Source organism: Malania oleifera, chromosome 8 (assembly GCF_029873635.1).
Source record: "Malania oleifera isolate guangnan ecotype guangnan chromosome 8, ASM2987363v1, whole genome shotgun sequence".
Lineage (NCBI taxonomy): Eukaryota > Viridiplantae > Streptophyta > Magnoliopsida > Santalales > Ximeniaceae > Malania > Malania oleifera.
In genome coordinates this window covers 5689941-5834119 of record NC_080424.1, presented here as the reverse complement: position 1 = coordinate 5834119, position 144179 = coordinate 5689941, and the positions used below count along the sequence as shown (strand labels likewise).

General features: G+C 36.7%; 2 protein-coding genes across 2 annotated transcripts; one reads left to right on the top strand and one right to left on the bottom strand.

Moving 5' to 3' along the window:
- The first annotated feature begins 35141 nt into the window (after positions 1–35141).
- Positions 35142–105849, top strand: LOC131161651 (peptidyl-prolyl cis-trans isomerase CYP59). Its single transcript, XM_058117568.1, has 15 exons — positions 35142–35463; positions 36673–36784; positions 41341–41445; positions 41672–41789; positions 41923–41973; positions 43890–43981; positions 44075–44174; positions 56646–56768; positions 56874–56951; positions 57674–57720; positions 57858–57913; positions 67227–67267; positions 88817–88922; positions 104893–105028; positions 105108–105849. The coding sequence occupies exons 2-15, from the start codon at positions 36687–36689 to the stop codon at positions 105733–105735; spliced, it is 1779 nt and encodes a 592-aa protein (XP_057973551.1). The 5' UTR covers positions 35142–35463; positions 36673–36686; the 3' UTR covers positions 105736–105849.
- A 3614-nt stretch (positions 105850–109463) lies between these two features.
- Positions 109464–113102, bottom strand: LOC131161650 (magnesium dechelatase SGRL, chloroplastic). The gene is made up of 5 exons (XM_058117567.1): positions 112699–113102; positions 110616–110792; positions 110255–110413; positions 109974–110120; positions 109464–109897 (listed from the first exon to the last, which is right to left on the bottom strand). Exons 1-5 carry the CDS (start codon positions 112870–112872, stop codon positions 109778–109780), a joined length of 777 nt encoding a protein of 258 aa, XP_057973550.1. The 5' UTR covers positions 112873–113102; the 3' UTR covers positions 109464–109777.
- Between the last annotated feature and the right edge of the window lie 31077 nt (positions 113103–144179).

Genomic DNA, 144179 nt, shown 5'->3' with positions numbered 1-144179 from the left:
TTCCAGATTCGACATAACAGTTTACAAAATATGTTTTGTATGGTATATGTATAACACGGAATACTCATTGTTGGCCTTACAAGGCTTAAAATCTTGTTATCTTGTTTTGATAATAACAAACAAGTGAAATTTAATATATTTGTGTGAGTAATGATATTTCAGGGCTCATATATGAGAAAGCAAGGTTAAAGTGCTCACAAAGATCAAATGAAACTTAAATGAGTCAAAACATGGATTTAAAGATGATATATGAAACCTTGAAGAATATGAGGACATGAATAAGTTGTCAAAAGCCAAGGCATATTAAAGTCCAAAGAGCCAAAGAAAGGCAAAGTGAGAAAGCTCAAAGTATATGGAAGCTTGAAGAAAAGATGAACTCAATCCAAGGACAAAGCATGAAGACTCAAGAACTTAGAATGTTAATATCTTAGAAGTCTTTATGTAAGTGCTTTAATGTAAGATGATATATGAAACCTTGAAGAATATGAGGACGTGAATGAGTTGTTGAAAGCTAAGGCATATTAAAGTCCAAAGAGCCAAATAAAGGCAAAGTTAGAAAGCTCAAAGTATATGGAAGCTTGAAGAAAAGATGAACTCAATCCAAGGACAAAGCATGAAGACTCAAGAACTTAGAATGTTAATATCTTAGAAGTCTTTATGTAAGTGCTTTAATGTTTAAAATATCGTTTGAAATATTTTGAAGCTCTTAGGTTAATTTCTTAGACCTAGATATCTTTTAAAATACCTGTAAAATATTTTTATAAGGTCAAAAATTATTTTAAAAAGGTTAGAATCATTTTTGGAATAAAAAACACCAAAAAGAGTTTTCCTAAATGCTGTCAGTTTTTATATAGCCGCATTGAGGTGAATATTTCTATATCAAAAACTCATTATTTTAAAAGTAGTCAACATGAAAGTTGTACGATTTTCTCTTATCTTTCTTTTGACACAAATAACACCTAATTTGGAGTTATACAAAAAAAGTTATGGTCAAAACACTGAAGCGGAGTCACTGTTGTCAGACATCTGAACACTGTTCAACGGACAAATTTTTTAAATTCTAATATTTTAAAATATAGCCGTTTGAGCTCCAAACTTTCTAAAAAATTAGGAAACTCTATAAGGAAATTTTTGCAACATGGAAACAAGTTTGAAAGCCTATAAATACATGGTTTTGCAAATCAAAACTCATCCAAAAATTGAAAAATCTGCTTGTAAAGCTGAAAGCACTCTTGTTCTTCCAAAGATCTCTTGTTCACTCATTGCAAAACTATTTTTCTGAGATATTCTGAAGTGCTGATCCTTCCTCCTCTGAATTTCTACTGCTAATCCTCATCTAAGAAGGATATTGGTGAATTCTACACTTGAGCTTCATTGTATTCATATTGATATTTTACATTCAAGTATAGAGTGTTGAAATTGTACTAACTTACTCTTTAAGAGAGTATACTTGTACGCAGATCTTATCTTGTATTTCTTGTAGTTTTTTTACGTTCCAAGGATTGTTTGGATCGTTGGCTAATCAAGGGGATATTGCTTAGAGAGACGAGCTCTAGCCTAAAGGAGTGACCGAACGAGGAAATATCGTTTGGAGAAGACGGGCTCTAGCCTTAACCAAGGAGGTTGTAAAGGTTTGTTCCACCCGTCAACACAACAGGTTTAGTGAATCCTTTGGTGGTTTGCCAAGGGCGAGGACATAGGCTGGGTATAAGCCGAACCTCGTAAAAATCTCCGTCTCATTCTCTCTTTCCCTTACTCTTTATTTTCAACATATTTAAATTGCGTTGATGGTTTATTTGATAATCATATATACTACGTAATATTTGGAAATTAAACAAACTTAAGGTTTAATTTTGATTTGGGTTGCGGAAACTGAAAAGGAGTACGTTGGTTACACCATATCTTGCGGAAACTTTACGGGAGTACGTAACTTGGTTAACATCCCAAAGATAAATTTACCAAGAGTTTATTTGAGTTCTAAATATTTTGAAAGAGTGATTTGATTCATCTATACAGCGCTTTACATTAGCAAGCATAAATTCTCATTCACTACAGGGCTTGGTTCAAATTTGGCAAATATAAACAAACAACCATCTTGAGTTGTTATATTACATAAGTGTTGTGTATTGGCTTGTTTGTTTACTTTATAATTTTAGTTGATTGGTTTGGTTGAATGATTGGATGTTTGTATGGTTAAAAATTAAGTAAAGAAACTAAGTTCTTGAGTGCTTAACAAATTAAACAAATCAGTCACGAATTGGTTAAAAGAAAAAAAATAAGTTTAAGAATTCTAAAAAATTAAAAGAAATTTTAAAAGCCAATTCACCCACCCCCCCCCTCTTGGGAAGCTATTCCTAATTTCACTCATGTTGTCACACACTAGTATTAGTTTATTTCCCTTACTGAGAGGTGTCTCACCCCGAATTTTATAAACTTTTCAGGAGCCCCTGATAGGAGAGCGAGGAAAGCCCCGCTGATCTAGTGATATTGACCTGCCCTCTTTAAAGGGTAAGTTTTTAGTAGGGACAGTTGGATTTTGTGAGAAATGTCTCTAGATCTTGTTTTTGAGGTGTGTATACTGAAATACAGTGGATTTAGTGACTCTAGTATTTATGGTATTGTGATGGATGTTTTCGTATTTATGATATTGTGATTGTACATTTCCTGCTGCTCAAGCTTCTGTTATATGTTCTGATGTATCCCTAATGCCCACAGGTCCAGGTGGATTATGATCTACTGGGTTTTATTGTGTTTAAAAAAAATTAATGGAAATTAAGCAGATCGTCACACTGAGTGCTTAAGCTCACGTTTGGAAATATGACATTGGAGATGAACGTGTTCAATGCTCACAAGATGTTGAGTGGGTGCGATGATGCAGAAGCACATGCAGTTGATATAATAGATTGTTGGTCTAACTAGGTTTTTCAATCTTGTTTTGATGATAACAAATAAAAGATATTTTAACATGTGATGTTGAGTGACTTTATTTTAGGATTAAGTAAAACTACACTTATGTTTATCATGGAAGTAAACTGGAAATCAAAGTCAATCAAGTGAAAACTTCTTAGAGTATTAAAGTAATAAAAGACAAATGAAAAGCTTAAAGGCTAAGTGGGACTCGAAGTCAAGATGAACCTCAAGAGACCTAAAGACTTAGTACCTAAAAGTCATATTCAGCAAAGTCGTTTGTAAGTACTTCAATATAAATATGATTTAGAAATATGAAACTCTTTAGTATACAAAGACTTAGAGACCAATTCTTGAAAAACCATTGAAAATGATTTTGAAAAGTTATATTTAAATCTTTTAAATAACAAAAGGTTTAAAAATAAAAAATGAAAGTTTTTTCAGGAAATGAAATTGGTCAGCCGACTGACCAGAACACACTGAGATTGGCCAGCCGACTAACAAGCACATCAAGAATGAATAAACCTACCTAGCTGACTGACATGTTGAACTACAATGAGTCAACCGACTGACAAACCTAGTTTGTCCAGCCGATTGACTATTTTGAACGTGGTTAAGTCGACTGACTGACATTTACAGAATATAATTTTTGACAAAGAGAGAGGCCTCAACCACCTGTCCAGCCGACTGACTCTAAGAAATGAACTACCCAGTTGCCTGTCCAGTTGACTGACTCTATGAAATGAACTACCCAGTCGCCTATCCAGCCGACTTACTCCACAGAATTTGAATTTTTAAACTTCAATGGGAAAATAATAAAAATTAGTTTTTCAAATATCAATGTTAAAAAAACTTGGTGGACACTCCAAGTAACTTGGGGAACAAGGAAACTAATCCTAAAAAGTCTAAATACTCCTTTAACCCCAAGAAATTAATCACCAAAAAATCACAGAGCATTATTGAATTCAAACTCTCAATCTCTCTTAAAGTTCTCTATTACTCACACTCCATGTAACGTGTGAAGCCCCGATTTTCGCAAATTTTTTTTTTCAATAATAAATAAATAATCACATCTCATTCACAACATCCACAAATCGGCCACGTCAACAATCCTATTATCATTTGTACGACTCGACCCACATTAGGTACCGGGTAAAAAAAGTTATTTTATTATACAACCTAACAGCGGAAGACAGTATACACATCATTCAGAATACAATACCCAGAGTATTCATATACACGTATACACAATACTATCTCAAATCCAAAAACAATACAACCCTAGGGAATCACACCTCCCAAGTCCAAACTCACCCAGTATATCAGAGTCCCAGCTCCCTATAATCACAGAGCTCTACCACCTGGCCTATCTCTGTCCCTTGAAAATTTTAGATAATTTGGGTGAGACACATCTCAATAAGAAGGAATAAATTATTTACAGTGTGTGGTCATATAAGTACATTTATAATATACTTTACTTTTCAAATCATCATTTCATCTGACAAAATACACTGATATACACATTCTCATAATCGTATAAATATACAACATAAGCTTTTATAAGCTTTAAAACCATTTATCAGATTCACTGATATCCAACACATAATTATCTGCGAAGTTCCTGAGAATAAGGAAGATTACCCGCCCATACAGGTAGCTTCCCTCTGCCCTAACACGTTATGCAGCCGGGTCTGGCCACATCTGATACCTATCAGGGCACTCACCTTACTCAGTAAGCCCTCAGGCGGAGAGTTTCACTTCGCATCAATTATTTATATTATTAACTCACGCGGTTCCATTTCTCAATTTTATCATTCTCTATTTCTCAATTTCCATTCTTTCTTTCATTTATCATTCTTTCACTTTTCATTTCCACTTTACTTTCCGACTCATGAGTATCCTCGGTATCATATACCAACATCACGTCTGTAACTCATGGCCACCCTGAGGATCTTTCTATACACGCCATGCTTCCCCCCATGGTCAAGGTTGTGAGGCCCAAAGGCTGGATCTAACCGCGGCTGGCCAACCCAGCTAGATCAAATATCATATCACATATCACATCTGTAGTGTGACTGGCCGGCCTAAAACCCTGATCCGGACTCAGGGGGCCCAACAACGCTACACAATGGCACAATCGACTGTCACACCACACGCTCCAAGAGTCCGTGTGGTTGCACTAACACCACTAGCAACGGTACCGTGCTCAATATCATAACCATCCAACAAGATTTATCACCACATACCCATAATCATTATGCGGTATTGGCATTTTATCATTCATATTTCACGTATTTTCACATTTCTCATTTTCATATTACAGAATTAACATTGCAATATTTTCATTTCACATACTCACGTTTCAATATCAGTATTCTCAACACATTTCATCATTTAAATGATATTTTCTCAGTTCATAATTCATCTCATCTCATACTATCATATACATATATTATTTCACAATTACTCAATATTTCTCAAAACACATTTCCATATTTCACCTTTCTTCATTTTCTCAGAAAATACATTTCTTGCATATTTTACTTTCATCATTTTCCCACATTTCAATTTTCATATTAAAACACATTTCAGTATCACATATTTCACAAGGTAAATCATCTAATTCAGTGTAAACATTTGTCAATATAAATCATATGCCACACAAATTTCATCTAATATTTATATCATAATAAATTTCAGGTAAAATAACATACACTATTTTCACGTATTTCTCAACCCATAATTTTTATAAAAAGACTGTTATAATTTATTCTCCTTACTTGACTTACTGAGAGTTTCACTAGGATCCCAAAGCCTACGCCCTTGGCGCCAGAAATTTCACTCATGCAATTTGTATTTTCCTTAGATTAATTAATATATTTCTCCAAAATAATACTCATCTAGCCTTCCCTAGGCTCCATATACCTCAAATTAATATTTAAACTATTATTTAATACCCCCACTTAATTTTCTGAATTTTGCCTGCGAGTCCCAAAATTACACTCGCAGCGCTCATCCGGCCCCTAATTAATGTTAATTAATTTAATTAATTTCTAAATTAATGCTAATTAATTAAAAATAATCTCCTTAATAACCCCCGTACCCCAAATTTGGAGTTTTGGCCCGACACCCCCACGAGAATTCTGTCCCGCTAGACTTGTAGAGAATCATCCCTAGATTCTTGTGGTGGTGTCCGTTCGTCAATTGAGCTTATAATTTGTAAGAAATTAAAGAAAAAGGAGGAAATGGCTTACCCCAGGGAACCGATCCGCTCTGGTAGAAATGATAGCAACGTCGAATGGAGTCCAGTGGTATCTTCGGGTTTTCGATCTGGGGAAAATCAGCCACGAAATTAAGGAGAGGGAGAGAGAACGTGAGGAGAAAGAATGAGAGTTCAGAGGCTACGCAAGGGAGTAAAAGAAAAGAAATGAAAAGAAAAAAGAAGATAAAGAAGAAGAAGAAAGGTGGGGGGGGGGGGGCTCCAATTCATCTTCAGGATTCTACCTGAAGCTTCAAAGAAGCTTCAGGTAGGTTTATAATAATAATAATAATAATATATTTAATTAATATTAATAATAATATATTTTATTAATAAAAATAAAAATAAATTTAATTATTATATATTTTTTTCTTTTTTATTTTTTTATTTTTTGGAAATCACTCCACTAATCTTCTATAACCCTTTTTGGGGTTATTACATTCTCCTCTCCTTATAAAAATTTCGTCCTCGAAATTTGTCATTCCCCTATTTCCCTCCTTAGCGAAATCATTTCCAATTTTTATTAATTACCCTCACTTATGGCTGAGGAATACCGTGGTTACAACAATGGTTCTAGGAGATTACAACTTTTCCAAAATTCTCCCAAAACCATTCACATTTCAAAACTAAAAATCATATTTGTCCTTCGTTACATTATACAAATAAAAGCTACAGTACTATTCCATTCACTTGACTGGCTCAGCTCTAAACTCCACTAAATAAATGTGGATATCTCTGGCGCATCTCATCCTCTAATTCCCAGGAAGCCTCCTCAATGGCATGGTTGCGCCACAGAACTTTTACCAGTGGAATTTTCTTTGTGCGTAGCTCCTGTTCCTTCCAGTCAAGAATCTGCACTGGCACTTCCTCATAAGCTAAAGTGTCACCCAACTCCAGTGCTTCATTTCTGATCACATGGGAGGGGTCTGGGACTTATTTCCTCAACATAGAAATGTGGAATACGTCATGGATCCTAAATAAGAGCGGTGGTAATGCCAAACGATAGGCAACTGGACCCACTCTCTCAAGAATCTCGAATGGTCCAATATTCCTAGGGCTCAGCTTACCCTTCCTCCCGAACCTCATAACACCCTTCAACGGTGCCACCTTCAGGAATACGTGATCTCCTATGTCAAACTCCAATTCTCACTGACGAGTATCAGCATAACTCTTTTGCCGGCTCTGCATTGTCCTGATCCTATCTCTGATGAGTTTGACTTTATTCTGAGTCTGCTGTATCAGCTCTGGCCCCAATACCTGTCTCTCTCTAACCTTATCCCAGTACAATAGGGATCGGCATTGTAACGACCTGAATAATAATGAGATTTAAATAATAAAAGGAAAGGAAATGGAAATCAGAAACAGAAAGAGGCAGTTGACTTCGTCGACGAACACGACATTGCATTTTGGAAGGAAAAACAAAAAGGGGATCATCAGGGCTTCATCGACGAAGACTGAATTTCGTCGAGGAAGAAATACCGAAAGGGGTTATGGTGCTGACTGAATTTCGTCGATGAAGAATGAATTTCGTCGACAAAATTAGTGAGAATTCGTCGATGAAGGATGTGGCTCGTCGACGAAATCCCCTGTCTATATATATGAAAAATCCGATTTTTAACTACACTTTTAAGCTTCCTCTCCACTCTCTCTTTCCCCTTCGACCCTCTCTCTCTCTCATCATTTTTAGGCTAGTTCTACGCCGGATCAACGATCTGAAGTCACCACGATGCTCCTGGGGAAGTTTTCTCCAAATTTGCCGAAGCGGATCGTTGGTGAAAGCAAGTTGGAAATCATCCCTGAGTTGAGGTAAGGTTTTTTAAGCCAAATTTGACTTTGTGGTAGTTATAGAAAATGTTACACGTACGAAAATACTGAACTTTAATACTAGGAATTTTCAGTTTTAGGGTATTGAGTAGGAAATCCTACAGGGGTTAGGCTAGGATATTTTAGGGGCTTTGTCGGTAGCCAGGTAAGGGAATAAACTAAAACAGATATTTTCCATGCAAATTATTATTAATTATAAGTAAATTTATTTTCAAAAAAGCATATGCAATATTTGTATATCACATATGAAATGTATGTTTGGAAAATACTGCCATTATGATATATGTTTGTATGAGATGCTATAAATGATGATTTTAGAATATGAAGTATGACTTTAATGGCACGTGTGTGGCATGAACATTATTTTTATGTGAAGTGAATCATGATATGAATGATTTTACAAGCAAAGCATATTTTCAAGTATTTTGAAAAGACGAGTAATGCTATATTGAGTTTGACGAATATATGATAAAGAAGTTATTTTCAGAATATATATACCTGAAACGATTTTGGCACGAGGCCATGTACTATGTTATCGGTACGAGGCCGTATTTATGTTATCGGCACGAGGTCGTATTTACAATTTCGGCACGAGGCCGCATTTACTATGATTTCGGAGCGAGGCCGTATTTATAAAATGTTCGACACAAGACCGTAATTATGAAATTATGTACTATATGTTATCAGAACCTAGATGTTAGTTTAGTCCAGTTTAGGAGCTCAGTATCGTACCTATATGTAAATTAGATATCTATGTTCAGATTAGTGCTAACCATCCCATAAGGGCATGGGAGATGGATAGTCGATGTGACTTTCAGTAGACTGTGGACGTCCACCTGGCAGTCCGGACCAGGGTGTGGCGGGCCCATCGTACTTACAGATATATTTGATTTGGCAGTGGTCGGCTAGCCATTGTCAGGTCCCGCCTTCGGGCTGCACAACCCGTCATGGGGGGTAATACATGACACCAGCTAACTATTCATCCCGGGTATATTTTCAATATTATCAGTATAATAGATGTTTACATGCGATACGATTTACCAGCTATTATGAAATCCTATGATTATTCAATATGTTATGTAAAATGTCTATAGATATATGAAATGCACTGTATATGTATAATTACATTAAATGCTCATGTTGTCACACAATTGCATTTAATTTATTTTCCCTTACTGAGAAGTGTCTTACCCCCAAATTTAATTAATTTTTCAGCAGCCCCTGAGAGACCGGCTGGTCAAGGCCGCCGTTGAGTTAGTGAGATTACCCTGTAAGGAGGGTAAGATTTTGTAATAGGATCAGAGTTATTTTGTGTTTGTTCCTAGAGATATTTTGATGTATATGAGGATGTATAGAAGTACTATTTTATAATATTATAGAAAGCTCTGGTATTATACATTATGGATGAATGTTTGGATGTTATGTTTACTGCTGCGTAGATTTGCGCTATGTTTGACAGGTGTCCCTGCTACCCACAGGTTCGAGTTGACCACTTTTATTTACTATGTTATATTAAGAAATTGAGCGACGTTACAGGCATCTCCTGCCATAAAGCGCCTCATACGGTGCCATCCCAATGCTGGCCTGGTAGTTGTTGTTATACGCAAACTCAACTAGTGACAAATACTGCATCCAATGACCTCCAAAGTCCAGCACACATGCTCGCAGCATATCCTCCAGAATCTGTATCGTCCTCTCCGTCTGTCCATCTGTCTGAGAATGAAAAGCTGTACTGAACGACAACTGAGAACCCATGGCCCCTTGTAGACTCTTCCAAAAACGAGATGTGAACCGTGGGTTTTTATCTGAAGCTATGGACAATGGGATGCCGTGGAGTCTAACTATCTCCTGGATGTATAACTCAGCCAATCTGTCCATGGAGTAGCTAACTCTGATCGGAAAAAAGTGGGCAGTCTTCGTCAATCGATCTACCACTACCCAAATAGTGTCCTGTCCATGCAACGCTGGTGATAATCTTGAGACGAAATCCATCACTATATGCTCTCACTTCCACTCAGATTATGAAGTGGCTGCAACGATCCCGCCGGTCTCTGATGCTCAGCCTTCACTTGCTGGCACATCAAACACTGATCCACATACTGGCTATCTCCCTCTTCATGTTGCTCCACCAGAAGGACTCTCGAAGATCCCTGTACATTTTAGTGCTATATGAATGTACAGTATATAGGGATCAATGTGCTTCCTGCAAAATGACTTTCTTGATCTCAGGATCGACAAGAACGTATAACCTGGTACGGAACCTCAAGGCTCCATCATCTGAAATGCTGAACTCTAGTTCCTAACCATCCTGTACCTTTCTCGTAAGCTCTACTAGTTCTACGTTATTCCTCTGGGCTACTTTAATCTTCTCCTGTAGAGTCGGCTGTAAAACCAAGTCAGCAATGAATGCCTGGTGATCGCCCTCTACCAGCTCCACGCCGAGCCTCTGCAGATCCATCTGAATCGGACGTTAAATCTCCACTACAGATACAGATGAATCCACTGATTTCTGACTCAAAGCATCAGTAACCACATTAGCCTTTCTTGGGTGGTAGCTGATAGTGCAGTCGTAATCATTTATTAGCTCGAGCCATCTCCTCTGCCCCATATTCAATTCCTTCTGCGTGAAGAAATACTTTAAACTCTTATGGTCAACAAATATCTCACACCTACCCCTATATAGATAGTGCCTCCAAATCTTCAATGCGTAAACAACTGCCGCCAACTCTAGATCATGGGTAGGATAGTTCTTCTCATACTCTTTCAATTGTCGTGAGGCATAGGCTATCACTCTCCCTCGTTGCATCAACACGCATCCAAGCCCTTTATGGGATGCATGTAACACCCCGACCCCGAGGGGCCTGAGATATTAACTCTTTACTACTGATTTACAGCGGAAGCAAATAAACTCGATTCTTATTAAACCAGAGCGCTAATTATCCATATTACAATCATTTATTTCAAAAGAAGAAAATTACACAAACGTAAATACCTGAAATCATACTATATTTCAAATAAATCTTTATTTTTTCTAATCCCCACCCGCATGCTTGCTAAGCCTAATTTCCGACATATCCTTCTGAGTTATCTGAAATAAAATATGATTGGGGTGAGACGACGCTCAGTAAGTAAATAAGATTATTATTAGTGTGTGGCCAAAATGAGCTTTTAAAGAATTTCGTAAAATAATATTTAATACTATAACTTCAAGAGTGCTTTTAGAATAAACATAAATTTAAAAATTCCTGCATAAAACTTTTGTCATCAATTTTAACAGTAAATTTTTACAATCATATACTATAACTGTTAAATTAAACTTTTAACTTTAAAACTGTAAAAAAATATTTAATGATAAACATACATATACTTTTCCTTATACGTTTTCCTTAGATCGTCATTTAAGTACCAAAATGATCCTTTTCACGTAAACTTACACTTTTCTTTCAAATCATCAGTAACTTTGTACACGTAATTAAATATGTATAAATATATATTGTAAAAACCACCCTTAGGCCTGTTTGCCGTAAGTCATGTTTACCCCCATGACTGGGTTGTGCGGTCCGAAAACTGGACTTAGCTGGCTGGCCGACCAAACTAAATCAACGTACGTAAACTTTAAGTGAGATTTTCCTTATTAAGTCCTGGACTTAAACCAGGTGTGCACTCAGGAGAAATCCACTAACATAAATAACCACTCTGTAAACAGTGTGGGTGCACTCTGATCCGTATAAACTTTAAGCTGCGGTACCGAGCATCTGTAACTTTGAACTTTCGTTGCCATAAGGGGTTTTAAAATCATCTTATTATAATTTATGCAATTTAAAATAATATCGTGAAAATCTCATCTTTACTCATATTTTCATAAAAAAATGTAACGTAAAAATAAACTCATGCCACACAATTTTTGTGTTAAAAATATATATAATTTTATTTTTTGAATAAAAATAAATGCTGAAAATTTACCCGAGGGGATTAGAACATTTCTTAACCCAAATATAGATGCAAGTATATTAAAGATAGAACTGGTATAATTAAATATGCGTAAAAATAAACTCATAGAAATTTTGTGGAACTAAGTAACATAATTAAAATTTACGTACAAAATAAACTCGGGTATGAATTTAAAATAAAAAGAAACTAACATAATCAAAATTTACTTACCTTCTTCTTTTACCGTGTGCTACGAACACAATAATTATCTTTAAGAAATGAGATCGGAAAAAGTGGGTGATTAAGAATTTATTCAAAAATTCTCTCTCCACCACAAATTCTTTCACTCACAAATCCTTCTCTTCTTTGGAAAATTGTTGTGAAAAATGAAGGTTGAGAGCTCCCTATTTATAGGAAAATTTTGGGGAAGAAATAGAATTTATAAAAGTGTGGGGAGATGGGTGAAATTATAATTTTAAAAATTAAATAATGGGCAAGGGATGGGCAAGGTATGGGTTGAGTGGAGGCTATTTGGGAGTGCTTGCCACCATTCCCACTAAATAAATTTTTAATTAATTACTTACCTAATTAATTAATCCATTACCTAACTAATTATTTTATTATTTTATTATTTTTCTTAATCATTATTATCATTATTATTATCATTGTTATTAATTTTAAACTTGAGTGGAGGCCATTTGGGAGTGCTTGCCACCATTCTCACTAAATAAATTTTTAATTAATTACTTACCTTATTAATTAATCCATTACCTAACTAATTATTTTATTATTTTATTATTTTTTCTTAATCATTATTATTATCATTGTTATTAATTTTAAACTATATTTAGTATTTATTTTATTTTATTTTATTTTATTTTTGAACAAGAATTAAATTTAAATTTTAAAAACTCATGTGGGCCCCACATGGTCTTGTGGGCCCCATGTAGTCTTGTGGGCCCCACACAATTTCGAGACCCAAATGGATCGTACGTAATTCCAATAACTCTTATACGATTTTATGCATCCTGCATAGTTTTGAGACTTGTGAAAACCTTCATACGGTTTCGGGACTCATGTGGGCCCCACACAGTCTTGTGGGCCCCGCATAGGATACCTATATTATTATTATTTTATCATATATTTCTTCAAATTATATCAGTTAAAACATTGTTTTATGTACTCATTTACGTATATAAACAGTGTCTTGTGGCTCCGGGACTCATATGGACCCCACATAGTCTTGTGGGCCCCACATATGATACCTATATTATTATCATCTTATTATGTATTTCTACAAATTATGTCTGTCAAAACACTATTTTATGTATATATACTTATTTACGTATACAAACAGTATCTATCCTGTTTATCCTATGAAATTCCATTTTGACCAGGCCGACCTCCAGGGAGCGACTGAGCCGCAATGGTCTCTGAGCACTCGCTAAGACAAGGTCTTTCTTAGGCATCAAACATGGAATCAAGGATCCTACAGAAAAACACTTCTGTATTGATATTAACTTAATGACTATTTTTATTATTTTATTATTATTGTACTTTAATCATATATATATATATATTTTTGGGTCATCACAATGCATTACTATAAATTACAAACCCCTTTTCTCCTGAAGGAATCGTCAACACAGGTGCAGTGATGAGTCGCCGCTTCAATTACTGGAAGCTCTGTTCACATTCATCAGACCACTCAAACTTTACTCCTTTCCTAGTCAATTTGGTCAATGGGTCTGACAGTCTAGAGAAGCCCTCAACAAACCTGTGGTAGTACCCAACCAATCCCAGGAAACTTCTAATCTCATGCACGTTCTTTGGTCATACCTAGTCTACTATCGCCTCAATTTTACTCGGATCAATAGAAATACTACCCCTGGATATAACGTGTCCAAGGAAGGTAACCTGTTCTAGCCAAAACTCACACTTCTTAAACTTCGCATAAAGCTTCTTCTCTCGCAATATCTACAGCACTATACTCAGATGCTCTCCATGCTCCTCTGGACTCTTCGAATACACCAGTATATCATCAATAAATACTACCATAAACTGATCCAATTACTGGTGAAAAACCCTATTTATAAGATCCATAAACACTGCAGGAGCATTCATCAACCCAAACGGCATAACTAGAAATTCATAGTGACCATACCGTGTTCTAAATGCTGTCTTCGAAACATCTTCCACACTGACTTTCACCTGATGGTACCCAGAGCATAAATCTATCTTCGAAAAGATCTGTGTCCCCTATAACTGGTCAAACAAATCATCGATACGTGGGAACGGGTATTTATTCTTGATAGTTACTTTATTTATTTCTCGATAGTCAATGCACAATCTCATCAAGCCATCCTTCTTCCTCACAAACAAAATCGATGCTTCCCAGGGCGACACACTGAGCCAAATAAAACTTTTATCTAATAGCTCTTGCAACTGCTCTTTCAATTCTTTCAGCTCTGCCAATGCCATTCTATATGGTGCCTTCGAAATTGGTGTTGTCCCTGGAACTAAATCAATAACGAACTCTACCTCACGATTAGGAGGTAGTCCCGACAAATCCTCGGGGAATACATCAGGAAAATCCTTCACCGCTGGGATATCCTCCACCCTCAGTTCCCCTTCTGATACAGCCTTCACATAGGCTAAATATCCCTGACAATCTTCTAATAGCAATCTATGTGCCTGAAGAGCAGATAATAACTGAGGTGGGGTGCGCACACGTGATCTCACGAATCTGTACTCCTGTCCCTCTAGAGGTCTGAATACTACCACTCTCTTCTGGCAATCAATGCTAGCATAGTGGGCAGCTAGCCAATCCATATCTAAGATTACCTCAACCCATGCATGTCTAAATCCACCAGATTAGCTAATAAAGACCTCCCCTGAATATACATTGGATAGTCCCTGAGCACCTTTCTACATACCCCTACAGCCCTAGTCAACGTAGCTACAAACAAACTAATTTCTAACTGTTGAGGGTCAAACCCACACAATTTAACATAATCCTAGGCGATAAACGAATGCGTCGCCCTAGAATCAAACAAAACGGTAGCTTTAAATGACAGTATTGAAACAGTACCTGTCACCACATCTTCTGCCGCCTCAGCATCTCCTGGCGTTAGTGCATACACTCATGCCGGAGCAGTATTCCTCTGTTGTCCACCTCAAGGTGCCTAATAGCCTCCTCTGTATAGTCGAGGAGCAGCCGCTACCACTGGTGGTGCCTGGTAGTTTCTCGCGATATGCCTAGGCTGGTGGCACTGATAGTAGACCACCTCTCTCGCTCGGCACTCTCCTGGGTGCCTTCTCCAATATCTGGGACATGGAGGGAGCATCTGTGTAACGACCTGCTTAATTAATTGGGTATATATATATACTATAACATTCTACATGCTCTGATACCATGCTGGGGGTAAACCCAACCATATGCCTAAGCAGCAAGAAGCAGAAATCATATAAACTTAACCATAAACCATTACATACAATACAAAACCAATACCAGAGTACTACCGTGTTCCCTAAAATATACACATATCACTGAATCCCTAATTTACCCTCAGCTAACTAGGGCAAATACAAAAATCTTCCACTATACTCACTTTGCTGACAGGGCACTACAGTCGCCCCTCTATTTGCGAGCCTGATCTGCTCGCCTACCTGTATCACCTGAAAAATGTTTCAACACTGGGATGAGCCAACGCTCAGTAAGAAAAAATATGCTATTACTAGTGTGCGGCAAATGAGCTACTATATATATATCATGAAATCTGTTTTCATATAAACATGAATAACTGAGTTCGAAAGTACAGTACAAATAATAAAATACACCACCCCTTTTCCCTATTGCTTAACATAATAGTATTATGGTTATAATTCAAAGTACTTCTAGTGTACATAAGTATGGTCCCTGTTTCTATAAATTCATAGGTATGTAATAGTAACTGAAACTGTTCCTTGTGGCTATCTGTGTGTCATGACTTGCCCCCTCATGACAAGGTTGTGCGGCTCGTAAGCTGGATTTACCCTGGTTGGCCAACCAGGAATAAATCACTGTACTCCGACAGTCGATCTGCCCACCTCAACCCATATCTGGACGGGGAGCCTAACCTCTTCAAGGGCCTAGGTGGTCGACCTTACCACGGATTATCTGAATAGGTGGTTGAACTCATAAAGTAACATAATATCTGTAGCAATGGTACCGTGCTCTGTAGCTGCAAGTCCAACAGGGTCTGATATCATATAATATATTTCTATACATATCTATTTGATTTACCATGATTCCGAAGTATTCATAATAACCATGATGCTGCATAACTGTACTGTAATTCATATGTCGTAATACTAAAAACTGAATAATCATAACACTAAAACTGCATAATCATAATACTGATATTCGTGTAATCATGGTACTGAGATTCGTATAATCATGGTACTAAAAATCCATAAAATCATAGTACTGAAATTCACATAATCATGGTACTGAAATTCGTAAAATTGTGAAACTAGCATTCGTAAAACTTATACCCGTACCATATTTATATTCACAAGCCACACCATACATAAATACATAATTTTCATAATTAAATAAGTTGTATAGTATTTTAAGAAATACCTAGCACAGCATATTTCCCTTACTTGACTACTGGAAAGCCCCTAGGGAATACAAGCCTAACACCCGCAAGGCTTCCTACAAAACACCCTGAAACCAACATATGTCAGAACATAATATCAGTATTTTTCTGCCTATACCATTTCCTATAACTGTCATGAGGCCAAAAAGAGACTAAAAGGCCTTACCCTGAATTTGGGATGAAATCCAACTCTGTTTTCCTTACAATCTGCTCTGGCAGACTTGTAGAGAACTCCGCCAAGAGCGTCATGGTAGCTTTGGATTGCCGATCCGACGACTGGTGGGGCCGGAATCGAAGAGAGAAGGGAGAGAGTGACGTAGAGAGAGAGAGAGAGAGAGAGAGAGAGAGAGAGAGAGAGAGAGGCGCGGTGAAAATGATAAAAATCCTGAGTTTTCACTATTTATAGGGTCAGGTTCGTCGACGAGACACGTCACCTTGTCAACAAGACTTTCATAAAATTCGTTGACAAAGCCATATATTTGTTGACGAAATTTAGAGCAGCTGGAAACCTCTCTCAGTATTTTCTCATCGACGAAGCCCTGTATTCGTTTACGAAATTCTTTAAAACTTCTTCGATGAAACCCTGTGTTCGTCGACGAAGCCCTGGAAATTTTCTAAAATTTTTATTTCCCTCAAAATGCAATGTTGTTGACGAACGTGGAGCGTTCGTCGATGAAGTCTACGACCTCCTTTTGTTTTTGTATCTATTTTGTCTCCCTCTTATTATTAAAATGCTATTATTCTTCGGGTTACTACAATCTGTCTGCCCTATACTGCTCGCTCTCCTCCTCCCTATCGTCGTCCTCCTCTGGTATCACATCTCCTCCACGGCCTTTGACTGGGCCCTGCCTGAAAATCAGAAGGCGTGGGCCTCTTCCTCTAGCTCTGGGCTACTGCGCCTCTCTGTATGCCGCTCTTAATCACCACAGCCTTATCCACTATCTCCAAGAAAGTTTGAGCTCGGAAACCTACCACCTGCTCATACAGTTTCTGCCTCAAGCCCTCCTCAAACTTCCTCACTTTCCTCTCCTTATCTGGCACCATATACAGGGCGAAACGGGACAGCTGAACAAACCTCGCTGCGTACTGCTACACCGTCATAGACCCTTATGTCAAATACAGAAACTCCGATGCCTTCGCACTCTTAACTGTAGCGGGAAAGTACTGCTCAAAGAAAATCTCCCTGAAATGACTCCACATCATCGCTATAGGGTCAGGCCTTTGCTCCTCCAGTACTCTCACTGACCTCCACCAGTGCTTTGCCTCCCCAGTCAATTTAAAGGTAGCAAATAATACCTTCTACTCGTCTGTACATAAGAGGACTGCTAGTATGTCCTCTATGTTCTGAACCCAGTTCTCTGCTACCAGTGGGTCCGCTCATCTAGAAAAAGATAGGGGTCGTATACGTATGAACTACTCGATCATACAACTCTGCTCCCCCGAGCTCCTGGCCATCTCAGCCATCACCTGCTGAGTGATGCCACGTAACACTGCGTCAGGGTCTGCACCACCCATGCTGGAAGGTCCTGCTCCATTACCTCCTGCATTCGTATTACTGTTCCTCGGATCCATCTTGCAAAGGAAACAGCTAATCTCAGCATACAATCACTATCACACAACCCAGACACTACAATAACTCATAAATTATTCTTCTATCCACACCTTAATCCCCATTTGAGATTCAATCCCACCACTCAGAAACAAGACCCAGCGGTAGTATCCATGATTTTCTTGAAATCGTCACCCCAAGAAAAACACAGAAACAACCCTGGTATTCCTGCCTCTAGGCCGCAAGATAGAATCCTAAATTCTCACATCATCCTCAAACAACCACTAACTCACATGTTAGTCTACTCATCACCTATTTTCCTCAAAATCCACTCCTATACTCTGACATTGTATTCCGCTATCTACTAAAGTCTACAGAACCTAGCAACCTAGGCTCTGATACCAAACTATGATGCCCCGATTTTCGTACAAATTTTTTTTTCAATAATAAATAAATAATCACATCTCATTCACAACATCCACAAATCCACAACATTCAATAATCCTACTATCATTCGTACGACCCAACCCGCATTGGGTACCGGGTAAAAAAAGTTATTTTATTATACAACCTAACAGCGGAAGACAGTATACACATATCATTCAGAATACAATACCCAAAGTATCCATATACACATATACACAATACTATCTCATATCCAAAAAACAATATAGCCCTAGGGAATCACACCTCCCTAGTCCAAACTCACCCTGTATATCAGGGTCCCAGCTCCCTATGATCATAGAACTCTACCACCTGGCCTATCTCTGTACCTTAAAAAATTTAGATAATTTGAGTGAGACATATCTCAGTAAGAAGGAATAAATTATTTACAATGTGTGGCCATATGAGTACAATTATAATACACTTTACTTTTGAAATCATCATTTCATCTGAGAAAATACACTGATATACATATTCTCATAATCGTATAGATATACAACACAAGCTTTTATAAGCTTTAAAACCATTTATCAAATTCACTAATGTCCAACACATACTTATCCGTGAAGTTCCCGAGAATAAGGAAGATTACCCGCCCATAAAGGTAGCTTCCCTCTACCCTAACACGTTATGCAGTCGGGTATGGCCACATCTGATAACTATCAGGGCACTCACCTTACTCAGTAAGCCCTCAGGCGGAGAGTTTCACTTCGCCTCAATTATTTATATCATTAATTCACGCGGTTTCATTTCTCAATTTTATCATTCTTTATTTTTTAATTTCCATTCTTTCTTTCATTTCTCATTTTAGCCTATTTTATCATTCTTTCACTTTTCATTTCCACTTTACTTTCCGACTCATGAGTATCCTTGGTATCAAATACCAACATCGCGTCTGTAACTCATGGCCACCCTGAGGATCTTTCTATACACGCTATGCTTCCCCCCATGGTCAAGGTTGTGTGGCCCAAAGGCTAGATCTAACCGCGGTTGGCCGACCCGGTTAGGTCAAATATCATATCACATATTGTGTCTGTAGTATGACTAGCCCACCTAAAACCCTGATCCAGACTCAGGGGGCCCAACAACCCTACACAATGGCACATTCAACCGTTATGCCACACGTTCCAAGAGTCCGTGTGGTTGCACTAACACCACTAGCAACGGTACCGTACTCAATATCATAACCATCCAACAGGGTTTACCACCATATACCCGCAATCACTATGCAGTATTGACATTTTATCATTCATATTTCACGTATTTCCACATTTCTCATTTTCATATTGCAAAATTAACATTGCAATATTTTTATTTCACATACTCACATTTCAATATCAATATTCTCAACACATTTCATCATTTAAATGATATTTTCTTAGTTTATAATTCATCTTATCTCATACTATCATATACATATATTATTTCACAATTACTCAATATTTCTCAAAACACATTTCCATATTTCACCTTTCTTCATTTTCTCAGAAAATACATTTCTTGCACAATTTACTTTCATCATTTTCCCATATTTCAATTCTCAAATTAAAACACATTTTAGTATCACATATTTCACAAGGTAAATCATCTAATTTAGTTTAAACATTTGTCAATATAAATCATATGCCACACAAATTTCATCTGATATTTATATCATAATAAATTTCAGGTAAAATAACATACACCATTTTGACATATTTCTCAACCCATAATTTTCATAAAAGACTATTATAATTTATTCCCCTTACCTGGCTTACTGAGAGTTTCGCTAGGATCCCAAATCCTACGCCCTTGGTGCTCGAAATTTCACTCCTTCAATTTGCATTTTTCTCAGATTAATTAATCTATTTCTCCAAAATAATACTCATCTAGCCTTTCCTAGGCTCCATATACCTCAAATTAATATTTAAACTATTATTTAACACTCCCACTTAATTTTTTGAATTTTTCCTGCGGGTCCCAAAATTACACCCGTGGCGCTCACCTTACCCCTAAATTTCTGAAATCCTACTTCAACCTCAAATGCTCAATATTTTAGCATTTCTAAATTAATGCTAATTAATTAAAAATAATCCCCTTAATAACCCTCGTACCCCAAATTTGGGGTTTTGGCCGGACACCCCCACGAGAATTCCGTCCTGCTAGACTTGTAGAGAATCATCCCTAGATTCTTGTGGTGGTGTCCGTTTGTCAATTGGGCTTATAACTTGTAAGAAATTAAAGAAAAAGGGGAAAATAGCTTACCCTAGGGAATACGCCTACGTCACTCCTACCACCAATCCGCTCCGGTAGAAATGACGGCAGCGGCAAATGGAGTCTAGTGGTATCTTCAGATTTTCGATCGGACGAAAATCCGCCATGAAATCGAGGAGAGAGGGAAAGAGAACATGAGGAGAGAGAATGAGAGTTCAGAGGCTGCGCAAGGGAGTAAAAGAAAAGAAAAGAAAAGAAAAGAAAAGAAAAAAGAAGATAAAGAAGAAGAAGAAGAAAGGTGGGGGGCGCCAATTCATCTTTAGGATTCTAGAAGCTTCAGGTAGGTTTATAATAATAATAATAATAATAATAATAATAATAATAATAATAATAATAATAATAATAATAATATATTTAATGAATAATAATAATAATAATAATATATTTTATTAATAAAAATAAAAATAAATTTTAATTATTATATTTTTTTCCTTTTTTTAAAAAAATTCTATTAATTAATTAATTATTTTTTATTTTTATTTATTTATTTATTTTTTTGAAAATCACTTCACTAATCTTCTATAACCCTTTTTGGGGTTATTACATACGACCCGAAGAATAATGATATTTAAATAATAAAAAAAAGGGAAATGAAAACCAAAAATAGAAGAAGGCAGTCGACTTCATCGACGACATTGCATTTTGGAAAGGATAATCCCAGGAATCTTTCAGCTCCTCGTCGACGAATACAGGGGTTCATCGACGAATTTTGTATTGAGCTTGTCGATGAGGTGACGTGGCTCATCGACGAAAAAATACCGAGAAGATGATTTTGGGGTTTCTGAATTTCGTCGACGAAGGGGAGAGCTTGTTAACGAATTTTGTATTGACCTCATCAACGAGATGACGTGACTTGTCGATGAAGGCCTATGTATAAATATGTTAAAATTGGGTTTTTCTGTAGAAAATTCATGAGAAACCCCTTCTCTCTCTAGATTTTCGGTTTCTCTTCCTTCTCTCTTCGATTTTGGGCCGAATTTCCACTAGTTCAAGGATCTGAAGCGACCACGATGCTCTTGAGAAAGTTCTCTACAAATCTGCCAGAGCGGATCGTTGGTGGGGCTAAAGTGGAAACCATCCCAAATCCAGGGTAAGGCTTTCTACTCAATATTTGGATTTTTGGCAATTGTAGAAAGTGTTATCGTTTAGAAATACTAAACTTTAGTTCTGGGGAATGTTGTATCCAAGGTGTTGAGTTAGGAACCCTGCGGGTGCAGGATAGATTTTCTTAGGGGCTTTTCAAGAATCAGGTAAGGGGATAAACTAAGCTAGTCCTTTTTGAGGAAATGTACGTATATATATATATATAGCATTTGATTTCTAGAAAGTAAACATGTTTATATATATGATTTATATTTGGGAAAACACTGTTAAAATGATGATACGTTGAATATGTGAAAAACTTATTAGTCTGACATAAGTATAAATGTTATGAAATACTGTTTTCTGGAAATGTGATTATGATACGGGTTTTTATAATGGAAAACTGGCGTATGGGCCGAGATTTTTATATATTTGCCGGTGTACGGGCTGTGCTATGATTTGCCGGCGTACAGGCTGAGCTATGTGTATGTTTTTCCAGCGTACGGGTTGAGTTATGGATATGTTTGATGGCGTAAGTGCCGAGTTATGGAAATGATTTGCTAGTGTAAGGGCTATGCTATGATTTGCCGGCGTACGGGCCGAGCTATGGCAAAATGTGTAATACCGACGTATGGGCCAATGATTTATCATGATATATGTAAAAATGCAAAATGATATAATTGATCTGATAATTAATGATATGAGATATTCATGCATCACAATTTCAGTATATATTATATGATATCAAAACCTGATTGGCTTGGTCTAGGCTAGCACTTGCACGTTACCGTTGCTATGTGTCCATGGTCTTCATGATCATGATATTTATGTTAACGCCGCTGTACAGAGTGGTGTGAGATTGGATGGTCGATGTGGTTTATAAGAAGTGTGTGAGCACCCCTAATGTACGGACTAGGTCTGGCAGACCCATCAGACTTACGAACTATACTTTTGACTTGGCAGTGGTTGGCTAACCATTGTCAGGTCTCGCCTTCGGGCCACACAACCCAGTCATGTGGGGGTAATACATGACAATAGCCAGCTAACTTACCAGGAATGTTTTTGTATTATTATTATATGAGATGAGATATGGTTATGAAAATGCAGTATGTTCTGCCATGTTTTGATGATATATATATATATATATATGTTTTTCCAGATTGACATAACAGTTACTAATTATGGTCTATATGGTATATGTATAACACAAAATACTCATGTTGCCACACACTGGTATTAGTTTATTTCCCTTACTGAGAGGTGTCTCACCCCTAAATTTTATAAACTTTTCAGGAGCCTCTGATAGGAGAGCGGGTAGAGCCCCACTGATCTAGTACGGTAGATCTGCCTTTCCAGAAAGGTGAGTATTTTGATAGGGTCAGATGTATTTTGTGGAAATGGCCCAAAGACATATTCTTTTTGGGTTGAGTGTTGTGTATATATGGATACAGTGATTGTAGTAACTCTGGTATATTGTGATATATGGTATAATGAGATGGATATGATTGTGTTTTCTTGCTGCTTAGGCTTCTACTATATGTTATGATATCCCTCATACCCACGGGTCCAGGTGGATTATGATCTGCTAAGATTTATGCTGTTGATTTTATATAAAAAAAATAATATGGAAATTAAGCAGGTCGTCACACTCCATCTAGGAGATATCTTCTGAAATTGCTGCTGAATCATCAACCTAAGGTTCTAACACTGAGTTTTCTCAATCACTAACAGAACCCTTGGTGATCTCTATACTTGAGCGTCATATTTTCTATCTTATTATTTGATTGAAGTATATTTTGTGCTCTAACTTGTACAAATCTACTCTATTTTTAGAGTTTCATTGTACTCAGACTCTTGTAGCCTTCTCGTTATACTTTGATGGTTCAAAGCTGATTTGGATCATTGTACCAAGTGCGGGTTGATTGCTTGGAGAGGTTTCTCTTCCTAAAAAAAGGGATTGTTGTAAAAGGCTTGCTCTGCCCGGAACGGACGTAGGTTGGGGATAAGGCAACCTCGTAAAAACTTGGTGTTCTTCTCAACCCTACTCTTTTAATTTCTACACTATATATATTCTTATGTATGCTAAGTGCAAGTTGTAAAGCTAATGTAACGACCCAAAGAATAATGGTATTTAAATAATGAAAAGGAGGGAAATGGAAACAGGAACAGAAGGAGGCAGCTAACTTCGTTGACAAACGCTTTGCGTTTGTCAACGACGTTACATTTCAGATGAGATAATCCCAAAAAATTTTCCAAGCCTCGTCAACTAATACAAGGGTTTTGTTGACGAGGGTTCTTTAGGATCTGGTCGACGAGGTCCCGTCTCGTCGACGAGAAGATACCGAGAAAGGATTTTTGGAAAGCTTGAAATTCGTCGACGAGGGTGCTGATTTCGATGAACTTTCTACAGGACTCATCCAAGAGGTGATGTGGCTCGTCGACGAATCCCACACTATAAACAGCCTAAATTTGGGTTAAACGCATAATTTTCAGCGAAATTCTCCCATTTTCTCTCTCCTATGGTCTCTCCCTTCTCTCCCTTAGATTTCAAACCCGTTAGTCGCCGGATCGACGATATGAGGCCACCACGACGCTCCTGGGGAAGTTCTCTCCAAGTTTGCTGGAGCAAATCGTCGGTGGGATGAAGTTGGATTTCATCCCAAATTCAAGGTAAGGTCTTTTAAGCAAAATTTGGCTTTACAGCAGTTGTAGGAAATGTTGTAGACATAGAAATAGTAATATTTTGTTCTGGGATATATGGTTTTCCGAGTGTTGAGTGGAGAATCCTGTGGGTATAGGACCCGTCCTAGTAGGGGATTTTTAGTGGGAACCAGGTAAGGAAAATTTGCTATGCTAGGCAGTTCTAGAATGATTTTCAGTATGAAATGTATATTGTTACTAGGTTATTATTCATAACAGAACTTTATACAGTTTATTAATTATGAATAATATGTTTTAAATTACTGTGTGGCTTGAGAATATAGATATAGTACAGAAACATGCTTTACTGTATTTTTTAGAGATATGTTTTACAGAATATACAAACAGTGGATATGTTTCATAGTAATCACAGAATACCATGATTATACAGTTTAAAGTACCATGACATACAGTTTTACAGTTCATTTCAGAAATACAGTTGATACAAATATAGTTTATCACAACGTCATGGTTAACACAATTATTATAGAATCATGGTAAAACAGATAGTTGTATATAGAAGTGCATTATATAGTATCAGACCTTGATGGACATTACAGATACAGTTTACAGAGCACAGTACCGTAGTTATATATAGTATAGTGTGCAACCACCTATTCAGATAATACGTGGTATGTAAGTCGATTGTATAGAGCCCACGTGTGGACAGGCTCCTCATCAGATATAGGTTGAGGAGGGCTGATCAAACTGATGTAGTATAGTAGTTTATCCTTGTCGGCCAGCCAGGGTAGATCCCGCCTACGAGCCGCACAACCCTGTCATGAGGGGTTAAATCATGACATACAATTATCCATCTAGGGAAGCTTTTAGTTATTATTATGTATGTACAGTTTCACAGAAATAAGAAATATATATATATATATATATATTAAAAGTATTGTGTATAGAAACCAAAAGTACAAATATGTTAAGTAACATGGGAAAGGTGGTGGTTATATTATTTACAGATTCAGTTATACATGATTATATAGAAACATATTTTCACAGTATTGTAACTCATTTGCCATATACTAGCAATAGAATATTTTGTCTTACTGAGCGTCGTTCCATCCCATTACTTTAACATTTTTCAAGTGATCCAAGTAGGCGAGCAGATCAGACTATCAGATAGAGGGGCTTTAGTACCGCCCTGTCATTAGAGTGAGTATTTTTTTTTTTTAGGAGTATTTTTGTATAGCCCTTCCCCAGTGGAGGGTATTTTAGGGAAACAGTCATATATGTATAGTTTGGGAAATATTGTAGCTCTCTAGTATTGTACATATTTATATATGGTGGTGATAATGTGACTTTAACTTCTTGCTGCTTAGATGGATGGTTAGTTTTATATATGAAGGTATCAGAGTATTATAAATTGCATAGTATATATATATATAAAAAAAAAGGAAATAAATAGTAGGTCGTTACAGCTTAAACACTGAATTCCAAGAAGACTCTTAATCTATAGAAAGTACATTTCAATTAACTGTTTGTGGAAATTCATAAGGGAGTATGCTGGTTAATTTGCAGAAATCTTAATTAAGAGAAACGCCATAAAAATCAATCCAAAGCAGGGCTTGCATAAAAATTACAGGGCTAATTACAAAAGTTGGAAGCAATTCAAAAGGTTGCAACTTCTTGGTTATTTTTAATTGTTGGTATTGTGTGGTTGATTGGATTGTTCAAGTTTTCTGCTAATTGTTGTGTGTTTTAGTTGATAATTGATTGATTCACTTAAGTTTTGTTTTAAGTACTAAACAAGTAAGTAAAAGTATTTAAAAAGAATTTAAAATTTTTAAATAACCCAATTCACCCCCCTCTTGAGATCACTATTATACTTTCAATTGGTATTAGAGTTAAGTTATGGTAAATTTTAACTAGAAGTTATATGAAGATCGGAATGGCACACCTAGGAATAGCTCCCTTCAGAGAGGATCAGTCCTTAACTTGACCACCAATATTTTGTAAACTGAATTATACTTTTTGGAAACAATGTATGAGAATTTACTTTCAAACTATAGATTGGAAGGCTTGGAACGTTGTCACGGATGGTGACTTAAATCCTACCAAGTTAGTAGATGGAAAAGAAATCCCTAAGGAAGAAAAAGACATGACTGAAATTGTTCACAAAATGCTACAAGTAAATTCAAGTGCAATTAATGTTTTATATTGTGCTCTAGACATTAATGAATTTAACAGAGTCATGGCTTGCAAAACCGCTAAAGAAATTTAAGGCAAGTTGAGAGTAACCTATGAATGAACTGAAGATGTTGGAGATAATAGGATCAACAAATCAATCACTAGTATGTATACTAGGTTTACCCACATAATAAATTCTCTTAATGTTTTAGGGAAAACATACTCTACCTATGAGATGATCCGTAAGATTCTTAGAGGTCTTCCACCCATATGGGAACCAAAGGCTACGACTATAATTGAAGGAAGAAATCTTAAAAACACATCTCTAGATGAACTTATAGGATCACTACTCACTTACAAAATGACTTTAAAAGAAAGAAATCTTGGAAATAAGAATAAGAAATCCATAGCACTAAAAGCATCAAAAGAAAGCTCAAATAATGAAGATAGTGAATCAAGTGACTTAGATCAAGATGAACTAGCATTTATTACTAAAAGACTCGGAAAATTCTATAAAGGAAACAAAAATTTCTCTAGAAAATTCAGAGGAGCAAAAGCTGAAAAAGGTGAAACAGGTAAGAAGGAGAACAAAAATAGAAATGATCCATCGATGTGTTATCACTGCAAAAAGGTAGGACACATCAAGTCAGATTGTCCTCAGCTCAAGAAGGAGAAGAAAAAGAAGAAAACAGCAATGAAAGCCTCATGGGATGACACGAGCTCGAGTGAATCTGAAAGCGAAACTAGTGAACAAGAGATGGCAAACTTGTGCTTTATAGCACACAACGAAGAAGTAAATTCCTATTACTCCTCCTCAGAAGAATCAAGTAATGAATCATACAACGACTCTTGTGATAGTATGCCAACTTACAAGGAACTTCAAGCTGAGTTAATTGCTCTTCACAATCGATTTATAAAAGTTTCTATGGGACCATGAGAATGTATATAGATTACAGGGAGATAAATAAACTGACAATTAAAAATAAATATCCTCTTCCCAGGATCGACAACTTGTTTGACCAGCTTCAGGGGACCTAGGTCTATTCTAAAATCGACCTGTGGTCAGGTTATCATCAGGTGAGAGTGAGGGCAGAATACGTTTTGAAAATGGCGTTTCAAATGAGATATAGACATTACGAGTTCTTAGTAATGCCATTTGGGTTGACTAACGCACCAGCGGTATTCATGGATTTAATTAACTGAGTGTTCCATCAGTATTTGGATCAATTTATAGTTGTATTTATTAATGATATACTGGTTTACTCAAGGAGTTTGTAGGAGCACGAGCATCATTTGAGGCTAGTATTGCAAACATTTAGAGAGAGAAAATTATATGCAAAGTTTAAGAAACGTGAATTCTGGCTGAGGCAGGTTTCTTTCCCGACCATGTGATTTCTGAGGTAGGTATATCTGTTGACCAGAGTAAGATAGAGGCGTAAATTGGGTAAGGCTTAGAAATGTTCAAGAGGTTAGGAGTTTTCTGGGTTTAGTAGGTTATTATCGGCGCTTTGTGGATGGTTTCTCTAGTTTATCAGGTTCATTGATGCGAATCACGAGAAAAAATGTAAAATTTAAATGGACTGATGACTGTGAGTAGAGCTTTCAAGAATTAAAACAGAGGTTGGTTACTGCCCCAATGTTGGTTATCCCATCAGGGGAGGACGAGTTTGTGATATACAGTGATGTATCTCTAGAGGGTCTTGGGTGCGTATTGATGTAGTACGGCAGGGTCATTGCATATGCTTCTAGACAACTTAAAGAATATGAGAAGAACTATCCTATGCATGATTTGGAATTAGCTGCAGTGTTGTATGTTCTTAAAATTTGGAGGCATTATCTATATGGTGGAAAGTGCGAAATCTTCATGGATCACAAGAACTTGAAATATTTCTTTACCCAAAAAGAATTGAACATGAGGCAAAGAAGGTGGCTAGAACTTATTAAAGACTATAACTGCACAATTAGTTACCACCCAAGGAAAGCGAATGTAGTAGCATATGTACTGAGCAAGAAATCAATGGGACCTAGCACTGGCAGCCATAGAGATTCAGCACCCAATCCTGATGGATTTGGAGAGACTTAGCATAGAATTAGTAGAAGATAGTCCTCAGGTGCTTGTTGCTAGCCTGGTTGTACAGCCTACACTATATGAGAAGATAAAGGTCGCTTAGGGTGATGACATTGAATTGGCAGAGGTAATGGCTAGAGTGCAGGATGGTTAGGGAGAAGAGTTCAGTATCGCTGATGACGGAGCTCTAAGATTTCGCACCAGATTGTGTGTGCCGGCAGATGAAGATATTAGAAGAACAATTTTGGAGGAAGCTCACAGGTCACTGTACATAGTCCATCCTAGTAATACTAAAATTTATAGGGATCTGCAAGAGTACTTTTGGTGGAGTGGAATGAAAAGGAAAATTGTCGAATTTGTACAACAATGGTTGATGTGCCAGCAGGTTAAGGTTGAGCACCAGAGATCAGCAGGGCAGTTGCAGCCACTCTTCATTCTAGAGTGGAAGTGAGACCACGTTTCCATGGATTTTGTTACGGGATTACCACCAGTACTACAGGGATTGAATGCAATTTGGGTGGTTGTTGATCATCTGACGAAGACCACCCATTTCATCCCTATTAAAGTCAGCTATTACATGGATAGACTGGCAGAAATATATGTTTAGGAGATAGTTCGCGTCGATGGTGCACCATTATCCATAGTCTCAGACCAGGATCCTCGGTTTACTTCACGATTTTGGAAAAGTTTTCAAGGGGCTATGGGTACACAGTTAGCATTTAGCATTACTTTCCATCTCCAGATAGATGGTCAGACTAAGAGGACGATCCAGACATTAGAAGATATGCTTCGTGCATGCGTGTTAGATTTTGGGGGCAGCTGGACTTAGTTTATGTTGTTGGTTGAATTTGCTTACAATAATGGATATCAGGCTAGTATCGGCATGACACCATACGAGGCATTATATGGTAGGAGATGTCGTTCTCCTCTTTTCTGGGATGAAGTAGGCGAGATGCGAGTTTTGGGTCTAGATATTGTACAGCAGGCGTATGATAAGGTCCGACTAATTAAAGAAAGAATCAGTATCGTATAGAGTCGGCAGAAAAGCTACGCAGACACTCATTGCTGGGAGTTAGAGTTTGACATGGGAGACCGAGTATTCTTGAAGGTAGCTCCTCTAAAAGGGGTTTTGAGGTTTAGAAAGAAAGGCAAGTTGAACCCTAGGTATATTGGCCTTTTTGAGATACTAGAAAGAGTAGGGTTAGTTGCCTACATGCTAGCTCTACTGCCAGTTTTATCCAGAATACACGATGTGTTTCATGTTACTAAGTTGAGGAAATACGTCCCAAACCCGTCCCACATAATTAGCTATGCAGAAATAGAGCTTAAAGATTCATTAGCTTATGAAGGAATACCAATACAGATCTTGGACAAAAAGACACAAGCACTGCGTACTAAATAAATTCAGTTAGTAAAAGTTTTGTGGAAGAATCATGCTATAGAGGAAGCTTCTTGGGAGCTCAAGGAGCAGATAAAAGAGAGATACCCGCAATTGTTCCAAGAGGTTTTGTGGTAAATAGGTAAAGTATAAGTGGTTAGGTAAAATTTCTTTTGCAGGTATATGTATTAATTTAGTTAATAGGTAGTCTTTTAGTTTTATATATGTAGTCTCCCAAAACTTAGATTGTAACCACAGTATTCCTCCGTCATAAGTGAGGGTAAGTAATAAAATAAGTAGACCGTTTGCTTCTATGGGATGATAGATTGTATGGATGATGTTAAACACAAATAGTAAATTTCAAGGACGAAATTTTATAAGGAGGAGAGAATGTAATAACCCAAGGAAATTAATCAGGGCTTCGTCGGCGAATGCAGGATTTTCATCGACAAGGGTACATAAAGACCTTGTCGACAAGAAGATACCGAGAGAGGGTTTGTGGTAGTCTGAAACTCGTCGACGAGGGGTGCAGGTTCATTGATGAACTTTTTATAGGACTTGTCAATGAGATGACGTGTCTCGTTGACGAATCCAGGGTTATAAATAGATAAAACCCAGATTTTCATGAGAAACCTGCACAGGGATCCTTCTTTCTCTCTCTAAAACGTTCCCCTCCTCTTCTCTTTTCAATCCTAGCTCCGTTTCTTGCCGGATCGAATATCTGAGGCCACCACGACGCTCTTGGTGAAATTCTCTACAAGTCTGCCAGAGCTGATTGTTGGTGGAAGTGAGTTGAATTTCATCCCAATCTCAGGGTAAGACATTTTATTTAGTATTAGTCTTTTCCACATTTATAAGAAATGTAGTATGCAAAGAAATACTTATGTTTGGTTCTGGGGGATGTTGTTTTCAGGGTGTTGAGCGGGAAACCCTGTGGGTATAAAGTCAGGATATAGTAGGGACTTTTTAAAATCTAGGTAAGGGAAATATGCCATGCTAGGGTATTTTTTAGAATGTTTATCAGCAGATTATATATGTATATATATACTCACAAGCATGATGATCAATTTATTTTCCAGAATATCATGAGTATTATTTCAGTTAAATTACAGATATGAAGCATGAGATTTTGATTAATTAAATGTGCGGCATGAGTTTATTATAGTAAAGTATGTTGATTATACAATTTTACAAATATCTAGAAATACAATTTATCAGCAGAAAATGAGACTTATAGTATTTCTCAGAATAACATGACTTCAAAACCATAACACTCAGACAGAGATTAAAGATATGACAGATAGAAATTATAAATATTATAGATAGGTATTATAGATATTATAGACAGAGATTACAGATAATACAGATAAAAATTACAGATATTACAGACAGATATTATATATATTTCAAACATATATTATAGATATTTTAGTTAGATATTCTAGATCAGATTTATAGTGTTATGGTTGTTCTGAAATCATGTTAAAAGAAGCAAGATAAATATATATTTATATATGTATACAGTATTACATGATATCAGATCCCTGTGGAAATTACAGACAGATATATACAGCAGAGCACGGTACCGTTGCTATTACAGACATGTGCAACCACATGACTTAGATAGTATATTGATTCTGTCTAATTGTGTTAGGAGAGATTGCAGTCTCCCCAGCATGCTGGGTTGAGGTGGCCGGTTAGAAGAGATAGAGGTGGAGATTGGGCGGAGAGATTGCAGTGGGCTAGATTTACAGATTGACAAATTGGCGGATGTTAGATACAGTTTGACTTGCCTGGTAGGCCAACTAGAGTAAGTCCAACCTACAGGTTGCACAACCCTATCATAAGGGGTTATATCATGATATACAAAATCTCAGGATATAACAGAAGTTCCTATGTACAGATATATCACACCGCAACAGTTTATATTATCTTATTAACAGTATTTACAGATAGCAAACTCAGAAATACAGTTGTACTTTAAATTACATTACATATATACTTTGTACAATTTATCAACTTTCTCAAATTATAGCATCAATACTATTTTCGTATTTTAAATGTGTAACTCAGCCGCCACATACTGGTAATAACATATTTCCTCTTACTGAGCATTATCTCATCCTAGTGACTTACTATTTTTAGGAGATCTGGCTAGGTAAGCGGATCAGTCTCTTGGGTAGAGGTTGTCTTGTGCTGCCTTTACTGGAAGGGTAGGTGTATTTTTGGTGTCAGTGATTTGGGATACATCCCAGGGTTTTGATATTGTCACTGGGTATTTTGGTGTTTTAAATATACTTCAGAATATTATAGTTTTCTGGTATTGTATATATGACAGTTTGCAGTTTCTTGTTACCGCTGCTTAGGTGTGTATGACATATAGGATTTCCCCAGTGCTCATTTGAACCAGAGGTATTTTTATTAGTATTTCAAACATATGACATTTATGATATATAGGAAAAAAAAATATTAAATAAATGGCAGGTCGTTACATTGTGCGCTTTACTAAAACTACCCACAATGTTTGTTTTCAGATAATATAAGTTTAGGTTTAGTTATTCTACTTGATAGTACAAATTCAGTTGAAATTTGAATTTAGTTTAATTGCAAATTGCTAAATTAGAATTTTAGAAGGCACAACTAATTTTTTATTACCATAAAAGATCAATTTAGAATTTTAGATTTCAACTAATTAAAATTGACTTATTTAAAACTTATAAACAATAAAGCTTTCATTTTACACAAATGGGAGAGTTGTCCAAATAATTTAATTGGATTAAAATTTTACAAAGTTCAACAATTTTTTTTTGTGGCAAAATAAAAAGATAGTTCATATTTGTTAGTCAGCTAGAATACAACTTGAAAAGAGTTTAATTCCAAACAGTAAATTTAGGAGAACAGTACCACCAATCAAAGCAAGAGATCAATAAATATTTGAATATCATCCTTCAAAAAAATTTAAAACAAGAAATCATTTAAGTAGATTTTATAGTCCCTTGGGTACTCGGATGCCGTTTGCAGCATATTTTGTTAAGAAACAGTAGACTACCAAAGAATTTGCAGGAACAATTGTACATAAGAATAATAACAAATTCAAATAAATTAAATAAGAACATATCAAAACAGAATAAACTTTAACCTCAAATTGGGGGTTTCCCAATGATGTTTCGAATCACAAAATTTGGTTCAATACGACCAAATTGAATGTATCAAATACAAGTTTATATCATAAGCTAAAACAAGTTTTGAATCAAACTAACGAATCTTAATGAAATGACAAACACAGTTTCAGTTTAAGCAAAATACATATCTCATCTCCCTTTTATATACCTTCCTTCCCACAACATTCGATTCCTCCTCCCAATGTTCGGCTCCTCTCAACAATGGTCACTTGCGCGTCTAGTCCAATTGTCTGTCCGACCACCTACTGCTGCTTTGCATTTTGACTTTGCAATTTTGCGAGGACAATAGATGATTATAAGACTTCAAAAACCCGACCAAAACTTGTTAGATCATCCAACAAGTTTTGCACTGCGTCAAACGGCAGGAGTTTTCCGGGAAAAACTTGCAAGATGGTCCAGCGATTTTTAAGGAAAACTTGCTGGACCATCTGACGAGTTTTGTTGCCATGCGTCAATTAGCGGGCAACCCTCGTTATTTAAAACTCGTTGGATGGTCCAACAAGTTTTCCTTAAAAATTGTTGGACCATCCAACGAGTTTTAGGACGCATTAAATAGGGAAATAAAGTTTCACTGAACCGTTTTTTAATATTTTCACATAAAAATAAAATAAAATAAGGCTCCTCGGTTTCTATTATATCGGTCCTACATGCATCAATCATAAACCGAGACTTTGTAACTTGACTTTATAATTGAGTTTTCATTACTTAATTTCCATTTTAATATTAAAAGTTTCGAATTAATATTTTCAATATTTCTAATTAACAAGTTAACTACTATTTATATTAATTAATATGTTTAATTTTATCTATTTTAAAAAATAATTATTTTTTAATTAAAATTAAATTAATTTTCAAAATTTAGTTATTAGAAAATATTTGTGATTAACATTTTATGCATTTGGTCTAACTAAAATAATGATTATTTATGCTAATTTAAAATTATTGTAAGGGCAAAAGCCTTTCAATATATTTAAATACTTTTTAAACCCACGAACTAATTTTTGGTAAATTAAAAAATCATTTCACTAACTCCATAAATTTATTAAATAGAGGGAAGCATAATAGATAATATTACGAATAGCTAATTATTTTCAAAAATATTTTAAATTACACTTAAATGACTAATATATATAAAACAAACTAAAATATATTACAAATAAATAATATTTTCACTAAGTAAAAAAATCTATGTAAATAAATTTTCTATTCTCTAACTAATCTTTACTAAATTAAATAATTTTTTATCTCACTCACTAGTTTTAAAAAAATGACATCACTAATGTTTTAATTAGATGTATTAATTTCTCAAATAATTAATGCTACTAAAACTGATGATTTCACTAACAATTTGCTATTTCTCAAATTTGTTAAATAATACTATTACAAGAAAACAATCTTTATTTGCAAATAACACAATATCCAATTATTTACTTCAAACAAATAATGAACTACACAATATCTAGTACACTTAACAAATATCCAGTTTTACAATACCAACATATAATTTTAAGCAAATGATTTTCAGAAATAATATTTGATTCCAATTCTTTTTTGAAATTATATCCACAATTATGTTTTATCATAAATTTTTTAAATTAAATTATTTTCACAAACTAAACTATCTTATCTTGTCAAATAATTCCACAGATAAATAAAGTAAATATTTTTTGCAAAATAATTTTTCCTCCCATGAAATGTCTTCCGAAAATCAAAGAAGTTGACTAAATTAAAAATCTCAACAAATAACATGAAATATCATAAATTTTGTAAAACCTTTTTTCTCGTTAAATAACTTTCAACACAATTGAAACTAAACTTAGTATAGCAAGGAAGAAGTATTATTTATGTAAAACACTTCCGCTTCTGCAGCATCTCCAAGAATCCTACTCTGGTTTATTCCCAAATCCCCGTCCATTCGTTCCCAAATCTTGAAACCCCTAACCCTAGCCCTCAGTCCGCCTACAGGGTTCAGTCTTCAAGCCCAAGCTTAATTGCTCGGACAGCAAGCACTAGCAGCGCCAGCTGAGGCGAGTCGCCACTCGAAACTCAACTTCAGCTCTGCACTAACTCTTCAGTCTCATTTCGTTTCAAGCCTTCAAAAATCAAGGTAATTGTATGTTCGATTTGTTGCATATTGCAGCAGAAATTTCAATATACTTGGCACGAATTTGGATGATTTAAACAGGAATATAGTTTCTTGAATGTTGCTGGCTTGCTGCAGGAAGTTCAGAGCAGAAATTCGAAGTAGAATCTGTTCGGTTAACTTTGATTAACCGAACTAATCGAATTTTAACTCTGTTGGTTACAAAATCAGTATTATGATTAATTTGGTTCGGTTTGGTTGATATTTTTTGTTAACCCATTTTTTTTTGGCTAATTCTGTTAATTAACTGAATTGCCGTGACAATGGTCAGCCCTAGCCCCTGGCCGCCTTGCAGCCCCTCCCATGCTTTCCTTGCACCGCCGGACCATACAGGAGGACTTGCTGAAGCAGCGATAGATCAGAGGGGCAGCGAGACTGAGTCGCCGGAGGAGGATTTTCCTTCTTTAGTTCGATCCCACTACTATGTTGAGCTTCTCCATTCTCCCCTCTTCCGTCCCTCCCCCCAACCCCACCAGAATCGGTCATTCTCTTTTTTTTTCTTTCGGTTTAAATATATGGATGAGCCATCGCCCATCATCAGCCATGTGCAACTCTCGGTTCTCTGATCTACAGCCTATCGATGTTGTATGTGTGTGTGTGTGTGTTTTTTTTTTTTTGGAATTTGGACCAATGTTTGTTAATTTTAACGTGGCTAATGAATATATAATAGCAGTTTGGACATGAAATTTATTTGTAGGGTGTGCATGAATGATTCCTATAACTCATTGTAAATTGAAATTACCTCAATACTTTTTATTTAAAATGAAAATCTATCCCAAAATATACATATTTACATTAATTAATTAACTTATTTCTAATTTTCTAAAAATTTCCATATCACAGCATGGTATTGTGTCATATGAGTGTCCCAGTATTGGTGCTTCTTAGTTTTAACATTTTCAAGATAACCTACCTCATGTTCGAAAATTAATTTTTATGTTATCAATTTAGGAAAAAAAAAAGCAGGAACATATGGTTTTGAGGACTGAAAAACATCAATTTTTTTTTCCTGTTGAAAGAAGTAAAATTTCTTTTTTATTATGAGGAAAAAAAATTTTCTGAAGAAAATAATGTTCGACTGAACCTCCTTGATATTTGTCCTATTAAAGAAAAAATATATATTTTTATTATAATAATTTTTTTCTCTAAAATAAATAATGTCTACTTGCATAGGTGAGACAGGCGACATGTCAGTTCTAATAGTGACAAGCTTAGGAGACATGGTGGTAGATTTGTATACGGATCAATGCCCCTTGACCTGCAAGAACTTTTTAAAACTCTGCAAGTAAGTTTCTCCATTCCTTACTTCCTCCTGATTTCTGACAACTTATTAGTATCTGTATTGTTTCTTTAACTTTCTTTGCCCTAATCTCTTGTTTGATCTGTAATAAAAATTGGGAAAAGAAAGAATTTAGGCATCAGTTGGTTGGACAATATTTTTCAATGGTTTCTTATTTTCTAGGAAAAAAAATAAAATTTTTTTTTTTTTAATTTTCTTTTTGGATGGAAAACTGCTTTCTTTCTCTATTTTATTTTTATTTTGGGATGGTGCTAATCAAAGTTAAATCCGGAAAATTATTTACCAGAATAAATATTACCATTAACCTAACTGAGCCTTAATTTTGAACATTCCTTTCTTATTCCCTGTTGTTATTCATGCCCGTTTTATCATCTACTAAACTGAGAGTAATTGTATCTAAACATGCATGTGTACACTGATTTATGGTCTTAGAACCCCATACAGATGTGTTACGTTGCACACTTTGATAGATTTGTAGCATGGGGGATTTTGGCATGACTTTATAGATTTGAGGGCATGAAAAACCTGTCCTTGGGGCTAACTGCAATGTGACATAAAAAAACTGCCCTCAGGGCTAAGTGGCTAACTGCAATGTGAAAGAGCCCATCATTGGTGGTTAAGACCTAGTTTGCGCACTCTAAATAATTGCTCAAGGAAAAAATGTCCAAAATGTTCATCTCCATCTGAAAAGGAAGCGTGACCTGAGGTAGAACCAAGTTCATCCTTACTTGCTAATGTCCTTCCTTCTGAGCATCGGAGGGTGCTTTTGGAGCTCAGAGTCTTACATGAGATGGCTGGAGCAGATTTAACGAAGGACCAAGATTCTACTAATAGTATAATATAGGTATATAAAATGCATTTATGTGTAATTCTTCTTAAATTTTTAAATATTATAAACTTGAAAATTTTATAGTAAGTATCCATGACTAGGAAAATAACCAGTAGCTTATATGGTAGATCTATTTTTTAGGATGATGATTTGGTTAATAAACAACAGGGTAAGGATGGTCTGCGCGTACCTGTGGAGGAGATTCCTTGGAAGGATTTGAAGCTCAAGAATTAACGGATAAGATGGATTTAAAGCTGTCTGACACTGGAGGAAGCGAAGCACATCTTGATGGTGGTAAAAATAAAGTGAAGAAGGGTTAAAGGGATTTAGCTAATTTTGAGTGCTCTGTGAATTACGATGGAAAGGGTTTGGAGAAGGGTTTTCTTAGTTAATTTTGTTAGTTTTTATTTCACTGATTTTGGTTTTGTTTACTTTTTTAATAATTTCATTTTGATTTTTTTTTGGTAGGCTTCTGTCCCCACTTTGGTTGTAACTTCTCTTTTCTCTATCTAATACATCTTTTTTTATTCAAAAAAAAAAAAAGGAAAAAAAAGAAAAGAAAAAACAAAGATATCAAAATTTCAAATTATTTCATTCCTAACTCAATCAAATTAGCTTATAATAAAAAAAGAATAAATATTTGTAAAAAAAACATAAATTTTATCACAAATTGATCAATAAACAACTATACAACATGAACATCTAAAATAAAATAATTAGTAAACAAATATCAAAAGCCGAACTATCAAGTTAGGTCATTAACATTATTATTGGTTGTTTAGTAATATTACCTATGTTAGTAACTAAGAGTTAGTGAGGGTATTATGGTCATTGCAATGTACTTGACGTATATATAAATAGAGGGTAAGATCCCTAATTGTAATGGGGTCTTTCAATTTTCTCAACACTTTAACATGGCATCAGAGATTCTGAGGGCTTGAAACAACTCCAACAGTCGCCAAAAAACACAGAAGTTGCTAGAAAAATCCTGTATGTCACTGCCAGTTCCGAACTGTAAGAATTACTTTATATATTGCAAAACCAACCTCATAGCCACCACTCATTGACTCTGCCAACTAGTCCTTGAATGCCCTCAAAATCCCATTGTTGGAGATTCCTTACGCACTCACGCACTTTGAAGCCTAGCAGCACTGGCTTTACGTGTCAGTGTGAGGCTTCATATGACCATGTTTTTGGCCAGAACATGTCCTATATTGTTTGAATATAAATCATATTATCAAGTTTTTGGTGATGGATTTTTACCGGTGACCCCATCTTTTTGTTTTTTTTTTCCGTGCATGGCTGTGTGAGTGTGTGTGTCATTTGTTTTGGTTATTTATCTTGCTTGTTGATTGGTTTTGCCTGTGGGTGTTGGATGGGGTTTGTGAACCCCAAAACTATGCTTCTCTTATCAGTGACCACAGGTTCCACCCCAACTTGTTCAACCATTGGCAAACAATCACAAAGGAGGAAAATTTGATGTTCTTGCACTCCGGCATCCTAGCAAACATCTCTTCACATTGCATCTCTTGTTAAGAAGGTAGCATGTCATTCAGTATCTCTCCTACTACTCCTAGGGTTATAGTTTCAAGTTGACCATATGAGAGGTATAGCCACCTTTTTTCTGCTTTCCAGTATTTTGAAAAACCTACGTTGAGTTACGCTTGCTGATAGGTCCACTACTACAGTCGGAATGGAGACTCAATGAACCCTATTTCCTCTTAGTCTCTTTTATCTTCTGATTTGTACAGTCCTAAATTCCCCCTTAATCTCATGCTTGTTAGTAAGATTATAATTGTTTTGTAATCTTCTTTCTTAATTTTGTTGTTATTCAAGATTTGAAGACGAGTAAGATGATTGGTGGACATGAGGCATGTGGCCTTTACTACTTTGAGTTGCTATCTCCTTGTATTGACTACACAACTGTTGCTACATCACTTTAAATCTATTGTCACATAGGTCATCCTTTTTTGGACAAGTTAAAACAACTGTTTTGTACTTAATCTTTGTTTCTTGTCTTGAGTCTGTCTCGTGGAAGTACACCATCATGTTTTGTTTGCTTCCTGTGCAATAAATAGGTGGTCAACCTTTTTGTGTTAGTTCATTACAATGCTTGGGCCCTAGTTGTGTGGTGTCAAAATTGGGTTTCAAAAATTTTGTTTACATTTGTAGTTCTTGAGGATGACTTGTCTTTATTTAATGAAATATTGTTTTGAGTTATTTAATATTTTGCACCTTCTGGCTTCTATAGTGAAATAAGACTCCGTTTAATTTACCAATTTTTAGGATATTTTGTTGTGATAATTCTAAGGAGTGATTTTGCATCCAATGCACTACATATGATTAACTTTGGTACAATTCAGTATTGTACCCACACTCCACAACAAAATGGAGGCACAGAGAGGAAAAACAGACATATAAGTCACTCGCACCTTATTTCGTTAGATAAATGTCCACAAAGTATTTTGGAGTGATGTTGTACTTACTGTGTGCTCTCTTATTAATAGAATGCCATCTTCTTGGTGGTAAGCTACCATTTTTGGTTCTCTTTGTAAAGGCTCCTTTGTTCTCACTACCTCTTCGTATATGTGGGTGTGTGTCCTTTGTCCATCTGTTCAGTCCTGGAGTTGATAAGTTGGATCCTGGTGCTATCAAATGTATTTTTTTGGGCAACAGTCATGCTCAAAAGTGGCATTGATGTTATAGCCCTACTTTACATCATTTCTTTGTCTTTGTTGATGTTACTGTCTTTGAATCTACATCAAATATCATATTATTCTAACTCCTTGAGTCGTGCTGAGCTTCACGAGTTCTGTCCTCTCCCTAGTTTGGTCTACTGTTGAGTCCTCCTCCTACATTGTCATCTCAATTTAATCCTTTAAGTCACTTGTATCATCCTCTTCTAACAGTGACTCAAGGGAGGAGAGCCCCTGCCAGATCCTGACTCTATGCTTTTGGTGTCCCCATTCCCATGATGATACTGACCTTCCTATTGTTGTCTGGAAAGGTAAAAACACATGTGCCTAGCATCCAATCTCTATTTTTGTCTGTTATTTTTCCTTTTCGCCCCCATACTACTGTTTTGTTCCTAAGCAGTGTTTGAAGCCTTATCTCATTCTGGGTGGAGGACTGCAATAGTTGAAGGGACGCGTGCCTTGCAGGACAATGATATTTGGGAACTGATGTCTATTCCTTAATTATCTCGACACTCCTCCCTTTAATATGTCAGCAGATGCCTCTATCAACAGATCACATCTCCTTTTTCTGCGAAGGATGATGACTTGTTCTCTTTTTCCTATAATTTTTTTTTTCTTTTCTTGCATTAGTGAAGTTATTGTTATCTAAAAAAATCAACAGATTCACATCTCTGTCAACCAATCTAACTAGCATATAATGGAAATAAATGATGTCACTGCACTCTTGTGCTATTATGTGATGTAGAACAATTATTAGCCCTAGTATTCTGTTTACTGATGTTTTGCCGAACATATTTGAGGCTTGCCATTTGGCGAATTTGAATCTTTATTGCCTACACATGCTTGTTGGTTTTTTTTGACTATTGAGGTTTTGCCCTGTACAGTTGATTTTATGGATATTAGTATTGATTGTTATTTTCTCGAGTGTGTTTTAGTTTAGTAAGTATACATATAACTTTGTTCTGCATGCTGAACTTGTTGATGTTTTACTTTTCCTTCCTGTGTTCTTGTTGCAGGATTAAATATTATAATGGGTGCTTATTTCACACTGTTCAGAAAGATTTTATTGTGCAGACTGGTGATCCTACTGGAACAGGGAGTGGTGGGGATTCTGTCTACAAGTAAGAAACTTATCTAGCCAATGTGGGATATAGGATTAATACTTGCTACTGAATTTCACATGATGATACTCCAGTTTTAGATGTATTTTTCCTTAAACCTTAATACACTTGAAAGCTGTTTTCATACTGCATTATGGTTTTCCCTTTTCTTTTGCCTCACAAGTCATCTCATCTTGCTGTTGTCCTCATTGATTTGAGAAACTTTCATGATTTTATCTACTCTCAGATTTCTATACGGCGATCAGGCCCGCTTTTTTGGGGATGAGATTCGTCTGGATTTAAAGCATTCAAAGACAGGCACTGTTGCCATGGCTAGTGCTGGAGAGAACCTTAATGCTTCCCAGGTGTAATATATAAAATTACTGCGAATGGCATTGTGTTTGCTTTTGATACCTTACCCCTGATTCTGTTCACAAAAATATAGCCTTTTTGGCAATCATCCATTATGTGCTCATGGAACTCTCCTTTTGTTTTCAGTTCTATTTTACGCTGCATGATGATCTTGAGTATCTTGATGGGAAGCACACAGTGAGTTTCCTGATCTATAAGTGAAATGTTTTTTTGATGGATAAGTTGGTGCCCTGGGGGGAGGGAAAGGGGCATATTATTGGTGACCATGCTACCTGAGGTGAAACGCCTGGCCATCTTTTGTTTATCAGAATAATCCTTTGTTTTGATTCACATGCGCATCTTCAATCTCGACATTATCATTATGATTTTTGTTTAAAAATAAAATAAACAAGGACAATAATTTCATTGTGGCGCTAAGAAGGGCAACACAGAATCCTTATGAAGTCATCATTTGTCACTTATTTGAACAATTTGCATCTTTTGTGTTGTTGTTGTGCTTCTTCTGGTAGTGGGTAATATCTCAATAACCTGTGGTTTTCGCCATGTCAAATATTTTTGTCAAATGGATGTATCATTTACAAGAAAGAAGCTGACTTGTGTTGCAATACTGCTGAGACATGGGGTTACATTTTCTTCTCTTTTATGGGGTGGTCGTCTTCATGGGAAATATATCAGATATTTTGCTATGATCTGTTGAACACTTGAACCCTCTCTAACCTCCCTATTTCTTTTACAATCCGCTTTATATTTGGTGGCAAGAAGATTAGTGGATATTCAGAAAATATTTCTCCTGGACAATACAGTTGAGGAATTCAAGTATGATTTGCAATGTGGTTGTGGTCAAGAAACCCCTCGTCAACATGAGAGGGTTGAGCACAGAATCATACTTTATTCATTAATCTTCTCCTTGTTATGTGGCTGTGGAGGTTTACGATTGAAAATGATCATCTCTGGTGGTTGCTTTCTGTTGCAAAGTTTGGCTGGTAACAAGTGAATTTCTGAAGTGAAAAGGAGCCACATTTGTGGGGGCTTGGAAGTGGATTAGAATAGGGTGAAATGATTTCTTGGCTTATGTTTAGTTTGTGTCCTTCCCTGCCATGATGTTCAATGTTGCGAAACGCTTTTGAACATCCCTAATCTCTCTTTGTTGGCTGGAGATACAGATAAAGATGCTTTGGTGAGATCCCATTGCTTCTATCTGTGGAGGGTGACTTGGAATATATCTTTTGAAAGGAATGCTCAAGTATGGGAGCTTGAGATATCACCAATTTCTTTGACTTGGTCTGCATAGTAGTTATGGATATGAATGTGGAATACTCTGCAAAGTTGATGCCTAACATTGAAAATTGCAAAGTTTCATTTTCAAAACTTAATTTCAGGTCCTTGTAAAGAGCTTCAGTTGATGGAAAAATTAATCTTGGAAAGTCATTTGGAAAATTTTTCCTTCATTCCTGACTACCATAGATAACATCTGGGAGAGGGGGATGATCTTAGCTAACAGCTGTTCTTTCTTGAAAGAAGGAGTTGAATTTGTACAACATATATTATTTTGTCCTTGGATAAGTAATTTGAGGAATTCAGCCCGTTCTACTGTAGGCATTTTTTGGGCAGCAGGTAGGCCCATTGAGGATGAACTTTGGGCTGGGAGAGACGCTTATTCCTGTACAAGGGGAAAAAAACATTGCTTTGACCCCTCGTTCCATTTCTTGAATTGCATAGAGGGAGAGAAATTGGAGAGATTTTAAAAGAAAATAATTGTACCTTCTAATGCTAAACCATATGTGGGTCGAAATTTTTATATTGGGTTGAGTAGGCAGCATTTTTTAGATTTACAATCTGCTTTTGATTTTTTTTATTTGTTTTCTTGTGTATGATTTTTTTTCCATATGTGGGTTGGCCCCCTCTTGTTGCGCTTTTATTGAATTTTGCTCTGGACCTATCAAAAGAAAATGAAACACACACATGCACACACATTTATTGGTGCTGATGTTAGTGCTTTTGTGGTTTTGAGTTAGGCTTGTACCCTTATTTGTTCTCATTGCCCATCAATAATGAAATTTGTCCTTACTCATGAGAAAGTGCCCGTACTGCAGGTTTTTGGGGACTTAGCAGAAGGTCTTGAGACATTGACGCGGATAAATGAAGCTTATGTGGATGAGAAGGGAAGACCATATAAGAATATCCGGTTAACTCTCAATTTGCTATGTTGTATATTATATTTTGTTATCAGTGATACACATTATTTTTCATTATAGTTATTTTGTGGGGAATTCAACAGTATCAAACACACATATATCCTGGATGATCCTTTTGATGATCCTCCCCAGCTTGCTGAGTTGGTACCTGAAGCTTCACCTGAAGGAAAACCGAAGGATGAGGTAATGATTTGTTTTAGAGATTATATATATTAATGAGACGTTTGAAATCAAGAAGAAAAAGAAGGGTTTTGCAGTGAATAAGGCTCCTTCTGGCAAGGTTTATGAAATGTGGATATAATTACATTTATGGAGAAGCTGATTCCTGGATTTGATTCCATGGCACTACACTGGGTGGATGAGCTATTTTCATTGTGCCGAGGTTGGACCTTATTGAAATCAAAAGAAAATGAATAAAAAATTGTTCTGTATGGTGTCTGATAGCTCAAGTTACTTGCGATAAAATGGATGGTTTTGTTGGAATCAAGGCCCTTATTTAGATAAGTGTGAGGAGAACTTATTTAACTTATTGATCTGAAGTCATGTTGTAAAAAGAAATTGGTTTTCTTTTATTTTCAATATGTTAGAACCCGTCAAGAATTGGACAAGATTTTAAAGCAGAAGCAGGAGTCATTTATCCTCCCCATTTTGATTTAAGGTCCCATTGCATAGCTTGAGTCCCCTTCAAGTTCTATCCTAAGGAGCATGTGATTCCCAAATTCAAACTTTTTATTGATAAGATTAGCAATGCGAAGGAGCATTTGATGAAGTTGATGGAGACATCTGCTGTAATCTCAAACTCAAGGAGTTCTCTAAGTCCTTGACAGAGAAGGCATACACCTAGTATTCCAATCTCAATCTTGGATTGTTGAAAAGCTGGGTTAAGCAATTAAATCTTGTGAAGGTGTGCATCCAAAGGATGCAGGTGCTCATTTGAGTATTGAGTCCACTTGCAGAATCTAGCATTGTCATCCTTTCCCACACTAGGGAAAGAGCCATCAAAACCAACCAAGGTCTTAAATTTTGATATCTACTCAAATTTTGAGGCTCCAAAAGTACAAAAATGTCGACGGAAATTTTGATTTGAAAAAAAATAAAGGGAATCAGTTGTAAGGCATGTAAATCTTTTGTGGAACTTTAGAAATGGTTAACAGACAGAAAAATTTAAGTTTTAGGACTAATATATTACAAGTTAAATACATCTCTGTTGTGTATGAGGTGGAAAAGTTGTAATATTATATGTGTATCAAACATATTCAATTAATGCAATTGAAATTCATAAATCATTTTTATATTATTTATTATAAAAATAATGATAATTTATATATGAATGCTTAAATAAAATGTTGTTGTAAGTTTTTTCATATAATTTCAAAAGCCCTTGTGATAATCTTTTGTTTGGATAAAAATAAATAAAATAATTAAGAGAGAATTTCACTTCACTTCTAAATTTCTCATTTGAATTTCGAGGAAATTTCATTTTATAGTTAAAGTGTTGACAAGTGTCACTAAAATTTCTAGATTTCGATAAATTTTGGATGATTTGTTGAGATTTGGACGGAAATTATACAAGATGGAAGTCAAATGCCATTTCGATTTCGAGGGTGACGGAAACTAGAGAGATTTTGGCAGAAATTTCGATAATTTCATGGAAATTTAAGACAACTCTATATGGAGTTACAGTGACAATGCCCACTTCAAAAAAGGGGTTTGAGTTGAAAGTCATCAAAGGTTAGGGGTGGGCAAAAAAACCAAACTGTGAAATTGAACCAAACAAGCCGAACATTGGTTAACCATTTTCTGGGTTTGGTTTTGGTTTGTAGTTTAAAATATTTTCAATTAATAGTTCAGTTTTGATTTGACCCATTCATTAATCACAGTTAACCAAACTAAACCGATATATATAAATATAAAAAAAATGCATTATGCAATTGTATATTATATAATATTTGAATAGTTTAAACTAAAAAATATGCCACTTTATTCCACATTCCACATCCCACACCCAAACTGCCCACACCAACAACCATTTCCCTCCAACTAAGGCTGGTTAACCAAACCATGCTCCTTGAACTATTAACCAAATCAAGAAACTGAACTGTTTTGAATGGTGTAACTGAAATTTAGTTATTTTGGTTTGGTCAACAATCAAGTAAACCAACTACTAACTAAATTGATTGTTGGATCTTGGATCCAATTTATAATTTTTCAATGAGCATAAGAATTTCAGAAATGGGACTAGTGGTCCTCATCATCAGCACCTCTTGCAAGGTTTGTGCTATATCTAGCTCTGACTTGTTGGCAGAAGATCTTGGGTCAGTGGGGGTGTTGTTGTGCTGGGGTTGGGAGGTGCGGCAGTAGCTTGGTGGCATGGAATGAAGCTAGGGTTTGGGCGGGGAATGAGCTGGGCATGGGATGTGGATAAAGGTATTTTTTTTTTTTTTAATGTCTAAATTATTAAAATATTATATAATTTATAATTGTACAATAAATTTGTTAATGAATGGGCCAAACCAAAACTGTGCCGTTAACCAAAAAAAATCGAATACTCACTCAAATGAAACTGAAAAAATGGTTACTTGTTTTTCTGATTCAGTTTGGTTCAGATTTGTGGTTTTTCTTGCCCACCCTTGATCTAATTACAAATTAACCCATGAGGGGGACTTCTATATCGTGGACCGTTTAAGGGATGAGAGGGACAATTGGGATGCTTAAATCCATCTTGATGAGTTAGGTCTCAGTCTTGTGAACCGTAGTGGTGAATTGTTAGAATTGTTAAATGGGTCGTCGGGGTGAGGAAGAAGATTTTGAAGCTGATTAGGGAGTTAAGTAGACTCACATCTTCCCTTAATTATGATAAGGGATGTAGGAGTTAAGAGAATATTAGTGGTGTTAGGCTTTTTTCTTGGAATGTCCTGGGGCTAGGGGATGGTAGAAAATGGTATATTGTAGAGTGATGAAAGATTTAGTGGAGTTTCGTAAATTGGGGAGGTGGATGCTTTTCTGGTTAGGAGTATTTGGGAGTCTCCTTTGAGAGATGGGGTGTTTTGCTTGAAGGGGTTTTTTTTTTTTTTGGGTGGGGGGAGTGGGGGTGTAGATAATAGTGTTGGATTCTAGAATAGTGTCTATTAAGGAGTGTGTGGTCAGGTCCTTTTTGTTGTCAATTTTGTTTGAGGTGGGTTCCGGTGTGGTTGGTTTATGTCTGTGTTAAGTCCCTATTTTCTGCTCCTTGAGGCTTTTTGTTTGTGTGTTTTTTGTTTTGCATTTTTTTTTTTTTTTTGTTTTTTGTTTTTTTGGAGTTGGGGTTATTCCTTTTCACCTTGTAGTTTGTATTGGTTTGTTTGTTTTGTTTTGTTTTTTTTTTTGGGTTTTTTTGTTTTGTTTTTTTGGGGGGGGGGGGTGGTGAGACTTTAGTGTCATTCAATTAGCTAGTGAGGAGTTTGGAGGGTTGAGGGTGACTATCAATATGAGGGAGTTTGATTCCTATATTGGAGATTGTGGGCTTAGGGTTTGTGGCTTGGCTGATGATCCGTTTACTTGGGTGGCTTAAGGAGAGAGCCCAACTTCTTCTTGTGTTGATAAGTTTTGTTTATTAATAAGTGGGAAGATTTGTTTCCAAATGTTGTTCAAAAGGTTTTAGGTATACTGGTTTTGGATCATTGCCCAAGTTGGAGGATGCGTATCTAGTTCAGTGGGGTCCTACCTGTTTTGATTTGAAAATATGTGGTTAGTGCATCCCATTTTTGGGGAATGTGTTGAAACTTGGTGGAGATGGGTGTGTTTTAAATTTGTGAGAAAACTGAATAGAAAAATAAATTGACAATGTGGAAAAAAGATACAACATCAACAATTACAACAACAAGAAGTCTTAAGTCCCACTATTTGGGTCAGCTATATAAATCTTTTTCCACCAATTCACACAGTCAAGGGCATTTGCCTCGGCTAGCTTAAGAGCTACTATATCCTTTCTCACTATACCTCATTTCAAGTTATTTTAGGTCTACTTTTACCCCTTCTACTATCATTAGTAATAACTAACTCACTCCTCCTCAACGGAGCACTACTTCGCCTATATTTCAAATGCCCAAACCATCTAAGTCGCTTCTCTTTTATCTTATCTTCTATTGGTGCTAGGCTTACCTTATTTCGAATATGTTTGTTTTTTAATATATCCTTTAATTTGTACCATGCATGCACCTTAGCATCCACATTTATGCAGCTTTTACTTTTTATTGGTGCTATGCTTACCTTATTGCATAAATGTGAATGCTAAGGTGGATTTGGGGTACAAATTTAAAGGATATATTGAGAAACAAACATATTTGCAACTTTTACTTTCTATTGGTGCTATGCCTACCTTATTGCAGAAATTTGGTTGGTCATACGGCCGTCCTATAATACTTTCTTTTTAATTTAGGGGTATTCTGCGATCACACAGCACACTTGAAGCACTCCTCCATTTTACCCAACCTTCTTTAACCCTACGTATTACATCCTCTTTGATCTCTCCCTTTAATTGTATGATAGATCCAAGGAATAGAAATCTCGTAGTTCTATTATTTTCTTGATTATCAATTTTAATCCTATCTCCACAATCCCCCCTTACGTGGTTGAAGTTACATGTCATGTATTTTATCATATTTCTACTTATTCTAAAACCCCTAGACTCTAAAATTTTTCTCCACAGTTCTAACTTATATTCTACTCAACTCCTACTTTCATCAATTAGAACACTATAATCTGCAAACAACATACACCATGGGATCTCATTTTGGGTATTCCTATCGATCACTAAAGCGAAAAGATACGGGCTAAACATAGAACCTTGACGTATCCTTATTGTGATTAGAAATTCCTTAGTCTCCTCCTTTAGTCCTAACACATTCATTCTATCAAAATATCCGTAATGACATCAATATATTTATTGCATACTCTCTTCTTTTCCAAAATCCAGTGACTCGCCAAAGGACTTCCCTAGGTACTCTATCGCTTCCTCGAAGTCAATAAAAACCATATGCAAGTTTCTCTTCTTTTCCCTAAACTTTTCCATTAACCTCCTTAGAAGATAAATAGCTTTTGTTGTCGACCTCCCAGGCATAAAACCAAATTGATTTTCTGAAACCTTGTTTTTAACCTTATTCTTTGTTCAATTACCTTTCCCACAATTTCATCATATGGCTTATAAGTTGATGTGGAACAAATATGTTTTTGGTAATTTAAAAGAATAGAATAGTCATATTTTTGATAAGATTGAGTGTTTGGATAGATTGGAGGATTGTGTTTTGATTTGTGAAGAGGATAGAGCTTGAAGTGTCCACCTTAGTCATAATTTGGAGACAATCCTTTTCTGGGCGCACATTAGTTGGTGGCAAAAATCAAGGATTAAGTGTGGGAAGAAGGGGAATGTAATTCGAAGTTGTCTCATAGGGTAGCTAATGGGAGGAGGAGGAGGAGGAGGAGGAGGAGGAGGAGGAAAAGTCTTATTAAAATCTAGAGCTAGAGTTGGGCGCTGTGGTGAGATCATAAGTAGATTGTGGAGGTGAGCTTGGATTTTTATAGGAAGTTGTAAAACTACCAGCATAGGCTTTTGGTGGAAGGTTCCCACTGATGGATGCTTAGCCATGTGGTTAGAGCCCCTTTGACATGGAGGAGGTTAGGGGGAGTGTTTGAGATGGAGAGGGATAAGGCCTCTGACCCCAGGTTTTGATGGTTTTACATTTTCTGACAGGATAGCTGGCAGGTGATTCAAGAGCATATTATGTTTTTATTTTTCCCATGAGTTTGTTAGGAAAGAGTAGTGGGGAAGAGTGTGAACTCTACTTTTATTGCTCTTGTTAGTAAGGAGCGTTCTAAGAGGGTGAGGCACTTTCAACCTATTAGTTTGTGTACTAGCTTTTCAACCTATTAATTTGTTTACTAGCATTTACAAAATTTTGGGTAAGGTTTTGTCCAAGAGGCTCCATGAGGTGCTAGGAAGTACCATTTCTCTGGAACAGACTGCCTTTATTAAGGATAAACTGATTTTAGATGCAGCTTTGGCTGCTAATAGGGTAGTTACAATGTTAGGAGGAGGTGAGGGTGGGGAAGTCTTCTTAAATTGGACTTTTAAAAAGCTTATGACATAGTGAGTTTGTCTTCCTCGGAGTTTTTGGCTGTGTAGGGTTGATTTAGTTTAGAGAAAATGGATTAACGGTTCTTTATCTATGGCGAATACGTTTGTCATTGTGAATAGTGAACCTAGGGATTGGTTCAAGGCAACTTGGGTGGTTAAGGCAAGGAAACCTTTCTATTTTTTTGTTCAATTTGGCAGTTGATGAGTAGGTTGATTAGGCTTAGATGTGATTAGAGGTCTTAGGGTAGGTAGGGAGGAAGAAGTTTTGTCCCATCTCCAGATTGCAGATGATGCCATGCTCTTTCTTATAGATGGTGTTGTGAAATTCCGAAAATTTTGAGAAAATTTAGGGTTGAAGATCAATGTATCTGATGAGTGTAGCTGGTATAAACACAGGGAGAGATGAGTTAGAGGGATTTGCTGGGGCAGGGGTTGTACAATTTTAGATTGGCCTTTGGCCTATGTGAGTTTTCATCTTGGAGGTAATTCTAATTCTTTTGCTCGTTTGGGAACTAGTGATGGAGAGAGTTAGTAGGAGGTTGGAGGGGTGGAACAGGGCTTATTTGACCTTAGTAGGCTGCATTGCTTCGATTAGTGCAGCTCTAATCTGTGTATTTATTTTCATTCTCTTTTTAGAATCACTGTAATGTGGTTGGGTATGGGCGATGGAGGCTTGTATGAGATTTTTTAAGTTGGGTGCAGGGAATAAGAAGAGGGAACATCTTGTTGTTTGGGATAATGTTAGGAAACCGAAAGGGGTTTGGGTCTTGACAATTTGGCGTTCAAAAAACATATCCTTAGTTGGAAAATGGTTATAGAGGTTCACTTTGAAGGATAACTCTTTATGGCACAAAGTTGCTCAAAGTAAGTATGGTATGCATCATAATTGTTGGGACTCTAGAGGAAGTGCTAATGTTTCTCATGCAAGCCCTTGGAAGTTTATATTCATTATCACTTCTTTTACAGTCAGACCTGGTCAGAGTTGGTAACGGAAATTCCATTTGGTTTTGGGAGGGCGTTTGGGTGGGTGTGGTTTCTTTGGAGTTGTTGGTTCCTCGTCTTTATCAATTGTCTTCGGTCCACAATGCTTCAATTACTTCCATTTGTTCTTTTGACAGGGCCTCTCTTTCTTGCGATTTCATTTCTTCAGGGATCTCAATGAAAGAGAGTTTGATGAGTTAATTCTGTTGGGAGTGTTGGATTTATTTGTTGAGGAATGATTCTAGAATTTGGATTGGAGATTCTTCTCGTTCTTTCACTACGAAATCTTTCCTTTCATTTGTTGAGACCTTCTTGACATCCCTTTTTTCCTTTGAATAACGTTACTTGGAAAGCTAAGGGAGAATTTCTCTCTTGATAGGATTAATACTAATAACTTGTTGCAGGTAAGGGACCCTTAGAAGACGATCAGTCTGAATATTTGCATTATGTGTTCAGATTCTGGTAAAACAAGTGACCTAAGGCTCCCTTGAAGATCAGGGCTTTCATGTAGTCTTTGTCTCTTAATAGGATTAATACTAATAACTTGTTGCAGGTAAAGGTGCCCTTATGAAACAATCAGTCTGAATAGTTACATTATGTTCAGATTCTGGTAAAACTAGTGAATAGAAGAGGCTATGTGGTATAGGACAAGAAGCTGGGCTGTGGATTGACTGTTGTTGGAGATTAATGGAGAATTGGACGAGCTTGTGTGTATTATGCATATTTAGTTTAATTAGAAAGTTGTATTATGTGTATTTGGGGCTTGTTTTTAATATTTGTACAATTTATGTACAATTTAGAGGTGTGTTTGTAATTTCATCTATTTTTAGGGGTATATGTGTAATTTCATGTACTAGAGACTTTCTTATAAATAGTGTGTGAAAGCCATGTAGGAGGTAATTGTTGGATTTTAATTGAAACTGAACATGAGATTCCCTCTTGATGCTGTCCTGCATGACTATGGTTTTGCCACATGTACTCAAGTCATTCCTGGTGGTAAGTTTTTGGGGTTTCGGGAGGAGTAAGAAAGGAATGCTATTATGGAAGTGTGCTGTGTTTGCTCATTTTTTGGACTCTGTTGACTAAGAGGAACATTAGAATTTTCATGGGAAATCAACTTGATGCACGGTCAACGTCCAACAACTTTAATTCTCAATTCCAATCTCCAAAAAAACTACAACAAACAATGCTTGGAGAATATGAAAACTAATTTAAGAAACTGGAATAAACAAAAATACTATTTTCCTGAACAATAATACCCCAAATCTTGCTTCCTAGACAATAATATCGTAGAATCTTGAAGATATGACCCTAATAAATCAAATCAATTCTAACAAACAAGTCACACATTCATATTCTAGAAATATGGAAACACAAAAATTCTGGGGTTGAACTACCAGGAGATTGGATCTAGCTGTAAGAAGAATGCTTGATATAAATAACTCACTTCTTGGTCTTTGACCCCTCTAAATCGGTATGAAGGCCTATAGAATTTCTCAATTTTGACACAAGGTATTTATTAGATCGAATTGGTACTAATAAAAACTGAGAAAGTAAAATAGATCTTGTTTGTGTGCTGTGTCACAACTTCTCATTTATTGTGGGTTAGAATGCTTTTTTTTGCTTCTTTTTGGACACATTCTTTGGGTTTCTTTTTGGGGAATTTTGTTGTCTTATCTCCAATGGGGGATTTAATGTAACTATATGTTCAGTTCCTTTAGTAGGATGTATTATTCAGTTATTCTTTGCTGTTTGTAATTCCGATATGAAAATGCTTCCTTAACCTACCCCTGTTTCCAAAATTACCTAGTCTTGTAACATTCCAACTAATTATCACCATAACTTAAAAACAATTTTGCACCATTACTTCTACCTCTACCTCCTCCATAATTGACACTATTTATTCAATTATTTGCTTTCCATCATACAATTTTGGCATTATAGACACCCTTACCTTTCCCCACCCCCAAAATTAGCTTGATGCCCATACCTAAAGGAGCGCTTAAGATTCTTGATTGTCTCTCTCACTCTCCAATGGGCTAATGATATGCCCTTTCATCTTCATTTACATCCCTTTGGCAGTTAGGCGTTATAGTAAATTTAAACAAGTTTTCTATGAAGGTTACAATTCATTTATGTGGCATTTGGTTGGCAGAATTAGGACCTGAATGGAATCAAAATGCAGCCTCTGATTTAAATTCCTAGTTTGATTTCAAAACTGTATTCAAAATGCAATTCCATACGGAATCATGATTCTTGTGAATGACGGAATTGTGATTCCTGTTCAGATGGACAGGAATGGCTCTTCATGCCATGGAATTGATTCTCAAGTTTCAAGTTTTCTAAAATACCCTTGCCCTTGCCCTTACCCATTCTGCATGAGTATCCAAACACAGTAATCACATGCAGAAGAATCTGAACACAATTCAATTACTGCCTTGATTCCGTTCCTACTTCAAATCTGTTCCTACGTTGTTCCATTCCACAAACCAACTGGGGGCGGGGGGGTATTGGCTGCAGAGTATTCCTGATAATCCTTTGCATATTCATTCACAGGAGAGACAAGGGCAAAAACATGAAGTGGGCCCATGACATTATTGGTTCATGTAGCTGCACAAGAGTGGGGAAGAGGGTCTGTGGGCCCATGCACCCTCCTTTCCTGTGTTGACATGTCCCGCGAAGAGTAGCATTCGTCATATCTATGAGTCCCCCTTCGTACAAAACATCATTCAAGTTTGCATTATCCTTCAATCAGCATACGCCAATGTGTATATTGTCTATTCACACTTAGTCTTTAAGCCTCACCTCCAAGCCAACCTCGAAACCTTTTGCTTCTTGTTGTCCGGGTAATTTGGTTTTCAAAATTATTTCCTTGGTGGGGAAGTGGTTATGGGGTTCTCTTTTAGAACCTGACTCTCTTTGGCATAAGGTCATTCAATGTATATTCGAGTTTCGAAAAAATGGCGAGTTATAGTTGGAGCTAATGTTACCCATGCAAGTCCCTGGAATTTTTTTTCACAAATTTAACATCTATTTTGATAATGGGAGAGCATTCGTTTTTCAAAAGAATTTTGGGATAGGGACTAGGGGGGACTCTTTCAATTCCAGCAATTTCCTGTCTTTCGCGCTTCTCCATTCTTCATAATACTTTGATTTCTAATCTTCTTGTAATCCATGAGGGTGTGAAGCCTTGGGGTTTTTATCCTGTGTTATTTGTATGATGGAGAGAAAAAAAATGATCTTTATGTTGAGTGTGCTTGATTCTTTTCACACATCCTTGTGGGGGAGAGAGAACTTGGTTCTGGATTCCTTTGTGGTTTTTTGTGTAATTCATTTTTTGCTTCCGAGGGGAAGGCCAAAGAAGGGCAATGTCACCAGATGTATGTGTCTTTCTTTTAGGGGTGGGGTGACTTGTTCACATTTGTTTTCTCATTGTATTTTTTCATGGAATAGGTGGAATCTGTAGTTTGGAGTATTTGATGAAAAATTGCATTTGTTCCCCATTGGATGGCCTTTGTGCCCCTAATTTTTGAGGCGTTGGGAGGTGTAAGGAGAGGAAAGGAGTGTAGAGGGATACGGATTTTGCTATTATTTAGTGTAGTTGATTGGGTTGGAATTCTAGAATTATTAAATGTATTATTACATCCTGTAGTTTGGTTTGGGTTTGAGTGGTTTCTCTTTTGTTGTTGCTTTACTGATATGCAAATAGCTTTTCTTAGGGATGTTTCTTTAGCATGCTTCAGTGACATTGGACTGCTTTACTTTATGGTTTGACGCAATTGTACATCACTTTTTACATTGAACTGGTTCATAATTTATATCTTTTTTTTTCATTAATTCTGTAAGAGTTGAATTGTGCTATCCAAACAGCACTTCTCAAAAATGTCAAAAGGTGCTGATTTGGGATCCCATTCTAACCGAGGATTCTTGCTGTTTTGGAGGATTCAGCTACGGGAGAACCTGGAAAGGAGAGCTTTCCCCCCCTCCTTTCCTCCCTTCTCTTTGGTTTTAAGAATGCTGGTTTTAAGGATGAGTGATCCTTCTCTAACCATTATCGCCCAACATGAGAGCAGCAGACAGCTAATGCATTCCACTTATTGAACTGGGTGTCAGCCTGTGAACCCCTGGATGCTGAAGGCATCCTTGGGGAAATCTCATAGTTCCTATGGGGTCTTGTATTTGGTTCTTCTTTTTTCCTTCATTTTACTGTTCTCTTTTTTACTTTGGAGAATACCATTCCTCCATGTTTTTTTAATCCTTTCCTTATTTCTTCATAATTAATTTATTTTCTTATCCCAAAAAAAGTCCAGAATACCTTATTGTCATCTAAAATTTTGCATTATCCCCTCATGCATCTTGCAATTTTGATGCAGGGGACACCTCTAATCTCCAATGGAACTATATGTGGGTGCCTTAATTTATTGGTTTATGAATTTTTCCCATTACTGGACTTATATTTACATAATTATTACTTGATTGTCGATTACATCATGCTTGCACTTTTATAGATAGTTGGACACATGAAATGTGCTCGTGGCATTGGTCATAGCAGGATCCCCCTACAATCCTAGGATGTTCTATTATTTGGATAGGTGGCCTTGAACGAAGGTTTGCTAAGAGAGGCTCATGCTTTTAAACCTTTCATTCCTTAGGTTGCATAACATCTGGAATGTGTCATTTTCTGTGACACACTGACACGTGTCTCCTCTTGCTTCCAAAACCATTGCCACATGTCAATATTCAGGGCTTTTAACCACTGTGGCATTATCAGTGGTTGCACTTTAAGTAGCACCCTCTCATTGGGTGGTCCTATAACGAAATATCACCTCCTCCCATTTAGGGTCTTTCACAGCACCTTTGCTGGTCAACTCTCTCATTCTCTCTCTTGCGCACGCATACACACAACCTTCCCCTTGCAAGAATCGCCCCCCCCCCCTCTGGAATCTTCCTTGCCAGAATCCCCCCAGCTTTGGAATCTTCCTAGTTTTGGGATCTCCCCAGGGTTTGGAACTCCCTCACATGGTACCTGCTGCACTTGAGATTCCTACAGATTACCTATTGCCCTGTCTGCTGCTGTCTTTGGTCATGTACCACATGGTTTCTCCGCCCTTACACAAAAAACCAGTCTTAGAAAACACTAACTGTGTTTGTGTTGGAAGTTGATTATGTTTAGTTGATCTAAAGCTCAAAGACTTAGTCCTGTTTTTTTGGTTCAACAAAGAATTTTTTGGTAATGGACATTAATTAAAGAATTGCTTCCAATAATATGAGCATTAAATTTTATGGAAAGGGTGAAGTGTGCTATAATTGGAATACGAAAATAAAAGAACCAAGAAAGATTTGATATGCTTGAGATGAGTCCATCTAAGAAAGTTCAGTCCAACCATTATTAACCATTAACCACTTCCCAGAATGTGGGTTTTTTAATAGTTGTGAACTATAGAAAACTGAGTTAATATAGTGAGGTTTTAAAGTGATATCCATTATCCATCTTGGGTCTTGGGATGCACTGGTTTATTTCTTAGTTGTAGTAGTAACTTCTTTCGCTCCATTGTATTTAGGTTGATGATGACGTGCGACTTGAAGATGACTGGGTGCCCATGGATGAACAATTGGGTCCTGCAGAGCTTGAGGAAGTTATTCGTGCAAAGGGAGCACATTCTAGTGCTGTTGTACTTGAGGCGGTAAGCATCTAATTGATAAACAATAGCTCACTCTCTAGGCCAAGTTGATTGTGATCTTCTGTTTTAGTTGAATCAATCATTGTTCTTTTTTTTGGTGCTCCACAGATTGGGGACATTCCTGATGCGGAGATAAAGCCTCCTGAGAATGTGTTATTTGTTTGTAAACTGAATCCTGTTACTGAAGTAAGTGCTTCTACCCTATTCTCTCTTCCTCAATGTTTGGCACACCTCATTTTAGTTCACAGTTGAAAGCATTAAGCGAGGTGTTTTACCCGTACTTTGGTATAGTGCAATCCTTGATTTTTTAAAAAAAATATTAATTGTTGATAAAAATATTTAAAGGTAACAATAAGAGAAAGATGAATATAATAATGAATTTAAATATACCCCCATTTCTTGTACTTTCATGCTTTTACATTCTTGTTGCTATACTGTGGCCTGTGTATCTCAATTAACCGTGAAAAATCTTATAGAATGAACAAATGAAGATTGCAATAATGGTCCTGCACTGTGTATGGTCTATAAAAGCATCCAAGACAGAGAAATGTGCTAGTCTCACATTGTGAATCATAAGCCTTGTGGGATACCTGCGAAATGTGAGCATCACCACATATTCAGGCTTAAGGTGCATAAAGAGGCTTTAAAAATGTGCATGCTCTCAAGTCTGAGGTGCATGCTGGGGTAGTGTTTTATTTTTCTCTATGCTTCATAGTTCTCTTTTGCTTGTTTTACAAGCACCTTTAGAAATATGGTGGTATGTAATGGATATGCTTACCATGATAATTTTTAATATGCTACTGCTTTCTAGTTCCAAACAAAATGCCAAACACTGTCTCTGTTCTGTTATTGTAGGTTGTATACTAAGAGATCCCTGTGATCATTTGGTTGTTTACCTTTTAATGCAGGATGAGGACCTGCATACTATCTTTTCGCGTTTTGGAACTGTTGTATCGTGAGTTCTTAAATACTCTGAAACTTTCCTTTCCATTTCTCTCTTGATGATTTTTTAATTCCTTTTTTGTGTCTTTTTTCCTGGGCCTGTCTGGATTGTGTGAAAATGCTTTCTTAATCATAAGTAAATGATGGCAGGGCTGAAATTATCCGTGATTACAAGACTGGAGACAGTTTATGCTATGCTTTCATTGGTCAGTGTAATCCCCTATGTTTAGCATTTTGTCTTGTTTATGTAATAGATTGTCTGTTGTGCATGAGAAGAAAAAGTTTTATTTTTTATTTTTTTATTTTTTGATAAAGAAAGAAATTTTATTAGAGAGGCCAGAATGTACAAGAAGAATAAAACAAAAAGGAAAAAACAGGGAGAGCAAAATCCTCCCTTTATATCAAAAATAAAAAATTACAAGTTTCACAGTCTAAGCCCAAAAAACTCAATGCAAAAGAGCCAACCAGTCCCGCTGCATGTCTTCCAAAGAGATGTGGCTAAAAAAACCATTTGCTGGCACTCACAATGAAGAAAGATAAGTCACTCTACTCCAAAGCAAGACACCAGACATAGCCACTCCTTTGAAAATTCTAGCATTCACTTTCCATCCAAACACACTAAATTATAACCGTAATAGAGCATCACCATAAAAATTTTCTATCTTTTCCTTTACCAAAGCTCTAAACATGATGGTGCAAAACGCCTTTGATGTGGACGGACAAGTCCAATCCTCAGCAAATATACCAAATAATTTATTCCAAATAGAGAACGTGTATGGACAATGAAGAAACAAATGTGCACAAGACTCTCCACTCGTCAAGCCAAGGATATAAATATCCAAAGACGGCTTTTTTGGGTCTTCTCTTCTGAAGAAAGTAATTGGTATTAATTCTTTCAAGTACTGCGGTCCAAATGAAAGCTTTTATTTTCAAGGGAGCTTTGGCTCTCCAAATCAATGGATACAAAGAAAATTTATCCGCTATAGGTTCACAAGTCAAATAAGAGAAAAAGGATTTACAAGAGAATCCTCCCCATGTGTCTAAGCTCCAAGCCCTTTTACTCCCAAATGATTATGAAAAAGAATCAAGCAACCTAGTCAAGAGGACCAACTCGTTAATCTCTCTCTCATTAAGATTTCTCCCGAAATGGAAATTCCATGAATGCCTTTCTCCTTGAGTTTCAGTGTCTCCATTTGTTCACCTTTTTGATTTATCCTTTTTTCTTTTGCTTTGGAATTGGAAACACAAATTTATAGGGCACTATGACTCTCATAATTGAATTTGAACTTAATAACGCTTGTACAAAATGTTCCTAGTTTTTTAAATAGCTGGCTGAGGCCTGGATAAAGAACAATCACTGCTCTTGACAACTGTTGTAGAAGTTTAATTTAAAATTATGCTAGCTTAAATTCTTGTTGTAACTGTAAATTGAGTGAAAAATGCCGTTATGTAACCAACCCAAATATTAGGGTTTGGATTTTGTTGTGGAACTTCAGTTGAAATCATAATTTAAAGACTCTGTGACCAAACCGGTGAAAGCCATTGGGTTGGTTGAATGAGTTGACAAAGTGATATCAAAATAACATATACATACATACATACATATATTTTTGTGTGTGTGTGCACTACAAAGGGGGTTTTGTGATGATGATGATGATGATGCCGCCGCCAAGGGCAATGAAGATGACAATTACCTATTATTATTATTTTGAGTCAACAAATGTTAAATGATAGTATGATTTGACTAAAATTTACTTTAGGGTAAAAGAGTACATGATTTGATTAATTCATATTTATTTATATTTGTATAAATGAATGTACACACACGTACCTCTATATAGATGTGGACTAGATTGATTTTTTGCGTGCACACACACTATTCGTTCAATAAATGGTTAAGAAGCTGCTGTGGCTGCATTGGTAATGTTCTCCCCAATGTCCCCATCATATGTGGGGTTAAGGTTCTAAACTCTGCAAGGACAAGATAGAAACACTTTTTTTTTTTCCCCTGTAGGCTGGGTACTCCCAAGTTGCTGTCATTTACAGTTTCAACGCATCACCCAGCCTGGTAACTGAACCAGTTTTGGTCTGACATGGCTGGACCAGCTGGTCTGGTATGGATTTTGAAACCATGATTGAAATATCCGTTGCATAAATGTTCTATGTGTTTAAGTCTGTTATGGATAGTTCTCAGGTGCCAGTGAGTTTTTTGTTTGATTGTGGGTTGAATTCTGAACTTCCTCCCCAAGGTTTCAGATCTCTAACCAGAAAAAATGACTGAATTCTGAACTACCACCCCAAGGTTTTCAGATCTCTAACCAGAAAAAATGACTTCTTTGTTTGTGAAAAGTGCCTAGGTAAGAACACAGTTATGCACTCTTTGCTTTTTTTTAAAAAAAATTTGCTAATGAAAAAATGAATTAAGAAGGAAGATAACTGGATTACAACCCAGTCAAGGATAGGAATCCTCAAAAGTTAAAAAAAAAAAAAAACCAGAGATAAAACCTAATACGCACCAAATAAGAAAACTGTTCTTCAAACTCTTTCCATCAGTTTCTGTCGTATTTGTAAAATAATTATTATTTGACTCTTTTATGAATTTTATTTATGGAAATTGAATATTCTTTGTATGACGGTTGTATTACATTTATTAACCTTGTACATGACATAACTGTCATTGACGCATTTATTTACAATATTTTAGTTCTAAATCTTGCATTATTATGCTCTATTTATAATGTTTTATGAATTTCATTTATGTAAAATTAAATATTTTAAATGTGGATGGTATTACAGTTATTAACCTTGTGCACCACATAAATGTCATTGATGCATTTTATTTACAGTATTTTAGTACTCAATCTTGCATTATTACATCTATTAGTAGTTCCTAAAATTTCATAAAATGAATTTTATGCCCGTTGCACAAAACTCCCATGTATGCAGTGTTTGAGAAGGGGCGACCATGATGGCTTCAAAATTTCATTTGGAATTTTGTTTTTTTGAAGGCTTAGCATTTGAATCAAGCTTGAAGTTTAAGACTTTGATGGCAAGGCCTGGTCAAAGGTGGTTCTGTGGTGTCAAAATGAGAGAGTATCTCTGGTGTTGTTGAAGTGGTGGAGAAGTCCAACTGTAGCAGTGTGAAATGGACTTCGCTAAAGATGATTGATGGTTTCTTTGTTGCCAAATTTGATGCAGGGCAATAAGGGAGATGAGAGAAAAGAGATAAGAAAAGAGAGAAGGAAGAGAAGGAGAGAAAGAATGAGAAGAAGAAAATGGTGAAGAAGACAAAGAAGGAAGAAAAGTAACTGAATGTTGTTGGGGGGAGAGAGTGAGAAGCTGATTCTGCTTTTGAGAGCATTAGTGATTTGGAAAGGCTCCTTTCAATTGATCTTTTCCTCCTCTTTTTCATTTGTCTAGCTTTCATAATTCTCCCATGTTTGGTTCTTCATAACTCACAATGTGGAGTCATGAGATTTTCATTTTTGTGTTGTATTTAAATGAGAGGGAGATAAATGAACTGATTTTTTTGTTAAACCAGTGGTTTTTCTTTTGTAGATCTTGATAAGGGAAAAAAGAAATTGGATTTGGATGTTTTTGGGAACTTTTATTCCAAGTATTTCTTCACCCATTTGGTTCATGATTCAAGTGCTATTCCTTTTCCCTTACATTCCTTTATTTGGAAAACTGATGGTGCTCCAAAAATGTAAAGGTTTCCCTTGGATTTCAATCCTTAATAAAATCAATAGGAATGATTTATTTTTGAGGCAAAGGCTTAGGGCATTGTCTCTAGATGTGCTTGTGCCTTGCTATATTAGTTGTGAGACTTGTTCATATTGGTTCTTATAATTCCCTTTTTCATGGTTTATGTGGAATAATATTTTTGCTGTTTTTGGAGAGAGCTGGGTTTGTTCTTTGGTAGCCTTTGTCTTCTTCATTTTCTGGGTTATGGGAGGGTGAAAGACTGGAATGCTCTTTGGAGTTGTATGGTTTTTTGCAATTATTTAGTGCATAAAGTTGGAAGGAGCACTATTTTTATCTTCAAGGGTATTGATACTTCTCCCTGGGTTTGGAGTAAGGTGGTTATTCTTGCATCGCTTTGGTACCCTTTTGGAGGCGTCTCTTTAACTAACATGCAGTTAAAGACTGGATTGTTTTGCTTCTAGGAAGCATGGATATTGATGCAGGAAATGGATACGACATGATACGAACAGTGAGAAGGCAATTTTGAAAACATGAGGATAGGACACCACATGCATACATTAATTAATATAAAAAATAGATTTATTTAGGCATTTTTTCCTTTTAGATGACTAATATTGAGGTATTTTAATTTAAAATGGAAATATAGGCTTGAGCATGATGAGTGAATCTTATCGGCTGGCAGAGGACCACATGGTGGAGGGGTGTGGATTTCAGGTGGGGAATGGTGACAGTATCTTTTTTTGGCATGATGTCTGGAGTGATCAGGAGGCTCTCGGTGTCTTATTTCCATCCATTTACAACTTGGCTTGTGATAAAGATGCCTGCATAAGTCAACACCTTCAAACTTCAAATCAGGGGTTTTTCTGGGAACTCAGCCAGCTCATGACTTCTATAGTAATCTGTACAAGTTCCAGAATCAAAACACTTAATTTTCCTGTTTGGCCTTTAGACAAGAAGGGGGGTCTTTACTGTCAGATCCTTCTACGGGAGACTTTTTCCTCTGGAGTCAAAACAGTACTCACTCCCCTTGGCCTCAGATATGGAAGATGGCTGCCCCTACAAAAGTTGCCTTTTTCACTTGGGAAGCAGCTCATGGTAAGATCTTGACCCTGGATGACTTGCAGAGAAGGGAGTTGTCTGTCGCTAAGAGATGTGCCCTTTGCATGGCTGAGGTAGAATCAGTTGATCACATCCTCCTATTGCCCCTGGACCAGAATTCTTTGGAATTGCGCTCTAACCCTCATTGGACATCAGTGGTTCATTGCCAGCTCTGCGGGAGGGGAGCTCTGGGCCTGGAGAGGGATTTGGGCAACAAAGGAAAAGAGGAAGGCTTTGTCTCTGATTCCTCTAGCAATTTTCTGGTAAAGACAGGAACGGGAAAGTTTTTAAAAATTCAATCTCATTGCTTCAGCTCAGCAAAGAGCAGTGGTTTACTGTGGTTACTAGTTGGCATGGTGGACTTGTAGCAAATGATTTCAGTGTAACTTTTGATTTTTGTGACAGCTTTAAGGGCTGCTGATTTCCTGTACCCTGGGCTGGCATCCCCTTGATGCCTTTTTAATATATACTATCTTTTACTGATAAAAAAAAATTCAATTGCATATTTTACAAACTACGGTTATACAATCATCGACTACATTCATATTAGAAAAAATTGGTCCGACAAAAAACAACTCAATGGCACTGCTGATGGTGTGATGGGCATACCTCATCAAGAAATTAAATAAAAAAACACAAACAGATTAATAGAGGGTGGAGAACTAGCAATTTAATTGGGGGAGGGGGGAGTGGGGTGGAAAGGCGGGAGGGAGAAGAAAGAGACTGGAAGCCTTGAATAATAGTCTTACCAGTTGCGTCAGCTGGGCTCCAAGCTCGGACCGAAGAAGCAAGGAAGCCAATGATCTGCCTCCAGCAAGTTGTGAGTCTTCTTGTAGTCTTTGTTTTGGCAAAGCAGGGGAATTCTGGGGGCTGGGAAGTCTGGCACTGCTCTGCAAGGCTGGTGCCATTGCACTAGTGCTCCAATGTCTTAACAGTCCAATGCTGAACAGCCTCTTGAATCTCAGTCACTTGGCTTGTCTTAAAAATTTTCTGGGGTTTATGTTAGCAGAATTGAAGGGGCAACAACAGGAAGTGTTCTTGCTAAAAGAATACTGGATGTGTACTCACTGGTGAGGTGTTGGAGAGTGCCTCAGCCACGTCCCAAAAAAAAAAAAAAAAAAAAAAAATTCCAAACTGGTGTCCGAGCATGTTGTGTAGGTGTCAGTATCTGACATGTCAGACACTTCAGGTTCCCTGAAGTGTCAGTGCTTCCTAGCTTTGCTTTATTATCTTCATACTGTGGATATATATTTATTTTTGTTTCATTTCTTCATTATTGAGTTGGTGCCTTGTCTTTCATATTGTACCTTTCTTCTTTCTTGTAATATAACTCTTTGTTTAAAATGTAACTGTTGTATGATATCTTGCAAAATACTTGTACACCAGTACATCCTACACTTACGTGAAACTAATATTTACAAAACAATCACTGATGAACTAAATTTTCATAAGACAAACTGTGTGTCAAATTAACATATTACTTGTAACTTCCTAAGCCTACTCTTTAAGCAGTTGTTCTGAATGGGAAGCCTAAGTTGTGGGCCTCAGTCGTGTTTTATGCTTCTTCCTCGCTGTTATTGGTACAAAGGTTTGAGACATGGATGATGCATCAGTACAATTTAATATTTGGTGCTTAACTGCTTATTATGAGAGAGAGGGAGGGATTTACAGTAATGACTTTAAAACAGGTTAGTTCAATAGATTTTATAATTAAAAAGAAACACATAATTAATACCGCATTGTCTCACCTACTGCACTTCTTCGATGGCATTTGTCATGGCAAATATTTTTCTGTCAATAAATAGAAATGCTATGAGAGTGGTGAGTGAACAAAAAGTTTGGACAGGTGTGTTTAGTGGCAAAATTAAGTTTAGGTGTGTTCCCTGTAATATTTTGCACAATCTGTTTTATCCTTTTATCATCAAGCTGTTAGTGCCCAAAATAGGGAATAATAAAACTGCCACTTTGTGCATAAACTGTTAGATGACATTATGAAGTCGGTTTTCAGTTTCATGGAGTGAAAAAAAGCAGTCACCCGTGCTCACACTTTTTCCTTGCAGTGCGGGGAGTGGGGGTTAGAGTGGAAATAGGTGGTATTATAAATGGCAGCTGGGATTTGTCATAGGTTTCACCTTGAATTTTTAGTTTAAGTCTTTTTAGTTTTTAGTTTTTAATAAAAAGAAGGAATTTATGAGAGGCAGAAGGAGAAATATAGAGGATAAAATCATTCTCTCAAGAACATGTCAAGGAAAAGGAAATTGAAAACAAACATCAACACAACAACAAACAACAACAACAAGAAGCCTTTAGTCCCACTAGGTGGGGTCGGCTACATGAATCATTTTCCGCCAATTCACCTGTTCAAGAGCGTTTTCCTCTATTAGATTAAGGGCTATTAAATCCTTCTTCACTACCTCATTCCAAGTTATTTAGGCCTACCCCTACCCCTACCCCTTTTCATGCTAGAAAAAATAACTCACTCCTCTTCATAGGTGCTTTATTAGATCTGTGTTTCAAATGTCAAAACCATCAAAGCTGCCCCTTCTTTATCTTGTCTTCGATATATATGCTCATTTTTTTACTTTAATCTTTTAATGTTATACTACTCATCCACCTTAACATTCGCATTTCAGTAACTTTTACTTTTTGTACATGTTGTTTCTTAGTTGCCTAACATTCTAAACTATAAAGCATAGCCGACCTTATAGCCGTCTTATAAAATTTTTCTTGTAATTTTAAGGGTATTCTATGATCACACAACACACCTGACTCACTCCTCCATTTTACCCGACCTATTTTAATTCTATGTACTACGTCTTCTTTAATTTGCCTTTCAACTTGCATAATAGATCCAAGATATCTAAATCTGTTAGTGCTATTAATCTCTTGATTATCAAGTTTAATCTTCTCTCCACTACTACTCCTTACATTAATGAAATAACATTTCATATATTTGGTCTTGTTCTTACTTATCCTAAACCCTTTAGACTCTAATGTGGCTCTCCAAAGTTCTATCTTAGATTCCACTCTACTCCTACTATCATCAATCAACACAATATCATTTGAAAATAACATACACCAAGGGATCTCATTTTGAATATTCTTAGTAAGTTCATCAATCACTAAAGTAAAAAGATAGGGACTCAAAGTAGAACCTTGAAGTACATGTATTGAGGTTGAAAATCTTCAGATTCCCCTCCTACAATCCTAATGCTAGTCACTACTCTATCATACATATCCTTAATGACCTCAGTATACCTATTGCAAATCCCCGTCTTTTCTAAGACCCACCAAAGAACTTCCCTAGGTACTCTATCATAAGCTTTCTCTAGGTCAATAAAAACATATGCAAGTCCCTTTTCTTTTCCCTAAACTTTTCCATTAAGCTTGATCTCCTAGGCATAAAACCAAACTGATTTTCTGGAACTATTGTTTCTGGTCTTATTCTATGCTCAATTACCCTTTCTCATAATCTTAATTCCATGATAGTTATTGCAGTTTTGAATATCGTGTTTGTTTTTGTATAAAGGTACTAACATACTTTTCCTCCATCCTTCTGACATTTTCTTGGTTTTTATAATAATGTTGAATAGGTTAGTTAATCAAATATTTTTCCTTTATCCTCTAAACATTTCCAAACTTCAATTGGTATTTTATTTGATCCTATAGATTTCCTACTTTTTATCTTTTTTAATGCCATATTAACTTCAAGAACTTTAATTTTGCGAATAAATCTCATATTTTTTGTCTTCATCCCATTTGTCACTTCAACGTTCAATCTTTCATTTTAGTTTTCATTCAACGACTTATCAAAGTATCCTTATCACCTCTCTTTATGTCTTTTTCTCTAGTTAATACATTATCATTCTCATTCTTTATGCATTTTATATCACCTAAATCTTTGCATTTTCTTTCTCTAGCTCTAGCAAGTTTATAAATGTCTTTTTATCCTCTTTTTTTTTTTGTATCTAGTCTAGATATAAAGTATCATAAGCTCTATCTTTAGCTTTACGAATAGTTCTTTTTTTCCTCTCTTTATATTTTTCAAGATTTTTTATATTTCTACAATTTTACCATATTTTATACCAAATTCTTTTTGCCTGAACAGCTTTTTGGACTTCTTGATCCCACTACCAACTTTATTTACTGCCCGAGTATCTTCCTTTGGCCTCACCTAAAACCTCTTTTGCTATCCTTACGGTAGAATTAGCTATTTTATTCCAAACAGTATTTGCATCTACCTTATCCTCTATAGTACAATCACACTCATTAATTATTTTATCTTTGAATTTTACTATATTATCTCCTTTCAAGCTCCCCCATCTAATCCTTTTGTGTTGATTTATGTTGCTCTTTTTCTTCCTTTTTTTAGTATGTATATCTAATGCTAGGACTCTATGTTCTGTAGCCAAACTTTCACCTAGGATAACTATGCAATCCTTACAAGATAGACGATCCCCTTTCATAGTTAAGAAGAAAGATCTCCAGACACATTGTAAATCAGTCAAGTTCACCCCCTTCAGAATTGTTATTTCAGATTGTGCCCTATGAAAGTCTTAATGATAAACAACCTTATTTGTGAATAAACTTAATCATGGAAGAGTATGCAAACAGTGTGAGACTGATGGAACTTTCTTTTCTGCAATAGTTGTATATGTTGTCATAAATTATTATATGATTTGACCATTAACAATCGTTTTTGTTTTGTTGCTCCAGAATTTGAAACCGATGAGGCTTGTGAACAAGCATATTTTAAGGTATCTTGAAGAGCTGGGAGTATGTTTTATTTTATTTTTTTTTCCCTCTTCCAATATATTGCACAATAGTTTTTTTTTTTGGTCCTCATATAGTTTGTCCTTGACAGGCTTGATGTGCTTGTCTCCCTCTTTATGTCTTGGGTTTGTGATGGAGTGAATGGAGTTTAATTAATGTACGGTAAACTGGAACTGGATAATGATTGATAAAAAGAATTAGTTTTTGAATGTTTTTTATTTTTCCTTTTTTAAGTGAGGTTATGATCCTAAATACATGAGAAGCTGGGCTGTGTTTTTTTTTTTTTTCATGCACACATCCCCTTATGTATATTGATATTTTGCTTGTTTTGAGCGCTTAACCCTTCTTTTTTTGATCAGTAAAGAAAATTGTATTGAACGATGCATCAAGGGGATGCCGCCCAAGTACAAAGAAACAAACGGGAGAGAAACATCCTTTACTGAAAAGTGTCAAGAAAATCAAGGATCATAAAGGGGTCCCTTTCAACTAGCCTAGAATGCCAACTAGAGATCATAGCAATCCAATGTTCCATGACACTTCGAATGGGAGAGATAATCCCTTGAAAAGCTCTTCTATTCCTTTCTCTTCACTTGGCTTAGAAAATAGCAAGGGGAATGAGGGAGGGAGAGCTTCTCCCTTATTAGATTGATCCCTTTCCAAGCCCACAGTTCACCTCCCACTGTACCTGCAGTGATCCATTTCTGATTTACAATGGAGATGGATTGGTTCCACAATTTCTTCGTCCAAGAACAATGCAGGAGTATGTGATCATCCGTTTCCTCCTGCTCCAAGCATAAAAAGCATCTATTGACAAGAGGGAGGTTTTTTTTTTTAATTTTTTGGATGACAGTTTGAAGTAAGGATTTTTTCAAGAGTAGCTTCTCATGTGTAAAAGGCAACCTTTCAAGGGGCTGTCGTTTTCCAAATCAGCTTCCATGGGAAGTTGGTGCTGCTCCCAGCCTAAGAAACAAGGTGTTTATAGAAAGAGCTGACAGTGAAGTTCCCATCTTTCTTCAAAACCCATTTGGGCTCATCAGAACTGGCCTGACAATGAGACTCATAGAGACTGCTGAAAATATCTGTAAAAATATAAAGTCCCAATCAAAAGAATATCTATTCAAAGGAATATCCCAAACAATCCCTTGATTGGTGAACTCCAAGTATTGGCTAATAAGGGCATCTTTGTTGTTCGCAAGTCTGAAAATGGAAGGGAAAGAGGAGCTGAGTTGTGAATTACCACATCAAATATCATGCCAGAAGAAAATATCAGCTCCATTCCCCACAAGGAAATAGATGAGGGAGAAGAAATTCTCCGATCCCCTTTTGATATATCTCCAAACACCTGTACCATGCGCTTCCTTCGAAACTTTAGAGGTCCAACCATTATCATAGAGACCATTCTTGACAGCAGTGACATTCCTCCAGAGGTGATTTTTCTCAGTCATGAATCTCTTAAGCCATTTCCCCAGAAAGGCCTTACCACTCCCCATTTAACAAGATGTTTGAAAACCTCACCTGTGTTCCCCCAAAGGAATCTTTAAAACTTTGCTCCTAAAGGCAGGCCAAGCTCTTAGTCCTTAAATTGATTTTTAGTGTGTTTGGATCCTCTTTTTCAGATTACTAATATTGTTTAGTAAGGGTAATAAATTTTATGTTTGTTATAAAAACCACTATCTATAGAAAATTTATATATATTTTCACTTTTCATTAATCGTATGTGTGATAAATTAATTAATGAAACAAAATATGATATGCACCACATTAATCTATGGGGCACATAAGACATACAGTAATTAAACAAGTTATATTAATAAACCAAAGCTTTAAAATTATAATATTATAATCATAAAATTTATCATTAAATAAAGTATTCACAACTTGAATGAGGCAAAAGTTAGAAAAGAAAATAAGGTTGAAATTAAAAACAATGAAAAGAAAAGAAATATCAAATTTCTAATACTATCAAAATAAATATTTTCTTTTAGCAAAACAATATTCATGGAAAATTTTTAATTAATGCATATCTTGTGAATCTTACAAAAAACAAATAATTTGTTGCCGTTATCATCCTCATTGTAACCTGCCCCTTCTTAACATAGCATATTGTGATTGATTTATGAAAGGGAAAATGAGTAGAAAAAGGTAATTTTTGCCATAACAGTCTTTAAGTGGCTGTGTAATGGCTGTAGTGGCTGTTATGTAACAGTAGCTACTGCTCTGATTTTTATTCCCATTGATTTAGCAGTGTGTAATGGTATCACGAACACTGAATCGGTTACACAATGGTTGCACTCACTATTTAAAACCAAGACAAGATGAGAGAAAATTGGTTAAGATGATTTAGATATGGTCATGAGAGTAGAGAGCAATGAATGTGCCAATCACAAGGGTGGTTTAGTTGATGTGGAAGGCACTGTTAGGACATGAGAAACACCAGAACTTTGACAGGTTTATGTGGGTTGAGGAATCTCCCATTGAAGGATGCCATCTTGTCCGGGTTGGCTCAGGGGATAACTGGTCATTTGGCTATATTTTTCTTTTTCTTTTTCTCTTTCCTGCAGTGATTGGGAGGATGGATTTCCAAACTTTCTCGAGAGATTCTGTATAGATTGGTGTCTTGATCATTTCCCCATTGTGTTTTGAGCATATTGTACGTCACTTTGGTAGAGAGACTTGGAATGAATGGTCATTGAGGTGCAGTAGGGTTTATGTTTATGAAGAAGTTGAGTACCTCAAACAAGTTCTGAAGAAATGGAATTTAGCAGTTTTTTAGGGATGTAAAGAGTTATGAAAACTTGATTTTGCGTGTGATTAAGTGCTTGGATCAGAAAAAAGAAATTTACGTTAGCATGGCATCAAGGGGATTTCATCCTGTGGTACAAAACATCAACCACTCTGTAGAGTGTTGCAAACATCAAGGATTACATTAAAATCATTAACAATTTGCCCACTATGCCAGCAGGAAACAACAGCAATCCATTGCTCTTTGCAAATCTGAAGCGGAGCAGCTGTATCTTTGAAGGCTTTCTTATTTCTTTCTTCCCAAGCACACCAAAATATGGTGAGAGGAATGAGGTTCAAAGCCTCACTTCTCCTTGGTGGCTCTGATGTCTTTCCAAGCCCAAATCTCCCTTCTGGAATTTGCAGTAACCCACTGATATCCAGTTAAAGATAGAACCATATTCCACCAGTTTTTTGTCAGGGGGAGTGGAAAAGAATGTGGTTGACTGATTCTGCATCAGCCATACAAAGAAAACACCTATTTATGATTGTAAGTTCCCTTCTCTGCAGATTGTTGAGGGTTAAAATATTTCCATGTGTGGACTCCCAAACAAAAAAGGCAACCTTTGAAGGGGCTGCTGTCCTCCAAATGGAATCCAATGGGAGTAATTACAATTTGTCTCTGTTGAGGAGAGATTCTTGTAGAAAGATTCAACAGTGACAACACCATTTTTGTCCAAAGCCCATTTTGGTTCATTGGGGATGTTTTGGAAGTGGAAACTATAGAGATTTATGCAAAAGTGAGCGAGTGCATGAAGTTCCCATTCTGCCAAATTTCTAGTAAAAGGAATATTCCAAAAAATTCCCTGATCAGTGATTTGGAGATGATGACTGATAAGGGCATTTTTGTCACAAGCTAAGCTGTAGACGGGAGGAAAGGCAGCTCTAAGATTACTGTTCTCATGCTACACATCATGCCAGAAGCAAGGAAGTTAGAAGTTGGTGGTAAAAGATGAGATTTAAGTGAGTTAGGGATGGTGATTGTAGTTTTAGATTTTTCGTAGCTTGGCCAATGGGGATAGGAGAAAAAATATGATTTAGGGAATTGGAGTCTAGTGCAGATGATGTTATTTGAGATCCTAGCTTTATTTGATGTTATCTTTTTATTTAAAGATCTTTATTCAGAGCTAGATTGTTTTAAACCTAGGATTGAGGGTATGGACTGGATTCTTGTATCTAATGAGGTGTCCTGGCTGGAAAAAGGTGAAGATCATTGTATTTGGGGTAGAGAGGGATGAGGCTCCTTGATTGAAGGCTTTAATGCTCGTTTTTTTTTTCCCAACAATTGCTGGGATGTGGTTAGGTTTGAGTTGTTGAAGGTTTTTCATGAATTCTGTTTGAATAGGGTTGTCGTTGAGAATGTTATTTCCAATTTTATCACTTTGGTGCAAAAAAAGTAGCCCTTCCATTAAGGTGAAGGATTTTAAGCCCATTAGCTTGGTGACTGGTGTTGGAAAGATTATTGCAACATTCCTTGTTCAAGGCTTAAGTTTAGTTTTGGTTGATACTGTTTCTTATTCTTAGATTGCTTTTTATGAGTTGGGCAAAGTTTGGATGTTGTTTTTGTGGCTAATGGGGTGGTGGAGGTGCATAGGGGGGAGAATAATTATGTTGCTTAAGTTGGATTCTGAAAAATCTTGTGCTCCTGTTAGTTGGAGTTTCTTGGAAAATGTTTTAGTGAAGGGTTTTGGTGATTGCTGGAGGTCTTGGGATGAGGGTGTGATTGTCTGGTGCTTCTGTCTCTATCGTTATTAGTGGGGAACCTAGATGTAGTTAAGGTATTTGAGGGCTGTTAGGTAGAGGATCTTTTGTCTTTTTTTTCTATTTGTTCTTGCTTTCAATGCTTTAAGTAGCTTGATAGGCAGAGTTGTGATTGGAGGTTGTTGTGGAATCACTGCTATTATGTCACAATTCACAAATGATTGCCATTTTTTTTTGTCTCATCATAGAAATTCTTTCAGGACTATTCCTACTCTCTTTTACATTCTAAGAGGGTGTCTAAAATTAATATGGGAAAAAGTGTTATCACTGCCATTAATCTGCGTTTGACAGGACCTTCAGAACTTGCTTCTTTACCCTGATGTGGTTTTTTAGATTGGTTATTTAGGGGTTCGTCTGGGTGGAAACCCTCGGTTTTTGGTGTTTTGGAATCTTGTAGTGGTTAAAGTGTGCAAGTGTCTTAATGGTTATTTGAAGAGGCTTTGTTTTCTTTTGGTGGGTATATCACTTTAATTCAGGTTTGTTTAGGAATCTATTCAATGTTGTAGGTAAAGTAAAAAATAATATGTAGGGTTTTCTTTGATTGCATGTTGGGGAGTAAGGGGATCATTTGATTTGTAGGGAGGATGTTTGTAGGTCTAAGGCCAAGGGGAGTTTGGGACTTTGATATTTGGTGTTTGAACGCACAACTCTGATGAGTGTGTAGTTGTGGTAGTTTCTCTTGAAGGTTTATGTCTTTTGGCATAAAGCGGCTGATGGCTTTTGCATTCATTTTTGGGAGGATATTTGGGTGGAAGGTATCTCCTTTTCTACCCCTTTTCCGTGTCTTTATTGGCTCTCCACTGTTCATAATGCTCATATTTCTTTTTCATTTTAGCTAAAATAGGTTTAATTTCTTGGGATTTTCATTTTCATTGGAACCTTGGCCTCATCTGGAACTTGGAAAACATTAGGAAAGAAAAGGAAAATATGAAGAAATTTGTTGTTTCCTGTTTGGTTATCAAGGAAATTAGAAAATAAAATAATTTGTATAGCAAACTGAACAAACTTTTCTATTTAATTATCAAGAAAAGTGAGAAATAAAATAAAATATATAGAAAATTAATGAAGAAAATTTTGATCTTACGCAACATCAGTACTTTATTTTCCTGAATTTTAGTCATATTAGAACAACTTTTTTTATTTTTAGTAGTATTTGATATAGATAGAAAACACAGTGAAAAATGGATTTTATTCATATTTTCCTTTCCTCAAACAAAATCTTTGATTCAAACAAAGCGTCAATAATCTAGAGGTGAAAAAGCTTTCATCATTATTTCCTTTACTGGATGCTTTTGGAGGGACTTTTGGGGCTGGCTTTTGGATGGCTTAGAGTACTTTTCTTGTAAATCATTTTTTAATTATTTAGTCTCATCATTTTTTAATTATTTGGATGGATCAGGGTACTTTGGGGTTAGGTTGTTGCCCTGGTATGGTGTCAAATATGCAAGGGTTAGATTAGGAATTTGGAATATAGGGACACTTATGGGTAAAAACATGGAAATTGTGGACACAATGTTTAGAAGAAAAGTTAATATAATTTGCCTTCAAGAAACTAAGTGGGTGGGGAAGAAAGCTAGAGAAATTGATAAATCAAGATTTAAATTTTGGTATACTGGAAGAGTAAAACATAAGAGTGGGGTATGAATTATTGTACACAAAAACTTAGTTTTGTAGATGTAAATAGAGTAGGGGATAGAACTATAAAAATCAAGATGGTCTTAGACCAAGAGATAATAAATATCATTGCTTATGCTCCTCGAGTCGGTTTAGCAGAAAGAAAAGATGAAATATAACCAAGGTATATCTTTTGATCGGAGGTTGAATTGATCATCAGAAGAAGAATTAGGCCAATACCCTTATGCTCACATCCCAATTAACCCTCGAGAGGAATTTCTGCTTCTAAAATATTTTTCATACTGTGCCTAGTCCTCAAGTTATCTTAAGAGACAATTTTGGGAAGATATGAATAGTATTACACAAGGCATATCAAGGGCTAAGAAAATATTCATAGGAGCATATTTGAATAGATATGTTGGAAGGGATAATAAAGGTTATAAGGGGATACATGGAGGATATGGATAAAAAGAAAAAAGGGGGCAGCCCAGTGCACAAAGCTCCCGCGTATGCAGGGTCTAGGGAAGGGGTGGACCACAATGGGCCTATAGTACACAGCCTTACCTTGCATATGGGTCTATAGTACGCAGCCTTACATGAAGGATATGGATATGGAGACAAAAATGATCCTGGGGAGATCTTAGACTTCACTATGTCATATGATTTTATTACAATGAATACTTGCTTTAAGATGAGAGAAGAAATACTTAATAACCTTCAAAAGTGGACAAAATAAAAGTCAAATAGATTTTTTCCTTAACTAGGTGGGTAGATTGTTTATCATGTAAGAATTGTAAAATTATTCCTGGTGAATGCTTAACCACAAAACATAGAGTTTTATTGTTAGATATATGTATTAAAAAATGGAAGGGAAAGGATAAAGTAAACTAGTGTAAGAAAACTAGATGGCGGAACCTAAAAGGAGAAAATATAATAAAATTTAAGGATAAAATGATCAAAGATGGTGATTGAACTATAGAGGATGGTGTGGACACAAACACTTTTTGGAGAAGGATGGCTAGCTCTATCAAAAAGACAATAAAAGAAATTTTAGGTGAATCAAGAGGAAGATTCTCGAATAGCAAAGAAAGTTGGTGGTGGGATCAAGATGTCCAAAAAGCCGTAAAGACAAAAAGAATTTGGTATAAAACATGGCAATAATGTAGAAGCATGGATAACTTTGAAAAGTATAAAGAGGCGAGAAAAGATGCAAAAATGTCCGTGAGTTAAGCTACATAGATCATTTAATCATTTGTATGATAGATTTGATACAAAAGAAGGGGTAAGAGATATTATTAAACTTGCTAGAGCTAGAGAAAGAAAAGTAAGGACTAAGATAATGTAAAATGTATAAAAAGTGAGGATGATATTGTCTTGGTTAAGGAAGAAGACATAAAAGAAAGATAGTGAAGTTACCTTAGGAAGCTATTTCATGAAAAGCAAATGGAAGGCTTAAACTTAGAGTTGACAAATGAGGAAAAGACTAAAATATGAGATTTTATTTGCAAGATTAGAGTTAACAAAATCAGGTTTGCACCAAAAAAGATGAAAAATGGAAAAACAATAGGACTGGATAACATCCCAATTGAAGTTTGGAAAGGCTTAAGTGATAATGGAATTATATGGTTAACTAATTTATTTAACACAATTATAAAAACTAAGAAAATGCCAAATAAATATTCAAAATTGTAATAACAATCGTGGAATTAAATTTATGAGTCATATAATGAAACTGTGGGAAAGGGTAGTTGAATAGAAATTAAGGCTAGAAACGAAAGTCGTAGAAAATCAATTTGGTTTTATGCATGGGTGATCTACTACAGAAGCTATATATCTTTTAAGAAGATTAATGGAAAAGTGAAGGGAAAAGAAGAGGGATTTGCATATGGTATTTATTGACTTGAAGAAAAAGGATGATAGGGTACCCAGGGAAGTTCTATGGTGGGTTTTAGAAAAAAAAAGTGTATGTAGTAGGTATACTGATGTTATTAAGGGAATGTACAATGGAGTAATGACTAGCGTAAGGACTATAGATGGTGAGACTAGAGAATTTTAATCATAATAGGTGTACATCAAGGATCTTCTTTGAGCCCTTATCTTTTTGCTTTGGTAATGGATCAATTGACTAGGAGTATCCAAAATGAGATTCCATGGTGTATGTTGTTTGCAGATGATATTGTATTGATTGATAAACTTGGGGTGGAGTAGGGCTAAGTTAGAATTATGGACAGAAGCTTTAGAATCTGGAGACTTTAGGATGAGTAAAATAAGACAGAATATATGAAATGTAGTTTCAATAATAGTAGGAGGAATATTGAAGACAAAGCTAAACTTGTTGATGAAGAAATAAATAACACTAGTTGATTCTAATACCTTGGATCTATTTTGCAAGCTGAAGGAGAAGTTGAAGAGGATGTAATGCATAAAGTTAGAGCAGGTTGGGTAAAATGGTGAAGTGCTTTAAGTGTCCTTTGTGATCGTAGAATACCCTTAAAATTAAAAGGGAAGTTTTATAAGATGACTATAAGACTAGCTTTGCTATGTGGATCATATTGTTGGGAAACAACAAATCCAAAAGTAAAAGTTGCCAAGATGAGAATGCTTTGATGAGGGGTAAAATATTGAAAGATAAATTAAGTAATGGACATATTTGCGGTAAGTTAGACGTAGTTTTTGTAGAAGATAAGATAAGGGAGGGACGATTTAGATGGTTTGGGCACTTGCAACGTAGGCCACATAGTGCACCAATAAGGAAGAGTGAGTTACTTGCTGTGAGGGGCAATAGACCCAAAATATCTTGGAATGAGATAGTGAGTAAGGATTTAATAGCCCTTAATTTGTTAGAAGAGATTGTCCATGATCACATAAATTGGCCAAAAAGGATTCATGTAGCCGACCCCATCTAGTGGGACTTAAGACTTGTTTTTTTTGTTGGTTTCATCATGATATCATCTGTTTTGTTTTACCCTTACTTGGTAGGAGCAAGGACGCTTGCAGGCTATGGAAGTTTGATGTTTTTGCTGTTTTATGGGGGTGGTTTTGGTTCGAAGGAGGATGCACTCATATTTAATGGAAATAGTTGTACTTTACCGTTGCTTTGGGATAGAATTTGTTTGGCCTTCACTTTTGGTTTTTTTAAAGGGACTTGCTTTTCGAATTTCTAGTGACACTGACAAGCTTTATTGATTTGATGTTGTTTCTTGTTTTTCTTTTTTCCTTTTACATTACCATTTGTATTTTGCTCCACCATCTGTATTGTTTCCTTTATTTTCTTTTTACTTTTGGAGGATATATTATCCTTTGCTTTATATTTTCTTTCCTCTGGTGAAAATTTTCTTTTTTAGCCAAAAGAAGACTCACTTTCTTGGAAGGATCGTGTGTTGTGTATCTTGTTCTTGGTATTGGTCAACCTTAGCTGATAGATAGCCAAATTTTGCTTGTATGTATTTCGTTCCTTCAAGGTTTCTAGATCAAGTAGCCTTAGAGACCATCCTTGCTGAAGGAACTGGCACCTCAACCTGGATGACTACTGCTACTCCATAAACTCAAGAATGGAGTTGTCTTGGTAGGCCCCTCTTTGGTGGTATGCTATGTCCAGGGTAGGTGCATTATTGCTCCTTAGTAGGCCCCCCTTTGCCTCCACTTGTTCATTAATCATTACCCTTAGGGTAGTAGTAGTAGGGAGTGGGCCTTGCATGGTTGACATCATAAAAGGCGAGGAGCACTTTGTCTCATGAATTAAAGGGAGTAATATTGTTTAAAAGGTGTGTTTTGGGATTTCAAATGGACTGGTGATGTGTTGCTTAGTGAAATTCACAAATTCCAATCCTATCACCTTCTCTCTAATAGTATAGCCACCATCAACTTGGTGAAACATTTAGTGATGGACAAGATCCATGTATGCTTCGTGGATTGTGGGTTTTTGGGCCCTATCGGAACAAATGCCCAAATTCGAACAGGCTAGGCTATGGAGTTCAATGCTGGAATAAAAATGGCATTATTGTGGAGTTGGCAAGATAAATACTTCCTGGCATTATCAAAAGTCCCTTCCCTTTGTGGTAGGCAATAGTATTTAATATTAAGAAGCTGCTAGAAGAGTGCGCCCCTTTGAAGCATTGGTGGGAGAAAGACACCTTCAAAAGAGTCCAGGTGGTTGAGGTAGGGAGACCTAATTTCTGCTTTTCTCTTTCATTTTGTTTTTTCTTTTTTTTGGGGGGGGGGGGGGTTTCTAGGTTGGTGAGAAGGGCAAGAAAGGAAGGTTTTGTGAAAGGTTTTCAAGTGGGAAAGTCTAGCAGCACTGGGTCAGTGATTACCTATCTCCGTTTTTTGATAATGGTTTTCTATGGGGTTGTGGAGGAGCAAGTTTGGATAATTGGCATGTATACTTTTGTAGTTTGTAACTATGTTTGCTTTTGAGTTAATATTAGAAAAAATGAACTTATATATGTAGGCGGGGTGGAGAATGTGCAATTGATGGCAAACTATATGGGGTGTAAGTTTACCTCTCAAAAAAAAAAAAAAAAAAAAAAATTGGGGTTCAAGGTTGGGTCAAATAAGTGTGTATGCAAATGTTGAAAAATTTGAAAGAAAGCTGGCCAACTTGAAGTGACAGTATATTTTGAAAGGAGGCGTACTCACACTGGTCAAGAGCGTCCTTTTAATCATGCCAACCTATTTATTATCCTTTTTACCATCCCTCCTTTTCACAAGCTTGTTTAGGTTATTATGCTTGCCTTTGACTACTTGTCTTGTGTGCATGGGATGGGTAACCATCATGTGAATAGTGGTATAGGTTTTATTCATTGAGTGTGTCAATGCCTTTGTTTATAAAGGGAGAATAACTCCTCGGTCAGTTTTATGTTTTATGGAGCCAGGGCTAGAATAGTATAAAAAGTTGTTTAGGGGAGTGTGAGCGGTTATTGGTCATTGTAAAACTCACTAGCATTTGTAAATATTTTTAGTCTACTTGCCTCCCTTGCTAAACACATGTTGCATATGGAAGTGTTGTTAATGAATTACGTTGTTTTACTGTTTACCGTGTGATTCTCATTTCCTTACACCATTGCTTATTGCTTCTGCTTTGTATTCGATGAATGTGTTCTTGCGGTAAACCGCGGTATACTTTTGGCTGCCTAGTTAAATAAGAGTGCTTTATCTAGTGCACATGACCCTTCACAAGGTGTGAAGTGTTCTGCCTGTGATAGTTGGTACTAGAGCTTGGTTAATCGCTTTAGGAATTTAGCTGCCTTGTGGGATTAGGTGAAGCATTGGTAAGAAACCATGCGATTCAATACCGAGAGAATTGAGGTGCTAGAGGCGCATGTTAAGACAACCAACAATGTGGCCATGAAGATGGCTAAACTTGCTTAATGTGTTGATCTATTAGAGGGATCGTGATCGCAAAAGCATCAATATGGTTTATTGTAGAAATAACAGAGGACTTCCATGCTACGGTAGAAGCTTTATGGATCCAGTGTTGGGATCTTAATGCCAAGATGAACATGATGGTTTGTGCTATGAAAATTCCAACTCTATGAGGGTAGAGTATGGAAGAGCAAACGTGCCACAACCCCAATTGTGTCAGACTGCTCGTGAGGAGGCGAAAGTATCCATGGCGACAATATACCTGAGTGGTGACGCTAAGCTTTGTGTAATTGATTGTTGGAAAAACTTGAAGAGAGAGTTGAAGGCCCAATTCTTTTATGAGAATGTTGAGTAAAATGCTTGGCACAAATTGCAAGACCTCAAACACGCTAGTATAGTAAAGGAGTATGTGATTCAATTATCTGCTTTGATGTTAGATACTCGAGACATGTCTGAAATGGACAAGCTGATTTGTTTCTTAGAAGGTTCAAAACCATGGGCAAGGGTGGGGCTTCATTGATAGAGAGTTCAAGACTTGCCTACTGCAAAAGATGTTGCGGAATGCTTGAACTAACTATGCTGGAGAGAGTTCCACAATGTCCACAAAGAGTGGCACATTTGGAAATAGTGAGACATCTTTCAAGAAGGGCAAACCCAAAAGTGGAAAGCTGACACTGAGGCATCAACTTTAAAGGAAGTTTCTTCGGCTTGGTCTTTGAATACATCCATTGGTAAGGGTAAGTTGGCATGCTTCTTATGCTAAGACTTGCACAAAGTTACTTATTGTCCTTGCAAGTCATCCCTCAATGCTTTGCAAGCTTCCATTCTTGAGGGGTATAAGGAGATGATGAGGATAAGGAGGAAACCCCAAGGATGGGTGCTATGTGGTTACTTAATGCATTGGAGAGTTGGGCAAAAAAACCAAAAGTTACCCAAGTGAAAGAGCTGATGTTCATGGATTTGCTGATCCATGGGAAGAGAACCCGTACTATGGTGGATACTGGGGCTACCTATAACTTTGTTTCTTAGGCAGAAGCATAGAGACTCAACTTGAAATGGAGAATGACTTAAGACATATGAAAACATATAACTTTGTAGCTTAGCCTATTCTAGGAGTAGCCAAGCAAGTGACTATGAAGCTTTGACGGTAGGTGGGACATGCAAATTTCATGGCCGTGTCGATGGTTGATGCCCAAGTGATACTTGAATGGAATTCTTAAGGGAGATGAAGGCAGTATCGATGCCATTTGCTATTTCCCTTTTTTTGATGGGAGATCACCCATGCGTAGTGCAAGTCATTGCAAATAAAGGGGACAACAGGAAGTTCCTCCCAACCATGGTTTGAGATGGGGGTGAGTAGACATATCCCGTCAAATTGGTTGTGGATGAAAAGGTAGGCCAAGAGCCGTTGACTACTACCATCCAAGTTGTGTTAGACGAATACAAAGTTGCGATCTTGGATAAGTTACCGCACAACTTGCCTCTATGATAGACTGTGGAGCATGAGATCGAGTTGTTACCAGGGGTGAAGCCTTTTCCTGAAAGGCTGTATAGGATGGCGCCTTTAGAGTTAGTATGGTTAAGGAAGCAACTTGACGAGTTATTGGAAGCGGGCTGTATACGTCCTTTCAAAGCACTGTTTGGAGAAGCGGCGTTGTTCAAGAGGAAACATGATAGGACCATGCGGATGAGTGTGGAACACCATGTGCTTAATAAGCTGGCTGTGCACAAGAAGTATTCGATTCCACTAATTGCTAATTTGTTCGATCAACTAAGTCATGCCAAGTATTTCACTAAACTTTACTTGCGGTCAGACTTCCATCAGTTGAGGATAGTAGATAGTGATTAGCCGAAGATTACTTGCTTGGCATTGTATAGGGTGTACGAATTCATGGTGAATCCCTTCAGGTTGACGAATAGGCTAGTGATATCCTGCTTATGGATGAACTATGTGTTTCATGAGTACCTTGAAAAATTTGTTGTGGTATACTTATATGACATTATTGTCTAAAATTCCATTTTGGAGGAACATGAAGAGCATATAAGCTAGGTGTTCGACAAGTTAAAGGAGAACAACCTTTATGCGGAGAGAAGGAGAAGAAAAAAAGGGAGACAGAGAGACGTGCTCTTTTTCTCAAAGGAGCATTGAATTCCTTGATCATGTGATCAAGGTTGGAGAAGGTGAGACCTATTCAAGACTAGAAGACCCCAACGATAGTGAAGGAGTTGTGTTCCTTTCTTTGACTCACCAACTGTTATGGCAAGTTTGTGGAGGGTGCTCGAGGAGAACCACCTCATTGACAGAACTGTTGAAGAAAGGTTATAGGTGGAATTCGATGGAGGAGTGCTAGGGAACCTTTGACAACTTGAAGGATGCAATGATATGTGTACTTGCTTTTTCAAACATTATGAAGCCCTTTGAGGCACAACTAGATGTATTAGACCATGCCCTTGATGGAATCTTTTTACAGGATGGTCATCCTATTGGGTATGAGGGTTGTAAGCTTAATGAAACTGAGCGGAAGCAAACAACTCTAGAAGGGGATGGTAGCGGTGATACATTATCTTTGCGCGTGGCATCATTACCTATTTGGGTCGAAGTTTGTGGTGAAAACAGATAACTCAATTGTTAGTCACTTCTTTATACGACTTAAGTTATCATCCAAGTATGCATATTGGCAAGAATTCCTTGAAGAGTTTGATTTCTAATTCAAGTACAAGATGGGGTGGATGAACCTAGTTGTAGATGATTGAGCAAGAAGGCCGAGCTTGCGGCCTTACAATTGGTAACGCACTTGATTGTAAGTAATGTTATGATGACAATGCGGGAGTGCACTAAATAATTGAATATATACAACTAATGGTAATATACTATGATAATAATATTAACGGATAATAGTGCTAATAATAATACTATTATATTATTATTATTATTATTGTTGTTGTTGTTGTTAGTAATATACTATGATTATAATATTAACTGATAATTGTGCTAATAATAATACTATTATTATTATTATTATTAATTGATGGCAAAAGAAAATCTATTAAGAAAGTGAATGTACAATCATATTGCGGATGCTAAATCCTCAAAAATAGAGAAAAATGCAAAATAAAACTTAGGAAAAATTCTAATATCTTTCCAGAAATCTCCTCTTCAATCCCTTCTCATCATAGTTCATTGAACACTTCAAATTAGCTAGTTCTCTTGGACCCTTATTCACCTTTGTGTTTCCTCCTTCAAGCCTTCATTTACTCCTTGATCATACAACTTGAGGTCCAATTCATCCAACAAACATTGAGTTTCAATGTTTTCCCTAGAGATTTCTTGGACTGGAGTAGGTAGAATTCCATCATTAACCTTTTGTTCAACTTTATTAATCTCATCATCAAACATATTAATTCCCTCTAAGCCTTCTAGAGGAGACGATACATAAGAGAAATCCCCTAGGCAATCAATGGAAGAATAAGAGGAATATCCATACTGCTCCTAAATATGATGCAAAAGTAATCTTTTTTCGCATTCAAAATCACTACTCCCTACGTTATCCTCATTCGTAACATCTCCCCATCTCATACTATTCTTGCACCATTTGGCCCTCTCACCAATTGGCTCCTCCACAATACTTAGAAGACCCTTGCAATCTCTCTTAATGATTTTGTGTTTTTTTCACTTGACAAGTCTTGCATTTCTGCATTAAGTTTCCTCCCGTCAACACTAGTTTGCATTTTCTTATGGTGGGCATAAACCTTCCCTCTTTTCAAATTATCGAAACTAACTTGCTTACGATCAAGATTTCCAACTGACCCATGCGTGAAATCCTAGTTTTCACGTTCCCAAGAATTATGATTCTTAGAGCCATAATCCCTCTTTACAACCTTGAAGCTTCCATTATTATCAATTTTCTCTTGTTGAGAAGTACCCTGATTTCCTACTTACATTGCTTGCTCTTTGGTGTTATTGGAACACCCCTCCTGATGCTCGCTAAGGATGTTGTTTGAAGAGGTGCACAACTTAGGATTATCATCCTATGTCTTGTTCGAAAATAACTATTGATCATCTTGCTTCTACAGTGAAAATTTTTGACCTCCCGTAGCCTCCCCAAATTTGGGTTGGAGGGCTTTCTTTTGGTCTGGGACTTGTAAGGTCTTATAGGCCTACTCTTGACCTGCTTGCATTTTGTCACTGCTCAAGCACAGTGTCAAACCATAAGATTGATTTTGGGCCTCCTTCATCATCAAGCCCAGAAAAGAGTTTAAAAGAGGCTTGTTATTCTTTAACAGCTGACCTAAATCTATATTAATAGTTAGACTAGGCCTAGCCCACTCAATCTTCATCAACCCATCACCCCTGCAGGAAACCCTAGCCGCCTATGATCTTAGTTGCTCTGTCGGAAGCGATATCCTTTCCGGTGTTGATTGATTGTGCGAAGTGGACAAAGTGAACTTCTCATTAATTCTTCTCCCCACAGCAAGTGCAGTACTCACATACCCCCTTTTGCACGCTCTTAGGATATGAGCATGGTTTTAAATCGTGGTAGCGCGTAGCGTAACGTAACGGTAATGGGTGTAGCGGGAAGCTAGAGTAGCGGATGTTACATAACGGGAAGTATGTGTAACGGTCGTGAATTTTTTTGAAGCACGCACAACCTTGTGCATATTAGTGTACTTGCATGTTTTAAGCTTTTAGCCCTTTTTAGAAAGAGTTTTAGTGTATTTTTGGATCCTTTAGTTCGTGTAACTAAGTTATTTGGTAAGGGCAACGAGTTTACATTTTTTTTGAACCACCATTGATAGAAAAATTAGTGTGTGTACGTATTTATACTTCTCATTGTTCTTATCTGTGATAAATTCTTATGTGTGCTAAATTAATTAATAAAACAAAATACATTATACACTCCATTAATCTATTAGACACATAAGACATATGAATAATACAAATATAAAATAGCTAGAAAAGAAAGAAGGTTGAAGTCGAAAAATATAGAACATAAATATCACATTACTAATATTAACAAAATAAAATATTTTTCTAACAAGTTAGTATTTTCAAATTGTTAATTAATGCATCTATTGTTAGTATTTAAAGAAATAGTAAATTTTGTATCATTGTCATCCTCATTATAATCTTTTCCCCCTCTTGCCACTAGGTATATTGAGAATGATATATGAAAGAGAGGGAAAAAGTGAGAAGAAAGAGTAAAAAATAAAATAATTTTTTGATTTAATAGTTTTGTAGCGGTTACGTAACTGCTATAGCGGCCTTTACGTAACGGTCGCTATTCGTAACGGCCGCTATGACTGTGATTTTTCTTCCCATCGATTTCACGGTGTGTAATGGTATCGGTAACCCAAAAAACCGTTATGTTATGGAGTTACATGACGGTTGCGACCTTTATTTAAAACCATGGATATGAGCGACCTCCATCATCACTTGCATTGCCTAGGACAATCCAACTCCATGAACGATTATCGTTCCTATTGTTATCTACTTTATTAGATCCAAATCGACAAGAACTCTCCAAAGAAATGAATGCCTCCCCGAATTGAGACCATCCATCCCCTTTCAGCCCTTTAGGAACAAGAATGGAATACCTTTTTCCCCTTCATCCATGTCCTATTTCCGTGAACTTCCTTGCTTTAGTCGCATGAATCCCCATCTAGTAATCGACAGACGCCACTTGGACTCTTTGAAAACACTTGCACAATCTATCTCTGTGACATGAGAATCCTTGAGAAAACCCACCAATTGCAATTACGGTTCTTCTCAATGGCAAACAGAGCTCCAACCTTTCGTATCTTATCCAATTTCAAATTGAAGGACTTCCCTTCGATCTATATTGAACAAACCCCCACCATCAGTTTGTACTATCACCATGATTTCGAGCACCAACAAGCTGTGCGTAGAGATGGTTTTCTTTACGATCAAGTGTACTCTTGAACCATTCTCTTTGATTTGTAGATCTTTTGGAGTTTTCTCCTTTGTTTTCTATTCAAAAAATTAAGGTCGCTACTCCGCTTTTCAATCATTCATGTCTTGTAATTAAAGTTTTTGTTTCTTTAGGTTTTCTTGTTTGAAGATCTTATGCAACTCCCGTTTGTCGACACCCTCGGACAAAATCCGATGTCAACAACGTGGTGACTCCGCTGGACAACAGATTTCAATCTCAATCATCATTAATCCCTGATTTCAATCAATGGATTTCAATCCTAATCATCATTAATTCCTAATTTCAGTCAATAGTTTTCAATTCGATTCATCATTAATCCCTAATTGTAGTCAATGGGTTTCAATTCCAATCGCCAATCCCTTGTTTCAATCAAATCGAACCTCTTTTATCTGGTTGCCAATCAAATTTCCATTACGTCTATCTCTCTAAAGAGATCGGTTTTAAAATCCGGTCATCTTCAAGTTCTTTAATTTCAGTTAAGTCAAACCTCATCTTGAATTTGATTGCAAACCAAATTTCTCCATTTTCCATCTTTTTCCAAAACAAGCTGGTTTTGAAATTTGATCATCTTTGAATTCATCGATTTCAATTAATTAGATCTCTTTTTTCCATTCTTTCCATTTTCTCCATCTTTTTTTAAATTTTCAAACTTTAGAGTTTCTGACGTCAATCCTTTTTTATAAAAAGAGCATGTTAAGGTTTCTAAACTTATTGTTTGGGACTCTTGGTCGATGATTTTTTATAGGATGATCAAAATAGGGGTTCTTTCTTCCTTTTTGTTTAATGCACAAACACACATATAGTCAGCGGTTACTGTTCTTATAACAGGTGATGATAAGGGTGTTGGTTGACTGACCTCCCTTAGAACGGTTGGTCAACCTCCTTCTTTACGTACAGGTGCACTCCCTGATCGCTTTTCTCTGATTTTTAGGTCTATTAGGGTTTTTTCCTTTGTTTTCCCTTAAAAAAATAAAGGTGGTGACTCTGCTTTTGAATTATTTGTGTCTTGTAATTAGAGTCCTTTTTTTTTTTTCCTTAGGTTTTCTTGTTTGGAGACCGCCATGCGACTCTCATTTGTCGGCACCCCAGACAGAATTCAATGTCGACAGCTTGGCGACTCTGCTGGGGATCATTTGTGTCTTGTAATTAGAGTCTTTGTTTCCTTTAAATTTTCTTGTTTGGGGATTGCCATGCACCTTCCATTTGTTGGCACCTGTGGTCAACTGGTTTAGTGGACTGGCCGACCGGTTCGCGCGACATTAGTTATCTTCTCCTAGACCTGAAACCCTAGTGTGTTGCCCCTGTTGCAGTAACCTCCTTATGCTGCTGGGTGGCACTGCTTTGAGTTGGCGACCACCCAGCCAGCCCTGCCAGCCCCCTGAGAATCTTCGGTAACCATAAATCACCGGGAGAAAACCTTCATTCATCCTTGTTTTTGGATTATCCTTTTGGTAACAAAAGAGCATACCAGGGCTGCCATGGCTGCCACCAAGCCATCTCCGGCCTTTTTTACTTGCCTACTGGACTACCACTCTTGTCGGTATTCTCCAGAACTCTCGCCACCCTCCTGCTCTTTTATTATTATTATTATTATTATTAATTTTTTTTTTTAGGCGTTGTTACTTTTTGTTTTTTTCTTCTCTCTTTCTTTGTACCTTTCTCTTTATTGAAGGTAGTGCCTATGCACTGCCATGGCAGTGAGTAGCCCTTACCTCCTTCAACCGCCCCCCTCACTGCTGTCTACGATCCCGAAATCCAGATTGAAAAGGCAAAAAAAAAGGATTCTTTAAAGGAAAGACAGAGCCCCAAACCTAATCCAGAATGAAGAATTTGACCAACCTAGAATACAAAGAAAATAGTCCTCAGCAATGAATCACCATTCAAACACAACCCTGCATGATTATTAATGCAATGCATAATTATGATCAAGCTAGCAAATAAAGAGCGATTGAAACTAAGCATATGACTCAATATCAACATTTTCACTTTGAGCCAACCAAGATAAAAAGAGATAAAATCATACCTTGCTAAAGAAGCTTGTCCTGATGCAAGAACGAAGAGAAAACCAAGCTTACTCCCCAAGGTGAGTGAATAAGATCAGCCCTTTAATGCGACAAACAAGAAATAATGTCCTTGTTTTATAAAGAACACATGATCTTGGGAATGAGAATCAAAGAGCAAAACTTCCTCTCCCTAGTTTATTCCTCTCTCCCTTATGAATGTTCTTCCTTTTCCAAGGAACCAAAAAGACTCCTCTTGTCCTCACCCTAGCCATCCTATTTATAGACAAGAGGCCAAGGAAAACTGCTTCCTTGCCTCCCAGGCAGCTTGGAAACACCAAAGTGGCTAATCTACATTAGGATAAGCTTGCCTAATCAGGATAAAAGTCTAGAACATCAAATCGATGTCCTAAGAGGGCTCAAAAATGCAATTAAAGCTGCAAAAGCTACAAAATGGCTCTTAAAACCTCTTTTATGCACACTAGGTAGGGCAAACAAGACCTGGTGAAAGATGGGCATCGACAACTGTCACATCCACTGTCTTTGTACATTCTTTTCCGTCCTTGCTTTCTGCAGAACCACCACACCACTTCTGGGTCTGACCCTTTGCGACAACTTTCCTTATTCTGGTCTCCATCTGATTGCATCTCCTGCTCCACCTCAGGATTCTTAACCGCTTCATCACAAAAATTAATGGGAAACTTGCCAACACAAGGACTATAAGTACTTAATCTATCAGCATTGAGACCCTTGATCGGTTGCTTGGCCTCTGTCTGACCATTCCAGCATTCTGATTTGCAATAGAAACTTTGAGAAAAAGATCTGCTAATTTTGAAAAAAGAAATAGCCAAATAATAATCTCTCTTCTCCATTTGCACAGCATCAGTATTATGATAGATTCAAAGCGAACCCCCATCATACTGAAACCCATATCTCCACCCTATAAGAGGCACCTCTTCAGATTGTACATGGGACTCTCCAATTGAGAATGCGGCTTCTTTATACCCCTCTGCCTGCTCTTTTTTTTTTTTTCCGATAATACAAGAAAGTGTATTAGATTGAGAAAGAGAAGGTACAATGAAAGGGGACAAGAAATTGGCCTCCAAAAAATAGAACACCCCTCTGGCTGCTTTAGCTGATCTTTCTGTAACAAAGGCCACAACAGTTCACCAAGATGGCCAAGTCTATTGAAACTTGTAAAACAAGCCCTTCCCTCTGCTGGAGGGCATGCGATACACTTCTATTACTCATAGACTCACTACTCTGGAGCCCACTATTCTTAGGCCTAGCAGCCTGTTTTGAACCATTACTCAATAACTCAAGAGTACATGGTTTAGGAGGCCTATTGTCTCAGGCCCCAACTCCACCTTCATCAATGGTTCACTTGCAGGAACCTGGATCTGTATCTTGCTGAATTGTGGCTGCCACCTTTTCTCTTCAATCACACTGCTGCAGTTGCCAGGCCAACATCACGATGGAAGTCTTCCTTTTTCCCACAACTTGTGCACCAACATCCATGTGTAGACGACCCCAGAGGATATTCTCTTGCTCCCCAGAGTCTTTCCCTTTTTTTGCCTCTTCGACACCAACTCTCTCAAGATTAGGTTCATTTGATACATTTCTTTGTACCAAATTCTGTAGCCCTTCCACGAAACTTCTTGAGCTACCTCCTTTCAACCTTAAGAAACAAAAATTGAAAGGGAGGGAGGGAGTTCCCTCCCATTGTGCTAGAAAAGCTCTCGCTTGCAATGCATAGCAGAAAATCTGGGTGAAGATTCCTCAGTGTTTTGTGGAATATTCAGTGAGAAATAAACAGCTGAGTTTTTGAAGGACAAAATTACCTGTATAGAAAATCTGATGAAAAGTTGCTATGTTTTTTAATTGGTCCAGCGCACCATGAAATTTTTAACTCACATATTTTAATGCACAAGTGTTCTCTTTTTTAAGTTTGCAATTAAGACCTAATTTGATCCTTCTGCGTTTAAAACTACTAGATGATTTTGTCTAGTGGTGGCAAGCAAAATTTATTTGCTCACTTGATTTATCTAATTTTTCATGGCAGATGGATAATGCTTTAATTGATGATCGAAGGATACATGTGGATTTCAGTCAAAGTGTTTCAAAATTATGGTCCCAATATAGGCGCAAAGATCATCAAATGGGCAAAGGTAAAGATCTCTACACTATGTAGTAGCCCAAAACTAGTTCTTATGGAGCATGGATTGCAATGCTGCGCATTGTAAAAATTCCTCCTCATTTTTTGGTACCTCTGCTTTTATTATACAATGATGCAGCTTTTATGATGATTCTGTGGTGTAGATATATTTAAGTTTCATTTGCTAGAGCTGCTTTATGTGTTGTACTTTTGTGCTTTAATATTTACAGTTTTCTTTTTGTTACCTAAAGTCATAAATTCCTATATGAAAAAAAGAAAACAACTCAAATCTGGGTTCTTTTTTTCTGGTTTAAATAATTATTATAAGTAAAATGAAACTTACGAGAAAATGTTTAAATGATAATTAGCAGGAAAATCTGGTAAGAAACAGCCATTTTTTGAGCTTCTTTTATCCTGCCGACAACCTAGCTAGAAGCCTTCATTAACATAGCCTGACTGGTGAGTCCAATTGCTGCTGACAGTGAGAGTCCTAAAGCCCCCCTTCCCAAATCCTAGCAATTCCTCTAATCCATCCATGCACACTAAATAGAGTTTGCAGTTGGTGTCCCCATGTCACTTAGACCTAGATGTTGCATTTCTCCTTTTAAACCCAAACATTTTAAAAGTCTGCCAAAGAGAATGGAAAAAATGGCGTCAAGAATCAATCATAAGATGATTTATTTGGAAAATTTAATAGCTAATTCGAAAAATTTCCATGATTGTAAGATGAGCATTGATTCTATGTTTGATGCTACAGTGTCTAACATGATGATCTTCCCCAAGAGCTCACATTGAGGGGAAGGTTTGGCACCTCCATGTCCGCTCTTTGCCACCTGCAGCTGTAGTATGTTCCAAGGGTTGGGCTGTTTGTCCATTTAAAGGGTTACATGAGCTGGGTTCAAAATGTCATGTGACAGTTCGGTCCATATTTGGTATGAACATTATAGCATTGAGACGACCTTCCCCTAGTACGAGAGGGACCTGGAGAAGGAAGTTTGAGTTTGATGCAAATGGCTATCTAGATTGGGACATGATGGAAGTTTAAGAACTTGGAGATAGGTCCTCTTTAAGTGCATGGTATCCAAGAAAGGGAAATAGTTGTGGAAGCTGTGGAGTAGAACAATAGCAGAAAAAGACAAATGAAGAAAATGATGGGAGAGAAAGTTTAGAGAAAGGGAAAAAAGGAAGAAGGGAGGAGGAAAGAGGAAGAAAAGGAGAGAGGGTGTTGCATGAGAGAGAATTCAAATAATTAACCGTCAAATACAGTACAACTACCAAATTATCTATATCCCTACATTTATGTATTTAACTAAGACACTGATTACTAATTGACCCTAACATTAGGGGTGTACAAAATTCTTTGAAAAACCAAAAATCGGACCAAAACTGAACCATTTGACAATTTGGTTTGGTGTTTCGGTTTTGATCTTCAGTTTTGGTTTTGGCTTTTATAAAAACCGACTTTCAGTTTCAGTTTTATAAGAAAGCCGAGCTGAAAAAATAAAAAAACCAATTAATATGAAGATAGTTTTAATAATATATGTATATGTATAATACAAAAAAAAAGAATGTATAATAATAATTTGATAATTTTTCATAAGAAAATAAAAAACCTTTAGTTGTATTTATAGAGTAGCAGAGGCATCCCCCAAGTTCATTTGTTTGATGTGGGACAAGTGACTGAAGAGTGAAGAGTGAGAGCACTGAGAGAGGATTGAAGAGTTGGGATGGGAACCATTGTCCCACATCAGCTGGAGGAAGAAGGGAAGACCCTTCCCCCTCCTATAAATGCATGGGCTGGGTAGTGTACGTTTCTTGCATTCAAATATAGTGTGCTAGGCTTGTCTATTTAGTTGATGAGCTGGGCCAATTTAAGAAGCCCATGTCTTCGGGGTATTTATATATAAATCTATGTAGGCCAGGCTTGTCTATTTAATTGTTGAGCTATGGCAGTTAAAGCCCATTTCTTTTGGGCATAAAACATTTTGTTTTTAGCCTTCCTTTTGGCCCATCTTCAGTTGGGCTAATTAAAGTTTAAAATTTTGTATTAATAACCAAGAAAAACCAAACCGAAGTGGAAACAATTGGTTTACGGTTAAATTAAACCGTCGGTGTGCGGTTTGCTTTCGGTTTGAATAAATAAAAAACCGATTAATTCAGTTCGGTTTGGTTTTGGTTTGAATAATTTGAATAATTTAAAAACTGATTAATTCAGCTCGAAACCAAACCGAAAAGAACCGATTACACCCCTAATTCCAGCCACATATTTTCCATGTCTCTTTCGTTTGAGCTCAGAGTTGATAGTATGATTTCTTTCTTTGTGGTTGAGTTAGGTAGGTCTTTGGTTTCTTGGAAATTTCATTTCAGAAGACCTCTTAACAACAGAAAACTGTTGGAACTTTCATCCTTTTTATTGTGTTATTGAACAACTGTCATCTGTCTTCAGTTAGGGATACTTGGTCTTGGGTTTTGGATCATTCATGATTTTATTCTCATAAATTCTTTTTGGAGTTTTTGACCCATTCTAATTCTTGCTTTCCCCTATATTCCTCTATTTGGAAGGCAAAAACTCCCCCAAAAGTTAAGGCTATCGTATGGTTGTTTTGCTTAATAAAATCAACACTAATAACCTATTGCAGGTTAGGAGTCATTTGAAGGCCTCATCTTGGGATGTCTATTTGAATTCTGAAACGGTGCCTCATTTATTTTTACATTGTGACCATTCTTGGAGAATTTGGGATAAGTTATGGTGTAATGAGAGAATCTTGGGTCTATCCGGCGTTGATGGAGGAATTGTTGTCTATTTATTTTGAAGGGTTTGGTAGAAGGGAGAGGATGATAACTATGGAAATGTGGTATTTTTGCAGTGTTGCGGGGATTATGGTTGGAGCATAGTGCACGTATTTTTTCAGGTAGAAAATTGAATTGGCATCTGGTTAGGGAGAAGTCATTACCTAGCTTCTTTATGGTGTGTTGGGTTCGGTTGCTTTAAGGGAGTTAGTTTTTTGGATATTCAGCAAGATTGGAGGAATGCTCTGAATTTTATGCTTTTTCCCACTTTTTGTTTTATTAGTTTGTTTGTTTCTGGATTTTTCCAGAATTTTGATGGGAGAAGTCTTTTTTCTCTTTTTATGGTAAATTTTCCTCTTTATCAATGAAATCTCTTCCTTTGTTATAAAAAAAAAAAAAAAAAAATTCTATAATGTTAGGTAGGGGTGTAATTGCTTTTTGGTGTGGTTTTGAGCAAAACTGATAACCGAACCGAATTAATCGGTTTTTGAATTATTTAAACCGAAACTGAACCACACACTGATGGTTTTAATTAACCATACATTGATCTTTTTCTGCTTCATCTCAGTTTTTCTCAGTTATTAATACAAAATTTTAAATTTGAACTGGCCTAACAGAATCTGGGCCAAAAGGAAGGCCAAAAATACAATGTTTTATGCCGAAAAGAAATAGGCTTTAACTGCCATCGTCCAGCAATTAAATAGACAAGTCCAGCCTACGAAGACTTATATTTAAATACCCAAAAAATATGTTCTTTTTTAAATTGGCCTAGCTCATCAATTAAATAGACAAGCCTAGCCCACTATGTTTGAACGCATGGAACGTACACTACCCGACCCATGCATTTATAGGAGGGGGAAGGGTATTCTCTTTTTCCTCCAGCTGATCTGGGACAATGGTTCCCATCCCAACACCCAGCACCAGTGGCCAACTCTTTTATTCTCTCGACGTTATTTCTCTTCACTCTTTAGTCACTTGTCCCACATCGAAAGAATGATGTTGGGGGGTGCCTCTGCTTCTTTATAAATACAAGTGAAGGTTTATTATTTTCTTATGAAAAATTATCAAATTGTTATTATACATTTATGTTGGTGTAGATATAAATTGGTTTTTTTGGTTCAGTTTTCTTAGAAAACCGATGCCGAAATTGAAAGTCAATTTTTATAGAAAGCTAAATGAAAGATCAAAACCAAAACACTAAACTGAATCATCAAATGGTTCGGTTTAAGTCCAGTTTTTGGTTTTTCAATAAATCTTGTACACCCCTAGCTAGAATATCGTTCCCCAACCATGGATCTTTCCAAAATCGAATCTGAGAACCTCTCCCCACGACAAATTTTATGTGATGTGCAAGCGAGGGATAGATTTGAGAAATAGATCTCCCAAAGCTCTTTGATGAAAATCGCAAACTAACATTGGTACCCCATCCATTCTCACCCACCCTGTACTTGCTTCAAGTCACACTATGCCAAAGGGAGTGATCTTCTAAGGGAAAATGCCATAACCACTTAAAAGGGCGATGCTTTTAGACACCAAATTTCCAAGACCCAGTCTTCCCTCTAATTTAGACCTACAAACCTCATCCCATCTTACTAAATAATCCCTAAAACCCTCGACCCTGAACCACAAGTAATCTGTCATGATTTTCTCAATCTTCTTATTGATCCCCATTGGCATTCTAAAAACAGACAAATAATATAGCAGGATACTAGATAAGCAGGCTTGGATGAGGGTGATTCTACCCCCCTAAAGAAAAAAGAGCCCCCTTCCAACCATTAAGCCTCTTAGCAACTCTCCCCACTATCAGATTCCAAAAATCCACACTTCTTGGGTTGTCTTCCAACGGGATCCCTATATAAGTCAGAGGCCACTCTAATGTACCACACCCCACAATAGAAGACCGCTTTCTAACTCAATAAATAGGCACATTAATATTTGCTGAACAACTTTTTCCCATATTTATTTTAAGCCCCAAATTCTCTTAAAAACTTTGAGGATGCACAAAATATAATCAAAAGAAGGGTTATGATTATCCAACACCGCACTCAACCTATTAGTTAGAACATTGGCGGTGATCTTATGAACACTAGAGACTAGACTAATAGGTCTGAAGTCCTCTACCTTATGTATCTAGATTTCTTAGGCATGAGGGTAATAAAACTAGAATTAATGCTCTTACTTAGCCTCCTGTTCCTATAAAATTCAGCAAAAAAATTAAGCAGGTCATCCTTAATAACATCCCAACAGTACTAAAATAAAGCCAAATTAAAATCATCTGGACCCGGAGCCTTATTCCTATCCATCCCAAAAAACAACCCCCCCTTATCTCCTCCTCCTCAACTGGTCTCTCTAACCAAAGCATCTGATCTCTAAAAATGAGATTCCACTCTAACCCATCAACCATAGTTCTCAAAGCCTCCTCCTCAGAATAGAGATTTTCAAAGAAATTAGAGATCTCATAAGCAATCCTATTAGGATAGTTAATGGTAGTCTCCCCCCCACCCCCTCCTGCTCCTCCCACCACCACCAACTCTAGGTCCCTAATCAAAATTTTCCTCGTCTTACCATTAGCAAGCCTATGGAAGAAACTAGTATTATAGTCATCTTTCTTGACCCATTTGAATTTAGTGTTTTGCCTTCAGCTCCTTATTTCCTAAAAAATCACCTTCCAGCTCATTCTTTAAAGCGATCCTTCTAGCTTCCTTATTATCTGAGAGATTTGTCTCCTCTTCCTTTTTATCCAAAGATTCCAACGAACCTTGATTCTGGATTTTCTAACATCACCAAACACCTCTTATTCTAAGATTTTTGATTTTCTTTAAGATGTTTCAACTTCCTCGTAAACTTAAAACCTTCCCAACCCCTCTCTATATCCTCTCCCCAAGCGCTTCTCGCTAATGGCTTAAACAAAGCATGACCCAACCGCACATTTGTCAAACCTTAAAGGAGTGGTACCCCAAGCTATCCTCTGCTAGATACTATAAGAACAGGAGAGTGAAGAAGTAGGTTTCGGAAGAATAGTTTGGGAGAGATTAGAGAATTCATTCTCCCTGTCATTACGAAACAAGAACCCCTGAAATTAAAGATGTATTCCCAAGAGGGGGGTGAATTGGGTAATTAAAAATTTCTTAGCGGAATTTGAGATTACTTTAACCCTTGTTAATTTAAATCACCACAGCCACACAATCACAATAACTACTCAGTGACCGTACTATACCAATCAGCAATCCTAGATATGAATATGAAAAATGAAATTATAATCCAAACTCAAACTTCAATTAATTCAGTTGTTCAAATATCAGCGGTTAATTTTCAGCAATAGTCAATGATATTTTCAATACACAAATTCAGTAGTATGAATTAAGTAGTTTTGATACCTATGCTGCAATCAAGCACTTAATCTCAATACCTTTACCCCAGTGGTTTCACGCCTGAATTCAGAGATTAGTTCTTGTCTGATTTTTAATCCAACAACAGAAACTTACAGCCAATATGATAACTTGATTCAATCACAATCAACTCCCAATATTCACCAAGTTCCCAATGAATTTAAAATCATACACGCAGGTTATAACTTGCAGGAATTTAAAGAGTAAGGGAAGAAGAAGATCGAACACAAGATTTTTTACAAGGTTCGGCCAGCAGCCTACGTCCTTGCCTCAAGCAACCTGCTTTGAGGATTTTCCTTTCCTCTTCGTTATCGGGTGAAGTAACCTTCTCTCTGTTCAAGGTGGAGATCCCTCTCTAATGAGAACAACCCTCTCGCCAGGCAATGATTCAAAGCATTGAATTGTCAATAACAAAACAAGAAAAACAAATTTGTTTGTACAAGAAATATACTCTTCAATAGAGCAGAATTTGTACACGCTAGAGCACAATATACTTCAATAAATCAATAAAGAGATGAAGCTCAAAAATATATCACCAGTAATCTGATTGTAGAGTGTGGATTTCAAAAAATTAGATCAGAAATTTGCAAGGTTTCAACGAGAACACACAACAACCTTTTCAGAAATAATTTCAGCATTGTAACTCAAATTTCAAATTGTATGTGTGTATTGGGATAACCTAATTTGTGAGAAGATTACCTTTATATAGAGCAAAAATGTTTCTTGCCGTTTTCCCCAAGTTTTCTTTGAGTTTGGAAACCCAATCATTCAAATTTAGAAACAAAATCCGCGCTGTTAAAAGTTTAAAACATCGACATCAATCGACTAAGCCATAGGGTCAGTTGCCCGAGCTCTTTAAAAATAGCGCATAAGAACAGTCAGTACTAGATCAGTCGACTAGTCACGATGGTTCAGTCGCCTGATTCTATTCTGTTTGTTCATTAACAAACTCAGTAGCATATCAATTGCCTGATGCTTTATCATCAGTCGCCTAACCAGTTAGCCACTTATTATTTTTCAAAGTTTGGTTCCAAAACTTAACTTGGTAACTTGGAAAATTTATTTTAGACTTTATGAAAATATTTTCCATGTTTAAAAACAGGTCTCTAAGTCCATAATGTATCCTAAGAGCTTCAATCTTCAATATGGAGATTCGAAGTACTTACATGAGACTTTAACAAGATGAAACTATCTAAGTTCGTAAGTCTTCATGTTGTAAAGCTTTCAGTATCTGTCTGAGCTTTGATCAATGCTTCAATAAACTTAATGTTCCTCATGATTTGCAACTTTAAGCTTAAGTTTCGACATATCTCTTCAAGTAGAATCACTTGACTCCATATAACACTTGAGCCTTGAAACTTAACTTAACCAAACATTAATTAACCTTGATTTGTTATCGTCAAAACGAGATTAAGCCTTGTTCGGCCAACAACCCATATCCAATCTACTAGCCACTACCCTAGCACCCCCCTCCCCCCCCTCCCCTAAACAAAAAAACACACACACACACACATGTTGAGACCAAGTATAGGTAGCAATGCTCAAAGGAAGATCTCTAAGGCCACACCCCTTGATCAACTAGTCAAAATGCTCCCCCCCCTCCCTCCAATGCGGCCCAAGAAATTTTTTCTCCCCCCAATAATCTCACCATGTTAAAACCCTCATCCACTTGCCATCTAAAGGAACAAAACTCAAAAAAATAAAACAAAATAAAGCTCATCCTAGAATTTCTCCTGAGAGTAGGCCTAGATGGGCCATAAACTGAGGAAACCCACTACTGACCCTCCTTTCACCTTGACAAGAATCAAGTGGGAAGAGAATCCCACTAAACTATTCGCTTTATAAATAGACTGAGAGTCCCATATGATGAGAACATTCCCTGATGCACCATGAGATGTCAAGAAGTCCCATTGAATTTACATAACCAAAACAAAAGTTCATGCATATTGTCCTAAATCTACCCTAAAAATAAGTGTCTTGAATCGGTGGCTTAAATGATGAAATCAATCCTCTATCACACTCCCTCAATTGATAAGGAATTTCAACTTGAAAGAGTGAACTGTAGATATTAACATCTCAGTAGTAGTCTCACAAACCGCATCCTTAGTAAGCCATATAGCTCCCAACCAAATATCTTCAAAAATCACTTTGAGTAGTCACAAAGTGGAAAGGGGAAATTGAAGATGTAATACAGAGTAAAATTAGATTGGGTAAAATGGAGGAGTGTGTCAGGTGTGTTGTGTGATCATAGATATCCTTAAAATTAAAAGGAAAGTTCTATAAGATGGCTAAATAGGCTAGCCATGCTCTGGATAAGAATGTTGAGCAACTAAGAAACAACATGTACGAATAGTAAAAGTTGCTGAAATGAGAATATTTAAGATGGATGAGTGGTATAACATTAAAAGATAAATTAAGGAATGAACATATATGCAATAAAATAGGCATAGCACCAGTCAAAGACAAGATAAGGGATGGGTAGATGGTTTGGGCATTTCAAATGCAAGCCTATTAGCGCACTTATGAGGTGGACTGAGTTAGTTATTGTTTCTAGCATTAAAAGGGGTAGGGGTAGACTTAAAATAACTTGGAATGAGGTAGTGAGGAAGGATTTAATAGCTCTTCAGTTAGAGGAGGAAATTCTCTCAATCAAGTGAATTGATGGAAAAGGATATATTTTGTTGAACCCACTTAGTGGTACTTAATGCTTCTTGTTGTTGTAGGAGTAGTCACAAACTCGTTTTCTAGAATAGAGTCCATTGTGTGTGTCCTGTGGCTGAGAAATGGAAGGAACCTGAGGTATTGCTGACCTTATATGAGTACAAAGCAGATGGCTCAAAGGTGTCTCGTGTCTGATCCTCCACATTAAAAGTTGGACTAATGGTCATCTGATAAGGCAAATCAAGTAAATATGCGTTTGTTTCTAGTTTTTTAATGATGAAGATAGGGCCAATGACGTGGCATAGAGCTTTTTAAAAGAATTTCTGAAGTTGTGTTCATGTCTAATGTGAACTATGACACTATCACCCACATTAAATCTCTAGCCCTATGAATATGCAACAGTTTTATAATCTATATTACTTATGGAAAATTTTCACCTAACCTCAACGTATAGCTCATGGATGTGATGAACAAAAGACCTTTGGGTTTAAATACAAACATCTAGTGTCAAAGGACCAAGATCAAAGGGTGCATGTCGTTTGTAACCAAATTGGCTCTCAAAAGGACACTTACCTGTGGACCTATTCATGGAATTATTATAAGTGAACTCAAAAATCAAGTAGCACTAGGCCCCCACACTACGCCCCAATTGGCCTGTTTTCCTCCCACTATGCATTTAAATAGATCACCTAGACAACAATTAACAACTTGATGTAGGGGCAGCATCAAGGATCTGGAGCCATGAGAGACAAGGAGGAGGAAAGGGAAGAAGAGTGAAGAGAGGCGATACAAGGGGGAAAACTAACGTTTCACTTCATTCAAATTCAACAACCTACTTCCAACATGGCTTTTTGTAACGGTCCTAGGCCCAACTCTGGTGAGGTATTGTCCGCTTTGGTCCATTGGCCTCATAGGTTTGTCCTATAAAAGGTGCCTCATATAGTTGGAGCCCAAACCCTCCTTATAAGCCTTAAATCTCTCTAGTACATATCCGATGTGGGACTTTGACAGGCTTTCCCATCTAATCTCTGATGCCCTTGTCAGCGTAATTTTCCTAGTACACATCCAATGTGAGTTTGTGATAGGCTCTCCCGTGACATCTTTATCAATGTGATCTCTCTAATACAAATTTGATGTGAGACTGTGATAGACATAGTAGTCAAAGGTACAAGGCACACCGAGGTGCATAGGGTACTTGGAGCCGAGGCACGAGGCGAAGGCGCACGCCCCACAAAGGTGGGGCGCACAATTATTAAAATTGTGTACAATTGCCTACTTGGTGGGTAATTTATATAAAAACACATCAATAGTAATATTAGAATTTAAAATGCCAAAATATTCAATAGTAATTATGACAACCAAGTACCAAGTTCCAAGTGAAACAAACATAGTTCAACATAAGTAATTAGGCATGCAAGATTTCAAGTTTCAAATTTGAAATGAAATAAAATTGCCAAGGTGAAGGCCTAAAAGCGTCTTCAATATCAAAAGAAAGAGTACAATAAAACAACAGCTAAATTTAGTAAAAAATGTTATATATTAATATATTTCAGAAAAATGTATAGTTTGTATGCTGCATTTTCAAACAAATTACAAAACAACAGCAAAATTCAGTAAAAAAATGTTATATATTAATTATAAAGTATAAGCTTGCATTAAACTACATAATTAATTACACATTATATAATATTAACTTAGAGGCTTAATGTTATAAGAAGAAGAAGTCGGCAAGAGGCAGCAGAACTGAAGAAGAACTGAAAAAGAAGAAGAATACAAAGAAGCAGAAGAACTGAAAAAGAAGAAGAAGAAGACGAACTGACGAAGGGCTCCTGTTGGTTTGAAGGCTCGAAGACGAGCTCACGAAGGGCTTCTGCTTGTTTGAAGGTTTGAAGACGAGCTTGTGTAGGGCTCCTCCTGGTTCGAAGGCTCGAAGACGAACTCGCGAGGGGCTCTTGTTGGTTTGAAGGCTTGAAGACGAGCTCGCGAAGGGCTCCAGCTGGTTTGAAGGCTCGAGTACAAACTTGTGAAGGGCTCCTGCTGGTGTTGTGCTACTTCGAAGGTTCAAAGAAGAAGGGTTTTGGCTGGTGTCATGTTGGCTCGAAGAGTTGTAGATGAATCCTGTTGGTTCGAGTCGAACAACGACTAGGGATCGTTTTGGCTTTTTCTTTATTAATAGGCTAATAGCATCAAAACTTTCAAGGCTCGACTCATAGCACCTTGCGCATTAGTGCGCCCCTCAGTGCCTTTGAAAGGTTGCCTTGCATTACTAGTGATGAGTCATTGGCCTCGTCGCCCCTTTGCGCCTTGCGCCTAGGAGGCATGCTTTTGACTACTATGGCGACAGGCCCTTTCATTCGATCTCTGACGTCCTTGTTAAAGTGGTTTACACCTCTGTGTAGGATCCACTCACATGATAGTACCCCCAGGGCGGATTCACTAACATGATAGAACTCGCAAGGTGGATCCACTCACTTGATAATACCCCCCAGGGAGGCTCTGATTTTAAATGTAATGGTCCTAAGCCCAACTCTGGTGAGGTATTGTTTGCTTTGGCCCATTGACCTCACGGATTTATTTTGTAAAAGATGCCTCACTTAGTTGGAGCCCAAACCGTCCTTATGAGCCTAAAATCTCCTTAGTACACATCTGATGTGGGACCGTGACACTTTCGCACACTATTTATAAGAAAGTTGGAACACATGAAATTATACATATACCCCTAAGACAACATGAAATTATAAATACATTCCTAAAGTGCACAAATATTACAAACAAGACCCCATATACACAATCTTTATACTAATTGAACTATTCACATAGTAAATTATTAACCAAACCCAAAAATCGTTTGACCCAAATCTTCTTAACTATTCTTCAACAAGGATCTTCCTAAGGTCTTGCTTCTTGTCCTAAATCAAATCTCCCCTAGATGGAAGAAAATATTGGCCTCAAATTTTGAAAAGTTGAAGGATTATAAGTAAGAAGCAAACTTGGACTCTTTGAAAGCCAGTGCTTGATTGATACAAGAAACCATGCTCCATTGATTGCACCATAGACTTGAATTGACAATTGACATCAATGAACCTATCCGGGATAACAAACTCTATAGTAGGAATGTTTGGAAGACTTTAGATGTTGTCAAATACATGCATTTCCTTCCTTGTAGTGTCTTCAAGTTGAGTAACTCTTAATAGATTCTTTGTCATGGTTTGTTGGAAGACATGCATTCATGTCCTTGATTCACATCCAAATCATCCAACCAAGGAGAACCAAGGAGTACATAGCCAATATTCATGGGGTATGATATCACACCAAACATTATCAAAATAGTCACCTAATTGGATAGAAATCAAACATCTTTCGTGAACATGTAAGGTAGTGTTATCAATCCAAGATATCTCATAAGGCTCCGGGTGAGGTTCTAGATGAAGTTGCATACAAGTGACTCCATTTCTAGAAACCACATTCATAGGATGTCTTCCATCAGTGATTAATTTGAATACATTTTCTCCAAACTTAAGAAAGACATGGAATGGCTTGATATTATGTTCCAAGTATGACAAAAGCCATTCATTCTTCCAATAAGTCATTCACCTAAAGCCCTTGGCACGATTTACTAACAATACTTAGTCAATTCTTGCAAACCACTAATCAGATTCCTATTTTTCAAGAACCATCGTCAATTCACCGTTGACCTTGGGTAAATATTATTGTAGAGAATCCAAACAATAACTCATCCACCCCTCATGGAAACTTATATAGGGACTCCTTGGGATAGCTTGTTTCTAAACTTAGGATCTTTTTAGTCTTGGCTTATTGGGGGTCAAGACGATCTTTTGTTTTAGTAACAGATTTTGCCTACCATAGTTGGTTGAATCAAAATCATACAACCTCAAGGACCCTAGTAGGTCATTGGCCACATCCATGAGTAGCACATGACAATAAACCCTATCTTTGTAATTTCCCATTTGAATGGGTATTAGGCACCTCTCAGTGACAAATTTGTCTTTTTTTTTTTTTTTACCTAGTTCACTCTGAAAGGATGAGGTTATGGCTCTACCTTGAGGTTTAATCTTCCTAGAGCAACTTTGAAGTCTACATTCATGCTGCTACTACATTAATAACCCATTTGCATGTCCTATCCCCATGTATACGAAAGTGTGAAAAATAGTGCTGCATTTCCTCTTCTCTCTCCATAGTAGTGGACAAGATACCTCACCATGCCAACATGGTTATCATCCTCAAAATAATCTACTCATCCCCATTTCCTAGGTACTTGGTAGCATCTACAATCTCATCCTTGCATTTGGGTATATAATCAGCTGTGGTTCGAAAGCTAACTGAGCAACTATTTCTTATAGGAAGGAGGGAGGTGCTTTGCTTTTGGCCTTTGTCTCATTGCTTCTCATTGTGTAAACCATACGAGGTTCATCTAACTGCTGGTGGGTTTGATGAACAATTTGCCAATACTTCTTGGTTGGTGCTACAAGTTTCATTTTGGAAAATTGTTTTTATTTTTTATTTTTTTCCTCACCCCTCATGTGGTACCACTCAAAGTATTGCTCCATTGTTTCTATCTAATCCAAAATGGTACATGGATCTAATTTTCCATCATGTGTACACACACCTACCTTGATCCTCTCATTGATGTCACCTAAGTCCTCTTGATCATGTCTAGTCAAGTGTAGAAGATGCCTAAGCTTAGGTTGGCAATCTGCATTCTCAATATCATCAAGAGGATCCTCCTATAGCTTGAGGCTGGAGGAGCTGAAATGGTCTGCTAGGTGGTCTAGGGGCCTAACTCATCTTGTTAGGAGCTCTGGAGCTATAGAAATTTCTAAGACCTTCTACCACAAATCATTTTACCAAACAACTTTAAGACTAGTGCGAATTGTTGACTGAGATAGTGAGATGCTTAAATTTATGGTCTAAAGAATCCTGGAATGCCCAACTGAACATGCAGAGATTGGGTATTAATTGGTGCAAGGTTGGCAAGGGCGTTTCCATAAATTTTGTTAGTGGCCATTGAATAATGCAATGTTTTACAATGATGCTGAGGAAGACCGACCAAACTTGATTACTGATGATATGAATCCTAAAGTTTCTACAATGCACTCATGTTTGTTGAATATATTGCATTTGATTCAACATGGTCGTACATAGTATGACAAGAAGGAAGAATGGGTCTGGAGTACTATGAACTAGGGTTCAAGCAGCTAATTAACCAAAAGAATTCATATGAAGAGGGCTGCCTTATATATATGTATATATAAAAGATGGAAGTGAGAAACTTGGATTTATGCGAATTACTAAATTTCCTAATCATTTAAACATTAATCAAGATGAATGGGAGAATTTTATTACCTCACCAAAGACTCTAAGCTTAACTTGCAACTAGTCGCAGCTTAGTCATGCAATTTTTCTCAAGTCCTTGCCTCACAAAATTGCCACAATAAAGTCAGAATCTGTTGCTGGCAGGACTGAATTGAAGTCCTAAGATATGCAGGAAACACTATCATTTGAATTTCTTCAGGTTTGCTTCAGAATCTCATGAACAAAATCCAATTTATCACAGTAAATTTTAAAATATCTCACTCAAGTCTCAATCTGAGTGCTGGCAAACTGAATTGATACTTCAAATCATGAACCAAACACAATGAATCAGTTTTCTGTCAAACAGCTCCAAAACATCAGGAATTAGACCAAAAGCTTGTGGCTGGAATCTATTTCTTGTTTTGGCTGCTGATGGATAAAGGGGTGGCTAGTTTGTTGCTGCTGGCAGTGCATCAAAATAACTCCAGCGAGGTGGGAATCTGAAGGTATTGGCTCCAGAAAATCTGCAGATGGTTTGTTGAACCCCGTGTTTCTGGATAGACAGCAGGGGAATTTTGTGGAAAGGCTTTTCAAAGGGGTTCTATTGTTTATGGTGGTGGGGGTGTGGCAAGATTCTTTGGATGTTGTGTTGGAAGAACATGAACAAAGGATTTGATTGACAGGATTAGAGGATGAACTGCTGCAGTTGAAGCCTTCTGAAATGAATTGCAGTTGTGCTGTGGTGGTTTGAGTTTTGGGATGATTCTGCGATGGAGATTGCTGTGGCGCGTGTGATTGAATATGAACTGCTGCAGTTGAAGCCTTCTGAAATGAATTGCAGTTGTGCTGTGGTGGTTTGAGTTTTGGGATGATTCTGTGATGGAGATTGCTATGGCGCGTGTGATTGAAGTTTGCTCTGATATCAAACTGATGTGGGATAGTAACAGACGTAGACGAAGTGAGAGGTAAGGGAGAGAGAGGGATGAGGAGAAGGGAATAAGAAGAAAGGAGGAAGGAGGAAGAAGAGTGAGAGGGCTGCACGAGGAAGGGAGGGAAAAACCAGTCAGGAATTCAATTGATTAGCCATCTCATACTGTAAAAGTGCTGAAGTATTTATGCCCTACAACTAAATAAAAACATAATTACAAATTAACCCTAACATAACATAAAATTACACAACAAAAACAAAGTCTGATTCATGTCCTCAATGTATGCAGAAAATAAGTGTGCCGAATTAGCTGCCTAAATGATGAAGATGGTCCTCTGTCAAGTTGCTATTTCAATTAAGGAATTGCCCAAGAAAATGTGGGGTATTCTTCGAATCTCTTTTCATTTTTAGAAATTGAAATACAATTTTTTCTTGAGTCCCAAATTTCAAGTCCCATAAATATCCCTTTGTATTGAATTTCGGAGAGTTGAATTAGAATTGAATTTATGTTGGATGTGGTCTTGCATCAGCAATTTGATGCTGAAAGTTCTCATTTATTTTATGATTATTACCCCAACTGATGGCATGGATATCTTGAGAAATGGTGATGCATTAGCAGAACAGTTAAAAGCAAGTGTTGTGTTCTCTTTTTAAAATGCGCGCACACATGTGTGCACGTATGCCTATATATATATATCCATGTAAATTGTTCGAAGTTGATGGCCTAAGGCCCTAATGGCTTTAAAGAAGCACTAGGCCAAAAGCAATAGTAGTTGTATATGTTGTTTTATTCTTCCTCCATCATTATATTACTTTAATTCTCATTATATTTTATTATAACCTTTTGCATACTTTATGCTTATCTAGATGCAGTTAATATTTCATTTGTATGTTCTGTGTAGGAAGAGGCTGCTTTAAATGTGGTGCTCTTGATCATATTGCTAGAGATTGTACTGGGGGAGCTATCATTAATCAGCAAGCTCCGAAGTACATTTTGAAAGATGACAATGCTCAGCATGGCGGGAATGATGACTCTAGGTTGGTAACTTTCTATGTGGTACTCTCTCTCTCTCTCTCTCTCTCTCTCTCTTTCTCTCTCTCAAATATTTTTTTGCAGATATGAAATGATATTTGATGGAGACACTCCGGAAAGTCCAAAGGGAGGGAAGAGAAATCTTGATCATGAATGTGAAGACCGTGTTGAGAAACAAAAGACTAGCAGGCACAGTTATGATGCCTTGAAATATAGGGATTATGGAAGGAAAGACTCAAGGGAGCGTCATATGGAGAATGATAGAGATAGAGGAAACAGAGCAGATAAGAACCAAGAATGTAATACACATCAATCCAGTGGAAGAAGGAGAGACCGGGAATATCTTGATGATAGAGAGTCAAGAGAAAGTCTTGTGGAGAGACGGGGGAATAGAGATGATGACAGGAGAGATGACAATGAGCATAGAAGTACAGATTCTCATAGACATGGAGACAGGAGGGATGATCGGGAGCATAGGAAGAGAATCCCAGACAAGGATAGCCATGGAGACAGCAGGATCGACAGTAAATTCAGAAAGAGAAATGAAGATGGCGATAGACGAGACAGGAAGGATGAGCATGGCTATAGAAAGAGAAGTATAGGTAATGGTGGGCACAGGGACAGGAGGGGAGAGCGAGATCTCAGATGGAATGAACGAATTGATGATGATCATGATCATAGTAGGAGGCACTCTGGTGACAAAAGAAGATGAACTACTACCTGATGAATGTTTGTGAAATCTCCATTAGAATTTATTTTGCTGTTTGTTACTTTGGTTTTTTCTAACTGTTATAAACCATAAGTGAAATGACTGTTTATTGACTTAGGTCGCAATCTTTCCTTTGGAAGAATCTTTCTACATATGGCTAATTAACTGCAAGAGTTATGGAGAGTAGCTTTCTATATTCACATATCAAGGAAAATAAAAATATAAAGAATGAAAAAAAATATATGTATTCAATGAACAAAATTTTTAATTTAAACCTTATTAAAATCTCATCCTCCCCCAATTTTTTTTTCATGTTTGTTTAAATTTTTATTTTTAATAATACTTGGGATAAAAGCAAAAGCAATATAAATTTATTTTATATTTTTTTGGCAAGGTTCTTACCCCAAACAAAAATATCTGAAATTGTTGGGAATTTATAATGGGTTGGCCTTGTTTTGTTTGGTTAAGGATCTAAAAACGAGTTTCTGTATTGTTCTTGAAAATGGCAATAAAGGATTGTATTACGTATTTTTACATTCAAAACGTGTTTGGTTTGTCATTTTAAGAAATTGATTTTTTTTTTTGTTTGTAAAAAATTAAAGTTGATTCAAGTGATAATTTATTAATAATGATAGCTTATTATTATTATTATTATTATTATTATTATTGAATAGTGAAATTACTGTGGACATCCTCTCTCCTGCACCCGTATAAGGGCGAGTCTTGTGATTTAAGGATGCTGGATATATCCATTTGCACTCCAAAACATGAGAAATACTTTAAAATTATTATTATTTTTTTTTGTTTTGGGTAAAAGACGGCGACACCTCCTAACTTTATTAGAAAATCCCTCAATTATGATGGAATTATTTCCTATAAACCTGTATTTTCTAAACATTTTCTTGAATATGCGCTCAAAAATAATTTTTTGAAAACACTTCACCAAATAAGTCACCAATTAGGATTACTTGAAATTTCAAAGATTGTACACATGCTTGTAACAACTTTATTATAAGGAAGAACAAGTTTTTATGAGTTCAAACAGAACTATGTTTCTGTTGGGAATTACACATTTCAACCCTAAACCCCTTTGTGACAAGACCTGTTGACTCCTAATAAAATGTGAAGTTTAGGTCTTCTATGATCTATCTTTTTCTTGTCTTTTAGAATCAATTCTTAATTTGTTCAAAAAAATTGACTTCGACTAAAAAGAGTGAGAGTATTCTTTTTCCAATGTCATTACACAGAGAACGTAAACAGATTCATAGAAAACTTAAATTCGTAGAGTTGCACACTTGAATTCAAATGGTCAGAACTTATACTCTCCTAGTAGCAAACTTCAATTAATGCAAAATTTAATCTATTGAAAAATTACTTCTCAATTAAATCCATAGATAATGTGAATATTTTCTAGCTCCACAACCTTCAACAAATCATGCTTCAATTATCAAATTTATTTGCATCATTGAATCGAATTCCAACAACCCAAATTCACTACAACTCCACCAGAACACTTCTGTATCATTTCACCTGTTATTATTCCCATTGTTTTGGTGGTTTGCTTTGATCCATGCTCTAATGTTTGAAATCTTTGTGGCTGTTTTCTTGTGCCTCCCTCATATACCTTGTCTCTCCTGCTGCATCTTCTTCATAAAAAATCAAGGCAATTACAAAGAACATTTTTTTCTGAGACTTTTCCTGTAAGCTAATTTTATGCTAACTGTGAAAACAAAGCAGCTCACACGTATCAACCAAACAATTCATCCCCATGATCACATATGTCATCCTAAGCCAAGCTCAAATGCTCTCTTGGGATGGAAAACTCTCAATTAGTATGCATGAATTCCATTTTCAACGTTCTCAATAATTACTGCGACATGCAGTTTGATGTTTGTAGTTTTTATCGATGACGCTACCTTTAGTATGCACAAGTTCTTTTCTTATTTTGTTATGTTTTTCTGAATCCTTGCACTTGCAATGGCAAGCGTTGATAATCTAAAACTATTTCATGAACACAAGAAAGATTTCTGATTAGGCGACGTTGAAGTTGTTTCTTGTTTTGAGTGATCTAGGATTGGGGACACTGGTGTCGTGAGTTGAGTTCTTACCTTTAAGACAATTCTAATAGATATTTTATATGGACAAGGGTTGAGAACTTACAAATGAAAGCTCTAAAAAAACTGTTAAAATCACCTCTGTCCTTTGCTATTTGATTTTTACAATGCTTATAAAAATTACAACCAATGATTGAAACAATGTTTTGATGTATTGTCTCCACATATGTGCATCTTTTCTTATTTTAGAATTTTGTACTTGCAATAAGGAGTGAATGTTTATTGTATAAAATTAATTGGTTAATTATCGTCTAACATGAAAGGATGTCGAGGCATCCCATTCCTAGAATGGACCTCCCACAACCAATGTGGAGTTGATACCAAAGAACCTTGAAGAGGCAGAAGAGGCAAGCCCCTTGTTCTATTATGATCTTTTTGGTACATAAATAGGTCACAAGATGGCTAAAGTGCTCCTTACAGGGCCACGCGTGTGTTGACAGCACAACAGGTGTGATTCTTTAAGACCCTTGCTGCGATAGAGTTGATTTGAGAAAAGAAATGGACTATCTTACTTAGAGAAGTGAAATGCTTGTTGCAGGATTTATCTTAGAACCTGGCCCTGATACAGAAGCATTGGACAATCCTTGTTTATTATGTCTAATTTTAGTGATGATTTTGCAAGCCTAAAGATGAGTTTGTTTAGCTGAGTTTCAGGATGGCTGTTGAGTGAAGGAAGAGAATACAGGACAAATGATTTTGTATAGGAAATCATGGAAATTAAAGGGATTTGGTTGATTGGCAAGGGGTGAGCCATTACACAACCTCTGCTTAAGAAGACAATATGGAGCATAGCTGGTAATGAAATGTTACTGCTCTAATCTCCCAAACCTAAAAAGAGAGAAGAGACTTTCATGATGAAATTTTCAGCCAAGAAACTCGATCCAGTGTGCTTATTGGCCCAAAGAGAGAAACTGGACTTGGTCTACTTCTAGGAGGAAAATTTTGTTTTATTTTTTTTTTCCCTGGTGACTATTATCATCCAATGGTCATCTAGCTGAAGCGCAAGGCGGTAAGATCACCAAATTTTGCAGTCAAGGATCTTGAAGCAAAGCTCAGGCCACTAGAGGTCAACACTGCAACAAATGTAGGTGAGGCACAGAAATTCGAACATCATAGCTCATGTTCCTGAGGAACCTAACCTAAATTCAAGCTTGTCTGTTTTGCTATTTTGCCCATTCTAGAATCAAACATTTTCAGGCAGAAGTTCATTACTATAATAGCTTCATTTTTTTTTTTGAGGTGACTGGGTGATTCCAGCTAGGAGATAGATTGTGTGCCTTGAATTGTTGTGGTTGTGGAAAACAGAATGATTTTATTTTGATGAATATTTCTGCAATTGTCAAACCATTCTGCACACTTGGAAGTATGAATTGATGCAACCATGAATGCAATTTCAATAGTGAATTGTAGATAATATTCTCAAGATTCCAATTTAAAACATTTAACGATAATATTGTGCCCCATTTGTTTATTAAGTTGTTAGCCCTGCACTGACAAATTTTCATGGTGTGATGGTATTGGTGAGTTGTAAAAATCATACTTGCTGAGGCACCTTTCAACTTTCAAGGGCCAAACTATGAAACCCACATCAAAGCAGAAGATATCCATAGTAATGTTCTGCTGGTTTGTAACATATATTTGCAATTTTTAGGTGATATCATTTAGATGATGCAAAAAGCATCAATGAACTCATTGAGAAAGTGAACAAATAGTCTTAAGTTATTTTTCCATTTGATTAAATGGGTTAAATGTAAAAGAATGAAACAACTTGTCAAGGGATGCTCGTCCAACTGCAACTAGACCTTCTGATTTTCTCTTTAGTCTTCCAAACTGGTAATGTTTTTTTAGTGTGGAAAGTGAAATGTCCTGCAGCAGTGGCATCCCAAAGAATGCGATTGCCTTCTCAGTGAATGTTGCTTATGGAAAGCAACTCAGAGTAGAAATGCCATCAGTACTTGTAAAATGGATTTTGAGCTTCCCCACTTTATAGGAGGTTGGGAACCATTCTCACTTGCATTTAAAAACCCTCGGACTTGTTCCCCTTTATTTCCCTGGAAAATTTAATGCATAAATGGGTAAATAATTATCCTACATGTATATTCTTGCCTGCAGGTGTTTTAACTTTACCTGCGCAGCCTCTTTCAGAGGTCCCCAACGCTCCACACGGTTGTAACTATGTGAACTTGAATGGAAATAAACTCGAACTGAAGCATTCATAAGTTCTGGGTACTCTCTGAAAAGCATGGAGTCTCCATGAAGAACAGCTTTGAGTACCTGCCATCCATAAGTTTGCATGACATATTTTCACTTCTACCAGCAGCCATTCTAAGGAAAAGTAAACCGGCAACAATGTGAAGACGATAATAGAAGGGGGTGGTATAATACTGTTGTCTGGGAGACAAACTTACCAAAGGCAACTCCTTGCAGAATATGTGGTATCGAAACTCAGCAGCCAGATCTTGGAGGAGATTCGAACCACTCACGTAGCAGTGGATATGCAGACACATCTCCCCCATCACTTTCTTCCACTCAGCAACCACATCATCCTTGTTATACCACCCTTTTAACTGCCGTATGCGAATGTAGCAAGCACAAAAAAAAAAGTCTGTCAAAGCGCTGCTTGTCCAAATTATGAAGATATTTGTATTAAAGAATTGATCTTGAGATGAATATGGAACAAGTCCTAATGAATCTTCAAATCTTTACAATTATATTGACGTCAAGCTACATATCGGATATACCTGAGAAGCCAATCACAAGGGTGCACACCTGATCAAGGTTAATGATAGAGGAGACAGACAAGGTAAGTTTAGCCGTTCTGTCACAATGGGAGAGGGTGTAAGTTCTTGGAGTGATTCTGGAGTACATATTCATCTCTTCTCCCTTGAAAATCACTTCCAGTTTTGAAGCTTCGAAGTTTGCAGGAGGACCAAAAAGCCAAGCAGCCTAACAGCAAAAATAATATCAAATGCGAACTGATTAGACTATTAAGGCCTGATTACAAGTTTGTTACTTATGGTGCAATGGACAAAGCACTGAACGGCAATTGAGTTGCTATATAAAAGCCAACAAGGATTCGTAAATACATCACTTGAAGGCAATTGAGTATTTGAGTTGCTATGTAAAAGAAAACAAGAATTTGTGATGTATAAAACACTTCAAAACCATGGACGGAGTAGCTTTTCAACAATGTCCATTACTAAACATGAAATTCGTTAACATGGTGATCCATCAAAAGAAGAAGAGCCTGCTTTAGCTATGGGAGTACACTATATATATTGTCAACTTAAAGTTCAGGTGAAGGAAAAATGCAAGACTTGCTTATCCCTAGAAATAGAAGAGAGGGAAACGAAATTGAAATTTATCACCATTTTGTCTCTAAAGTTCTATTGTTGTTAGTTTCCAAATAGCAATTCCAAACCTCCAGTTCTTCAATGCCAAAAGGGAAAAAATAATGAGGAAGAGATAAAGCTGAACTATAATATATTTGTAATTTTATTGGGTGAATTGTTCTGTAAGACTGAAATCATCAGATATTTTGGACATGAAAGCGGCAAATTTCAGGCTGATGAAAATTTTCGTACTAGTTTTTACACTGAAAAATATTACTTTTACCCAGAAAACTAATACTTCTCTGTATTGTTTGATAAATCTAGGGAGACTTGTAACTCACTCATTCTTTTGAGTTTTCATCTGCAAATCTGTGATTGCTGTTTCTTGGTGCTTTTTAATTAGTTGAACAAACAAATTTGACCTTTTTCTTAATACATAATGATTATAGTCCACATCAAATCTGTGATACAACTTAAGAGGTAACATCCCCAGGTTATTTTGTGAGTCTATTATGCCCAGAAAGGAAAACTTGAGACTCCATTCTCAAAAACACCATCTCGGAAGGCATGAATTTGCTAACTCCCTGCACTTTGTTTGGGAGTTAGGAATTGGGATCCTAGTTCTGGATTTATGCATTTTTGGACAAATTATAATACAAAAGTCTATTGATTTCTGTCCAACTTTACACAAATCTGAATTCAAGGTCTTAAATTCACACTCCTAAATGGAACTCGAATGAATTTAAATTTTCATTAAACTTTCTCAACAATCAATACTACTGGCATTTGCAGTTAAGAATTAATTTGCTGGACTACAACAAGTAATTAACCAAATAGGATTACACAATGAGATCAGAACAATTTTTTCATATATATATATTGTTGCAAAAAATGTGAGTTATAATTTCACACACCTAATAATAATATTAACCATGGGAACCACTACTTAATTGAGAGAAGTTTCCTACATATCTTTTCTGTCATTATACAATAAAAACACACCATGGGGATCAAAAAATATTGGAACCCTCCTAAAATAACCAACCTTAGTGCCCCATTTGGAACTTAAAAAGTATTAAATAAACTTTTGGGTTTACACAACATTGACATACGATGTTTTAAAAATTTTAATTTATAATCGAACAATTTTCATTTTTTGATAACATTTGATACAAATTTTCTTTCATTTCCCTCCCTTTTCTCGAGTAAAATCTTGATCGAAACTGAGCCTAGTAAATAGTAATGCACATAAAAAAACACGGAAAACTTAGAAATATGCCAAATCAGAGGATATCAAAAACAAAGTAGAGTAGAATAAAATAATTTTAAGCGTAATGCAGTACAAACCAAAGTGTATATCAATCCCCATGAATTAAGTGATGTTCAACACCCATTACTTATCATCAATCCCCCGTGTAATCATGAATATGGGACAATGTCATTAAGCTCGATCGTGCGCATGGGGCTATATATGAATCATGATAAAGAATGGTTAAGAAAAAGAAACAAAGAATGAATACCTCAAAGACGAGGGAGCTGGAGGGAGCTCCACAATGGGCGCCAGCAGGAGAAAACAGAACAGTGGATCTGTTCGGTGACTTGAATTTGTTGGGGTTTACGCAGAAATTTCTATGTAGAAACGAAAACGATGATGATGATGACGATGAAAAGGAATAGGCAAAATGACAGGCCATGGAAGCATACCCAACTCTTCCTCTTCTTCATCTCTCATATTCCATCATTCTCTCCCTCTCCCTCTCTCTCTCCCTCTCCCTCTCCCTCTCCCTCTCTGCCTCTCTCTTCACCCCAGGGTCCGAGCCATTCGAATCCATACACGTTGTTGACCACCAGTTTTATTATGAGAATTAAAAACCAAGAGGGTGAGTGATGATTGGCTATGGAGAGGAGCGTTGGGAGTTGGGACAGTGTCACCACAGCCAGCAGTTTGGATTTTGAATGGCTTGAGGATAATGTGGTGATTGTAACGTGGCCCACAACTATGCATAAACATTCATGGCTGCTCGCATTCGGCACCCTTCACAGTCCACACCAGACAACCTGCAGGGGTTGGGGCCGTGGATCACGGGTGAACAAAGTTCTTGGAATATTGCCTCAAGAATTGAAAGTTGGAACTGAAATCCAAGGCTACACAAGTTAAATTAGAAGAAGAGAAGATCAGTTAGTTAGTTAGCTTGATTAGTTAGTTTCTTTATTCTTGATTCGTGTATTATATAAATACAAACATATACTCTTTATTTGATAATAGAGAAGAATTTTCAGCCCATGTAAAAACTTCATATGGTATTAGAGAATACTTCCCTTCTGTGATTTTTTTTTAGTTTCAAGAAACCATGGAAGCTCTGTTTGCATATCTTTTGCATTAGCCACACTTGCGACTCCAAATTCTGAGCAGTATGAATATTCAGAAAAATCTGAAGCTGACAAGAGAAGCTGATGGATTAGTATTCTATCTCGGCATTATTCTGGTATCAAATTGCAAAGCCCCAAGTGAATATTGAATTGCTTTTATCTCTCGTCTTTACAAAGAAAAATTCTTTGTTCCGCAAAATTTTACATTTCTTGGAGAAATTCCAGATATGACTTCTGTTGATAATTCTACCAGTTTTCAAACTTCTCATCGCATAATCAATCTTTTCGATGATTCATCCAGTCCATATTACTTACATCCAAGTGATAATCCTGGTGCATTACTCGTTTCTGAAATTTTTAATGGTGATAATTACTTCGCATGGAGTCGGTCAATCACCATTGCTCTAACAGCTAAAAAATAAGGTAGCATTCATTGATGGCTCGATTCTTGCTCCTTCTATAAATCAGTGTTCTCTCCATACTGCATGGTTGTGTGCAAACAATCTAGTTCTTTCATGGTTAATGAATTCCATTTCCAAGGAAATAAGAAATAGTCTTCTCTGCTGTTGATCTTTGGAATGAGCTGAAAACAAGATACTTACAAAATGATGGTCTGAGAGTTTTTCATCTTGAAAAATCTCTTAATCCTATTACTCAGGATTCTTTATCAATTACTGAGTATTTTAATTCATTCAATTCATTATGGGACGAGTATGTTAACTACTGTCCATTCCCTACATGTAGCTGTGGAAAAATGGCAACTTGTACCTGCAACCTGTTTGATTTTTTACTGGTTAGACAGCAATCTGATTATGTGTTGAAATTTTTGATTGGCCTGAATGATTCCTATGCTCCAATTCGAAGCCAATTGCTTATGGTTTCACCATTACCAAGTATGGCCAAAGTATTTTCTTTACTACTTCAAGAGGAAAGTCAAAGACAACTAAATAATGTTGTCAGCAGTGAAACTCATGCTTTGATTGCCAAACAAAACATTCAGCCATCTGGTCCTTTGAAATTTTCAAAGGATAAACAGAAGAGATTTTCTCTATACTGTACACATTGTGGATACAATGGACATACAATAGAAAAATGTTCTCATCTTCATGGTTATCCTCCTGGCTGGACTGGACCAAAAGGAAAAAGGAAACCACCCGCACATGCTACCATGACAACTTCCGAGCTCTCTATTCAATAGAGTAATGAGGATCCAAAGTTTTCTTTTACTTATGAGGAATTCAATAAATTGCTAGCACTTGCAAACTCTACTTCATCTCTAATATCTCACCAAACATCTTCTCAGGCTGTTAACATTGTTACTTCTCAATTTTTTGGTAATCCTTCGAATTTTTGTTATTCTGTTTCTTCATCTCTACAGAATGTACATTCATGGATTCTAGATACAGGTGCAGCAGATCACATGATATGTTCACCATCATTATATTCTTCTCCACTTACACCAATCAACACTTCCATAAATTTTCCAAATGGAAACTCTGTTCCTGCTTCACACATTGGCAGTATTTGTATTTCAAATATACAGTCTTTACATAATGTGTTATGTCTTCCCAGTTTTTCATTCAATCTGTTATCTATTTCTAAACTGACAAAACAATCTAACATTTGTGTTTCTTTCTTTAACTCATATTGCCTTCTATAGGACCAATTAACAAAGAAGATAATTGGGATTGCATTTGAAAAACATGGATTGTACCACTTATCTCAAGTTCCTTCAAAGGCTGCTACTCATAATCAAGCCAAGTTTCATTCTTCATCTTTGGCTTCAACCATTATCCAAAATCAATTAGATACCTGGCACTACAGACTTGGTCATGTTTCCAACTCAAGGTTACCTTATCTTAAACAGCTGGAGTCATCCATATTTTTTAATACCACACATGTTTGTGATGTATGCCATTTAGCAAAACAAAGAAAACTCTCATTTCTTGTATCCCAGTCAAATAACAAGTTTGATTTGATCCATTGTGATATATGGGGACCATTCAATGTTGTTTTCTATTCTGCTTTCAAGTATTTTCTTACTATAGTTGATGATTATACTCGTTGTGCTTTGGGTATACATGCTCAAGATGAAATCTAAAGTTTCTTCTATCCTTAAAAACTTTTGCACAATGGTAGTAACCCAGTTCAATGTTCCTGTTAAAATAGTGAGATCAGATAATGGTCCTAAATTTCTTTTAACTCAATTCTATAATGACCATGGCATTAGAAATCAAAGAAGTTGTGTGGAAACTCCACAACAAAATGGAGTTGTGAAAAGAAAACACCAACATTTATTGAATACTGCCAGGGCCTTACTGTTTCAGAAAATATGCCTTTAACTTTCTGGAGTGACTGTGTGTTAACTGCAGCTCACATCATAAATAGAATTCCAACTCCACTTCTTAACAACAAAACACCATTCGAAATGCTTTTTGATAAACCTCCTAATCTTTCTCACCTCAAAGTATTTGGTTGTCTTTGTTTTGCATCAACACTCACAACCCATAGACATAAATTTGATCCAAGATCTACCAAATGTTTATTCTTGGGTTATCCTTCTAACATAAAAGGTTACAAATCAATGGACCTTAATACCAATAAATTTTTCATCTCAAGAAATGTAGTTTTTCTGAAAATATTTTTCCTTTTAAGGTTTTTCCATCGAATCCTGAATCATATACTTTCTTATTCCCTCCATCAGCTTCTACATCAGATTTTTTTTATTCTTCTAATCAAACTCCTCCATCCTCTCCACATTCAACTAACAATCATCAAACATCTTTGAACAACGATCCCATCCCAAATATTGTTTCACCACAACTCAGAAAATCTTCAAGAATTACACGACAACCAAGCTATTTGCAGGATTTTTATTGTGGTACTGCTTCCAAGGTTTCACTTGCAACTACTTCATCTGATATTGCTAATTGTTCTTCTAATGAAGGTATTCTATATCCCATATCTAATTATCTTTCTAAAAAGCAATTATCTCCTTCTCATAAAGCTTTTCTAGTCTCCATTTCAGCTTCTAAAGAACCCAAAACTTACAAATTGGCTGCTCAAATACCTGAATGGCAAGCTGCAATGCAAAATGAATTAAATGCCTTGGAATTGAATAAAACTTGGGAACTTGTAACTCTTCCTCAACATAAACAGACCATTGGTTGTAAGTGGGTATTTCGAATTAAGTATAAGAGAGATGGAACTATTGAGAGGTACAAAGCTCAATTAGTAGCTAAAGGCTACACTCAACAAGAAGGGTTAGATTTCTTTGACACCTTTTCTCATGTAGCAAAAATAACTTCTATTCGGTTATTACTTGCTTGGCATCTTTACCAGTTGGATATTAACAATGCATTCTTACCTGGTGACTTGAATGAAGAAGTTTATATGGACTTGCCTTCTGGTTTGGTTGTCAAAGGAGAAAATAAAGTTTGTTAACTTTTAAAGAGTTTATATGGTTTGAAGCAAGCATCTAGGTAGTGGTTTGCTAAATTGTCCACAACATTGCTTGCTTATGGCTTTACTCAAGGTACTTCTGATTGTTCTTTGTTTATCAAGAAGTCTAAATCACATTTCATAGCTTTATTAGTCTATGTAGATGATATTCTTTTGGCCAGTGACAGTTTAAATGAAATTCAGTTGCTTAAATCTTTTCTCCATGACAAGTTTACAATTAAAGACTTGGGGGAACTCAAATACTTTCTCGGTTTGGAAATAGCAAGAAGTAGAACTGGTATATCTGTTTGTCAAAGGAAATTTATTCTGAATACACTTGAACAAGCAGGAGTTCTTGGTACTAAACCAGTGGCTTTTCCTATGGATTCAAATTTAAAACTTACTGCTTCGGATGCTGATTCCTGTGAGAATCCTTCAGCATATAGAAGATTAATTGGGAAGCTGTTATAATTAACCTTAACTCGACCTAATCTTGCTTTTTCAATTTAGGTTCTCAATCAGTTTTTAGATAAACCAGTTGTTAGTCATTTTAATGCTGCCATTCGAGTTCTCAAGTATTTAAAGGCAACTCCTGGTCAAGGGTTATTCTTCCTAACTTCTTCAACACTGCAGCTAAAGGCTTTCTTTGACAGTGATTGGGCAGGACGTATTGACACTCGAAGGAGTGTCACTGGCTTTGCTATTTTCTTGGGTGATTCCCTGATTTATTGGAAGAGTAAAAAGCAAGCTACTATCAGCAGGTCCTCAGCTGAAGTAGAATACAGGGCTCTTGCTTCAACAACTTGTGAACTTCAATGGATTTTGTATGCACTACATGATTTACATATTATTCATCAGAAGCCAGCCTTGGTTTATACTGATAGTAAATCAGCTTTGTCCATTGCTACTAATCCTATTCAACATGAGAGAACCAAGCATATAGAGATTGATTACCATCTCATTCGAGAAAAACTCCAACAAAATATCATAAAGCTGTTTCATGTTCCTTCAAGATTGTAGCTCGTAGACATTTTTACAAAACCTCTCAGCTCACTTCCTTTTCATCATAATCTTTGCAAGATGAACATTCAAAACATACATGCTCATCTTAAGGGCGGGTGTTGGAATATTGCCTCAAGAATTAAACAGTTGGAACTGAAATCCAAGGCTACACAAGTTAAACTAGAAGAAGAGAAGATTAGTTAATTAGTTAGCTTGATTAGTTAGTTTCTTTATTCTTGATTCTTGTATTATATAAATACAAACATATACTTTGTATTTGATAATAAAGAAGAATTTTCAGCCCATTTAAAAACTTCACAAACGTAACAATGTAACAATGTAAGATATATATAGTAGGGAAGAGGCTAATCTTGTCTGTTGTTCTCAGCTGTTTGTGACTTCATATGTAATTTTTGGGGCGTTTGTATTGAAAATTTAAACTTTGTAGGTAAATGTTTGTATCATTTCTTGGTTACTTGAATGATATAAGCATGTGTGTTCTAGTGTACTTTGTTTATTGTTTATGTTGTGATTCGATTCCCACCGACAAGCACCCGGTTCAATTGTTGTGACAAGTAATTAGAACCTGAAACGACTTTTTGATGTTCACGGATGCGTAGTGAAAGCATGCTCTCACTCACTCATGAATCAAACAAATAACTAATGCAAACACTCGATGATGAACTATACGAACCTAACAATCATTTAACAATGAGAGTCAATGAAAGTAATAATCAAAGCACAAGAATTTACGTGGTTCGGAAATTTGTCTACATCCACGGTTTGAAGTTGAGAAGAAAACCTTGCAGCACTACCAGAAAACATTGACGGTTACACCCCAAACCGTCAACGGTTTGCCCTCAAGGTTGCACCTTATATATCTCTCTTAGTCCCTTGCTTCACAATGCTTTTCCTTGGTACATGCGTTCCGCTCATAATATGATCCACATCCCCAACAATCTCTACCTTGGTGAATATTCGTCACTTAGGAAATTTGAAAGCATAGTCCCTCACTGGTCCACCCGAACCAATAGATTGGGACCCGCCTCCCTACTAACACATGGAGACGTAAACCAAGTCCAAGCAATGCTTGAACTTGACCTTGGTAATAGGAACTCCACCTAACTGAACAACCAGCTCCTTGAATAATCCTCTGAACTACAATGCTACCTTGGCAGCCTCAGCCTCTACCAAGAACTTCGCTCCAGTTGTAACTAGCGCACCCTGAGACTGTACCCTAAACTCCCAACAACTAGGCCTTCCTACAGCATACTCCGTTGCAAGCCTCCTATCTTCTAAGTCCCTTGTGTAGCCTCCATCTACGGACCTCACAGCTGACGGAACGCTTTATCGCCCGCCAAATTACCCCAACTGCACTGGCGTAGGAAATCTTAAACATGACCCGAACATCACCATTTGTCCTCGAGTACTAAGCGGTAGATTGTTTACTTAGATTCGCCAACGGTGTATCTTTGACTAGTTTAACACTAACCATGCTAAACCTCACCAACACCTGATTCCCAAAACTACTCTAAGATAGCCACAATCTTCATGTAGTTTTGTCCACATAGCTAGCTTGAGATAACACTAATCTCTCAATCACTACAAAAAAAAAAAAATTTTAGTGACGAAATTATTAGTGACAGATTCAATTTCGTTACTAGAAGCGGGTATTAGTGATGATTTTAGTAACCTTTACTAATATGACACTATTAGTGAAGAAATTGAATCTGTCACTAATAGTTTCGTCACTAAAAATTGAAAAATATCGAGCGAAAATATTTTTCGTGCAGAAATTATTTCAGAAAAATATTAATGACGATTTCTGTGGTATTAGTAATGAATAACCGTCACTACTATTATTTAAAAAAAATAAAAAAATTTTAGTTTTGAGTAGTAGTGACGAATTTACATATTCGTCACTATTGACCTATTATTAATGACAGATTTGAGAATCATCACTAATACTTCACTTTTTTTAAAAAATAAAAAATTTTTAGTTCAGATTATTAGTGATGAATTTACAGATTTGTCCCTATTGACCCATTATTAGGGACGAAACTACTTCCTTTTTTAAAAAAAATTAAAAAATTTTACTTCAGAGTATCAATGGCGAATTTATAGATTCGTCACTATTGACCCATTATTAGTAATGAATATGAGAATTGTCATTGCTACTTTTTTTTTTTTTTTTTTTTTAAATAAAAATTTTTTAGTTTAGAGTATTAGTGATGAATTTACAGATTCGTCACTATTGGTCCATTATTAGTGATGAATTTAAGAACCGTTACTAATGCTTCCTTTTTTTTTTTTTTTTCAAAAAAAATATAAAATTTTTAGATATTCGTTCCCTGATCCTCGTAGTAACTTTTAATCGTCGAAACGGGTGACGAACGACGAATCATCGTGGAGAGAGAAAGAGTATTCGCTGCTTCTAGAGAGAGAGGGAGAGATTTTGAGATTTCTTAACCCTTAAGCAAAAAAAATCCTTTTTGTAGACCTCTTGACCCAGTCAAATTCGTTGATGAAACGGTGCCTTTGTTCACGAACCACAAAGGTCGTTCGTCGACAAACCTTTTCCTTCGTCGATGAACCCTAGCCTGATATTTTTCTAGCCACTCTGGATCTCTTCGTCGCCGAGACTCTAAATTTTGGAGACGAACCGTATAAGGGCCTTCATCGACAAGAACATGGACCTCGTTGATGAAACCTGCTGTTCCATTTTCTATAATTTCTCTTTCTTATTTATTTTTCGGGTTTGGGTTTCTACAGTCAAAACCAAAGTTTTGCTCCAGTGGACGTAGGCTATTGCCAAACCACGTAAATCTTGTATGTTCTTGCTGTGTTTTTTATTCTTATTATTATTGTTTGCTTGCTTCTTGAGTGTATTTCATCATCAAGTGATTGCATTAGTGGTTGTTAGTGTTTATGTTTGATTGTGTGCTTCCGATGCACGTGTTTGATTTGAACGAAACACCAACAAGTGGTATCATAACTATTGGTTTAACAATGGTTGGGGTCTCTTCGATGAAGTTTGATGTGAATAAGTTTGATGGAACTAGTAATTTTAGGCTTTGGCAAAGAAGGGTGAAAGACTTGCTAGTGCAGCAAGGGATGGTGAAGGCTTTGTACGAAAAAAAGTTAGACGATATGAATGATGCAAGTTGGAAGGATCTAGAAGCAAAGGTGGTTCCCACGATCAGGTTATGTCTGCTCGATGACGTGTTGTATCATGTTATGTATAAGAACTCTCTGGTGGCGATTTGGCTGAAACTGGAGTGCTAGTACATGTCCAAGTCAATCTCAAACAAGTTGTATCTTAAGCAAAAGTTTTATTGGCTTAATATGGTGGAGGGTTCGAACTTGGCTTAGCACATCAACACATTTAATCAAATCATTAGTGATTAGGGGCAAGTTGATGTGAAGTTTGAGGAGGAGGACAATGCGTTGATGATGCTGAATTCCCTACCTATGTCACCTACATATATATGAGAATCTAGTTACGACGCTGACTTAGGGGAAAGAAACCCTAGAGTTAGGGGACATCACGAGTGCATTGATGGAGTTCCATCAAAGGAAGAACACAATTGATGAGGGTTCACATGGTGAAAGGCTCATGGTGAAGGGTAATCAAGATTGTGGGAGAGGCAAGTCCTGGAGTGGATCGAGTGGCAATAAAACTTAGTCAAGGAGGAAGAAGGATGTTCATTGTTTTAAGTGCAAAAAACTAAGGCACATAAAATAGGAATGTCATGAGTGGGATAAAGGGAAGGCAAAATCTCAAAAAGGTTCGTCAAAATCTGTGAATATAGTTGAAGAAGGGGACTCGGGGAGTAGTAATTGTGAGATGCTTATTGTTTCATTAGGTCCCAGACTCGGGATGTTCTTTTCACACGACGCCCCTGGTTCACAACTTACAGATTGTTGGGTCTTGGTTCTGTTCTGATGGGAAACAGTGTGGTTTGCAAAGTTATTGAAATGGGGGATACCAGGATAAAGATGTATGATGGTGTGGTAAAGACATTGTGTGGGGTAAGCCATGTACCTAGTCTATGGAAGAACGAGATTTCATTGGGTGCTTTGGATTGTAACGGGTACATTTACAAGTCCAAAGGCAAGATGATGATAGTGTGTGATGGTGTATTGATGGCGATGAAGGGACAAATAATAGTAGGGAATCTCTATACACTGCAGGGTAATATAGTTGTAGGTGGAGCTACAATTGAGAGTTTTGAGTTAGGAAATACCGTTTTGTGTAATGTAACCACACACAAAATGGTGGGTATTCTTAATTACATTGGTGTGGATGTTTGGGAACTAATAAGGGCAGCATCATGGGTTGAACATGGGTATTTCGTGAAGTTATCACGAAAGGTTAGGGGGTATCTCATGCAGCATGAGTTGGAGATGTTTGTCAGGCGTAACTTGTGGCTAAGGTGGAGTACCAGACTGGGAGAGAGTTCCTCATGTCAAATATTGTTGCTGAGTACACTAGCGTTCAAAGAGCTTTGTGAGTAGGGCATAGTGTATACAAGGCTTGCAAGGGACTTCTTGGTGAAGTCAACAAGTATGCCGTATTTCTCGGTTAATCAATCGCCAGAGGAATCACTAGAAGAGAGAATTGCAGGAGAGACTTTGACCGGTTATGCGGTAGACTATGGAGGTCCAACTATGCACACGTTTCTAGTGAGGTGGGATCTAGGCTTGGTGTGATGTCTAGATGGTGTATCTTTCTGGTATATATGAAAGATGAGTTCAAGTTAGGTGATCCAATGGAAAACAGGGTGGCAATTGGTGGAGACATGACTTTATGTTTTAAACCATGGGACAACGTACTCAAGTAGATGAAGAGAAATGAGTGCTAGAAAGCTGTAGTAGCAACAATGAGCATGTTGTATAGGTGGAGTTGGAGACTCAAGGCAGAAGTGTGGGGAGTTCTAAATCAGGAGACTTGCAGTATCACAAGATAAACTGGAGCAGAAAGGAGATTGTGATGCAGGTGGAGTTTCAGACTCAAGGCAGAGATGACGTTGGTCACAATGCAAGGAGTTCAAGATCGAGAGACCAATAGGATCACAATGGGCTCAGAGGCACTATTAGGTCACTACCCAGGTGTGACATGATGTCTTATGCACCATTACTACCAAGGAGGATCCTACTACCTTTCAGGAGGTAGTGCATGACCAAAATAAGGATAGGTGGATAGGTGCCATGGTGGAGGAGATAGAGGTATTGTATAAGAAATAGATAGAGGGGTTGTTGGAGCTCCTAGAGGTGGGGAGGGAGATAGGTTGTAAGTGGGCAAGTATTTTGTTGTTTTATGTGAGTGACATGTCGATTACTAAAAAGGTTCCGACTGAGGTAAATCAGTTGAGGACTCTGTTGCGAAAGGAAGTTGACATAAAGGTTTTCAGTGCAGCCAAAAGTGTTCTTGGATTGGAGATTTGCAAGGTTAAAGTTAAAAAGAGATTGTGATTATCTTAGGGTGACTTTGTAGCTGTGGGGGAGATTGGTGTTATCTTAGGGCGGCTATGTGGAGAAAATTAAATGGAGATTGTGGTTATCTCAAGATGGTTTGGGGATCAGGTGTTGGAGAGGTTTAGCATGATTAGTGTTAAACCGATCATCGGTACACCGTTGGAAAATCTGAGTAAACAGTCGGTGGCTCAGTACTCGAGGATGGACGATGATGTTTTGGTCGTGTCAAAGGTTTCCTACGCCAGTGCAGTTGGGTACTTCAGCGGGCAACGGACGGTTTTGTAAGCTGTGAGGTTCGTAGAAGGAGACTACACAGGGGGCTTGGAAGATAGGAGGCTTGCAACGGGGTACATTGTGGGAAGTCTTAATTGTTGGAAGTCAATAGTACAGTCTCAAGGTGCGTTGGTTATAACTGGATCAGAGTTCTTGGCAGAGGTTGAGGCTGCCAAGGTAGTATTGTGGTTCGGAGGATCTTTCAAGGAGCTGGGTGTTTAGTTAGGTAGAGTTTTTGTTACCACAGTCAAGTTCAAGCATGACTTGGACTTGGTTTACGTCTCTAGGTGTTAAAAAGGAGACAGGTCTTGATCTATAGGCCCGAGTGGAGCAGTGGTTATGCTTTTAGATTTCCAAGGCGGTGAATATTCGCCAAGGTGGAGATTATTGTAAGGATGTGGCTTATATTTAGAGCGGATCACATGTATTGGAGAAAGCTACACAACACGGGGGACAAAGGGAGAGAAACAAGGTGCAGCCATGGAGGGCAAACCATTGACGTACAGTTTGTTGTGTAACTATCGACGGTTTCAGGCAGTAGCTTCAAGGTATTTTATTCTGCTCCAAACCGTCAATGGTCTGGTTAAACTATCAACTGTTTTTGTCGGCGCAAATCACATAAATTCAAATCAAAAACTTGGAGATTGATCTTAGTGGAGGGCTTTCCTCCAAGGGATTGCTACATAAGTGTTTTAGATCAACTATAGGTCTTCTATACACATCCGATTGTTATATAAACAATATTATGTAACCCTAGATGAGATTAAGCTTAGTTCAAGCTTCATTAGGCTTGTAAGCTTCATTGATCATGGTGAAAACCGAAGTGCTGCTCCTGTGGACGTAGGCTATTGTTGAACCATGTAAATCTTGTGTGTTATAATTGTGTTTTTGATTCTTCTTATTATTGTTTTCTTGCTTCATGAGTGTATTTCATCATCGAGTGATTGCATTAGTGAATGTTGGTGTTCGTGTTTGATTGTGTGCTTCCGCTACGTGTGTTCGAGTTGAACGAAACACCAACAAATCCTCTTAGGTAGTAAATCATCGCTTTCCAATTGCCACTTTCCTTGTGTTCTACTTTCCCGTGGGCATGCTTTCCTTCCTACAGAGGCTTCCCTTCCCCGGCTAAGGCTCATTGAAATCAGATTCCCTTCGCTAATTTCTTTCCATATGGGTTTCCAATTGAGCAATTGGTTTGGGAAACAAATCATTCTTCCTCTTTGCAAATCTTTCAACTTTAAAAAGCAAATCCTCCAATTTATTGCAAAATCAACCAATTTTAAGAAAGAAATCTTCCTTTTTATTGCTTGATTTGCTTTAATTTTTTTCTTTGTACATGTGTGCAGGAGCCAGCAGAGTCTTTTCGAATATTCCTTGTATATTGCCTTGTATTTTGTATTCCCCTATATTTTTTATTTGTAGCTCTGCATTTTCCTGTATTTCACTGTATTTGTATTTCTGTTGTATTTGTATGAACAGTGAAATAAATGTAAAAAAAAAAAAATTCAGTTATGAGGCCGCGATCAAAATGGGGTATCTACAAGTACATAATTATAATAATTTTTTTTGTTATACTATTTAATGTGCATTACTCTACAATTTACTATTTTAATCATATTTTAATACTATTATTTGATTTAAAGAAAAAAATGAGCATTTTTAATTAATTAATTTTTTAATTAATTTTAATTTTATAAATACTAACCAAACAGATTATTGGCTTTTAACTTTCAATTTTCATTTTTGTATTTTAGGACAATGATACCCCTTAATTTTCAACAAAACAAAAATACTAACACATGCAACTCCTTTTCGTAGTCCTTTGGGAAGCTTATTATTGGAACTATATAACTAAAGTATCCCTCCCACCGCTTAAAAGTATTTGTAGGATTAGAACTTCATACCTTAAATATAAAGGTGACACATTCTCACCGTTAACATACTCTCAAGTATGACCCTGATCATGGAGTCTAGTCTCCCATGATGAGCATCACACAAATTTGAAAGTCTAAAGAGAATTCTTTTTTTTTTTTTTTCTTTTTTAAATCAATCACCATATTACAAGTTATTGGATCTTGAGACCAATGGAGATTAAAGGGTGTTAGGATCCGAGGAGCTCATGAGTAGACTTGATACATATGGGTGAATACCAACTTGATCCAAAAGCTTAAACATATTGGGTCTTAGACTCAGACCCAACCATGTATATTAATATTCATCATCCACTCAAATTTTTCAATGTGAAATACAAGTGAAATTCTCAATGAAGGGTTTATATGATATGGTACATACCACCCCTTGACTGTATATCGTGAAGACTCCAAAATAAAAAATGATAAAAATGGGACAGACTACGTGGATTCTCTCTTGAGCCTTTGAGACTTGGTCATGTCGGCTTTCGTAGTTTGGCATTGTTTTGGCTCTTTCCCTTTGAGTTTCTTTTCTTTCCCTTTGAGTTTCTTGTGCCCTTTCCATTTATATTGTTGCTCTCTTCTCTCTCTATCCACAAGAACAGACCGTTACAAAAGAGCACCAACCACAAATACCAATTTCTCTCTCTCTCTCTCTCTCTCTCTCTCTCTCTCTTAGAGGGACTTCCTAAGGCTAAAAGGTCAAATATAGAAGCTAATTAATTTCAGTCGTGCAGGATTCTCAATGATAATCAAAGTCAATACAGCCGCAGCATTTGATTTTTAAAATTCACGCGTACATTTACTGTAAAAGAGGAATACTTTCATCTCCAATACCCATCTCATAAATATCATACTTTTATTTAATTATTATTCTAAATATATTATATTATATCTATATTTCAATTATAAAATAGTGAATAAATAAAAGTGAGATATTTAGATTATAAATATAGCAATATATATATATATATATATATATATATATATTTGAAACGATGGTGTTCGAGACCCTTTGGACGACTAATCCACTGAAATAGTGGACTTATCCTTCTATAATAAGTTATTATCTCAAATGAAAAGTCGTAACTCTATTCAGATCATGTAACCACAAAACTCTTAAATTTATGACCTGAGTCATCCTTTAGAAACAATAAATGTATTAATATTATTTACAACAAATATTAAACAGTGTTTGGCCAAATCAAAAGAATTGGATCTCGTTCTTGTCCAAAACTGCACGTCCAATCTAACCTTGCAATAGTCAATAGATCGATTGATTTGTCCCAAACTATCTCAGTGCGAAAAAAAGAAAAATGCAAAAATGAATGTCATGTATTAATATGAACTACACAACGAGAGTTCATATATGAAGTCTCATACTCTAACTATTATAATTTATTGAGTTATGGTTCAAGTCATCTGGCCAACTTGAGCCTTACAGAGGTGCGTCAAGGGGTGCAGGGGCAAAGGTCCTTGCAATACTGCACAATTAATATTTTTGGGTGTAAACTATTTCTCAAGCAAGGCAGCCGTTGAGTCATCCTTCCAATCCTCATTTGATATAATCATATGTGAAATGAAGTACTTGTCCTGAGAAAGAAGTCGTCTTTAGGAGCAAATTTTAAAATTTTAATATGAGATTATATGTAGAGTCTAATTTGTATCTAATTGGAATTGAAAACTTAAGGTAGATTTTATTGACGAAATAGTGAAAATTGTATAGTAATTTTGTGAACGTAGACGCACTGTCAAATCACTTAAATTATTATTTTATTTAAAAAAAAAATATTTCTTTTCAAATTTACTGACCGAGTGTGTTCGTAATCTTAGAGTTATCACGTAATTCCCTTCAAGTTTCAATAAGACTAGGCTTGGAATCTCTCCCAACATGATAATTGATAATTGAGATCAACGGAAATTAGAGGGTGTACGTGGCATGATACCATCCAGCGTCTACTGGTAAATGTCGGCTTTGACTGTTTGGTGTTGTATAATAATATTTTGGTTCTTCCCCTTTTGAGTTTCTGGTCTCCTTCCCACTTGTTTAACTCTACTCGACATGCGTCTAAATTGATAATTATTAGTTCTCTTTTTCAGCATTCAGCAAGAAAAAAGAGAAATAAATAGTTCTAAGGTGCCTAAAAAGTCAAATTCAAATGGGTGGATAATTAATGTCAGCTGTCAGTCCAGCAGCAGCCGCACCAGATTATCAAAACGAATTAGCATGTTCTAGAAAGATGTTGACACGCATAGATAGGAAGGTCGGATTTTCATTTTTATTGATCCAAACTTGTATGTATATAGTCGGCTAATCCAAACTTGAGATATAAAATTTGATCATTACGACATGCCCGACTTATGAGCGGATTCATCCCAAACCTGTCCAATCAAATATACGTTAGCACACAAAATACCTCCCCATAACTTATAATAATATATATATATATATATATATATATATTAAAAGGTCACCTTTTTTTTTTTTCTTTTCGGTGAGGCGGAGAACGCCAACCACCGACAAGTCATTCTAACCTTTAAGGCGGCACCAAATGCACGACACAGCGTCCTCGTCCCTCGGGTCTCGCTGTACAGGTTAAAGTTCGGATGCGGTCATGACTTCCATCAATTAGTTAACCTTTCATCAAATCTAAAACTCAAGATACATCTCGTCTCATCATCCACAGGAAACGGTAATACGCTTCACCGCTGGCTCCTTCAGTGCATCTATCCGAAATCGAAGATACGATTTGTCTTCTTGGTTGCTGACGCCTCACCATTAATAATATATATTACGTGAAATACGTTATTGTAGTTGGTCTGGGAAATAATCCCACGATGTATCTTGGATTTGGACGACCGCATACACGGGCTAGCTAGCTTGGGAGGATGTTACGTGGAAAGTGTCACGAAGGTTCCCACATGCCCCAACGTTAGCCAACTCCTTTCCCATCGAAACCCCGCCTTTCTATATATGTATATTCTTTCATGCAACTCAACGCTCACTGCGTTGCACCTCTCTCTCTCTCTCTCTCTCTCTCATGGGTCGACGGAACACGACCGAGGTGGCATGGAAAAGAAGGGTTAATGTTGAAGCTGCAGATGATCGCGACAGCATTAAAATTAGGGTAGGGTACCCTACTGCAGCAGCAGCAGCTCATCTGAACCCGTTTATGCCAGTTAGAGGAAGCATCAAGCGTCAGATTTGGGCTCTCCTCTATCTCGAGTTGAAACTCGCCGCCCGACGTGTCCTTCATCTCCTCTGCGTCGCCTCCGATCACACTGCTACTTAAACCTCTCTCTCTGTAGATCTCTCTCCATGTATACACTTTCTCTTTTTTGTTTTTAAATAAAAGCTTCATGTAATCGTATTTGTGTACAGAATTTATGTTGTCTTTCCTTACGCAGTAGTTCCTTGGGTGATGTTTTGATTTTAATTATCTAATTGTCTGAGCATATATAGAAATGGAATTTAAGATAGGTACTACTCAAGGCTGCATGACAATCTTTTTGGGGAAAAGTGTAATTCTTTATATTTATATATCTTTATATTTGATTAAAAATCAAACACTTTTTAAGTGATAGTTATGTCAAATCTCATCATTAAGTGTAAATATTTTTAACAAAAAAGAGTTGCATCTTTCTTCCTTATTGTCTTTAATGGCTTTTAAAAATATTCGTGCCACTTAATCTAATTTTTAATTAAACTCAATTTACTCTTTGGGTTTGTCTAGCCATTATAAAACAGTTTACATTTCTATGCTCTCTTTAATTGCTTTTACACTCTTCAATTGCTTTTATATTTGTGTATAATTGCTATAATTTCTTAATCAAAAGCATATCTTTAATTAGACCCACTTCACCTCTCCTTTTGGGCTGCATTCGGGATAACAATTGGTATCAAAGAGAAGTTGTGGATTTGAATCTCTGAGGCATTGCTGGGGGATGTCATTGGTATGAGCTGTCGACTCTCCCTGCAAACTTGCTAGAATGTATGTATATGATGTTGATGCTTGATAGGGCATATTGTTGGTGCCAATGTATGCATTGTGAAGCCTCTCAGTCACGCCTGTAACAGGTATAGACACATGGGCTACCATGTTGGAAATGGTTGCTCCTCACCATAACTCAAAGCTTTTTGTATAGTTGTAACTTGTAATTGCTAAGTACCAAGTCCTAAAAAGAGGAATAATAAACTTATTATCAACATCTCTCGCATTTCAACTGATTCTATAAAAATAAAAAAAATAAAAATATTGCTATGTTAAACTCAAAGCTTTAAGAAAAAGAGCAGGAAAATGCTTGATTAGCACTAGTGATCAGCAAGATAAAAAATCTATGGGACAAGAGTTGGACAACATGCCCTATTCCAAGAGGGAAAATAATAAAAAAAAATTATTAAAAATATGATTCCAATCAAGGAAAGGTTGGCACCTTTTTTTCCATTGAGTAAAATTCAGGGAGAAAGGATGACTTATGACATGCTTATCCATATCCATACTTTGACAAGCTCAGCCTTGGCGAAAGACATGTTGAAAAATGAATTTAAAAATAGGATGCAAATAATAAAATTGAAAAAATGCTTATGCTGAAATGAGTGCAACACTGACCTTATGGAAGATTTTGATCCCCCAATATGGTGTAGAAGACTTGTTGGCATCTAGTCCCAAGATAAAACAACCCATCCTACTGGCACACACTCACCCATCAAGAGAAAGGAACAATAGAGCTAGTCAGACACATATTAATAATCACAAAAAAGAAATCACTAATCAAACCAATAATAAGTGAGGGTGCCTTAGGTGTGCAGGAGGGTGAAGGCCCGTGGTACAGTATAATATATTTGAGTAGGGTGCAATGTATCTGTATATCATATGAGAGTACTTTTAGAGTTTTCATATGGTGCTATATATACACATTATAACTGAGGGTTGAAACATTAAATTTTTTTTTTTCATTTAATAGTGAAATTTGCGTAGGGACTCCATGGACCTAAGCACATTGACAAACCACGTAAATTCGTGCTCTTCTTCTCCATTTTAATTTTCTCTAATTTCATATTTATTGTGTATTCTTTTTTTTAAAGAGGACGACACTTCCTTTTTTTACTAGAAAACCCCTCACTTATGGCAGAGGAATATCGTGGTTCCAGCAGAGTAAGCTACAAATAGATAGAAACGAAATGTAACGAAAACGAAAAGAAAAGACCAATTTTGTCAAGTCGCATCATACCTCTAACTAGACAAGGTAAAGAAGCAAACTCCAGATATCTCATAGTGGGGCATTCCTCTCCCTGACATGCCAAGAAGTCCGCAACCTTATTTCCTTCTTTGAATTGGTGAGCAATGGTAAAATTAATCATGGACAGAGCCTCAAGAAGCTCTTCCCAAAAATCCCACAAATACCATACCATGCATCTCCGAGAACGAACCCAATCAACCACTACATTATAGTCACATTCAATCTCCACATTCATATAACCCATCTCTTTGCACATCCGCACTCCCTCCATCAGGGCCCTAAGTTCGGCTTTATTATTAGTGCCATAGCCAAAGAAGGAAGAATAAGCACCAAGGAAAGCCCCGCTGCAATCTCGAATCACACCACCCCCTCCACATGTCCCTGGGTTCCCACGACAACTATCACCTACGTTCAACTTTATGAACCCAACTCGAGGGTTCCCCCACCTAACAACACAAGGAGTCCGTGCCTTCGGAGTGATAATTGGAATCTCAAGAGAACTTAGTACTTTGCTAGTCGAAAGGGATTTGCTTGATCTTATATTCTCCTAAATCCTCCTAAGCCATACCTTGATTTCCAACCAAACTCCTTCAGCCGATTCCTTAGCACCTTCTATTCATACTTTACATCGACGCACCCAAAGTCTCCAAGTTATTAAACTCGGCAAGATACCAATGTTTACATCTCTCTGAGTCAATTTCTTAGCATAAGTAAACCATTGTTGTACACAACAAATCCAAGAAACTACAATTGTACAAGGAACCCCCAAGGCTATAGTGGCAAATCCCAAACCTTCACAGCAATCTCGCTCGAACAAAGCACACGATTCAAGGTTTCTGTTTGCCCCAGCTTGCAACAATTACACTAAGAAATAAGAGCAATTCCCAAGGATTGAACTTTCTCATGCAACGACAAGTTGTCAAAACGAGTTTTCCCTGCACATATGTTGACCTTCTTTGGCTAGAGATTGTGCCACAACCAATCCATATCCCTTATATGTGACCCTTTGACTCTAATTAACTCATGCACTTGACGACGAGAAGCTTCCTTTATCATTGAGTATCCAAATTAGAATATCCTCACTTGGTCTCCCACAAGCAATATTCTGTATGACTTCTTCGGCCTTATCATTACCAACTAACTCCACTAATTGCTGCCTATCCCAATCACCATCCACCCACACATCTTTAATATTAAGCAGTGGGTTTTGAATATTGTTAACTTGCCAAAAAAGCGGGCCACTAGCCAGCCAATTATCAAACCAAAATGAACACTTGCCATTCTTTACCTTCAGCTACACGTTCTCCGTCACCTGAGGTAAAACTCGCATGACTAATTTCCAAAACCAAGAACTCAAGTCTTTAGAAACTACCACGGAGATATGTCCTTGATTCACATATTTAGCACAAAAGAATTTTGTCCAGAGATTATCTAAAGTCATGAGCCTCCATGCAAATTTCATATGAAGAGATTTTTGAACTTCACCAAAATCACGAACGCCTAATCCACCCTCACTAGTGGGCTTACACAGTTTAGTCCACGAGCACCACTTCATTTTTGACTTTCCATTTATCTCACCCTAAAAGAATGTTGAGAGGATAGAACTCATCTTCTTGTGGACTGCCTTCAGAATGTCTAAGACTACCAACAAATTAAATGAGTCGCCATACAAGTGAGAACATACTTTAAAAGAATTAGACGACCACCTTGCGAGAGCAGCTTTAGCTTCCACCCGCCACCTTACTTTTTATTTTTTGAACCAATGGCTCCAAGGGTTTAATTGTTAAACGCCCATAAACAAGCGGGACACCTAAGTAAGCGACCAGGAAAACACCCTCCACAAATCTCGTTAATCTTATCAGACTCCACCTCCGCCATATAGGAATTTTCTTTGAAAAGAAGATAGCTGATTTTTCTTTGCTAATCATTTTACCAGACCACTGCTCATAGATACCAAAAACTTTAATAAGCCGCGGCATGGATCGTTTCTCCCCATTAATAAAAATCAAAATGTCATTTGCATAGAGTAAATTCAAAATCAAAGGAGCCCCCAACGAGTGAGAAAAACAGCCAATATGCCTCTCCTCAAAGTTTTTCTATAGCAATCGAGATAAAACCTCTTTCATGACAATAAATAGATAAGGTGATAATGGGTCTCCCTGCCTTAAACCTCTAGGAGGTTTGAAGGATCCTTTGTAAGAGTCATTCATCATAATGGAAAACCAAGGAGCCTGAATACATTAAGCCACCAACTTACAAAAATTTGAAGAGAAAGAAAATCCCTCTAACACCTGAAGCAAAAAATCCTAGTCGACTCGGTCATATGCCTTTGCCATATCAATTTTCACCATGATATTACCACTTACATTACTTTTTTTTTAATGAGTGCACCATCTCCCGAACAAGAGTAATATTTTCAAATATACTTCGGCCTAGAATGAACACCCCTTGCGTTGGCGATATTATTCGGGTAAGTAAACTAGTCATGCACTCAACAATAATCTTAGAAAAAATCTTGCAAGCAACAAAACAAAGGCTAATTGTAGAGACCCGAAAAAATTTAATTTATGAAAGTTGTAAAGGAAAAAAAAAAAAAGAGAAAGAAAAGAAGGGAAAAAAGAATTATAAAGGGGCATCAGTAGGAATTCGTCGACGAACCTAGGGTTCTTGTCGACGAACGTCCTTTTAGGTCTCGTCGATGAAGTACACGTGTCTCGTCGACGAGGAGTTACTGAGAGCAGAGAACTCAGGCCATTAAAAGGGTTCGTCAACAAACTCATTATCTTCATCGACGAACATCCTTCTGTGGTTCATCGACGAGTACACGTGTCTCGTCGACGAAGGAACGTGGCCAACAGTTTATATATATACTTAAACCAGTTTTTTCAACAAGATTTCATTTCTCTCTCTCTCTCTCTCTCTCTCTCTCTCTCTCTCTCTCTCTAGTTCAGCCCTTCCTCCTTCTCTCTTCATTTTCGGACAAATTCTAGTTCGTTTCGACGATCAGAAGCCACCACGGGGTTCGTGGGGAGATTCTCTACAACTTAACCAGAGCGCATTGTTGATTTGGAGTCCTTGAACACCACTCCAAAATCAAGGTAAGTGAATTATTTTAGGGTTTAAATGATTATTTGGGATATGTAGACCCAAGGATTGTGTTAGATGATAAATATTCTAGGGTTAAGTTGATTGAACTGGGGGTAAATGCAATTTCAGGGTTTGAAGTTCTGAACGCCGCATGCATGATTTTGGGTTTTCAACAGGCTTCTCAGAAAATTTATTATTAAATATATAGTATTTAATTTAGAAATTTATATATGTGATTAGTATAGTTTTTGGGAATACTGATGTTGAACTGAGAAAACCCTAGAAACAGATCTAATAATATTTTAAAGCAAAATATGTTTTTCCTATATAGATAGCATGATATATATAGTAGCACTCACTTGTGTGGCATGAGTATATATTTTTCAACTTTAATAACTTGTCAGAATATTTTATGATTCTTCAGAACAAGCATGATTTGTTAACAGTTTATTTTTAGAAAAACTATGAATAGCACAGAAATTATATTTTCAGTATATCACAATATTCAGTCGGCACAAATGTCGTAATTATTCAGCCGGTGCAGATGCCTTGAATATTCAATTGGCACAGATGCCAAGATTATTCATCCAGTGCATATACCATAATTATTCAGTTGGTGTAGATGTTGTGATTATTTAGTTGGCCCAAATGCTGTAATATTTCAACCGGCATGGATGTCATGAACAGAATAATATTTAATAACAGTTTTAATCAGAAATAGTATTATGTCATATTATACTCAGAACCATGAAATAGTATATACAGTTAATTATGAAATTTACTATATGATACCAAAACTCTAATGACTTAGTTTAGTTTCAAAGCACGGTACCATAACTATTCAGATCAGGTAATGCTACGACACATCTCAGATAGAGTGTGGGAGATGGGTAGTCGAATGAGCCCAAAGAAGAGTAGTGTGCCCCCTGGTAGTTTAGACCAGGCTGGGCATGCCAATCGTACATACATACTAATAAACTTTGGCTTAGCATGGTAGGCCAACCATTGCTAGGTCCCGCTTACGGGCCGCACAATCTAGCCATGTGGGGGTAATACATGATGTCAGCTAGCTATCCATCCTAGGTATGATTTCAGTAATATACAGATATAACAGATGATTTGTATGTATATAGAAATTTAGCATGATACAGTATGTTATGTTGAATTATGTTTTATACAGATTTTATACAGAACATTTTTACCAGATTTGTCAAATGCAAGTTAAGCTATGTACATAATTTCTTTACTTATCAGATACAATTTATCATGTACAATATATGTATATAACATAATAATACTCATGTTGCTACACACTGATATTAGTATGTCTCCCTTACTGAGAGGTGTCTCACCCTAGCATTACAAACATTTCAGGAAGTCTCGACAGACGAGTGGAGTAAGCTTTGAGATAGAGGAGTTCCTTGGCACTACCCCAGTTGCAAGGTAAGTAATTGAGTTGAGATCAGGATGGATTTTTGGGTATGACTTAAGGATTTATAGTCCTTTTTGGGATGTATATATTTATAAAATGGAAACAGTAAACCTTTGGTATTGTATATAAGGTTAAGTATATTATGGTTTCCGCTGTATAGTTATCATGTATGTATAAACAGGTATATCCCCGGTTCCCTTGGGGTCCGAGTTGATTTTGTATATGCTTTATATCAGAGTAGAATTTTGGGGTCATGACAGTTTGGTATAAGAGCTTATGTTGTTAGGTTTTGTAGACTTTAGTGCACAACAGAAACAATACTAGAGTATATGAATAGATTTTGGAGAAAATAGTAAATGGGGTAGATCAGGATTTTAGTAAGTTAATGTTGGGAAATTAAAAGGAGAATTTAGGGTTTTGTTTCGCAGTCTGGAAGCAAGATTTTCATGGTGATTTCTGTGTCTTTCCTGTGGTGATGATTTCAGGAAAGCCATAGTAAACTATTTTTGGGTTATGTTTCTAAATTGCTAGATTGAATCTTAAATTGAAAATAAAGACGTTAGGTTAATTAATGATATGAGATTTCAATTAGATAAATATGATAGTTATGTTATGAAGATAGGGTCCTCAAACTATGTTTATTTTCTTTTTAGGATGGGCCCTGGGATAGCAATGTTCACGCTAGTGGTAATGATGGTGTAGGGCCCTTTAGTATAGGTGGTGATTCAAATGCAGTTCTGCACAGTGTAGCTCAATAGGTTATGATTGAGATTGCACGGAGCTCTAGGGAGCAGGGAGGCCCATCAGCAGGCCAGGGTTGTACTATAGAACAATTCACCTAAATGAATCCTTTGACTTTTTCAGGGAGTATAGACCCGATTGCAGCAAATAACTGGGTGCAGGAAATAGAAAAGATATTGATTGTACTATGTTGCACCAACAAGCAGAGAGTATTGTATGCCACCTTCAGACTGACAGGGGAAGCTGAGCGTTGGTGGTCTATTGTGAGACTCCTGGAGGAATAGAGACTGATACATGTAGCCACAACCTGGAGTCAGTTTAAAGAGATGTTCTTCGATCGATATTTTCCTGCCACCACTATAGAGGCAAAAGTGGAGGAATTTTTGAACTTGACTCAGGCACATCAGACAGTCCAGCAGTATACCACAAAATTTATTGAACTGTCTCGCTTTGCCTTATACATCGTTCCTAATAAGGTGAAGAAAGAAAAAAAATTTGAGAGGTTTGAGGCAATAAATTTATGAACAAGTGGCAGTGTTGAAAGTAAAGGATTTTGCAGAGCTGGTAGATAGGGCCATCGTGGCTTAAGTGAGCAGGCAGAGGGGAGCTGAGGTGCTGGGCCAGAAGAAGAGACCCACACCTCCTGGATCTCAGGCGAGTTCTAGCTGAGGCCTATGGAGGAGAGGTGGATACAACGGAGGACAAAGGCAGGATATGGAAAGCCCAGAGATGCAGGGCGAGCAGACTTATCCTATTTGTCCTAGTTGGAGTAAGAAACACATGCGAGAGTGATGAGCGGGGAGAAATGTCTGCTACTGGTGAGGGTACTGAGTCACCTGGCATGAGACTATCGTGCACTGTGAAATAATGTTCCCGCTTCCAAACCATTTCGAGGAAATATCCAAGTGCACCGAGGTGGTCACCACAGGAATACAGCATCGGCGTGAGTCTGCACACTGACACCAGGTGATGCTGAAGCAGCTAGCAATGTGGTGATAGGTACATTTAATATGCTTTCAATTAAATCTGTTGTTTTATTTGATTCAGGAGCCACACATTCGTTTGTGTCTGTGGGATACGTCAAGTTATGTGGGGTAAAAACATAGCTGTTAGACACCGAATTATCAGTAGCTACACCAACAGGATCAGTAATGAGGTGTCGAAGGGTGCTTATAGGCTATCTAATAGATATTTAGGGGAGAGTATTATCAGCTAACCTAGTAGTATTAGACATGCATGGATTTTATATAATCTTGGGAATGGATTGGTTAGCTGCTAATTATGCCAGCATCAGCTGTCATCAGAAAGAGGTGATATTTAGACCTCTTGGGGAGCAGGAGTTCAAATTTATGGAGTCACACGTGTGTTCCTCGCCACAGTTAGTGTTAACCATTCAAACGAGGAGGCTACTCCTGGATGGATGTTAGGGGTATATAGCCCGTGTAAAAGAAGTGCCAAAGAAAGAATTAAAGCTTACTGATTTTCCAGTGGTGAGAGAATTTTCAGATGTTTTTCCTGATGAGCTACCCGAATTGCCTCCCGACCGTGAGACTAACTTTTCCATTGAGATACTTCTAGAGATGGCACCACTTTATAAAGCTCCCTATAGAATGGCTCCAGTATAGTTGAGAGAGTTAAAAGACCAGTTGTAGGATTTATTAGATAAAGGTTTTCTCAGACCCAGTGTATCTGTTAGTTTTGGTGTGATCCCAAGAGGGGGGTGAATTGGGTTTTAAAATTTTTTAGCTAATTTAAACACTTACACCGATTCACCACAATTTATATCCCATTCATAATGCAAATGTGTATGTAAAATGATTAAACTATCAGCACAGACGTACACGTGTGCAACATATCTCATTTGAATTAAATGTGTGCACGCGAATAATTATAGCAGTGAACAAGCAAGCATACACATATGGAAATTTAAATGCAGTAATTAAATGTGTGTGTGTGTGTGTGTGTGTGCGTGTGTGTGTGTGTGTGTGTGAGAGAGAGAGAGAGAGAGAGAGAGAGAGAGCAACACATGATATTTGTTATCGAGGTTTGGCCAAACCAGCCTACATCCCCGACTTGGGCATACCTCCCAAGGATTACACAAACCCTACTCACTTAAACGGGTAGAGCAGAAGCCTTTTACATCCTCTCCTTATGGGGCAAATAAAACCTTAGTTCAATTTCTGGGCTGAACCGAACCGGTCTCACTTACGAGGCTGAGACTCCCCAGTTCAATTTTCGGGCTGAACCGAACCGGTCTTACTTACCGGGCTGAGACTCCCTAGTTTAATTCTAGGCTGAACCCAACTAATACAATAAAAATATTTTTGTGCATGAAAATGCTTCTAAAAAATACAAGCGTAAATGTAAACATTTAAGCTCAAATGCACTCTCATATGATATGCAATAATGCTCAAATAAAAAAGGTGGATATAAAAATAATTATTATGTTCTCCAACAAAGATTTTTGCAAATAAAAGTATTTGGAGAATATGGAGTTTAATTTTAAGAAAATAATTGTGCAATAAATAATTTTCTCCCTAAAATATTTATCAAAGAAATAATCCGGGAGAAAACCTAAGCAATACTCTCAAAAATATTTTTTAAAGATTAAGTGCCTAGTGAGAGTATGTGCAAATAAAATGCCTTAAATAAAATACTCTCTTCAAAAATGATTTTGAAATAAATGCATGAAAGAGAGTTAGAAAGATTTTGCCCCAAAAGAATGATTTAAACAATAAAAATTGGTTTTGGGGGAACTTTGATTAACAAAGGTTTTGGGAGAATTTGAAGTTAATCGAAGTTACTAATCTGAAGTAATGAAGGGATATTTATAGATTTTACAAAAATTATGACCGTTGGGGACACGTTGGGTATTTTTTAAATTATTAATTAAAAGTTAATTACATTTAAGCATTAAAAATTCCAGAACTCGAGAGGTTCGATTGACCATATTTGAGGTTTGGTCGACCATCTCACTAAGTTCGGTCGACCGGGGCATTTTTGAACTACAAGTTTGGTCGACCGTCCAAAGATGATTCTAAACCCTCCGAGGTTCAATCGACTAGACATGAGTTTGGTTGATCGAACTTGGGTGTTTGGTCAACTAGGTTAATTTTCTACTGAAGGTTCGGTTGACCAGGGCGTTGGGATCTCCCCACATATCAGTTCAATCGACCAGAGCGTTGCAGTTCATTTGAAGGTCAGTCGACCGAAGGGTCAAACCATTGACCCTAGGGAGGTTCGGTCCACCGAAGATCTCTGTGTATTTGAGTTTGGTCTACCGAACATGCCACCCGTGTGCATTTCGATCTTTTTCTTCTTATAAAGTTACCCTTATTCACATGATAATCAATTCTAAGATTATGGGGGACTTTTTCATGCAATATTGGGACCTAAAATCAGTCTATGGTCTTTAAGCTAACCCTAAAAAATTCGGCATCGGTCGACCGAAGGGTGCGCTAAGGTCATTCGGATCCCTATGGTCAATCTATGGTCATCTGAACATTTAAAACATATCATGCAAGTTGTATGCATTATTACAGTGCAAATAACAAAAATAAATGCAATTACAATAAGAAATAAATGTCTTCTTCATCTTTTTGCTCTTCTGACATCTTGGAATGCGCTTGATCATATAGGTTTTAAGTCCTGTAAACTTCCATCACTGTTTCCTTATATGTGTGTTAAATTAATGGACTTGTTCACTTGCTAAATACACACATAAGAAACATGTACTTTGTCAGCATCAAAATAGGGATCACACTCAAAATGTCAACAACCTCTCCCTTTTTTATGACGACAAACGCACCAGAGAAAAATGAGTATAGCCTAAAAAAAGCTCCTCCTAACAATATGCATGATGTAAAAATAAATAATACAGTTCAAGCATATTCAATAAAAAAGACATTACAATTTAATCATGCATTTAAATTTTTGCGTTAAAGCACGAGCTTAGATATTTTACCCCTAAAAAATATCACGTTTGGTCATAACTATTTTGCTCGTAAAAATTCTCCCCCTTTTGGCATCAGTAAAAAAGGTTAAGTTAAGTAAAATAATTTTGAGTATTTAAAACAGACATAGCAAAGATAACTCCCCCCCCCCCCCCCTTTTTTTTTTTTTTTTTGAAAAACTCCCCTTTTTAGTACATATATGGGCATAAAAAGTTTATAACTATTTGAAAAATATAACCATTAAGCACATAAAAATTTTCATAACTAGTCATTAAGGGATTAAAAAGCATATGAAAAATAAGATTAGACCATGATTATCCACAAACCATGACAATTTAAACATATCATAAGACCTGTGAAAGATTTGAGTTCAACACGCACGACATATGATAGAAAATGTAAGTTTGAGCATAAAAGCGGTCTAATTAGTTCATATGCATTTCATGTAAGATCAATGAACTAGTTATGCAACACCCTTAAAAATTTTGAAACTTCATCACATACAATTTTTAACATAAAATAACATAAGTCATGAAGACATTTAAGTACACAAACAAGATATAAAAAATATCCTATATAAGTTTAATTCTTGCTTTTAAAAATGTATATATATATATATATATATGTATGTATGTATGTATGTATAAAAATATATATATCCCCTTAAAATTTTTGATAAATACTGGGAGCTTATGCTTGCTGAAAAAGAAACTTTAATTCAAACTCAAGCAAACATCATTTTCCTACTTAAGCATTTAAGCACAACACAAAGTATGACCAGAAAAATAAACACAACCATATAAATTCAAAGAAATTAAGTAAATTTAAAGTAAGGATCATATGGCAAATCCAACGAACTTGTAGCAAAACAATATTTTTCAAATTAAGGTTTTCAATAACATCATTACAATAAATAATGTACGATAAGATAAATTCAAAACATATCTAAGCCAAAAAATTTGGGTGAGCATACAAGATAGAGATTTAAAGGAAAGATGATCCTCCTATCAATTTGAATGCGTACTTTGATATTGTTAGCTACTTGTACTGATACAAAGTATGAAAATTTATTAAGAGTTCAAATAGCATAAGTACCATTTTTCATTTTAAAACGAATTTCACAGGGTATGTGTTAAACCAATTTATCTCACTAGTAAAATGTCCCTAAACACACATGCGCTAAAAATCAAACATTAAGCCATGCATGGTGTTCATGCATACTAGGAACAATCAATATCAAAGTTAATTCAATGAAAACAAAATATGATGTTCATGGTACCTAAAAAGACTTCGGACTCAAAAAATCGAAACAATAATAATGTAAGTCCATAGGGTAGGTGAGTTATAATCATTATCTTAAGGATGGGGCTTATGCTCCCTGATATAGTCTCAGACACACATAAGTGTGTTTATGCTCATGGATAAATTTCATTCAAGCACATTTATCACATGTTCATCCTTCTTAATATTACTTAGCATGCAAGAGATTTTAAGCATTTTGTTCTTATTCGTTTTTACTAAAAGTGGGGCTTAACCTCCCCCTGTATATTTGCGTGTACACATACTTGCATTATAGTTCAAGGGTAATAGTCATTTAAAAACATTCCTTGTATATTCATCCTATCAAAGGATTTCAGTATGTAGCAAATAATACGCATTTAGCACATAGCATGGCATATTGCTTTTCAATTTAAATAAACAATAGTCACTCAAGGTTACACTCAAGGGTAATGCAATAGGGATTCAAAGAGTATGACATAACTCAAAACACGATGAGTGTGCGTAAAATGAAAAACTCCCCCCAAGTCATGCAAATGTTCAAGTTTATGGACCATCATCAAAATATGGTATGTTCAATTAGAAGGATGATACTTTACCATTTGGGTCCGAAGTGAAATTGCATAACCCAAAGAATTGGATCAAATGGTGTTCATGAACAAGTCCCTCCTAGGATGACAAAATGTGTATATGTTTTTTATTTACATCGTGGTTTGGATTTGGCACGTACTTACCTATATAGTTATTTTACATGCATTTTCAATGAAGGGTGAGAAAAAAATATATATTCTTTTATGATTCACGCATCCTTTCAAAAATGTTTGGGCATGCATTAAACTATCTATCCTAATACATGATTTCATTTATGGGAAAAATTCTACCTAAATTTTGGCAGCATTTCATCTATAAATCGAACATTTTTCCAATTTTTCATATACCTGAAACCTGATAGATTCAAGTAAGCAATATAAAATAATCTGCATCATGCAAATACCATTCAGTTAAAGTCATGCGAGAACCTATATCCACTAACATCATGCACTTCTCATCACTGCATTAGCCATGCAGGTGACATTCAGTACAAGCATGCAATCCAGTAGTTCAGCAGTTCAAATAAATATAAACTATCCATCAAATCATATACCATTTAGGAAACACAGTGGATAGTAGCATGCAGCTCAAACAACAGATTTAAACAAAAATTCTTTGCTCCCCCTCAGTTATGCAATCAAAGAATTTCATATTCAATAACAGTATTTAGCATAATAAAATTTTCAAATATAGGGATGAGCTTTAAGTTCCATTTGTGTATTTAGGGCTATATGATATATATATATAATATTAATTCCCTAAACTTAAAATCTGTGTGATGGACAAGTCATGCTATATTCAAGAGTTTTAAACTTTAAGCAAATGTATAGCATTTAAAAAGATTTAGCAGTTTAAAACATTTCGTCCATCTGAAGGGGATAGCCAATATCTTCAAATTATCCAAACATGATGATATACATATATTAAGCAAATAGATTGGATGTGATCACAAAAATTCATGTATTGGCTTGGTTTTGTTCGGTATGGTAATAGTGTGTACACAATATAGAAATTTAAACACAAAACACTATTTGAGTGATTAAAGCATTATGACCCCTCACATGTTTTATCCAAACATCTTATGAATAAAAAGAATTCCTATATGGCTTCTCATAAGATGGCATACACTAAAAATACATGATTCATAAAATTATAATACATCACATCAGTATGAATCATTATATGAAATATTCAATAAATAGAAGGAGGAGAGATATACCTTTGCGTTTTACTCCTTCTTAGTTGTTTAAGATCAGAATGGTGTTCATCTCTCTCATGGTTTTTCATACCTCAACTGGTTCCCCAAAAACCTTAGCACTTAAAGATATAAACTTTGTAAAACATTAGTGACTAAGGCATAGAAAAAGTATGCATGACACTCAAGATGATATGCATTAAGTTCAAGTCATGCAAATTTATTTATTTTCAAAAATGGGAAACTTATGCATTTTGAAAACATTTTCAATGGGATATGACTTCCTAAACGAAGCACATTCCAAAACCTCCAATCAATCAATTTTACAACAACATTTTCAATAAACAAATAGTAAAATCTATACAACGAAAATAATGGAGGATTTGCAAAGTGCTGACCCTCAAAGTTGGGATACACCGAAGAGTTGAGCCGTTGCAATCTTTAGCATAAGCGGTTAAGCCTTTTACAACGAGGCTTTGATACCAATTATTAGCTATAGTGTGATCCCAAGAGGGGGGGGGGGTGAATTGGGTTTTAAAATATTTCGGATAATTTAAACATTTACACCGATTCACCACAATTCATATCCCATTTATAATGCAAACGTGTATATAAATTGATTAAACTATCAGTGCAGACATACACGTGTGCAACATATCTCATTTAAATTAAATGTGTATAGCAGTGAACAAGCAAGCATACACATATGGAACTTAAAGTGCAGTAATTAAATGAGAGAGAGAGAGAGAGAGAGAGAGAGAGAGAGAGAGAGAGAGAGAGAGAGAGAGAGAGAGAGCGACACACGATATTTGTTATCGAGGTTTGGCAAAACCAGCCTACGTCACTGTCTTAGGCATACCCCTTTAAGGATTACACGAACCCTACTCACTTAAACGGGCGGAGTAGAAGCATTTTACATCCTCTCCTTATGGGGTGAGGAAAACCCCAGTTCAATTTTTGGGTTAAACCGAACCGGTCTCACTTACGAGGCTGAGACTTCTCAGTTCAA

Bases quoted from the DNA above. Each gene is read 5' to 3' on its own strand.
- LOC131161651 (XM_058117568.1), top strand. From the start codon at position 36,687: ATGTCAGTTCTAATAGTGACAAGCTTAGGAGACATGGTGGTAGATTTG. The intron at 41,790-41,922 runs GTGTAATATATA...TTTTGTTTTCAG, and splicing joins AGAACCTTAATGCTTCCCAG to TTCTATTTTACGCTGCATGA. The intron at 41,974-43,889 runs GTGAGTTTCCTG...CCCGTACTGCAG, and splicing joins ATCTTGATGGGAAGCACACA to GTTTTTGGGGACTTAGCAGA.
- LOC131161650 (XM_058117567.1), bottom strand. From the start codon at position 112,872: ATGGCCTGTCATTTTGCCTATTCCTTTTCATCGTCATCATCATCATCG. The intron at 110,414-110,615 runs GTGTGCACCCTT...CGCATACGGCAG, and splicing joins CTATCATTAACCTTGATCAG to TTAAAAGGGTGGTATAACAA. The intron at 109,898-109,973 runs GTAAAGTTAAAA...TAAATTTTCCAG, and splicing joins CTCTGAAAGAGGCTGCGCAG to GGAAATAAAGGGGAACAAGT.